We start from the raw sequence: 142,038 nt of genomic DNA, 5'->3' as shown, positions 1-142,038 counted from the left end.
TTCCTTTTAACAGCTGCACGAATACAGTGGTTCATTTCCTTTCCCATTCATCGCTCTCTAGAGAGTTTGTCGTGGAGTTGAATTTCATCCGCTTGTTTGAAAGAGGCTATGTCATGTGACTGGTGTGTGTATGTGTGTCTGTCTGTCTGTCTGTCTGTGCTGCCCCTTGAACTCAGAGCCTCACACTCTTGCTTGGCTTCCCCTGCCTCGGGTTTCTACCACTTGAGCCGCAGCTCTACTTCTTGGTTTTTGCTCGCTGGTGGCTCATGCCTGTCATACTCAGGAGGCTGAGATCTGAGGATTGCAGTTCAAAGCCAGCCTGGGCAGGAAAGTGCATGAGACTCTTACCTCCAAGGAACCACCAGAAAACTGGAAGTGGTGCTGTGGCTCAAGGGGTAGAGTGCTCACCTTGAGCTGAAGAGCTGAGGGACAGCACCCAGGCCCAGAGTTCAAGCCTCACGACTGATTTAAAAAAAAAAGTCTCAAAGACTTTCCTGTCCAGGCTGGCTTTGAACCACGATCCTCAGATCTCAGCCTCCTGAGTAGCAAGAGTGACAGGTGTGAGCCACAGGTTCCCAGCTGTGAATTTTGCTTTTGTTTTTGGTATGGCATACCCTTTTCTCCAAGTCTCGTGATAGTTTAAGAGAGACTGAGGGGCGATATTTAATCCCTGGAGACGTGGAATGCAGAGATAATGAGCTTTAACGGCTTGGGTTACCTCCTCCAAGAGAGATGTCATGTGATAGACGGACCAAGGGAGAGAATCTCAGGTATGATTACACTTGAACTTGCTCTGGTCCCTGTATAACATGGCTGGAGCATCCTCTGGGTCTCCTTGGACAGCTCTTGGAGACGGGATCTTGAAACTTTATTCAGACAAGCCATCGCGTCCTTTGGCAGGCAGGTGCGATGTGCCCTTACTGTGGGATTGAGTTTCAGGCCAAGCCCAGCGCCGGTGTCTGGTTCTTACCTGTGTTTATGGAGAGAGCTAAGCAACACCCCCCCCCCCCCGGCCCCATTTAGACATAGTATACAGCATTCTAATTGTAATTAACCAGCTACATTTCCCTCTAACAGCCGTGGCCTGTATGGTTGTTATGTAATTCAGATTACGGTAGAAATCATTTGCCTGATATAATTGATTTTTACTGGATATAAGGCTTCCTACATGTCACATGAGTCATAATTATGTCTTAGAAAGAGGTCTTCTCAAATACTGAACAAGCTCCCAAGTTAAAACATCCTTCTAGATCTTTCCTGTATATTTCAATGTGTTTCCACTCAGCGTTTTCTCCATACTCATTCAGAGCCCACAGGCTGGGCAGGCGCGGGTAGAAATGGAAGAGGAAAGGCAGCTCATGATGAGTTCAGCGTCTTCCCCAAACACTGAAAGATGCTGGGTTTATGAACCACAGAACTTCTTCATGCCTGGCATTAACAACGATCAAATCAGACGGTGGATTTCAAATAAGAGAGCGACGTTTTTCTCTTCTCCTATTTTCTTTTTCACACTTATTTTCAGCGGGCTTCTTGTGGACTATAAAATCTAGGAATCAGCTATTTTTTCTTTTTGGGGTAGACAGAAGAATTACAGTTCAGCAGGCAGTCCCGTTGCCGGTCATCTGCCGGGTATTGAAGGTGGTTTTACGGAGAGCGCAGGAAGACAGGCAGACTGGTTCGCTTTGAATATTCGGCCTCTCTTGGGCATTGCTGACAGGCCATGCTGGTCTCCTGGTGAAATCCACCGCCTGCAGCCCACCCGTGGCAGGACAGGATTCTGGGTCTGGAACCTCTTCTAACTGCAGTTACGTCTAAGTCTCATTTATATCTACTATCAGACGAGCTACCTTGCTTTTTAAGTTATTATTATTATTTTAATCCACATTGCTCCTAAGAGCAGCGGGTGTGGCCCAGAGCCCCTTCCAGTTTCCCGGGGACCCTGGCCAACAGAGCTGGCGGTGACTTGGGGGGTTCCTGGGTGCCCCCCTCCTTTGCCTGTGGCCCAGCATGCTCTGCAGCAATTCTTGGTTGGCAGCGCTCCCTTGGTAATGGTGGGTGCTCTTCAAGCCCTCGGGGAGCTGGCCAGTTCTAGACAGAGGGGGTAAAAGGTATTTTGTGGTGTTCGCCACCCCCAGCCTCCGGCCCCTGAGATTTGGGGGTCAATTTGTATCATGCAGCATAACATATCCCAGATCCCCACTAATATAATTTCTGGGTCTCAGCGGGAGGAGGCCGCGGTGGCAGAACAGATTGCATTTTGCAAGCCCCACGCCGGATGCTTGTCTACTGAGGCCCAGCGGGAAGGGCCCGATGGCGGCGGCCCGGGAAGGGCGGAGGAAGCCGGGGTGAAAGGCAGAGGCCTCGGTGGCTTCTCCTGCTCACGCCCCGGCTCCCCTCCTCCGTGTCGGCCCAAGCCGTCCGTGCATGCATGAGGACAAACTGACCACACAACACAGAGACGTGCATTTCATCTCCGGGCCTTTAAATCACTTAAGAATTGCTCGCAGAGAGTGTGGAAGAACCACGCAGTGAGGGAGTGTAGGGGCTGCTAGAGGTCTTCCTGGCCATGCCAGAGCCAGCCCTGCCCAGCGCCAGAGCCAGCCCTGCCCAGCGCCAGAGCCCAGCCCTGCCCAGTGCCAGAGCCCAGCCCTGCCCAGCGCCAGAGCCAGCCCTGCCCAGCGCCAGAGCCAGCCCTGCCCAGCGCCAGAGCCAGCCCCTGCCCACCGCCAGAGCCAGCCCTGCCCAGCGCCTTCCAGAGGCCCCCACCCCTCTCCATGCCACACCCGCTTTGGCTCCTCTCTTTTGGGTCTTTCCCAGGCAGCTTAACAGGGTTGTGGATGCCTTGCGTTATGCAGTATTAACATGTTATATACGTTATACATAACATGTCCATAACATATCCATAACATCTATACCATATACCATCTAGAACATATACCATCTAGAACATCTATAACATATACCATCTAGAACATCTATAACATATCTATAACATATCTAACACATATAACATATCTATAGCATATCTATAACATATCCATAACATCTATAACATATACCATCTATAACATATCTAACACATATAACATATCTATAGCATATCTATAACATATATAACATATCCATAACATCTATAACATATACCATCTATAACATATACCATCTAGAACATCTATAGCATATCTATAACATATATAGCATCTATAACACATCTATAGCATATCTATAACATAGCCATAACATATCTATAACATATAACATATCTATAACATCTATAACATATCTATAGCATATCTATATCTATAACATATCCATAACATATCTATAGCATCTATAACATATCTATAACATCTATAACATAGCTATAGCGTATCTATAACATAATGCATCTATAACATGTATAACACTTACATAACATATATGACACATATACACACACACATGGAATAGAAATGTGACTTTTCACGGCTGAACCTGGGTCACCAGGAAGGTAAGGTAGTAAAATGAAGGGCATAGACACATGCTAAGGAAATGGCCGGCCTCACGGGACACCGGCGTTAGAGAGACCTTGCAGCGTGCGTTTGCTTGGGAAGGGCTCCCTGGATAGTTTAGTGCCTTGCAGCGTGCGTTTGCTTGGGAAGGGCCCCGTGGACAGGTTAGTGCCTTCCAGCGTGCGTTTGCTTGGGAAGGGCCCCATGGATAGTTTAGTGCCTTCCAGCGTGCGTTTGCTTGGGAAGGGCTCCCTGGATAGTTTAGGGCCTTCCAGCGTGCGTTTGCTTGGGAAGGGCTCCCTGGATAGTTTAGTGCCTTGCAGCGTGCGTTTGCTTGGGAAGGGCTCCCTGGATAGTTTAGTGCCTTGCAGCGTGCGTTTGCTTGGGAAGGGCCCCGTGGACAGGTTAGTGCCTTCCAGCGTGCGTTTGCTTGGGAAGGGCTCCATGGATAGTTTAGTGCCTTCCAGCGTGCGTTTGCTTGGGAAGGGCCCCATGGACAGGTTAGTGCCTTTGGGTCAGGCTGTTTTACCAACACCTCAGGTCTATTTTCTTTTCTTTTTTTTTCCCCAGTACTAAGACTAGAACTCTGGGCCTGGGCACCATCTCTGAGCTTTTTCACTCAAGGCTGGCGCTCTACCACTTGAACCACACCTCCGCTTCTGCCTTTTTGTGGTTAATCAGAGATAAGAGTCTCGTGGACTTTCTCGACCCGGCTGGCATCTTAACTTCTTGGCTTCCTGAGTAGCTAGAATTATAAGTGTGAAATACTCGTGCCTGGCTCCATTTTCTTTTTTCTTTTTTTAAAATTTGATTCAAGCTAGCCCCTAATCGATTGGAATTGTTCTTTCCCTTATCTTATGAAAGAATAGTTTGGATAAAATGTGCAAGCGAATGCCCCAATGGCCATATCTTAATTGATTCCCTCATCATTCAAGGTAATGAATTTTCAGAGAGTTTGAGTTGAGATTTTCATAGACTTGGCACAGTGGACACTAAAGCACTTCATAAAAGCAAGCTGTAGTCTCTTTTGTGAATATATGTATTCAAAGAGCTCAGAACGGTTCTACAGAACAGCAAGCCAGCCCTCCCGCCACACAGCAGAGTCCCTTGAAAACTGGAGTAGGTTGGTAGACTGACTTGATGTGGGCCTTACATTCAATAGGGTGGGTGGTTTAATGAATTAACTCGTTTGTGTGTATGGGCCGGTGCTAGGACTTGAACTCAGGACCTCTCTCTCTCTCAATAGCTTTTGTCCTCATTGTTGCTCTACCACTTGTGCCAACCTTGACTTCTGCCTCTTTGGTGTTTCAGTGGAGATAAAAGTCTCATGGACTTCCCTGCCCAGGCCGGCCTCCAACTACGAATGATCCTCAGACCTCAGCCTCCTGAGTAGCCAGGATGACAGGCGTGAACCGCTGGTACCTGGCTTTCATATTATTTAAAAATTAAAAATAAATGTGATGTAGCTAAATTCTGCTCCAGCTAGAAAGAATGACCGAAGAAGAAAACACGGGTGCTTCGAAGTCTCCAGGGAGGCTCAGGCGGGAGGTGGACTGGCAGAGGAGGATGGTGGTAGAGCCCAGAGGATGGAATCGTGAAACAGAGCAAAGGCCAAGCTCAGTGCTTAGACACGGACGAGTTAAAGCTACAGCCTCGGTGCCTGTTACTCCTTCACTCGCTTAGAAAAACCAACAACAGTGTAAAACTCGAACGGGTGCTGGTGGCTCACGCCTGTCATCCTAGCCACCCCGGAGGCTGAGATCTGAGGATCGCGGTTCAAAGCCAGCCTGGGCAGGACAAGTCTGCGAGACTCTTATCTTCCAATGAACAGCAAAAAAGCTAGAAGTGGAGCTATGGCTCAAGTGATAGAGTGCCAGCCTTGAACATAAAAAGCTCAGAGACAGCTCCCAGGCTCTGAGTTCAAGCCCCAGAACCAGTGCGCACACACACACACACACACACACACACACACACACACACACACACTCTTTCAGAGTAACCTCAGTGTTGATCAAAAAGCGTAACTCAGCAAGGCAAACCCGACTCCTCTCTGTTACAGCCACATGGTTTTGGTAATAAGAGACAGATGGCATGTTTGGTTCCGAGTAGATAATGCAATCGCAGATCTCCAATTATTCATTTGGACCGCAAAAAAAAAAATATTTCTGAATTCCACACAACAGAGGGGTTGGAGGGAGGAGGGCACAGGATTGTTTCGTGGCTGGGAGATTTTGTTCTGCCAAGAATCTCCCTTGGATAGGCTTACAGAAGACTTCCATTCTTCCAGCAGGGCTGGCTTCTCGGGGCCTGCCTTTGGATTCCAGAGAAGCCAGCAGGAAGGCAGGCGTGAGGGGTTTTTGTCTCTGCTAGAACACACAGATCTGTCAGCTGACACCCGGATCCGAGGCCCAGGCTTAAAGCCGTCGCAGCCACAGAGAATAAGAACAGAGTTCTCTGGGCTGATCTTGAAAGTGGAAAATGGGCTCAGCTGGGAGAAAGACCCCGAGGGCTAGATAAAGAACAGCACGCGGGAGTTACTCTTCTTCATTATGAAACAGCGATTCTTTATGTTCAGCAACGCAAAACCCTCTTGGCGGAATTACAAGCCAAGGCGCTAAGTGGGAAGGGATGGTGCCTGCCGGTAGGCTTCCAGAAGAACCCAGTCTTGCAGTATGATGGGTGGAATCAGCAAGTCAGCCTAGAACCCGAAACACAGAGCCCTTCGGCCTCAAACCTCCTCGCCCCTTGAGCTACCCTCTGTATCTGCGTGTGGAAGTTTTCACCATGAAAATGCTGGGCTGGCGCCTGTCAGCCCAGCGACTCGGGAGGCAGAGATCTGAGGATCACAGTTCAAAGCCAGCCTGGGCAGGAAAGTCCACGTGTCTTCAACTAGCCAGCAAAAACAAAAGTCAGAAGTAAAACTGTGGCTCAAGTGGTAGAGCACCAGCCTTGAGAGAAAAAGCCAAGCGAGATCATGAGGTCCTGAGTTCTAGGCCCTAGTGTACACACACACACACACACACACACACACACACACACACACACGAGCCATTACACTCCTAAAAGGAATAGGTAATGTTCTTTAAAAAAAAAAAGTTATGAAATAAAACACAATTACAAAGGAAAACAGCTAGGAGGCACAATAGCAGAGTAGATGTCAAAGAACCAACCGAAACCTTGGCCCTGAACATAATAGTCATGTCTTTAACAGGCAAGCGTAGGTAACCCCGATGAGGAATAGACTAGAAGACCCGGAGAACAAACCACCGAGCTTTGAAAGCATCGCAGGTGCAGTTAATGACGCAGCGATCGCAAGCCGCCGCGATGACGTGGACGCTACGGTGCTGATTTCTTGTTGGGGGGGATTGTTTTTGCCTTAGTGAGAAGCTACTAGAAGGTAGTAGATGAAAGCATCTGCGAAGGGAAACAGACCCACAGCCCGGACCACAGGAACTGTCAGTTACACAGGAGGACAGAATCCAGACAGCCAATCGAATCTCTCTCTTACAGACTCTGGCTGAGAGGAATTCCACAGAACGGACCCCAGCCGGAAAAATCGTGGATCCGTGGAGTGGAGTGAGCTCCATAGAGTGGTGAGTAAAAATAATCGAAAAAAGGACATGCATATATAATTACGATGTAACACAGAGATTCTTTTTTTGTCGGTGGTGGGGCTTGAACTCTGGGCCTGGGCGCTGTCCCTCAGCTCTTCAGCTCAAGGCGAGCGCTCTACCACTTGAGGCACAGCGCCACTTCCGGTTATGGGAGATCAGAGTTCTCATGGACTTTCCTGCCCAGGCTGGCTTTGAACCGTGATCCTCAGATCTCAGCCCCCTGAGTAGCTAGGGTGACAGGCGTGAGCCACCAGCGCCTGGCTCAGATCCTCTCTTAAAGCTTTGTTTGCTCCTCTTTTTCTGGATAGGAGCAGGGGAGGCCTCTCTGCAGGACCTAGAGGTGTCTGGGCCTTTCTCCCCCGTGACTGACCAGGTGATGAACCTCAGTACCACCCGGGCCCCGCCCACTCTCCCTCACATGCTTATCAGATACTCAAATCCAGCTGGTCCTGGCTTCGTTGCTGCTTCCATGATTCGTCTCATCATAAAGCAGTTGAGGGTGAGAAAGGACAACTCAGTGTAATTACATTTCTCATGGCACAAAAATTCCCTAATTTTAGTAAACGTTTTAATGGAACTCGAACACACGCACACACACAAAAGAAGAGGGAATTCATCACCTTCGTTGTAAGTGTCAAATGGAACAAGATAATTACTCGGAAAACTCAAAATATTATATAAATGAGCCTAGACTACTTAATAGCCCGTCTGTGCCTGGCTACGCCAGACGAATGACATCCATCCTGAGCTATGTATGGAGAGATTCACCATGAGCTGTATTTGCTCCGGGCTTGGGTGCTTCTCAGTGAATAGGTGTAGAGGAAAGAGGTAAGAGAGAGATGGCGTTTTTGTTGCCTTTGATTTTTTCTGTGTTTGTTGATTACTGTTTGGGAGGCAGAGTCTCACCGTTGAGCCCCGGCTGGGCTTGAACTTGTGCTAGCAAGTGTTTTCATTGATTTCCTAGTGCTCCCCAAACTGAGGAAATTGGCCCTAATATGATCCAGTGGTTTTGGGGGGGGGGGAATCTAAGTGTAATGGGGCTTGAACTAAGGGACCTGAGCTCTTACTTGGCTTTGCCTCTCAAGATTGGTGCTCTACCCCTTGAGCCACAACTCTCCTTCCATCTTTTCGGTGGTTTATTGGAGGTAGGAGTCTCACGGACTTTCCCGCCCGGGCTGGCTTTGAACCGCGATCCTCAGACCTCAGCCTTCTGAGTAGCTGGGATGACAGGCGTGAGCCAGCGGCGCCCGGCAGGGGCCTCGCTCTGATTGCTGTGGCTCCCCTGTTACCCCTCAGCGGCCCCTGAGGGCATCGACGCTCAGGAGGAGAGGGCCAGAGCTAGCTGGCATGGCTCAGGACTGACGCGTGAATTCACAACCCATTTGGCAAATCAAGGCAAGAGCCTCCACTGCAAAGGAGCCCGGGACACGGGGCGTAAGGGGCGTAGGAAGCCCCTCTCATTGTGGGGTACAAGCCACGTAAAACCAGAGGAAAGGGCCGAACAGTCAGAGGAAAGGAGAGCAGAGTCAGACAGCAGAGACGAAGGCTCTCCGTTATCTTCCTGAAAACTACCCCCTTGGAAAAGATTTCCCACGTGGCCTTTCAGTTTGCTTCTCTCCTGGGGGAGGAGGGAGGGGGGAAGAAAAGAACAAAACCAGGCGATATTTCCAGGAGGGCTAATTGTTCTCCTTTTAGCAATGAAAGAGAAGATGTAAGAATTAGATCACTGTCTTTGCGTGTCCTGAAATCCACTTTAAAAAAATAAAAGAAAAGAAACCAGGGGTCGAGGGGTTCTGCCACAGGGCGCTGACCCAGCTGTTGCTGTGCATTTGCCACGCAGCTGCACTCACCCGTGGCTTCTCCGCCTGCGCCCGCTGTTTCCTTTCACGCCAGAGGGGAGAGGGCAGAGGGGAGAGGGCAGAGGGGAGAGGGCAGAGGGGAGGGCCGGGCGCGGGGGGTGGGGAGGCAGCGGCTCCTCTGTTCTCGTGCTGGAGGTGAGGACACGGGGTACAGGCAGTGTTCCTCACGGTCCACGCCTGGCTTTCTTTTTCTTCCAGCGAGATCATAATGACTTTACCATCTGGTTACAGTTCTGTGTCCCCCCCTCCTGGGGGAATGGCGTGGGGGGACAGCAGACTTAATTTTTCCGCGGATGGTGGTCGGGGGGCATTGGAAGGATGCGCGGGGAGCGAGTAAATCGTTCCGGGGACAGGCCACTGCCGAGCTGAGCATGCGCGCTCGAGGGGTGAGTCTGGCGACTCAGAATGACAGGTAAAGCAGCACAGGCCCCGGCCTTCGCTCCTGAGGCCGTGGGGTTCAGACCATCCCCAATTAGACCTGGGCCAGAGGAGGACGGCACTACCCCGGGACGCATGGACAATAACTCGTCGCAGGGGTGGAGAATTCCAGCCCAGCCCTCGGGCAGATCGCTGTGGCCGTGTGCTCTTCAGCTAAGATCATCTCCATCCCGGGGGACCAAGCTTGGCTCGAAAACTCTGCTAGCAAGGACCTCATATTCCATAGCCCCGTGGAGACGTCACGGAGGGGCGACCAAAATGCCAGCCCCCCACCCACCGACCCCCCCCCCCCAGGGAGGGAAACGGATCAGCCCTGTGACTGTAACCACTCATCTTTTCCTCAGGCATGTTGCTCAGCACAGGACATTTGCATAGTCATTACAGGGATGAGGAAAATGTCTGCTGGAGTCAGGGGACAGACCCAGGGGGGAGATCCACCTGCTAACTTGGCCTTGCCTTGTTAAAAGGAGGCTTTCTATGAGCTTCTCCCTGCCCACCTGATTTACCACCCCCTTCCCCCCCCCCCACTCTAGATGTGCTGGGTCTGAGCCCCATGCGAAGGGTCCCGGGCACCCAAGGGCCAGGCGGGTGTGTCCGGCGCCAACCTGCTGCTCAGCCCACGGTCAGGGACCGCGTGGTGCCTTGTGTCCGGAGCCCGCTGCTTCCTGACCTTCCTGCTGGTGGATTTTCTTTTTTTCTTTAGAGACAAGATACACCTTTTATATTTTAAGTTTAAATGTTTCTGTAAAGGTGCAGCGAGGTTGCAGATACCTGCGCCAGGAAATGAGTACATTCCTTTTTTTTTTTTTTTGGTCAGTTGTGGGTCTTGAACTCTGGGCCTGGGCGCTGTCTCTCAGCTCTTCAGCTCAAGGCGAGCGCTCTACCACTTGAGCCACAGCGCCACTTCTGGTTTTCTGGTGGTTCATTGGACATAAGAGTCTCACGGCCTTTCCTGCCCGGGCTGGCTTTGAACCTCAATCCTCAGATCTCAGCCTCTTGAGTCGCTAGGATGACAGGCGTGAGCCACGGGCGCCCGGCTGACATTTCCTTGTGAACAGTGTCACCGCTCCCTCATTTTCTCCCACTTTTCCTCCTCCCAACCGTCTCCCCCCTGAAAAAAACTGTAAAGTTCACCTCCAGCGCGGCGTGCAGTGAGCCTCACGGCTGAACTGCTTCCCCTCGATCCCTTGTTCTGTGCTTCCCCTCCCCCTCCCCAAATGAGATCAACTTCTATACAAGACACAGAGCAAGAAATCAGAGACAGTGACAACAGGGAGCAAATGAAAGGAAAACAGGAGGCAGAAAGAAACAACTGCAAACTACAATGCACACAGCCCTCTCTTTCTCTGCACGCTGCTTCTCACCTTGGCCACGCGGTGACAGTGGCTCCCGCCGGCTCCATCACTCGGGCAGGAGCCGCGCACCTGCTGCGTCACCTGGCCGTGGGAACGGGCGTCTCCGGCGGACAGCTGGAAATGGGAAAGGCGGGTTTTAAAATCTGCAACTTCGTAATCACAGTGTCCCGATAGCGCCAATCCTGCGTGGCACACGGCACATTCCCCCGGCGTCGCCGTAATGGAGGTGGTGGTGGTGGGTGACTGTGTTTTATCCAGACAGCTGTCTGCATCTCTCGTAATTGAGAATGGAGTGCGTTGCGTTTTCCGCCTGTGGCTTTGGGCCTTCCCTCTCTCTGGGGTCTGTCTCTCTGCCCTGACTTGGCAGAACTCTCGTTCCTGGGGGATGGGGAGGGGGGTGTCCAGCTCACGGCCTTCTTGTGTGGCATGGACCGGAGGGGGAGACGTGAGGCTCAGGGGCTGAGCATGGTTCCGAATTGCGTCTCTCTGGCCTGAGAGCTGGACCAGTGGCGGTTCCACCGCTGAGTGCCGCCGCCTCTTCTAAGTTGTGTCACGTGGAGCGGGGTTGGCCGGTGCGCAGTTGTGCATCGGGGGAGATAGCGTGCTGACTGTCGACACGCACCTGACCGACTGTCAGACACGCACCTGACCGCACTTCTCGGGACCGGGCAGAGCGCGTGGCCCAGGCCAGGTCCTCGTGGACAGAGCACAAAGCCCGTTCTGAAGGACGCGGAGGGAATCGGGAGTTCAGCGTGGTGGGTTTTTTGTGTGTCTGTTTCCTCTCTGTTTTGAAGATTGCATTGAATTTCTCCATCAACGAGACTTTCCTTCCTGGCATCTAATGCAAAAACTCATCATCATCATTGCATATGATTATCTGCTCTTAGAAGAGAACGCTATCACACATGTGCACACAGAGGAAAACTGGCCGAGCCAAAGCTCGGGCCGCCATGATGCGGTCGTGACCAGGGAGAGCTGGCGGACACTGTGTAAGAGGGGAATTTCCAAATCACTGTCCCAACTCACTTCTGCTAGAGCGAGGGTGTCATTAGCAAATTAGCGTCGGTGGCCGCCATCCACCTGCAAGGGGCCGCTCGCTCTGCAGAAGAGGGCGATCCTCTAGAGCAGCATTTCACTGCCAGGCCCTTTGGAACGCCCCTGGGCGGGGACAGCAGGTGAAAGCAGGATTGAGAGCCAGCTTTGTGTGGATCTCGCTGGCTGGAGCCGGTCAACCCTGCCCAGGCCTCTCCCACCCCATCCCTGATTACCCCTAAAGAAGGAAGGCCAGACGTGTTTCCTTCTAAAAAGCCATGATTTAAGCCGGGCACCCACCGATGGCTCACACCTGTCATCCTAGCTCCTCAGGAGGCTGAGATCTGAGGATCACGGTTCAAAGCCAGCCTGGGCAGGAAAGTCCGTGAGACTCTGATCTCCAATGAACCACCAGAAAATCGGAAGTGACGCTGTGGCTCAAGTGGTAGAGCGCCAGCCTTGAGCTGAAGAGCTGAGGGACAGTGTCCAGGCCTTGAATACAAGCCTCAAGACTGTCACAAACAAACACAGACAGAGAGAAGGAAAGGAGGGAGGGAGGGAGGGAGGGAGGGAACAGACATGCAGAGGGAAAATGCAAATCATTACTTAAAGCAAAGTGGACTGTGTTTTTTTCTGGTGGTTTTTTTTTTTCTTTTAAGGGCATAAACAGAGCTGGAAAATTCTCAGTAAATTTCCCAAAGGAATTTCTCACTGACAAAGTTAGAGATATAAGAACGGGTCCAGCCATCAACACGAGATGTAAACTGGTATTAGACTAAATGTATTAAAACCTTAAAACGGATTTTTTTTCTTCAAATTTCAGGCTTGAAAAAAAAAGAAGCCATGGAGGTGTTTTATTGCGTTTTTCAGTCAGAGGCGTGCAAACCGCCGTCCTTCAGCAGTGTGCTGGGCTTGCGTGCGAGAGGAATGTTTGCAGGTAAGAGATTCTGTATTCCTGCTTACGTCACGGGGCCTTGCGTGTCGGCGTCTCCTGACACACACGTGTCTCCTTATGTGAGCGTTTCTAGGAACTCAGGCGATAAGGCACTAAACCAGCTCACGTCTGATACCTCACTTGATACAGATTCTGTGCGAATCCTTACGCTGAATGACTTGGGGAAAAATGACCAGGAACAAGCTCCTTATGTGCACAATTCTGGATCGGAGGGTGGGGCTGTTTTTGATATTTAAATCACGTTCAGGGCTAACTTCTAAACAAAGTTAAGAACGGACAATCCCAGTGAGTTGCTGCGAAAAGGCCAGAAGAAATCGCCCAGTGACAGGTGAAACCCCGGGTCTTCACTGTCCTGCAGGCCTGTAGAGATCAGAAACTCCATGTCTTACTTGTGAGTTTTGGATCCGAGTTTAATCATCTCGTCACTGCTGGGTAACTGGCGCCTGCCTTCCGAGTGTGCTTGGTTTCCTAGCGGCCTGCGAGTTTAGGTTTAAGGTCGGGAAACTTGAGCAAAGTGTTTCCATGTCGATGGCGGCCTTTGGTTTCTAAACCGACCCACACAGGGGTTTGGAGGCTTGGGGAGGGAGTGTTCTGGCGGGGAGCTCGCTTTCCAGGGTTTTTTGTTTGTTTTGTTTTATTTATTTTTTTCTGAGACCAGAGGTGTAGCAGTAAAAAGTCTGCCCTCCTCACCTTGAGGTCTACGTGAAAGTTGAAAAAAAAATCCTCCCTTCCAGAGCTCAGTGCCCCAGTCCTTCTGTGTCAGATCAGAACTTTTTATACACCGATCTGAGACGGTAGGAAGCAGATCACAGCTTCTCTGAAGTGACAGGTTTCCTTCTGTAAAAACTGAGATCAGCCGGCCGCTGGTGGCTCACGCCTGTCATCCTAGCTACTCAGGAGGCTGAGATCTGAGGATCGCGGTTCAGAGCCAGCCTGGGCAGGAAAGGCCATAAAACTCTGATCTCCAATAAACTACTCAAAAAAAGCCAGAAGTGGTGCTGTGGCTCAAGCGGTACAGCGCTCGCCTTGAGCTGAAGAGCTGAGGGACAGCGCCCAGGCCCAGAGTTCAATCAAGCCCCATGACCGACCCAAAAGAAAAAAAAATTAAGTGAAATCTCTTCTTTTACCTGGAGAAAACTGATTGACAATGCTCTCAGCCCTAGAACATGTGTGCACAATCGCATCGAATGGTCTAGTTGTTTTGTGTTTTGCTCTGCGTTCGCTATCTGTAGATTCTGCTGTCAAAAGGAAGCCATTTTTAGCAACCCGGTAATCTTCCACAGTTGGCTTTCAGGCGCTCAGGGAAAGCTCACGGACTGGGCCCTCAGAGCACGTAGGCCGGTTCCAGCTCGAGGCTTGCCAAATGAACACACCCCGTTGAATGGAAAGCGGCTTTGCTTTTGTTGTGCCCTTGGTCAGGAGGGGGCACAGAGCTGACAGAATTGATGGACAAGACACTTCAAAAGGGCTTGGGACAGCAGGGTGCCAGGGCTCACGCCTGAGGTCCCAGCTGCTTAGGAGATTTAAAATTCGGAGGAGGGTGGTTGATTGGAAGCCAGCCTGGGTGGGGGGAAAAAAAATCCCTGACACTCTAGCTGTAAAATAACCAGCCATGGGGCTGGGAAGGTGGCTCAGTGGTAGAGCACTTGCTTTGCATGCCTGAGGCCCTGGGTTCGATTCCTCAGCACCACATAAGCAAAAAAGAAAAAAGCCGGAAGTGGCACTGTGGCTCAAGTGGTAGAGCGCTAGCCTTGAGCTGAAGAGCTGAGGGACAGCGCCCAGGCCCAGAGTTCAGGCCCCACAACCGGACCCAAAAAAAAAAAAAACAAAAACCAGCCATAAAAAAGCAGGTTTGGAGGTGTGGTTCAAGTGGTGAAACCCCCGTACTGGAAAAAATAAAATCTCAACCACAAAAACCGTTACAAAACAAGAAAGCCCCCCCCCACACACACACACAAAACAAAACGAGGAAGTGCCAGGGACACACGATATTTATAAATGTTCCTCCTGTACAGAAGGTTCTAGAAGGAAGGGAGGGGGAAAACCCTGGCAACTGGTGGGCATGCTGAAGGCCCAGGTGTGACAGGAAGGTGTGATACTCTCCCCAACCCCGATCAGATCGGTGCCAGTCCGGGAGCCCTTGGCATGAGGTCAAGGGTAAATGGTCACATTGAGAAGGATCTTCGGAAAATTCCAAACTCTGCCTTCGCCTCCCTCATGGCTTCCATGTATTACGGCTCACCTAGTTCCCTCGGTAAGAGGGAAGCCTTCGATATCCAGATAGGCTCCAAAACATTGCTCAAGTGCTCTTAACTCACCAGAAGCAAGATCCAAAGTACCTGTCTTCTATTATTACATGAAAATCTACGTAACCTACTCTCTCTCTGTCTCTCTGTCTCTCTCTCTCTCACACACACACACACACACACACACACACACACACACACACACAGAGCCATTCAAGGCCTAAGTGTCATGTAAAAGCCTTCTTTGCATAAGGGAGAAATAAAAGAAAGATGGGGAAAATGGAAGAAGCAGAGAGCCCCTGGCAGGGGGTGGAAGTAGGAGACAGGAGTCAGGGCCTGCTCTTGGCTTTCATAGGTCAGTGGCATTGGCGTCCGGCATTGTCTGTGCTGACTTGGGGTTCTGGGGTGGGGGGGTGCTGGAGGAGCTGGTCCGGTGTGGTCTGGTTTACATCCGGGGCCTTTGTCCCGGCCGAGGGTGTGAATTCTCCTGAAATCCACTCTGGGAACCAACAGGATTCACACTGCACCTGTCACCAAGAGCCAGATGCTGGGCTTTCCAGCCGGATGACTCATCCGTGTCCCGGGCTTCTCCGGCCCTGTTAGCGCGGCTTTGCTTCCGGAGGCCAGGAGAAGCCGTCTGTGCTTAGCTCTGTTATGACTACTGTTTACCCGGTGAGCGTGCCCTCTGGGGTGCCCTCTGGAATGTGGCAGATGACGGTGCCCGGCCCGGTGGGGCCTCCTCTGCCTCCCGTGGTAAAGGCCCGGGTGCCAGGGCCTCCGTCTGGAGCCCTCAAAAGGTCACCCTTGTTTCTCCGTGTGAGCCCCAGCTCGCATCCGATTCACCAGACGTTACCCTAAGTTCAGCCTTTGGGGGGGGCATCTTTATACCCCGTCTTCTGTGTGAACTTGTCGGTAGCTCCTGCTTCTCTCCTGGCCCCACGAGTGTCGATCATCCATCATCATCATCATCATCATCATCATCATCATCATCAGGGCGATCCTCCCTCCCTGCCTGTGAAACCCGGGTCTTTCCCGGGTGCACGCACAGCCTAGGCTCTTCCGGCCGAGCCCGTTTCCACGAGGCCATGGGTCTCAGCCTCGGGCTTCCTCCCCTCCCCTTTCTCTCCAGGTCTTCATGGCTTTGTCCACTCTGGACAGGCCCCTCTGCCCCTCGGGACAAGGCCAGGCCTCCCAGCCTCCCAGAGGCCCGGGGCGGGACCCACCAGGCACCGCCTGCGCTCATTGGCTTGTGTCAGCGTCAGAATGTCGAATGTGGGCAGAGGCTGCCCGTCACAGGCCACCCAGTGAGTCTGATGGGGGAGAAGGGCAGATTCTCTTGGGTTATAGAAAGTGCTCCTCTCCCCCCACAAACAACCAGCCAGGGAGCCAGCTTTCCAGTCAGTCCCACAAAGACCAGGCCCTTGCCACCCAGAGAGAGCGCCGTGCGGGCCCGGCTGGGCCAGGCACCACAATGGAGCTTTCCCAACTTCCCTCCCCCGTGCGGCTTCAGTTTGTGGCCCTCTGATCGCCACCTTCCAGGGAGCTGAGGTTACCGGTGTGAGCCTCCAGCACCAGGCCATAGCCTTCCAATAATATGGCAGATTCTACATCTTACTGATCTCCCGTCTGGGATACTGATGTTTAGATGCTTCATGAACATGATTCCTGCCTGCAAGCCTTCCCTCTCTCCTTCCCTCCCTCCCTCCCTCCCTTCTTTCTCTCCTTTCCTCCTTCCATTTGAACTCAGGTCCTTAGCACTTACTAAGCAGGTGCTCTACTCTTTGAGCCAGACCCTCAGTTCTTTTTGCTTTCATTATTGCTGAGATAGGATCCTATCACATTTCACCTGACTCCTATTTAGACTTCCCACGTTGCTGATGTGACAGGCATGAACCACCATGCCCGGCTTTTCAATGGGTGGAGAGGAGGTCCCTTGAACTCTTTGCTTGGGCCGGCCTTGAACTGTGGAATACTCCTGGTCTAGGATTAGAGCAGCTCCAGAGTAGGGAAGCTTACAAGTATGAGCCATCACACCCAGCTCCTCTTTCTCAAGTTTTCCCAGATGATAGGGGTCCTTTGTATGCCAATGGGAAGGTGAGCAAGGTCACCGATATGCAGAAGACAAGATGGCGGCGGGCTCCAAATGTGGGGATGGAAGTCATCCTAACTGACCGATGGGGGTGGAGTTCTTTCAAACACTAATTTGGGTTAATGAAGCAGAGAATAGACCTGCTTGTTTTTAAATCCCCTCATTCCTTTCCGATTTTTTTTTTTAATTATGTTCCCTGACAATATTCCCCAAATTGTAATTCATGGGTTGTTTTTTTTTTTGGCCTTGCATCAGAAAAAGGCATTTCATGCCCTGTGGATATTTATAATAAAGTCAGACTTAATTACACCTGGTAAATGGTAGCTACTCCAGGGGGCTTGAGTCTAGGTGCAGAAGCTTCTAGATTTCTTTTCTCTTCACGCAGAGAAATCTGTGTTTCCTTCTCTTCCTTCAGAAGGATCTAGGAACATGGTTGCTTTCTGGGAGAAAGTGAGGGTGTTTTCTGGGGCGTGTGTGTGGATTCCCCCATCTGTGCTAATGCTACTTCCATTGCCCCCAGCCTCCCCCCCCCCCGCGCCCTCCCCCGTCCCAGCCAGGTCTGATCGGCACAGGTGTCGCAGCTGTATATACACTCACCGTCACCGCCGGCGTGCCTGCATCTGGGCGAAGCATCAGATCCAAATTTGAGACGCATCTCCCTTGCTCCGTCTCTCCAGGCTGGGAGTTTGGGTGGTTCAGAGGAGGCTCTCTCTGCGTTACCGGCAGCCTTAATCCTTCCCTTTAGCGAGGAGGGGCCAGGTAACACCCCAGAGGGGCCAAGTGACCCCCGAAAGAAGGAACGCACGGCCCCCCCCCCCCGGGGGGATGTGGGAGATAAAGAACAGCACCTCACGGTGCAGTCTGGAGCACCCACGGGCCCGGGGGTCACGTCTCTGCCAGGTCGCACAGGTGCTCCAGCCCCCAGCAGAGGACCCGGGGCCTCCACGCTGCCTTCAGGCCTTAGTCTCCTTCCTGGCTGCTGCCCGAGAGCTCAGGCCTGACACCAGTCCCAAGCGTGCCCATAAATTCTTGACAAAGGAGCCAACCCTATGGGCATCTTCTCTAAGCTGCTTCCACTCCATCTAACCACACACGCGTGTGCACGCGTGCGCACACGCACACGCACACCTTCTCTCCGGTGTGTCTCCTCATCCACAGCAAGCCCTGCTTCTCCGCGCCACGGGCCGCATGCTGTCCAGACGTAACGTGAGCCTCGCAGGGCAGCTTCCTCCCCTCGTACCCAAATGGTCTCTACCCGGCCTGAAGCGAGGCCCTCCACTCAGCCCCCAGAGACACCTGGGTCCCCGGTTTCACAGGGCTGTGAAGGTGCTAGGGGCGCGGCTCAGGGGTACCGTGTCAGCCACGCAAGCACTCAAGCCCTGAGTTCAAGTCCGACTACTGTCAGAAATGTACGTTGAAACTGTCCCTTCCCTGGGTCAGGGCATTATACACACTTGGGAAATCACTCCGGTCCTCCATGTTCAGTGGGCCCTGGCCCGTGAGTCCGCTTCCCACCTCCTTGCCTGAAACTCTCTCCTGTTCTTACAATCACCAGCTGGCTGGCTCAGTGTTCCTAAAACACACGCCCTCCCCTCTATCCCCAGGCCCTCAAACCCGGTATCTCCCTCCGTGGAACATTCTACACAGTTCTAGAAAGTTCTGTGCCTCATTCATCATTCAAGTCTGGGCTCAAACGATGTCTTGGAGAAGAAACAGTCCACAGTTCCACCAAATCTGTGGCGTTGGGTCCATCTACTTGAGTTTCAGTTGTCTTTCTGACAACTAAGAGCCTGACTTTAAAGAGCCAGGGAGTAACGTATTTCAGGCCAGGAGATGTAGGCTGGGAATGAGTAGGGTTCCCTGTGGACGGACAATCCCCACTAGAGCTCCACTGGTGAATGGAAGCAGTACAACACATAAACCTGTGTTTACATGTCAAACGTGGGCGCGAGACATCTTTGGGAGGGCCAGGGAGGGTACAGGACTCAAGGGGAAAAGGGTGAAAAATTGTATCAGTGGAGCTCACCGGACATTAATGAAAAGGAACTACACAACTCGTGGGTAGAAGGGAGGGAGGGCCTGGGGGAGAGGGAGGAAACGGAAGACCCCGGATGAAAGGAGATTACTCACGACTCACTCATGTAATTGTAATCCCTCTGTGCCTCACCTCTGTCATGACAATAAAGTTTAAAAAACGTCTGCAGTCGATGTTGCAGGCGCGGCTCAACTGGTAGGCCGTTAGCCAGAGAATGAATGAAAGCATCAGGCACAGAGACTAGTCCCAGTCTCAGACAGAAGAACAAAAAGGGACAATGGATGTAGTTGATATATATATACATAGGTATAGCGACTTAACATTTGACTACAAAAATTGGCATAGTTGTGTTCCATTGCAGATTTGAAAAAAAAATGTCCAAGTAAAAGATATACCATATAGAGGCTGGGAAGGTGGCTCAGTGGTAGAGCGCTTGCCTTGCATGCGTGAGGCCCTGGGTTCGATGCCTCAGCACCACATAAGCAGAAAAAGCCAGAAGTGGTGCTGTGGCTCAAGTGGTAGAGCGCTAGCCTTGAGCTGAAGAGCTGAGGGACAGCGCCCAGGCCCAGAGTTCAAGACCCACGACTGACCAAAAGAAAAAAGATAATTAAATAAAAAAACAGAACAGAAAGATTAAATGGGTGATTTTATAATGATAGTTTAGAGACTTCACCTCTTTCTTAGTTATTGATATCTAAATTAGACAATATAATTTTTTTTAAAAAAAAACATGCTAAGGTAAATGAGGAGACTCTCAACAGAAATTGGGAAAAAATGTTTTGCTGAATGAAAACAGAAATACATCACTTTGTGTTATGAAGTTGAGCTAAAGGGAAATTTATGTCTATGGTAGCAAACCAAAGAGCAAATTCAACTTGAAATGAACAGGACTGAAATAACAAGGGTCAAAGCAAAATCAATGAAATTTAGAAGAGAAAAATTGTAGAAAAAATCTTCTCGGGGAACAAAGGGGGGCTGGAAATCAATAAAATGTGATGAATTTGACAACTTGGATTAAATGGAACAATTCCTTGGAGAAAATGTTAAAAAAAAAAACAAAAAAACCTGCCAACAGTCACATCAGCGAAACAGACAGCTTGTATACTCTGCTATCAATTCTAAAAGATGGATTTGTAGTTAATACACATCCAATAAGTAAAATTCCAGAGCCGTTTCATTTTAATGAAATACTTAGCGAGCATTTGAGAAAGAAAAGCAAGTATATAACACTCTACTGGAATATAGAAGAAGGGGAAATATTCTCCAGAGAATAGTTTTTGAGGAGGGTATCACCTAGAAACCAAAACCACATTGAGATGATCACACATAAATAAGAAAATTAAAACCGCAGACCAACAACCTCATGAATACAGATGGAAATCAAGTGTGGGGAAATTTAACAGTATGTAGAAAGATCATCTCTTTTCCTTATGATTCCTTTGGCTAATTTTAATTTTTATCATTATCTGTAGGTAGTTTGTACAAAAGAGTCACCATGTAACAAAGCAGTTTATGAACACAATGCATCTTGATCGATGTCACCCTTTTAAAGATGTTTTTGATGTATAAAAAGTATATAAATTTTAGCCAGGCGCCGGTGGCTCATCTTAACTATTCAGGAGGCTGAGATCTGAGGATTGCAAAAAAGTCCCCATGAAACTCTTTTATCTCCAATGAACCACTCAAAAACCGGAAATGGTGCTGTGGCTCAAGTGGTAGAGCGCTAGCCTTGAGCACAGAAAGCCTCAGGGACACCTGCCCAGGTTCTGAGTTCAAGCCGTTATTTCTATTTTATAGAATGCTGGGGATTGAACCCAGAGATTTTTAGCATCATGGGCAAGTGCTTTACCTCTGAGCTATATCTGGAGCCATCTGTGTTTCTGTTTTCGAGAGGAAAACACTAGTCTGGTGGACTGTGGATGGTACTGCACTGAACCTAGGATAACTTTGAGCAAGATCACCATCTCAACAGATGCACACCTTCCAATCTGTGCAGCATGGGATATCTCTGCATTTACTGACAATTTCCTTCAACAATACTGTAATTTTTTTTGGTATACAAGGCTTTTGCTTTTTTGGTTAAACTTATTCCAAGATACTTGATTCTCTGGGCTGTTACTATAAATGGAATGGTTTTTCTTAGTATCATCTTTGGATTATTTGTTGCTAGTGTGTGTGTGTGTCTTGTAACCTTGCATAATTTGTAATTCTCAAGGGATATGAACCTGGGGTTTCCTTTCCTCGTGATAGCTTTGTCTGATTTGGCTATCAGGATAATACTGATCTAAAATAATACTGATCTAAATAATACTGATCTAAATCTAAAGCTCCCTCCTGTCCTGTCATTCTAGAATGGTTCGCAGAGATTGAGCGTCCTTGTTTTTGGTAGAATTCAGCAGCGCGAAGATCAGTGCTGGACTTTTCTTTGCGGGAAGGTCCATGACTAGGTAATTCTCCTTTTTGTTGCTATTATAGGTATGTTCAGATTTTCTGCTGCTTCTTGTTCATGTCCTCCTAGGAATTTCTTCTCATCTAGGTTTTCCAATACGTTGGCACATGAGTATTGATAAGATACCATTATAGTTCCTTTGATCCCTGTAAGGTTAATAGTAATATCCTTATTTTCATTTCTGATCTTGTGGTTTTGCATTTGCTCTCATTTTCTTGCCGATGTAAAGGTATATTTAAACCTTTTGGACTCAGTGACTTTTTTTTTAAAAGCATCAGCTTGCAGTTTCACGATTCTATTATTTTTCTAGTCACTGTTTGATTTATCTCTACTCTGATCTTCATCATTTTTCTGTTCCTGCCAGCTTTGGCCTTCCTGTGCTCCTTCTTTTTTTCTTCTTCAAGGTGTAAAGTTAGATTACTGATCTAGGTACCTGTCTTTGTTGTTAATGTAGGCATTTACCACTATAAAATAACTTTTTGCTGAGCCTACTAAGTTTAGATATTCAAGTTTTTCTTATCATTTTCCCCTGTCTTCTAATTACCCTGGTGGCTTTTCCTCTCCCTTACTGATGGTCCCCAGTGTGTGGTTGACTTTACATGTAAATATAAGTTTTCCACTTTCCTTCCATTATTGATTTCTAGCTTCTCCCTGTTGCTTTTGGAGGAAGCACTTTGGCTGCTGTCTTGTCTACACATATTAAGACACGGCGTGTGGACTAACGCACCATCCGTCCTCCGGAGGCTGTGTGTGCAGTCTAGAAGATTGTGTGCTCCGTGAGTGTTACATCTCCCGCCTCAGATAAAGCAAGTGATATTATGAAAGAAAGCCATTAGATTGGGGCTGCAGTGATTGCGTTGTAAGCACACGATAGAGCCGGAGGTGGGCCCGAAATCATGGCCCATCATCACAAAACGATAATACCACGGCAGAGCTTCCATGTACCTGTACATCCTCAAGTGCTGTCTGCGTACCCTGGCCGCCTGCGGGAGGCGGTGCCTAGCGCGGCTGTGGTCTTAGTAAGGAGGGTGGGAACTCTAGGTGGGAGTGAGTGAAAGTCAGTCTGCCACGTTTTCCCCCACCCAAGCGACTAGAAAATCCCTCTTGGAAATCCTCCAAACTACAGTTCTCCAGGAATGGGTTTGCCCCTGGGCCTGAGAAGCATTGCTGTCAGCCATGGGGAAGGGAGAGACCTCAGTCCCTCAGGTCTCCTCGCTACTCCCAAGAAGAGGAGACAGGGTTCTCTCCGGGCGCCATCTTGGGCCCACACAGAGAGCCAACCGCGTCTGATCCGCCATCTGGATGGAAGGAAGGAAGAGGCCGAGAGTCTGACCTTCGCTGGGGAGGGCATCACTTAAGCTGAGAAGTAGCCAGAGGGAGCCGTCAGTGGGCATTTCGTAAGCCCGGAACAGAAGCTCACGCGTCTGAGGCTTAATTAGTTATTTGTGAAGCTCCGAGGGGTCTCTGCAGAGAAAAGGCCTCGGGTAAGAGCGGTTTAGGATGTTTTAATTATTATCATTAAAAGGGAATCCAGACAGGAAATTGGGCTGAGAGCCACCTGGCCCCGGCGCGCTCCTGGGGGAGTCCTGAAGCACTAATGGGGTTCAGGGTGGAGGTGGCTGTGTAGAGATCCGTGGGCTCGTGTTCACATCGCCAGGGCTGCGGATGAAGGAAAGCTGTTGACGTTACTGTCTGCCGGGGAATTCCCACTTGATAATAAAATGTGGCATTCCGCATGCCTTCTCTCACAGGTTCTATAATCTTCATTATGTCGGTTAGTTGTGAGCTAGAAAACGAGTGTGTTAGACATAATCGTATTTGTGTGAGCTTGCCGGCTAGTTTCCCGCCATGGCCCCTTGTTCTTTGTGGATCAGTAACATTTGTCCGGGGTGTGATACTGAGAAAAGAGTGTGCTTTTGTGGAGAGATTCAGGATTGGGATGGTGTCTTTTTTTTTTGGGGGGGGTCCAGTTGTGGGGCCTGAACTCTGGGCCTGGGCACTGTCCCTCAGCTCTTCAGCTCAAGGCTAGCGCTCTACCACTTGAGCCACAGCGCCACTTCGGGCTTTTTGCTTTTTGCTTATGTGGTGCTGAGGACTCGAACCCAGGGGCTCATGCATGCAAGGCAAGCGCTCTACCACTGAGTCACCTTCCCAGCCCTGGGATGGTGTCTTTTGTTATTGTTTTAGTATAGCTAATTTATTGTTTCAGTAAAAAGTCTGTTCCTTTGCATAATAGATCAACTAAAGAATACTGTAAGAATTCACATTGGAGTTTGTTTAAACGGGAACTTCTCCTAGGTGGATTGGTACAGCAATACTTCCTTATTTCCTTTCTTGTCTTGTCTTTTCCTTTTCTCTGTGTGTGTGTGTGTGTGTGTGTGTGTGTGTGTGTGTGTGTTTACATGCACCTGCCAATTTGGGGCTTGAACTCAGGGTCTGGGCGTTGTCCGTTGGCTGTTTCCTTCAAGACAAGTACTATATCACTTGAGCTACAACTCCACTCGAAGCTCTTTGGTGGTTAATTGGAGATAAGAGTCTCATAGACTTTCCTGCCCAGGCTGGCTTTGAACCTTGATCCTCAGATCTCAGCCTCCTGAGTAGATGCGATTGCAGGTGTGAGCCACTGTGGCTGGTGGCCCAGTCCTTCTGGGAGGTCCTTTGTAATGTACCCGAAGAGCTGGGAGCGCGTTCCACTGCTGGTCTGAAAATGTGTCCCCCTCAAATGTCTAAGAATGGAAAAACTGCAGATGTGCACCACGGAATTTTCTACGCAGTGAAAGTGTGGAGTGAGCTAAGTATTGCATAATACAGATTTGGCTGTGTGAAGAATATTTACTTGGTCATATCACACGTGTTGGGCAGGGAAGTGGTAGACTTTGCACCTAGTGGGCCAAAGGCCCTGGCTTCAAACCCCCAGGACTGCAAAAATAAAATCCACGGAGAATAGCACATTATGGTACCCTGAGAAATGTCAACTTAAGTATGTACACAGTGCATAGCAAGTAGTTGTGCAAAAATGGTCAAAGGCATCAGACTTTCGCTCTGCATTAGGGCAGCTTACCAAACGAGAGCGCGATGGCAGGCCAGTACTTATTTCTGTCATTGCTCTGACAGCCAGGAGTTAGGTCGATTGCTTACACAGCACCTGGCTCGGGGAAAGTGCTCCATAGAACTTGTGGGGGAGGGGGTAGAAGTATCATCCTTTATTATAGAAATGTGCCAGTTAGTCTAAAAAAAAAAAAGGAATCAGCAAAGAAATAAGTCTGCAGTGTGAGCTAAAGATGCCCAGATGACTTCACTGGGTGAGACACAACACAAAGACACCCACTCCGTGTTAGCCACCGGCCCCAGTAGTCAAGAAATGACAAGGTGAAGCATGTATACATGCATATAATATATATATATTTCCTACTGTCTCTCACACAATACAGCATGCACTTGTTCATCCTCCCCCAAAGCATGTATAATATACAAGGTGCTATACTAAGCAGATGCTCTTGCAAATAAACTACAAACAAAGGGATGCCAAGTCGTAGAGAGAGTCTTCATTCAGGGAAGAAGCCAAGTCAGCTGGAATAAATAAGAGAAAAGAATAGGGGGGAAAAGGTAGGCATTCACGTTTTAGAACACAATAATGGTGTGTGTGTGTGTGTGTGTGTGTGTGTATTTGAAGGGCAACTAAAGGCAGGAGGAGGCCAAAGCTGGAGCTAAACCGAGGGCCTTGAATTTGACAACTGGAAGCCATTAATTAACTGGAAGAGAATGATAGTCGTGATAGTATCTTATTTGTACTTCAAGGATATTAAGCTTTTACCCAGGACCTATGGGTCACACCTGTAATCCTAGCTACCGGGGAGGATGAGATCGGTAAGATTGCTGTCCCAGACCAACCCAGACAGAATATTCATGAGACTCCATCTTCCCGAATGAGAAGTCGGGTGTGGTAGCCTCACGGGTACTCTCGGCTCTACGGGAAACAGGAGGATCACTGTCCAAGCTGATCCAAGCATCAACGAGGGACCCCACTGGAAAAAAATAACAAAAGCGAGAGACCCAAGATGTGGCTCAAGTACTCGAATACCTGCTGGCTGGCGGGAAACCCTGAGTTCAAACCCCAGCACTGCCAAGAACAGAACTGTGATTCTTTAACCATGTGCACAGCGTCAGCGAGGTCAGTGACACGCCCTGCGAGGAGAGTGAAATCTCGCAGGTTTGCGGTGCAAGTCGACTGACTAAAACAGATTTAAGAGAGGTAGAGTGAACCGTGGAGACGGAGTTGGTTGGCTCTAGAACACTAGAGATGGAGGAGATTTCTGACAAAGCATTGCTACTGAAGAACCGGAAAGACATTTAGAATCTGAGGTACCAATGGTATCCATTAGCGGGGAGATCTTCTGGTAGTTGGAAATCTGTGACTTGCCCTTAGAGAGAGTTTGGGGTTCAGTCATCCACCTCAACAGGCAAAGAATCGCCAAGGCTGGGGAAGGGCCAGCAGCGTGTTCCACTCAGGATGAAATTACTGGAAAGAAGAGAAAGTAAGGCGAGAAATGGCGACCATGGAGGGCTAACCCATCAGGATCCGAGAGAACAGAGGCATGGGCTGGATGGAGGAGAGATGGAAGAAAGGAATCTGTATTTCAGAGAGCAGTCCATCAAGAAGGCCCAGACGGAGCCACTAATATTTTAGTGACTGAGGAAGTTTACTGGTAATATGGGTTTGTTTTTCCTAAACAAGGTGGGTTAGAAATAGAAAAGGACCAGGTGGGGGAAGCCGTGAGAAATCTAAGATGAAGACAGAGAGAATGACAGTGGTGAAGACAGAGAGAATGCTTAATGCAGCAAGACCCAAAATACAAATGGCGGCCGGCCGTGGTGTCTCCGGCCCCGTAATCCTCTCCCGCTGGCTGGCAGTGAGAAGCTGCCCGGGGGGGAGCAGGGGCTGTGTTATCCTGGGTGAGGGAGCCACTGAGACCCAGGCCTTTGGCATTCTTTGCAGACCTGGCTTTCCGTATGCGCTTCCACAGTGCCGTCCATTGCTCCCCAACCCGGCCACACCTAAGCTTCCTCGTGACGTGAAGTCTCGACCTCCTGTGACATCCAGTCATGATGGGAACATGGCCCTGTGCAGTATGAGTTTGGCTTTCGGGCCCGGGGCTGGTTTTCACGTAGTCTCTGCCACAGAAGGCCCGGTCTCGCCAGAGCAGCCTGCTGCCCTCCCGTGCAGGCTGAGACTCCGCACAGCACGCCCAGCTCGGATGGCAGGACTCGCGCTAGAACCGGAGGTAGCTCCTACCGCCCGTACCCAACCTCACACGCTTTCTTCTCCGGGCCCCTCTCAAAAACGGATGGCTTTTCAAGTCGTCAGATAAAGAGATCAGAGACACAAATCCAAGGACACCCACCAAGTGTTTTCCTTTCTTTGGGTTCTGAGGTCCCACGCTTGCCTTTCCACCAGGGAGGAGATCCCAGCATTCCCACCTGGCCGCAGGAACCTTCTGCACAATGGCAGATCTGTGTGGTTGTATCAGTTCGGGTCTGATCAGAGACAGAACGCTCACAGTGTGTACTTCAGAGGGGCCAGGGAAGGAGCTGCAGACGGGCCGGAGCTGGGCACACCCGGGTGCAAGAGGCAGCCAAGCAGTAGCATGACCCAGCCAGCCCTTTTCCATGCAGTGACTCACCGCGCCCTCTATGGACCACGGCCGACCCTGGGCTGTCAGCCCATCTGGGGGCTGCTGATGGAAGGGGAGGGATTGGCAGAAGAGGAGAAACGACGTGATTCTACTAGTCGTGACCGAGACGTTCTCATTTACGCTGAAATGGACTTCAAAGATGTCCTTAAAAAAAAAATCCATCCAACTAAAGGAGAAACAGGTGCGTGTGTAATTCCACAGTGAGCCCCTTTGTCCAACTGACATACGGGAAGACTTCGTCATCGTTTTTGTTTTAATGATGGCAGACCATTCGAAGAGGCTCTGTCCCGGGGAGGGACTGGCCCTCCAGCTGCAAATGAATGAGGGCGAATGTCATCTCAGACCCGTACAAATGCGTGACTACAGTACAACGAAACCTGTTAGAAGTGGGGTGTGTGGGGAGGGGGGTGGGCTTGAACTCGGGGCCTGGGTGCCGCCCCTGAGCTTCTGTTGCTCAAGGCGCGCGCTCTACCCCTTGAACCACAGCGCCACTTCTGGCTTTTGAGGTGGTTCATCGGAGATAAGAGTCTCGGGACTTTTTTTTTTCCTGCTTGAACCGCGATCCTTGGATTTCAGCTTCCTGACTAGCTAGGGTGACAGGTGTGAGCCGCGGCCGCCAGGCCTCACCCCAGGAAGGGAGATGGAGGGAATGGCCGGAACGCTGGCTTCCTGACTTCCTCGCCCAGGCCCCTTTGGCAGTTGCGCAATCCAAACGCCGTCCACAGATTCCCAGACCAGGAGCTGCCTCCCTCTCCCGGGGCTTCTTGGTTTCTGGCCCGGCCTTCCTCCTCTTCCTGCCGCTGGCTCTTCCAACTGGCTCTCCAGGCATTTTCATTTTGGCAACCCATGCTTCTGAAAACCACTCAGACCACTTGATCCGGCGTGTCCTCTGCCTCTTCTCCCTCCATGCGTCCTATTGATTGGCACAGAAGACGTTTGGCATCTCTCCATCGACCCAGCCCCGTTTTACACACACACACACACACACACACACACACACACATACACACACACCCTGCACAAACCCCCGTGTGGCCAGGAGCCCCAGTGTGTGTCCCCTTTCCAGAGCAGATGACCACACACAAGACTCTTGGCACCGAGTGTCCAGGGCCTTCTAAGGACCGAACGAACCCCGGAGGAAATTTATATTTGCAGAAGTATGTAAGCTATGTTCATGGAAATTCCTGGAGGGAATTAAGCCCGGGATTGAGCAAGACTAAAATGGGGGGGGGGGGGGGGGGAGAAATCCTATCTCACGGGGAGAGGAGTGTATTTGACAAACTTTCCCAGCAACTACCCAGTTTTCCAGGTGATGCTCATTTTCAGAGGGGGGCTTTTCTGAAGGAGGCTGTCCATGCGATCGCTACATCACCGGACTCATTTTTCTCAGTGATGTGAGTAGCTCTCAGAAGGCCTGGACCAGGACTGGAAAACACAAGCTGTCAGTTGTTAATTGCAGGATTGTCGTTGGAAACATGCTTTTTTCTCATTGGCTGCACTGCGGTGATTGTTACAAGCTACCCTTCCTCTCTGGAATCTTCTTTCAGTTGCTGTGGGAAAGAGGCTATCGGCCTGGGTTCCCGTTCTGTGTTCCTATATTTCTGTTTATTTGACTCTTTGAATCCCAAGGACCGAGTGAGGCTGTCCGTTAAGTGGGACCCCGTGATGGCTTCGTGCACCCACAAACAGAACTGCTCCAGCCCTGCTCACCTACCTGGCTTTCCGCTCCTTCCCCGCTCTCCTGGCTTCTATCTGAGGACCCTCGGCCCCCTGTGAAAGCCCGCATCATCTCGAGTTCTGCCACGTCGTAAAGGAAGGATTTTGAATCTTGTGCTTCAAAGCATACTGCGCAAGCCGGGCGCCGGTGGCTCACGCCTGTCATCCTAGCGACTCAGGAGGCTGAGATCTGAGGATCACGGTTCAAAGCCAGCCCTGGTAGGAAAGTCCGTGAGACTCTGATCGCCAGTGAACCACCAGAAAACCGGAAGTGGCGCTGTGGCTCAAGTGGTAGAGCGTTCGCCTGGAGCTGAAGAGCTGAGGGACAGCGGCCAGGCCCAGAGTTCAAGCCCCACGATCAACCGAAAAAGAAAAGAAATGGCTAGACTACTGAGAGTTGTGGGGGGAAGGGGGGAGAACCATTGTCCCCAGAATTCTGGTGAAGGGGAAGGGAAAGGGGAGAGAATTGCAGATTCACAGGACATTTTCTGGACATAGAACACCATCGTGCCGGATAGTAACCATCTCTGTGCTTTGTGGGGTGGAGCGTGGGCTGCTATAACGTTGTGCTCACCGGAGGTATACAGTCATTCTATTTACATTCTTCCCAAGCTTATGTTTAGGAAGACGCCACACAAATACAGAGAAGATGTGGAGGGAGGGATTCGTGTGGCCTGGACCTTACATCCTGTAAGGACCTCGGATGGAGGGACTCTCTCTAAGTCGCTGTACTTGGGATGACGGTGTCTACCGTCTGCCCTGTTCCCTGCCTGTGAATCCTGCTGTCCCCCATCACGGCCCGGGGATGTAGCCGGGAGTTCTTCTGATTGAGATGGCGTGCGTACGTTTAGGTCTGGGTCATTGTAACTTTCGTATAAGCGTCCGGACTGGGACTTGAACTCAGGGCCTCACATTCTTACTTGGCATTTTCACTCAGGGCTGGTGCTTTTCCGCTTGAGCCACAGCTCTGCTTCTGACTCTTCACCAGATAGATGGAGACCAGAGCCTCTTGAACTGGTCTGCCCGGGCTGGCTTTGAACCTCGATCCTCAGATCTCAGCTAGGATGATGGGCGTGAGCTGTGTGCTATTTACCCAGATCAGCAGCTCCCTGGGGCAGCATGGTGTTGTTATGAAGAGTGGACCAGCTCATCCTCGTGGGAAACATACACAGCCATCTGTGTTTATAAATCAGTGTAAATACTTAACCCCTAGCACTGGACACTCCAAACACTGACACCATTCCACACGGTATTAAAGCATGTGTGTGTGGATGTGGGTGGATCACGTGTGAGCATGGATGGTCACGCCCGCATCCATCCGTATACACACACGCACACACGCACACGCACAGGTGTGAATGCATGCACATGCACACGTATACACAGATGCATATATGCACACCTCCTCCTCCTCCTCCTCCCAGCCCATCTTCTTCTTCCCCCTGCCGCGGCCTCCTCCACCTCTCCAGCGAACCCTCCCGGCCTCAAACCGCCGCCATCGCTTCCTGCAAGCCATAGACCAATTTCTCACAGGCCCTGGAGATCTCAGAGAAACCAAAAGAAAATAGGCATGCGTCCGAGTGGTAGAAATTTGGAAACGTATTGATCAGATCGCTTTTTTTCCCCTCCAGGAAACCATCTGCGCGATCTCTAAAGAAAAACACACTGCCCAAAGCTCGGGGCACCTGACCGGCCGTTCTTATTAGAGTGGCCTTTTCTGTTCACGCTCAATGAGGTGACCCCCGCGCCCCCACTTCCCAAGGTCATTTGTTCTATATCTCCGAGTTGAGCTCGCCCTGGCTGGAATGGACCATCACCAAGGTCTATAACCCTCTGTGGATTCTGTGTCGGGGCCAGTCTGCCGGTGCACGTGGATCTCTGCAGGGCCTTGTTCAGTCCGTTGGAATAAGCTCTGAAGCGTTACCCAGGTGTGTCCTCTTCCTTTCCACCAATCAGAGCCCGCCGGAGACTCCGCACCCTAGGGCTGGGCGGGGCTCCCGGCCAAGCTTCCAAAAGGAGGCGTCACACCGCATGCAGAGATAGGGAGATGATCTCTTTCAACAACTCCTTTTAAAGAATTCTCTTTAGCTGTGCAAAAGGGGTTTCCAGGCAACAGGCCAGTTTGAGTACCACGCAGCAGCGGCTCACAGGCTCTAGGCTTGCCCGCTCATTGTTGGGTGTTCTACCACTTGAACCATGCCCCCGGGCTGGTATGTTGCTGGTTCACTGGGGATGGAGTCCCACAGACTTGGATGCCCAGGCGTGCCTTGAGGGGACCCCCACCCTCCCCGTGGGTGCGGGGTTTCCCCCGATCTGTTCCCAGGGGCTGGCGGCTGAAGGGAGCTGTGGGGTCCTGGAGGAGGAGCAAGAGAAGGCTCTGCTCTCCAGCTGGTTCTAGAACAGCCGAAACCACGTGAAAGATGCTTGTGGGGTGTGTGCCGACTCTCCTCCAGCTACAAGGGGTGTGGGTGTGTGCATGCGTGTCCACCAATACTGAGATTTGAACTCAGTGTCTTGTTTTCCCTTAGCTTTTTTTCCCCCTTTCCTTTTTCTGCCAGTCCCAGGGCTTGAACTCAGGGCCTGGGCGCAGTCCCTAAGCATTCGTGCCCAAGGCTAGTGAGCGCTCTACCCCTTGAGCCACACCTCTACTTCAAGTGTTTTGCTGGTGCAGGGGAGATTCATCTCACAGACTTGCCTGCCCGGGGCTGGCTTTGAACCGTGATCTTCGGAATCTCCGTCTCCTGAGGAGCTAGGATTTCGGATGTGAACCACAGGGGCCCTGCCGAGAGGGCTGCTTCCAAGGCCCGGGGACGAGGAGCCGGCCTGTAGCTCCCGTGGCGTGGAGCATTAGGAACAGTGGTGCGAGAGAAATCCCAGTGAGCAACTGGAAGTGCCAACAACCTGAGCTCTCGCTTCGGCCCCTGGGGTTCTGGAAACCCGTTCTCCCGCGAAAGTGTTAGTGTGTGCGTGTGTGTTCACAAGCGTAACACAAACCGTATATGAAAACCACCACCGTCGACCCTAACAAAATAGGCATAAAGGGATTTTTGCAAAAACAAACAAACAAAAAGCGCCGTGGGAAATGGAGGAGTTGCATAGACCGGCCCGTGGCTTTCTGTGGTAAGCATGACCTCTGGTGTTAATCGAGGGAAATTCCAGACTTCGCTTTCATGGAAGAGTAGCAAATGGCGTTCTCAAGCATCCGTCCCTGGAGGAGGTGGCTAGCGACCGTCCGTGGCCTCTCTTTACTCCCCAGCTCTCTGCCTGAATCCTCAGGCTCCGAAAGCCGGGAATCTGCCATGAGCTCGAGGCCCAGTCCCCCAGCTGGAGGGCTGACCTTCATATAACCTTGAAGGTTTTCTTTCCTCTGCGGCTTATTTGTGTCTGTCCATGACCCCCGTACAGCATAAAGAACTCACAATGTGATGGCACATGTGTGTTTTTAGAGTGAGCATCTAGGGGCCAGGAAGGTGGCTCAGTGGTAGAGCGCTTGCCTTGCATGCATGAGGCCCTGGGTTCGATTCCTCAGCACCACAGACGCAGAAAAAGCCTGAAGTGGCACTGTGGCTCAAGTGGTAGAGCGCTCGCCTTGAGCTGAAGAGCTGAGGGACAGCGCCCAGGCCCCGAGTTCAAGCCCCGCGACCGACAAAAAATAAATAAAATAAGTAAGCATCTAAAACCATCTGTTGATCTTTACCTTTATGAATGGGTTGGATCTCGTCTTGTTTTGGCTGTACTGGGGTTTTTGAACTTAGGACCTTGTGCTAGGAACCCTCCCCCCCAGGAAAAATAAGAGCCTCTTGAAGGGACTCCTGTTGGTGGACAAATAGTATGAAACACCCCAAATACGTAAGTACGGTCCCAACTGAACGCAAAACACTAAGTCACAGGGGTGTCAACCTCCTGGGTTTTCAGCATCGGTGCATGGGCTGGAAAAACAGACGTTCGTGAGCTAATTAACATTGCATGCGCATGCGTGTGGGCGCACAGCAAATCTCCTTAAGCACCTGTGGTTTTCCCCATGGCTAAGTCCCAGGTGCCCAGCAGCACGCCCACCACGCCGAGCCAGAGGCGGTGAGTTTGGTATTTGAAGAGGTCATTCCCCCACCCCCACCCTGGGCTTTTATTTTCCTTTTATTAGCAGCTCTAGAACTTTACATTGATTTAATGCTGATAACAATGATCGTGATTGTTGGGGGTGGGGGATGTCTCCAGAATCTTCCATCTGAGTTTATAAGCGGCGGGTGAACCCGTTAATTAACCACAGGCTTCTTGGAAAGAATGTGGATTGGTAAGGATGAATCCAACAGGTGTGCACAGTCCGCTCCACAGAGCTGGCGCGGGCGAGCGGGGCTGAGCTTCGCCGTGAACCTTTGATGGCTCCGTGCTCCAGCGGTGGTGAATGACTTTCACCTGGAAACTTGAATTTTGAACCCAGCACCTCCCCAGCCCCTGAAAACCCAGCGTGCATCGTTGTTCTAGACATGTCGTTTGTTTCCCACTTGGGAACCGAATACCAGACCAAAATAATAACAATAATAAATAATAAAACAAACCAAAAGCCACTGTACATGGTGAGAATTCTTCCTCGAGTGTGTGAGCCACGCATGTGTCTCCCAAAGCGTGCCGGGCGGCCTGGAAGCCAGAGGCCTCTGCCCCTTCTTTTGCTTTCTGAATACACACACACACATTATATATATACACACTTATTTATTATATGCTTACACTGTTTACACATAATGTAGATGATCATGTCCAGAAACGTTAACACTGTTTAACACGTGCTTGAGAAGAATATCCGAGAAATGTGAGTCACTCGTTGGCATTGTGTGTGCGTGTGTGCGCGCGCGTGTGCATGTGTGTGCGTGTGCATGTGTGTGCATGTGCGTGCGTGTGCACGCGCAGGGGCGCAGGGCCGGGCCAGGGAAGCATCTAGAGTATCAGGAAACCCTAGCAGCTGAGGATCCCGGGAGAATCCGTTACCTAAGGCGGCGAGTGGGGGGGGGGGAGGGAAGGAGGGGCGCACGGAGATCACGGAGTCCCCTTTGATCATGGGGGGCTCTCCCGCACGGAGTCCCCTTTGATCATGGGGGGCTCTCCCGCACGGAGTCCCCTTTGATCATGGGGAGGGGCTCTCCCGCACGGAGTCCCCTTTGATCATGGGGGGCTCTCCCGCACGGAGTCCCCTTTGATCATGGGGGGCTCTCCCGCACGGAGTCCCCTTTGATCATGGGGGGCTCTCCCGCACGGAGTCCCCTTTGATCATGGGGGGCTCTCCCGCACGGAGTCCCCTTTGATCATGGGGGGGGCTCTCCCGCACGGAGTCCCCTTTGATCATGGGGGGCTCTCCCGCACGGAGTCCCCTTTGATCATGGGGGGCTCTCCCGCACGGAGTCCCCTTTGATCACGGGGGGGGGGCTCTCCCGCACGGAGTCCCCTTTGATCACGGGGGGGGGGCTCTCCCGCACGGAGTCCCCTTTGATCATGGGGGGCTCTCCCGCACGGAGTCCCCTTTGATCATGGGGAGGGGCTCTCCCGCACGGAGTCCCCTTTGATCATGGGGGGCTCTCCCGCACGGAGTCCCCTTTGATCATGGGGGGGGGGCTCTCCCGCACGGAGTCCCCTTTGATCATGGGGGGCTCTCCCGCACGGAGTCCCCTTTGATCATGGGGGGCTCTCCCGCACGGAGTCCCCTTTGATCATGGGGAGGGGCTCTCCCGCACGGAGTCCCCTTTGATCATGGGGGGCTCTCCCGCACGGAGTCCCCTTTGATCATGGGGGGGGGCTCTCCCGCACGGAGTCCCCTTTGATCATGGGGGGCTCTCCCGCACGGAGTCCCCTTTGATCACGGGGGGGCTCTCCCGCACGGAGTCCCCTTTGATCACGGGGGGCTCTCCCGCACGGAGTGCCCTATGATCACGGGGGGCTCTCCCGCACGGCGTCCCCTTTGATCACGGGGGGGCTCTCCCGCACGGAGTCCCCTTTGATCACGGGGGGGCTCTCCCGCACGGAGTCCCCTTTGATCACGGGGGGGGGGCTCTCCCGCACGGAGTCCCCTTTGATCGTTGCGGGTGAAATGCAGTCCCGCTCTCAGAAAGATGGCAGCCTGGGCGGGAGCGCACGGGTCCTCGGCCCGGGCCTGTGTGTGCGCGCGCGCGTGTGTGCGCGTGTGTCCCCCCCGCCCTTGAATTTCAATCCGCACACAAACCCGCAGCACAGGCCCCGGGGTCCGGGGTGGGGTGGGGGCCCGGGCGCCAGGCTCCGCGGAGCCCTCGGGCGCGCGCGCCCGGCGCGGGGTCCCCCTCCCCCGCCCGCGGCGCGCGCCCGGCGCGGGGAAAGCCCTCCGCCCCCGCCGCGGAGGGCAGGGGAGGGGGACCCGGGAAGCCCGCGCGGGCTCCGCCCCGGACGAGGGGATCCCTGGCCACGCCCCCGCGCAGGCCACGCCCCCGCGCAGGCCACGCCCCGCCCGCCTCGCTGACTCCAGTCGCCACGCCCGGCTCCTCCCCGGCCACGCCCCCACCCGGCCAGGCCACGCCCACAGCCCCTCCCTCTCTCCCCGGCCAGACGCTTAACCCTCGGCGCGCCGCGGCGCAGCCTGGGGTGGGGGGGGCCGCGGGGACGCGCCGGGCGCGCGCGCGTGCGCAGCGGTGCTCTGGCCGAGGCTTCTCCTCCGGGAGTCGAGGCGCCAAACTTTTGTTCCCCAGCCCGGCGGAGCCCCCCGCGCGCCCCCCACCCCGCGGGTGCCCCGCAGCCGGGCGCGGGGCCCGGGGAGGGGGGCGGGGAGGGGGGGCGCGGGACGCCCGGGGGGGGGCGTCGGGGAGCCCCGCGCGCCGCAGTGCCCGCGGCCCCACGCCGCGGGGCCCGGGGGTCCCGGCCGGGGGTCCCCGGCCCGCGCCCCGCAGGTGATGTCACGCCATTGTTTTGGCGCGCTCAGCCAATCGCGCGCGCCGCCCGCGATCTACCGGAGCCGGCATGGGCCGCTCCCCGCGCCGCGGCCGGAGGCCCCGCGCCGCCGCCCCGCGCCGCCGCCGCCGCCGCCCGGGACGCACTGCGCACGGCGCCCCGCGCCGCCCCGCGCCGCCGCCCCGCGCCATGCAGGCCCCGCCGCCGTTCCCGCGCGGCCTCGGCCCGCCGCCGTGCGCGGCGCCCCGCGCGCCCCGCCCGCGCCCCGCGCACGCCCCGCACCCGCCCCGCGCCGGCGCCGGCAGCCCGCGCCTCCTCCGGGGCGGCAGCGGCAGCTGCGCCTCCCCCGGCGGCCCCGCGGCGCGGGCGGGCTCCGGGGACCGCGAGTCCCCGCGGCCGCCCCGGCCCCGCGCCCCGCCGGCCCCGCGCCCGGGCTCGGGCTCGTCGGGCTGCGGCTGCGGCGGCCGCTCCCCGCCGCCCCACGTGAGCCCGCCCGCGCCGTCCAGCCATGCCGGCGCGCCCCGGCCGCCGCAGCCCGCCCCGCCCCGCGCCAGCCCCAGCCCCAGCCCCGCCGCGGGCCGCCCGGGCAGCCCGGGCGCGGGGCCCCCGCCCCACCTCCACCTCCAGCGGCAGCCGCACCCGCGTCCGCCCCGCCAGCTCCACCGCCCTCAGCCCCCGCCGCCGCCGCCGCCGCCGCCGCAGCGCCACGCGGGCCCGGCGCCCCCGCAGCCCGCGCCGCCGCGCCGCGAGAGCAACCCGTTCACCGAGATAGCCATGAGCAGCTGCCGCTACAACGGGGGCGTCCTGCGGCCGCTCGGGGCGCTCGGCGCGTCCCGCCGGAGCCTGCGCGAGGGCGACGCCGAGGCGCAGCCGCTGCGGGGCCCCGCGCCGCCCGCGCCGGGCCCCGCGCCGCCGCCGCCGCCGCCCGCCGCGGGCCCCGCGCCCGAGATCGTGGTGTCCAAGCCCGAGCACAACAACTCCAACAACCTGGCGCCGTGCGGGCCGGGCGCGGGGCCGGGCGCGGGGCCCGGCAAGTCCAGCAAGAAGAAGAACCAGAACATCGGCTACAAGCTGGGCCACCGGCGCGCCCTGTTCGAGAAGCGCAAGCGGCTCAGCGACTACGCGCTCATCTTCGGCATGTTCGGCATCGTGGTCATGGTGGTGGAGACCGAGCTGTCCTGGGGGGCCTACGACAAGGTACCGGCCCGGGGATGGGGGGGTGGGGGTCCCCGGCCCCGCAGCGCGCGCCGCCACCCCGCCTCCGAGCCAGGGGCAGAAGTGTGCGTGTGGCTTGAACTCCGGGCCCCGCGCGCCCCTGCCCTGCACGCCCCGGGCTGGGGCTTGTCCTGTCCCGGCGCCCGACCACCCACCCACCCCCCATGCCCCTTCCCCGGCCCATGCCCCTTCCTGGCCTTGGGCTGAGGCGCCGTCCACTGCGGGTCTCCTCCCCAAGCCTGCCCCCGGGCTGACTTTGAACCTGGATCCTGAGGAATCGGGCTGCTCCCTCTTCCCCCCCCCCTCCACACCACCTCACCCCCTCCAGGGCAAAGAGGGGGGACACTAGCCTGGGGCCAGCTCGGCAGGCCGGCCGGATGGCCAGCTGGATGGGTGGAAGGAAGGGAAGAAGGGAGGAAAGAAGGATGGATGGGAGGAAAGAAGGAAGGATGGATGGGAGGAAAGAAGGCAGGAAGGGAGACGGAAGGAAGGATGGAAGGGACGAAAGAAGGATGGATGGGAGGAAAGAAGGAAGGAAGGATGGAAGGAAAGAAGGATGGAAAGGATGGAAGGAAAGGATGGAAGGAAGGATAAATGCAAGCATGCATGCATTCTCTCTGACAAAGTCTCCTCTCCGATGTTTTGCAGGCATCCTTGTACTCCTTAGCTCTGAAATGCCTTATCAGCCTCTCCACCGTCATCCTGCTCGGCCTGATCATCGTCTACCACGCCAGGGAAATACAGGTAACGTTGGCCTGGCCTCTCTCGGTCTCTCTCTCTCTGTCCCTCTCTGTCCCCACCTGAGGTTATCGGAGCCCGTGCTGTTCTTAAATCACCAACACCTGACCGTGCTTCCGAGAGGTTATTAGGAGAAAAACAAAGCCAGGCTGTGGTAAATACCCACCCGGGATGGGCGTGTGTGCGTTTTGAAGCGTTTCCTGGTCTTCTCGGGGTAGATTTGCCTCTCCAGCCCCTCACGCCAGCCCCGCTGGTTCCTTCACCTGGACGCCGAGCACCTTCTTGAGACGTCTTTTCCTAATGAGCAAGTCATTCTGTGAGAGAAAGTACTAGGTTCGAGGCCTTGCTAGCTAACTCCGGTGCCCGGGCGGAGAGTCCGAACCCTTTCCTGCATCATCCTTGGCTTTTTGGTTTTTGGTTTGCTTTTTTTAAAGTTTAGTTTACAAATTCTGTGTGTGTGTACTACACTCGTCCGTCCTTAACGACAGTCATTCAGTGATTATTCTTTAACCTCATTTAAGAGTTAAAAACCACTGGCCAGACGCCAGTGGCTCATGCCTGTAATTCTAACTCTGAGCTCTGTCTGGGAGGACCAGTTCAAGGTTCAAGGCCTGGGTAGAAATGTCCGAGAGACTCCATCTCCAATTAACCAGCAAAATGCTGGGCTGGAAGTGCGGCTCAATTGGTAGAATGTCAGCTGTGAGCAAAAAAGCAGATCAGAAGTACACACACACACACACACACAAGTTCTTTGTAAACCATCTTGACTGGAAAATACTTGTGCTTTTTCAAATACATCCTGGAGCATTACTGTGTATTGTCTGCTCCTGACAAGCCGAACACTGTATGTGTGCATGTATGTGTGTGTGTATGTATCTATCTATCTATCTATATATATATAGTGTATTTTCATTATTTCTCAGGATTGGAACTCACCTGCTTTGTTTACAGTGTACTCTACCTCTTGAGCCATGTCTCCAGCCCTGCTTTTCATTTTTTTTTTAAGTTTTAGCAAGGATTTAATATCACAAGGTTAAGGAGAAGGAGAAACATTTCCTGCTGGCCGGGGTTGGAAAAGGGAGGAGAAGACTCCAGCTGGTTGCTTTGGAGATAAGATCTCAGGGCCTTTTTGCTTGAGCTGGCTTCGAAGGGTAATCCTCTAGCCCTCGGCCTCCTGGGTAGCTCTGATTAAAGAGTGCATCAGCGGTGCTCTGTAACTGTAACCAGTGGGTCATTTTGTCAGTTGCAGTAGCCCCCGGGTCAAGTGAGTAAATTCAGGTTTGTGAATTAAACTCACACTAGAGTTTTCCAAGCTGACGTTTGGGATTTTCTTCAGCTTAGAATGTAAGCAAACGTGAATCTTCTGGTTGGGTTTTTTTTTTTTTGAAGTTGTTGTGAGGTGTTTGTAGGACTATGAAATCTGCGCATTTGAGCAAGGTGCCTTTGGATCTGAAGCGTGGTATAGGACTTGTCCTGTCAGTAGTTTTCCATTAAATTAATGTGAAACCAGTAATTTGCCAACACACACTAAGTATGGAAGAACCTGCTTTTAGTGATTGCCCGCAGAAAATAGCGGTACATATAGGTGAAGAAAGAGATGACTTGTTTCTCTCTCTCTCTCTCTCTCTCTCTCTCTCTCTCTCTCTCTCTCTGTCTCTGTCTCTGTCTCTCTGTCTCTCTGCTGAAACTTGAAGGAGAAAAGGGTAGGGATCAAGAACTGGAAAAAGTGAATGTTTGGAGATAAGTTATGTGGTTGTGCTGGCCAAAAATAAGGAAACACATTTGAGGGTTTTGTTGTTGTTATTTTAATTTGAAGCATTTATCTGGGCCTCAGTGGCTCACACGTGTAACCCCAGTGACTCAGAAGGCTGGAAGACAAACCTGAGAGACTCTTAGCCTCCTGATAGCTTGCAAAAAGCTGGACCAGGTGGCATGGCTTAAGCCATAGAGCAAGAAACGCTAAGGGACATGCCGAGGTCCTGAACACCAGAAGACAGACAGACGGAAGTCTATAACGAATGCAGTGCTCGTGATGGGGCTGGTGGAGTTTTTGAAAAGCTTTAAAGAGCAAAGGCACAAAGCAGAGGACAGAGGAGGGGTGGAGGGCCCTGTCCCTCAGCCCTTCAGCTCAAGGCCGGCGCTCTGCCACGAGAGCCGCAGCGCCACTTCCTTTATGTGTTTTTAAATACCCAATAACTTTAAAACCGTGTTTTGCACGGAGGCCAGCGGGGTTTTATTTGATGGGTTTTAGAATAACAGGCCTTGCTGGATTTTTTTTTTTTTTGTTTTTAAATTAAACCTCAACTTTCCCAGTATTGACGGCTGCTTCTGGAAAGCACCCAGCAAAGCAAGCGTTCATAGTTGGGAGTTTCTGCAGGCCCCCCCATGAACCACAAAAGTGTCTTCTTAAAAACACTGGCTTCCGATGTATCAGAGAGCCTGGCTTTGAATGAACTCGAATCTAAGAGGAGCCTGAGGTTAATTACATATCCTAAAAAGGGACGTAGCGTTAGAATTGTCAGAACTTGTGGAGAGTAATAGATAGGCAGGAAATCGAGTTCTTTCGTATGTGAAAGTATCACCGCTGATGACTGAGGGGATTCATTTCATTTATGCAGATGTGTACACGTGTAAGTAGCGTGAAGGAGAAAAACAGGACCGGGGTTGAGCATTTTTACACGCGCGCACGGTGGATTTCTTTCTCCTGGGAGCGTAGACATCACGGAATGTTAGATTTCGGGGGATGGTGGTTGCTGATGGTCCTTGAACTCGGGGCATAGGTGCTGTCCAGGAGCTGCTTTTGCTCAAGGCTAGAGATTTACCACCTGAGCCACAACACCACTTCTGGATTTTGCTGGTAGGCTAGAGTTTACTAAAGAACCTCAAGCCAGCCAGGGCTGGCTTCGAATCAGGCTTCAGCCTCGGGGGTAGCTGGGTTGACAGATGTGAGCCACGGGTACCCAGCAAGTTAGATTGATCTAGAATCCGGTGGGGGGAGGGGGGGGGAGTAGGAATGTTCTAGTTCTTCCACACAGTGGAGTGCGCAGGACTGTGAGCTAGCTCAGAGAAGGCAGGCTGGGTCCTCCTGCGTCCTCATGGCAGGGAGGAGTCCTACCCCAGACGGAGGTCGCGGGCAGGTGTATTTCTTTCATAAAAACGCGTCCGCGTCCCGGGGCCCCTGCGCTTCACGGTGGAGAATTCCACGTTCGCGGGAGCGTGTCCTTCAGCGCAGCCGAGTCTCAGATGGGTTTTTAGTTTTATTTTTAGCATTATCAGTGTGACGATTGGAGGCCTGGGCGCGTTCCCGTTCAGCAAAAACAAGTGTCCCCGAAAGCTGGTGTGCCAGCGCGTGCACGCTGTCTGTGTCTATGTCTCTGTCTTTCTCTCTGTCTCTGTCTCTCCATAAGGAGTTGTGGGCAGGGAGGCCCTGACATTTCCACGGAGGACCTTCGGGAAGCTCCTCAGCATGACCTTTCACAGAAATGTTTGCACACACTGTAGCGCAGGCCCACTGGTTCAGGCGAGTCACGGGGTGGAAGGTCAGGGATTAAAGGGACGCGTTGGGCGGCTCCGTCGAGGAGGCTGCTCAGGGAATTTGAGCGGTGGTGTCATTTTTCAGTACCACAGACAGCTCAGTGCGCCGGGCTGGGTGCCGCCGGCCATTGCACTAATTACTGGAACTTTGCACCACCTTCCACCCCCCTCCCCCCCATAAAAGGGGGGAGATCACTTTTTAAATTTGCTCAGCAGGCTTCCACGGAGTCGGATCCCGCGGGAGCAGATATTCTGCTGAGTGCATGAGTTACAGACTAGGCTTTTTTTTTTTTTTCTCCTTCTTTCCCCAAAGTAACAAAGCCAAAGAAAAATGAGGGAGCGAATGAGTAAATTTCCTTTAAAAACAACCCCAACTTGAATAACTGCCTGTGTGTCAGGACCTCCGCGCAGAGGCCGAGCATGGCTGGGGAGGGTTTGCCGGAGTCGGGGAGAGCGGCCTCCTCGCCGCTCCTCAAGGTCACGCAGGTGACGGGAAGGGCAGGAGCGAGGCTCCTGGCGACCTGTCCTCGCGTCCTTGGCCGGAGGTGGCAGGACTCTTGGTGATGGGTCACAATCCACACGCTCTTTAGGATGATGTGGACGTCGATGTCATGTCACCATTTCGGGTCCTCCGTGGGGCTCCGAGGTCCCGTGCTCCAAACCGGGAAGCCTGTCTGTGTGTTTTGGGCAATGATGTCATTATATAATTAGCATCAGCTTGGGGGGGCGATGCTTTCAAGTTATGTTGTTGTTGTTTTCCGGAAGGGGACGATACAAATCTGTCACCCAAACATGAGACCTTTGACTCGCACGGCTCCTTTCCACCGGAAGTTGGCGTGGGGGGGCGCAGTGGAGGGGGGGCGGGGTGCCAGCTCTGGGGGGCGCGGGGCTCCGGGAAGGTCAGGGAACTCGTTCATTCTCCCACTGGAAGCAACGCAGATGCTTCCAGACCGGGCAGCAGACACCACGCGTGCACAGTCCCCGTGCAGAGTGAGCACGGAGAGACCACACTCGCACCTGACCGATGTCCAGCAGGAGGCGCTGGACCCTGGGAGAGGACAGCTCAGTAGCTCAGTGCTAGGACGGTGGCCTGGTGCGCCGGAGGCCACAGGTTCAAGCCCCAGCACGGGGGGAAAATGAGATACACACTCGTACCTATACACACGTGTGCATGCATGCATGCGTGTGCACAGATGTGAGTTTATGTGTGCATACACGTGTGCATGTGTGTACATCTGTGTAGGGGTGTGTGTGTGCGTGTGCACTGAGCGTTTAGTCTCCAGGGAGAGTTTCTCTCCTGTGTCTCCACGTAAGTCACCTCTGTGGCTCTTATATCCCGGCATGAGATATATGCAGATGGTTTTTCTTTGGTGTTTCAAGGTCTTTGTAAAGTTTATTATCTCCCTGAAAAAAAAATATGTCTTTGCAGTAAAGACCAGATTCATGATATCCTGCTTTTCCTGGAATCTAGGAGCTGCATACCCACCGTAAAGATAGGCTTCAAACAGTCTACCAGATTGTTTTTGTACCGGTCCTGGGACTGAACTCTGGGCCTGGGCGCTGCCCCTCAGCTCTTCAGCTCCAGGCGAGCGCTCTACCACTTGAGCCACAGCGCCGCTTCCGGTTTTCAGGTGGTTTACTGGAGATCAGAGTCTCATAGACTTTCCTGCCCGGGCTGGCTATGAACCGCCATCCTTAGATCTCAGCCTCCTGAGTAGCTGGGATGACAGGCATGAGCCACCGGCGCCCGGCCTTCTACCAGATTTGTAATAGTTCTGATGGAAAAGTTCTCGGCTAGTTGTGGAGGATGGGGGGATGGAACGCTCCAGGAAAGCTGGTCTGAGACTGGGGTGTCCGAGGGGGGGTCCCCATGGGGTGGTTATTGGGTTCTGCCGGCTGATCACGCAGACCACGTTGCTGTGTGGGGCGTCGCTCCGTGGCCGCGTCTCCGTTGCCAGCGGCTCCCCCGTTGGCGGTCCGGAGCCGCGCGGGCCCTTGGAGCTCGCGCGGGCCCAGTGGTAAGGGAATCGCTCAGGCCTCCCCCGCCCGCCCGTGTGAAGATCTCTGCATTATTGATGGCCGCGACACTAAATAAAGCCACCGCCGTGCGCCTACACGGCTGCCCACGGCCAAGCCTGGAACTTGACCGGGGGTGGCGGGGGTGGGGAGTGGACATCAGCCCCCCCGTCCCCCACTGAGGCCACAGTCCGCCCTGACCGGCCGTGGGGGTGCAGACCAGGGCTCCCGAGGGAGACTCGCGCCATTTCAGTAGAGATCTCCCCAGTGTGAAGGAGGCCGACCTTCACCCCCGGCCTCCGTGTCCTCCACAGGACAGACTCCGGCTCACCGCGTGGCTGGCTATGCCCAGACCTCTGGCTGGCCGTCCGTCCGTCCATCCCTCTGTCCTTAGCTCTTATTTTTAGGAAGATATGCCTTCTTGGGAGGGGAGATCTGCATCTCCTCTTTACTAAGTCAGCATTCAAAGTTGGGGGCCACCACGAGTCCAGTGGGGAGCAAGAGGGCGGGGTCTTCTTGGAGCTGACCCCCAAGGACGCGGCTACAGGGGGAGGAGAGTTGACCCATGTCTTGATGGGAAGGGCTGAGATGGGAAACTGGGGGGCGTGGGGGGGGGACTGGGAACGAGGCAGGAGAGTTGGGAGACCCCGGAGGAACTGGTGCTCAGCCTGAATACCTGCCACAAAGATTGGTCCAGAATGGTCTACCCGATTGTTTTTGATTTTGTGCCGGTCCTGGGGCTCAAACTCTGGGCCTGGGCGCTGTCCCTCAGCTCTTCAGCTCAAGGCGGGCGCTCTACCACTTGAGCCACAGCGCCACTTCTGGTTTTCTAGTGGTTTATTGGAGATCAGAGTCTCACGGACTTTCCTGCCTGGGCTGGCTTTGAACCGTGATCCTCAGATCTCAGCCTCCTGAGGAGCTAGGATGACAGGCGTGAGCCACCGGCCGCCTGGCAAATTCTAGACTTTTTGAGTGCAGTTGGGTTGAAGCATGGAAAGCAGAAAGGTTGGTGATCTAACTTGGTATTTAGTCCCGTGTGTGTGTGTGTGTGTGTGTGTGTGTGTGTGTGTGTCTGTGACGGGTCGGGGAGGCTCTGGGAACACAGGCCTGCAGGGTGAGCAGCTCCCGGCAGCGTTCATTAGAGCGAGCAGGGTTGGTAAGAATGGGGGGGATCGCAGCCCGTGGACTCGCGCGTGGGCTGGCGGTGAGAATGGGAGGCGCAGGGGCGGGGCCTGTCCTGACAGCGGGAATCAGGACATTGTCGGCACAGGGGGACCCCCCCCCCCACAGGCAGGACACGGTCGGGACACGGCCCACCACGCTCATGCCACCACGGGAGAAAGCAGGAGGAGGAAGCCTGGGCCCCCCACTCCGCGTCCAGTGCGGCGGAAGTCTTGTTTATCGGGGTGCAGAAGGGCCCTTTGGGACCAGCGAGTGGAAGGTCATCGCTGACCTTGAGACGGAGATGAAGCAGACACCGTGGCCCCCGGCCCGGGGACAGGAGCCGTCGATCCTCCGGCTCCCGTGGGGGGGAACAGCGTCATCCATCCCCCGAGCCCTCCTCTCCTAAGCAGGCCGGGTGTCTTTATCCCTGATCAGACTTCGAACGCCCCTGGCCGCTGCTTTCTTCTGGACTTGCTTCGTCTTGTAGGATTTCTTCTTCACTTGTTTTGGGGTGGGGTCCGTCCACGCGCTTTTATTCCCCTTCATCCAAAATGCTTCATTAAGTCGGGCGCTAGTAACTCACGCCTGTCATCCGGGCCCCTTAGAGGAGGCTGAGATCTGAGGATCCCAGTTCAAGGCCAGCCCGGGCAAGGGAAGTCCAGGAGACTCTTTAATCACCAAAAAGCCACAAGTGGATATGACACAAGGGCTGGAGCACCCGCAGCCGGGGCCCTGCCAGTCACCCTGCCTCCCTCCACTCCTGACGGGAACGTCTCCGTGTTCTTGATGTTTGCTGATACTGGGGCTTGAACTCGGGACCGGGGCGCTGTCCCCGAGCATTCTCACTCAAAGCTAGATCCTCCCACCTGAGCCGCAGCTCCCCTTCCAGCTTGCTTGCTTTATTTGGTGCTTCACCGGCGTTAAGAGCCCCGCAGGCTTTCCCGCCGTAGCTGGCTTCGAACCGCGATCCTCCGGACCTCAGCCTCCAGAGCAACTCAGATGGGGCACACGCCGCTGGGGCTGGCTTTGGATTGTGCTTCTGTGTGTCTCTCTCTGTGACTTCTCAGACTGCCTCCTTCGGTTCTGTTCCGGTTGTTTCTGCCGGCTGAGCCGCCCTCCCGCCCCGTGTTCCCAGTTCCCGTGTGGTCTCCGGGCCCGCGGGAGGCCCGTCTGGGCTCGTTCCCGGTTCTCATCAGCTGTGTGTGACCCGGGCCTGTGCTCAGTCTCTCTGCTCCTCCATTGCCTTCTCCCCCAAGTGTAGGCGTCCCACGGCCGTGGCGTGGGCTGTGAAGATGGAGGGAAATCCCACGCAGGGCGCGGTGGGAAGGCGGCCGAGGAGGCGGCAGGGACTGAACGGGAGGCATTGTCGCCCAGCCGCCCGGGGCTGGGGAGACCCGGTCACCTCCTCGCTACTGAACTGATGAGAGGAAGCGGAGCACCGGCATTTGAGCGGCGCCACTCGTCTATGAGCGTGTGCACGTGTGCGTGCGCGGCCTTCCTCCTGGTGGCTGGGTTTTGTTGTGTGTGCGCGTGCGTGCATGTGCGTGCTGTCTGCCGGGACGTCAGCTCTTAGGAGAGGCCGCCGTTTGGGTGGCCGGGCCTCAGACCTGTAAAGAGCCTTAGAATGCTCAGTTTCACCGCGCACCGGGTTCGCTTGTTGGTTTGTTTTGCCGAAAGGGCTCTGCGTGCTGTAAACCGAGCCGCCTTCCCGCCCCCCCCCCCTGCCCCCCCCTTCTGCGCCACCCCAGCTACCTCAGACCTGGCCGCTCCCCACTAATGAGGGCCCTGGTGAGTTAACAGAGTTCATCAAGGCACGGTGAAAAGTAAGCAAAGGGAATATTTGGATAATGGAAAATTCTGGCATTAACCCCCCCCCCACACACACACACACACACACACTGGAAGAGTAGATGAAGGTAGCAAGCCAGGGACAGACTCCTGTACTCCACGGAGATCTGTGGGTTGGTTAAATAAAGTTCCCGCCTGCCCGCCCCCCCCTCCCTCCCTCCCTCCCCCGCCCTCCCTCCTCCCCTTCCCCCTTCCTTACTTGCTCTCCTTTTGGTGAGTTTTGTTTAGACCATCACCAGCCTTAACGGTAGCTCTGCTCTCATCTGCCCTCATCGTCTGACAACTAGGAGGAATGATGGGAGGCAGCGCACGGCCTGGCTCCGGGTGTTGCCCCCGGCTGCGGCCTGGCTCCGTGCTGGGGCCCTGAGATCGAGCCCCAGCAGAGCTACAGCAGGCGAAGCGAAGGCTTTCAGTGCCGCGGCCGGCCGGGGTCCAGGCGCGCACCCGGTCACCGTCTGGGTTTGGAGCCATCTCCTGTCGTTGGTTTAGTTTGCGACTTTGTCCTTGATCTCATGGGACACAACTGGGATTTAGTCAGCCCTCCGCGCAGACTTTGAACTCGGTCACGTATTTGAGTTCCCAGAGGCCAAACTCCACACCAGCACCGACCCCTGCTTTCTTGACGCTCTGAGCATTTGAGCCCCATGAAGCATTTACTCGTCCCTCTGAGGTATATGCCAGGGACCCCCGCTTTGGGCAGGGGTACGGAGCTTTACTCGTCTGCTACTTTTGAGGCAGGGCGGTGGCTTCTAGCCGTGGTTTGCATATTCGTTTTGACACAGATGGACGGCATCTGGGGAGAAGGCCCAAAGCGGCGTAGCACGCCTGCCTTAGCTTCGACCTTGAGTAGCTTCTTACCATTTATTCCCATGACGGTTAAGAAGCTACTTTGATCTTGTTTTTATTATTATTATTAATTTTTTTTGCCAGTCCTGGGGCTTGAACTCAAGGCCTGGCCACTGTCCCTGAGCTTCTTTTGCTCAAGGCGAGCGCTCTACCACTTGAGCCACAACGCCACTTCTGGCTTTTTTTTTCCCTGTGTGGTACTGAGGAATCGAACCCAGGGCTTTATCCATGCTAGGCGAGCGCTCCACCACCGAGCCCCACTCCCCAGTCCACTACTTGATCTTGTCCGGTCTTTGCTCACGTGGGGTGCCAATTCTAAAACTCCCTGTGGGTCGCTCTTCATGATGCAGATCCTTGCGTGGAAAAGCTCTCACGCCGGGAAGAGAGGGCTACCGCAGCGTGCCCCCTGTGCGGGAGGAGAGGCGGGAGGGCTGCTCTCTCTAGGGGTACGCACTCTCTAGGGATGCGCTGTCGGCTTGAACGCCAGCGTTACAGCTTGAACCTGCAGTGACTGCTGCAGGTGGTAATGCGGCCGTTGGCTCTGCTGAAGGAGGATCGTGGTGTTCTTTGTGAGCGTGGCAGTCAGCGGTCCACGTGTCCTGACTCCAGGAGATACCCAGCCAGTAAGTGTTGGTGCAGACTTTCCAAAGCTAAGTTATAGAATAGAAAGAAAGCCCTGGCCGGGTGCCGGGGGCTCACGCCTGTCATCCTAGCCACTCAGGAGGCTGAGATCTGAGGATCGCGGTTCAAAGCCAGCCCAGGCAGGAAAGTCCCTGAGACTCTTATCTCGAATCAACCACCAGAAAACCAGAAGGAGCGCTGTGGCTCAAGTGGTTAAGAGCCCTAGACTCCAGCACATAAAGCTCAGGGACAGCGCCCAGGCCCTGAGTTCAAGCCCCACGCCCGGCAGAAAAATCTCTTGATATCTTTTCAAAAGATTAAAAATAAGCACCGGCAACATTGTATTATGCATGGAAGCTATTTTTTCCCCATTTCCTTGATTTGGTATTCACAGATCCTAACAGGAATTTTGTTTTTTTTTTTTTTCAAGTTACTTTGAAAAGGCTTCCCCTTCCCCGCGCCGCCCCTTTCTCTCCAGCCTGTCTGATCCGCACGCTTGTGTATCCTTTCTGACAAGTGTTCTTGTTGGATATTGGCTCTTGGCTGGGTCCCTCGAGGGGGTTCGTCACTTTGGGGAGCGGGCGTCCGGCCCACGGCTGTCACGTTCATGGTCTTGCCTGGTCCCGCGCTGTGTCCTGGGATTGCTTTGGTCGTAGCTGCTTGGGAACGATTGAGCCGTTGTGTGGATCGCAATGCTGTTTTACCCACGGTGTCCAGGATCCAGTCCCCGGAGCCTGTGTCGGGACCGCCCCTGCACAGACCCCAGCCGGCCGGTGGAGGACAGGCGGTAAGCCCGCCGAGGGCCGGCTCTGCTCCTGGAACAAGAACACGGCCCAGCCGGGCACCCGTGGCTCACGCCTGTCATCCTAGCCACTCAGCAGGCTGAGATCTGAGGATGGCGGTTCAAGGCCAGCCCGGGCAGGAGAGTCGATGAGACTCTGATCTCCAATGAACCACCAGAAAACCGGACGTGGCGCTATGGCCCAAGTGGTAGAGCGCTCGCCTGGAGCTGAAGAGCTGAGGGACAGCGCCCAGGCCCAGAGTTCAAGCCTTTAGTACCAGCACCAAAACAAACCCCAAATACAAACACAGCCGTTGCGTGGACTTGGCGTTGGGTTCGCCCCGGGGGGGGGGGGGGTTCGGGGGTCCCCCAGCGGCGGTGCCGGCGCTGCTCCCCCAGGAGCAGCGTTTCCACACCAGTGCCTGGTTTTCACCTGGGAATACTCCAGGGGAAACACGGGCTGTGTTTTGTGCGTTCTCCTCCCGGCAGGAGTCCCCGTCCGCCTCCCTCCTTTCTGTGTGTGTGTGGGGGGGACTGAGACTCGAGGGGGCGCGTGACCCGCGGGCCCACAGAAAGGTGCGGGAGGCTCTGGGGAAAGCCTGGTGGGAAGAGACGAGGCCAGGACGGGGAGACGGGGCTCGGGGCGAACGGGGCTTTAACCCCGTGGGTCGGGGACAGGAATCGTCAGCCCTGCGCCACCCCGGCTCACACGTAGAATACAAGTCCCGAGGGGAGGGGGCAGAGACGCAGGTGTTTAAAAAGCACCCACACTCACGCCTTCCTCCCGGCCACGCAGGAGGCCGAGAGCTGAGGATTGTGATCTGAGGCCAGCCCGGGCAGGGAAGTTCGTGAAACTCTTATCCCCAGTGAGCCAGCCAAAAGCCAGAAGTGGAGCTGTGGCTCAAGTGGTAGAGCACCAGCCACGAGTGAAAAAGCCAAGTGAGAAGAGCTCTGGTACACCCACGCGTGTGCACACGCACACTCATCAGCACACGTGGCACCTTAACACATCCTAAGTGAACAGTGAGCGTTCCCGCTCTCCCTTAGTCTTACACCATTGGTTGTTGGTGTCAGTCGTGGGGCTTGAACTCTGGGCCTGGGTGCCGTCCCTGAGCTCTTCAGCTCAAGGCGAGTGCTCTACCACCTGAGCCACAGCGCCACTTCCGGTTTTCTGGTGGTTCATGGGAGAGAAGAGTCTCACAGACTTTCCTGCCCAGGCTGGCTTTGAACCGCGATCCTCAGATCTCAGCCTCCTGAGTAGCTGGGATGACAGGCGTGAGCCACTCGCGCCCGGCTTCTTACACCATATTTTATTAAGCAACTATGAGAGCCCTGGTAAGGTTCGCAGAGCCCAGGGGCTAGAAAGTTCCTAAGGTGGAGGCGGGGGGGGGGGGGGTGTTCCATGTCAAGGAAATTGAACCACATTTCTTCTAGAAGCAAGGACTCGGGGTGGAGGAGACAGATGCACGGTTAGTCAGAGTAAAGTTTGGAACCTCAGCCCCAGCTCCACCCCCACCCCAGTCTCCTTGTGGTTGACGATAAAGTTTTATTGGCACACAGCCTTGCACGCCCAGTGTGCGCCTTGTACCTTCCCACGCTCCCACTTCAGCAGCAGGAGCGGCGGCCGCTGTGAGTGCGAGTGTTGGTTCTCGTGTTGGCATCGATGACCCGTCAGGATCTGAGAACAGGATCGCGGGGAAAGGCCACGCTTCGTGTCCCGGGAACCTGGGTGCTCGGGGTCCATCTGTGCTGTTGTCGCCCAGAAAACAAGCCCCAGGGCGCCCTCTCCTCGCCGGGCATCCCCTTCTAGAAACTTCTGTGCGGGTCACATCGTCGGATCTATCCAGGCCCGGCCTCTGCCTCTGAGCGCTCTTGGCATCGGGTTAGCGGGTCCTTTGTTTAGGAAACAGCTGGAGAGCCCTAAAGTTCTGGCCTTTGCCTGCTGCTCTCGGCGTGTGGCCGGCGGGGTTCACAGGGCAGGGGTTGGGTTCCTCGGAGAAACGCCGCCGAGGGGTGGGGCAGGTGTGAAGTGCTCAGGACGTAATGGTGCTCACCTGGGGGGGGGGCGGGCGGAGGAGGGGGTTTTGGGGGGGGGGGGTCACTCTCGGCCTATGTCGTCCTCCGGCGATTGGGCCTCTGGGCGTACACGGGGAGTTTTCCCACTGATTTCCCCGTGACGGCGTGTCCGGCGAGTCTGGCCGCTCTTCGCTGTGGTCTTCCAGATGCTGGGAAGACCAGCTCGGCCTTTATGCGGAAAGACGGGAGGTGTGAGGGGGACATGCCCAGCATTTATAACTCTGTGGAGGACATGGCGTGGCATAAGTATTGATCGCTATCAATACAACTTAACTCATCAAGGAAACCCGCACCGGCCGCCAGTAGCTCCTGCTTGGACTCCTAGCTACGCAGGAGGCTGAGATCGGAGAATTGAGGTTCGAAGCCAGCTAGGGTGAGACTTTTTTTTTCTTTCCCTTTTTGGTCCGTTGTAAGGTTTGAACTCCGGGCCTGGGCGCTGTCCCTCAGCTCTTCAGCTCCAGGCGAGGGCTCTACCACTTTGAGCCACAGCGCCACTTCCGGTTATCTGGTGGTTCGTTGGCCATCAGAGTCTTCATGGCCTTTCCTGCCCGGGCTGGCTTCGAACCGTGATCCTCGGATCTCAGCCTCCTGATTAACTAGATGACAGGTGTGGGCTACCGGGTCCTAGCTCCGTGAGACCCTTATCTCCAGTTCACCTCCCCCCCAAAAAGCCAGAAGAGGTGAGGGGCAGCGCCCAGGCCCCCGCGTGAGCCCAGGACTGACCCACACCGAAGAAACCTTGCACAACATCGAGGCCCTTCTGTGGGAAAGCACTCGTGGAGTACGGGAGACGCTTGCTCCCGTAGCCACGCAATTCCACTTCTTACTCGGGTGGAAATTCACAGAGCTGAGTCGGGGTTGGACCCTCCGCTCCGTGGTGACCCGGGCTCTGTCCCGCGTGGGAAGGCAGCTGTGACTTTTCTTCTGGACCGTTGGAGCACAGCCGTTCCATTTTCTCCCTCCGCGGTGACCGTACCCCCAGTCGCTAGGTCTCGAACACTCGGGGTGCTCCGCTGACGTTCCCGTCGACGAGGGCATTGCTTCCCTGCGAATCTCCCCCCGACCCCCGTGACCTCCCTCGCCACTGTGGGTTCCAGGAGGCTGCGGCGCCGAAGCCATGTTTATCCATAATTAATCGTTCCCATAAAGCATGTCTTATTTAGTCCTTCTCATCCGTCTCCCGGGAGCGTCCGGGAGGAGCCGCGGGGACGGGACAGGAGCCAGCACTCAATTACCCACGAACGTGGAGTGGGGGGGGGGGCAGGACAGCCGCCTGAGGCCTCCCCCCCCCCCCCCCCGGCGCGTGACGCACTGGTGGGAAGAGCTCTGGTCACGTGTGCACCGTGTGCACCCCCCCTCGCTCCGCGCGGCTCCTCTACCGCCACCCTGGCGGGGTCCACAAGGATTCTGGGCCTCGCTGGAAAGCCCCTGGCTGTGTGACACCAATCATCCGTCCGTCCGTCTACCATCTATATCTATTTATCATCTTTCTACTGTCATCTATCATCTGTCCATTTATCTGTCAATCATCTGTCACCCGTCCATCTATCCATTTATATCAATCATCATCTACCATCCATCTGTCCATCCATCTGTCCATCCACACCCCTCCACCCACCCATTCCTCTACAGTGCTAGAGCTCAACTCCAGCACTTGCATGTCACCCCCTTTGAGCCGTCTGCCTTTGGGTTCGGCTCCAGCCGCCCCCCTTCTTCTGGACAAGCCTTTCTGACCATACAGCCTGGCACATGCATTGCTCCTTCTTATTAGCATCCTGAGTTAGTAGTAATTCTAAGTAGCGCACGATGCGCGGCGGCGGCAATGTTACAGGTGACATTTGTTCGGCGCTGACGGCGCTGATGGCGATGTCCTCTTTGGACAGCTTAGGGAAGCGGGGTCGATCTCTCACTGAACAGAGTGAAGCGACTGTCTGTAAACCTCGCGCTGAGGCGGGAGGTGGGCGCTCCAGTACATGAACCACTTCATTGTTTCTGGGTCTCCGGTCCAGGCCGGCTGTCCAGACGGGATCGAAGTGATGGGTCCATGACATCTGATGGAAATCTCGTTTCTGCTAGAAGAATTCCGTCTCTCCTTCTCCCCACTGCCAAATGTGCACTGTGCCGTAATTGACTTTCCTTTGATTTCAGATTTGTATGTATCGTTCGCGAATGTGAAAAGCACGTATCCTCAGGACCCCACTGGTTGTGGGTTGTTGCTTTTAACGTGGGTTGTTTTTTGACAGGTTTCCAATTACACGTGTTCAAAAGAAAACAGGGAATTGGAAACATTCTTGCCATCGGAAAGATGGAGTCAAGATCTATTTTTTCCCCCTCTCATGGTTAATCTCTGTGTCTCTAGTGTAAGTCACCAACCCACAGATAGAGAAGGACACACACATCTCCACAGGACCCAGCGGGGGGGGGGGGGGGGCGTGCTGCGTGTGACACTCGGGGAACGGTCCCTGCGCTCTGCCCGCGGGTTCTTTGGCCTTGGACGGGTTGCAGGTTTCTGTTTGATTGACCCACCGGGGCGTGCGGTTCTTCTTCTGGACAGGGAACCCCCTTCGGGTTTTACCGTCCACCGTCCGTCCTTCTTGTACCCTTCCTGGAACAGCGCTTGTCAAACACTTCCTGGCTAACGCATTCCTCATGGTGTGGGGCGCGTGCGGCCTAGTGTGCGATGTAGTGGAGCCCTAAAACACGGTTCTGATTTTAAATCCAACAACACAGACTCAGACTATTTATTTAAAAAGAGCAGCAGCAAGCAGCCCTGCCCACCAGTGCTGGCCCATAGCCGTGAGTCCTCGGCCCCAGTTCAGACTCGGCCTTGGCTATGTCCTCTTACTCTTGCAGGAGCGATCGCCGCGGAGCGGCAGCCTTCCCCATCCTCACACAAAAGAGCGTCCGGCTTGCATCACGCTAGCCTCGAAGGCTCAGACGAAACAGATAAAACCAGCTAAACACACGCACGCACCACAGAACCGCTCCGTGGGGTTTGCTCTTAGGACCTTGGCCCTCCGTGCCCCACGCTTCCGGGGTGCGCTCCCAGTTGCCAAGAGAGAGGGAGCGTTGGAGCTTGAAGAATCCCTCTGGCGGCCTCCTCCCCAGCCTGCACCCCAGCAGCGCCCCGGGCACTGTGTAGGAGAAAGGAAAGCAGAAAGGCTGCCAGGAAAGCCCAACACGGAGCCCTGCACCCCAGAAGTGGCTGCGCTCCAAGGCTAGCCCGCTCCAAGGCTAGCCCGCTGCGGGGTCCTGAGCCTGAGAGGTTTCCCACTTGCTTTTCCTCCCCCGTGTGTGCATCAGCACTGGAGAAGTGCACTCGACGGCCCCGTACTTGGCACGCACGCACGCCCAGGCCCTTGGAATGCCACGCCCCCCCCCCCCCCCCCCCCCCCCCCGCGGGGCGCCCCTCTCTCCAGTGCTTATTTTTTGTTTTGGCCCGGAATCCTATTCTGGATGGGTAGCTGACTTCATTTATATTTTTATGACAGCTTTTATTTTTGTACCTATCTCTGACATTATTTTGACTGCATAATCTTTTTTTCCCCTCCCTCCCTCCCTCCCTCCCTCCCTCTCTCTCTCTCTCTCTCTCTCTCTCTCTCTCCCCCCCCCCCTTATTTTGGGTGATGTCTTCCAAACTTCAGCTCCTCCTGTAGCAGCTTTGCTGGTGTATGTATTTTTTCAATTTGCTTATCTTTAGCCAGCGTGGATTGTAGCGATGTTTACGGGGCTCAGGATTCCCGCCGCTCCTTTGCACAGGGCAGGGACCCCGGGGGAGCTTCCTTCCGTCTGTGTTTGGCTTCTACGGGGTGCTTTTAGCATCTGGGAGCTTGCATTTCCTCCATATTGGTTTTTAACCATCTAGATAGAAATACCTCTGGAATTTAGACAAAGGTCTGCACCTATAACTTCTGAAATTGAGATGGCTCTGTGTGCACCCCCTTTCCCCCGTCCCCCCTCCCATCACAGGCGTTGGTGGGTCCCCGTGATTTTGACTGCGGTCTGTGCACCAGACTTTGTGCTGGGCCTGGATCCCGCAGTGCTCTTCCCTGACTCCGCTGGGCAGGCTTGATTCGGTTTCTTCTTGCCCTGTACTTTGCTCACGATGGGACCACGAGGTCGCCGCGTGGCCTCCATCCTCCCTCAACTCCTCTCCTTGCGTGTGGCCACGCCGTCCGTCCAGCTGCGGTGGACACAGCTTCCCCAGCCCAACCACGCCGGCAGGACAAGGCCCTGAAACTCTTGAGCCTCCGTTGTATGGCCTCTAAAGTGAGGTCAGAAGGAACACGATCCCCTGATTGAAATAACACACCATCATCACCGCATGTCTTACACAAGTCCGTGAGTGTGTGTGTGGGGCCACGTGGGAAGCTAAGCACACTGGAAAAACAGCTCCCAAATTTCCCCGTGGACTGTCTGCCACAGGGGTTCGGATATCTCGGAGAAAGCCCACGCGAGAACGTGGTCGATTTCTGCACCCATGGTGCGTCCAGCATCACGTGGCAAATGTGTGTCGATAATGTGCTCTGGCCCCAGAGGTAGAAGGTGGCCGAGTACCTGGGACGTTAGATGTGACATTGTAGAAATCGTCGCCTACATGGAGGAGAAGCGTCCGTCTGCTTTATAAACGTTTGGTTTCTCTCTCGCCCCTCCCGGCCCCTGCCACACGGGGTACACGCTGGAGGCCCCCAACTTTGATTCCTGGGTTTCCGCGAAACTCCTGTGGTAACCGCGGTGCCGTTCTTTCCCTCGCTGGTGTTTTAATTAGACTCTTACGAGGGCAAACGTGATCATAATTGTGAATTGGCTTTTAGCTGGCTTTGTAAGTCCTTAAAATAACTAACGTGATCGCAGCACACGTTAGCGAGGTAGCCGTGTGCTTCCAGTGAGACTGTACAGAGCTTTTAGACAGTCATTTTGGGTTACATTTTTGGAATCAGCTGAGTTTGTTCCTGTTTAACTATGGCTTCAAGACTTCATGGATTTCCTGTCATTTATAATCTCTACCCCCTTCTGAAGAATGGTTGGAAAATGCTCACCAGAATGTATAGGGAGTTAAAAGAAGCCAGTGAAGAATTCGCAAGAAAGCAGGTGTGGAAGGCCTCAGTTGTATTCCCTTCCGTCTCCTTTTCCACCTGTTCCGGCCTCTGCCGTCCGTGGCCTTGGTTTCTGTGTCCTCCTCTTACTCGGTCTTTGATTAGTTCAGGTTCTCACTTATTGGAAAACCACCTGACCCAGTACCGAAGCGAACGGCTCCGAATGAAGCGGGGCTTGTTGGGAGCGATGTGACCCAGCCCTCTACCCGTCCAGCGGGAGACAGACTCTTCCCGAAGGATGAGAGAGTCCAGCACCGGGCTCTTCAGCTGCAGCAAAGCGGAATCACGTGCTGGGCGCGTGCTGGTGGAGATTCTGCAGTGGAGCCGAGCCATGCGTGGCATGGCTCCCTGCGATACCAGCGCTGCTTTTCCAGACAGTGCAGGGGGTGGGAGGCAGTACTCCATCTCCATCTTTCCATCTTGAAGAGACGATTTGCCCAAATTCCTACGCACTGTGAGCGTCATCACCCCGTTATCAGTGTATAAAGTACCCTAATAGTAACACCGGGCACCGGCGGCCCGGCTGCAGGAAGCTGAGAAAGCGGTCCCAGTTCTGGAGCTTCAACTCAGGGCCTGGGCGCCGTCTCTGAGCTTCTATTTGCTCCAGGCTAGCGCTCTACCACTTGAACCACAGCGCCACTTCCAGCTTCTTCCATTTATGTGGTACTGAGGAATCGAACCCAGGGCTTCATGCATGCGAGGCAAGCACTCTACCACTGAGCCACCTTCCCAGCCCAGGAGTCGATTTTAATTAGGCCTTAAGAGCAGCAGAACATGCATGTGCGCTAACCTCAACGGTCACTGGATGCAGACGGGTAATCCTAAGATTTTGGTTCTTGTCTTCTTCCGAGGAGAGAAGCCACAGAAACACATTGCATTAGCCAATCATAACCATTTTTCTTCCCCAAACAGGTATAGGTTTGGCATCATCTCCCAGTGCGGATGTTATCTGTCATGGCCAGCTCTTCTTCATCCTCCTCCCCGGCTAATTTTCCCATTTCTCCATCACAGGTGATCGTTTAGCCCATCTATCCCTCTTGGGGTACATTCCGCTGGTCCCTTTATCCAGGGTCAACAGTATGGGCATTGCCACATGATAATTATGTAAGGCTGATATTATTTACTATTTTTGTAGATGAGCCCAGAGAAGTTGAGAGGGATTAAGTATGCTACCCAAACCACTCAGCTGCTAAGCGGTGAAGCTAAGCCTCCGCTCCAAAACATGTGTGCCTTTCCCATGAGTCACACGGGCAGACATTCTCGACAGTTGGTTGATGTTTGAAAGACACACACAACAACAACAAAAATACCCACCCAGAAATAACTCAGCCGCTCAACGGGTATTATACTTGAAATTCCATTCATTTTGAATTACTGACTGCTCCCTCATGAAGTGCTAAATAAGTTATTCTTTATCCTTTATAGATCCTTATGTAAAACTTCAGTGCATGGTAAATTAAGTATGTCGTGTTTCCGACTACTTAACTGACAGAAGACCCAGCTGAGCTGGGCTGAAGCACTTCCCACGGGCTCTGTGGTTGTCGGCATCGTGGTAGCAGGGCTGGCAGCCCTCAGTTCTATGGGGCTTTTTGCAGGATGGTCTCAGACATCTCATTTATTTAGAGCTGGAAGAAGGGATGAGAGGAGGGTATACAACCATGTTTATCATTTATATCCCACAAAGCAGACGGTCCAGGAAGCCCTCCATCAACCTTTGCTTTGAACTTCCAGCGAGAACCGTGTCAGATGGCAGCACGTAGCTGCAAGGGAGTCGGGGAGTGGTGGGGGGGGCTTTTCTGTGGTGGAGGTGGGGAAGGATGGACGGAAGTTGGGGAAAATCGGGGGTGCTGGCCACTGAGGAGCCTTGCTCTGAACAGAAGAGGTATGTTCCGTTCATGTTTCAGCAGCTCCAGAGATAGCAGACGGCGTCATTGCCATTTCACAGACCAGGGGAAAACCAAGTCAGCAGAGTTCAGGTAGCTTCCCAAGGTTGTGTGACCAGTGTGGCTTACCTAGCGTGTGAGCTCCGATTTCTTACACTCAAGAATTTTTTTTCCCTTCTTCTCCCAGAGGAGAAGTAGACACTTCAGCAATAGATACTGCACTGATGATGTCCAGTCCTTTCTCCTCAGCAGCAGAAAACAAATTCAGGGCCCCAGAAAGCCAGTAATTGGGAGAAAAGCTAGTGGGTGGTTGGTGAGGGCCTGGAGACCCCGGCTCTCCTCCTTTCTTCCCATTATACTCAGGATTGGCGAGGTCTTTACAGCCTCTGCAGGCCCAGCGCCTTTCTGTGGGTTTGAACCGAGGCCCTTGGAGGAAATCTCAGCAGAACTTTCCCATCAAACCTCTCCTTGTCTGTTTTTCTGGCAATGGTGGCCTAACTTCCTGGCCGGCTGCGTCCCAGAAGTGTGTTTTGGTAAAGAAAAGAACTCATTATTCGCCTTGTTATGTAGCCTTTTATTCTTATTCCATCCAGAACTTAATCTCCAAGGAAAAGGACCATTTCTTCTCTTTTGTTTTTTCTTCTTCTGACTAACTCTGGGTAGTTTAGGTATATATTTGGGGTTCATTTTGGATGAGCCTGGAGATTAATCCCGGGTATTTTTGTTCGGGATCGTTGACGTCACACTGTATTAAAGCCAAACTTGGAGGTGCCTGGTTCTGTGAGTCTTCCTCCACAGTGCAGCGTCCGCAAGGCCCCGTCCACAGCTTCCCATCAAAACAGAAATGGAAATAGAAATAGAAATGACTTTTTCTTTCTGTAGCTGTTTAGCCTCAGACCCGGGGAGTCTTTCTGATCTTTGTATCCACAAGATCTTCTGGGAGAAGCATTCATTAAATGAATGTTTAAGAAAGGGGGGGGGGGTGGGGAGAGCTGGCTTTTATTGAATATCGGTTTAAAGGTTAACCAAGAAATCTTATTTATTTTTTTTGGTCCGTGCTGTTGAGAATGGTTATGTAACGTGATGGTTCAAGGTTTTGCCTCGGTAAGCAGACTATTTTAGCCATCAGTTGGATTCGTGCGCTGGACTCTGTCGTTGATCTCGTTAGCCAGGGCTCTGGTTTTGCGCAGGCAGCCCGTGTGAAAGCATCTGAATGCCGGTTGACCTCATCCGTTCTCTTCTTCCTTCCTTTAAACGGTTTTCCTCGGAGTTATTGTCATCCGCTTGATTCTCACGATTCCAGAATAAACACGTGACGGATTATTTAGCTAAAAGCCTTCCCGCGTCTGGGTCCCAATGTCTCCTGAGTGACTAGACCACCCTTCAGAGGGCTTCTACACCTGTCCAGCACAAATAGACTTCCCCCTCTTCATAAGGCTGGCCCCCGGGGTGGCACCCGAATTGCCTTTAAAAAGATAGGTGCTCACTGGGCTGTCCCCTTTCGTCGCGTGTAATTCTTTAGTATTTTGTTCGTCATCATATAGTTCCATTTGGGGGACATGGATGATGTGTTTTGCCCATTTCCCTACTAGCTGATCCACGCTTTGGCTGATGGGAAAGCGGCGATGTACGAAGAGTTCCCTGGCTCGCGCGATGGTACCAGTTCTGAGGGCGTGGGACACCGGGATTCCTGCGCCCCTGGGGAACCCTGGGGTTGGGAGTTCGCCTGCAGGCAGATTAGGGGGGCAGCCAGGCGCCCCAACAGCAGCCCAGCCAGGGGAGCGAGCAGAGGAGGGGCTGGGAAAAATAAAGTCAGTGAGAGGAAAGGGCCTGACAGAGGGCAGGAGGCCGGTCCTGGGTCCTGGACTTGAACCGCGATCCTCAGATCTCAGCCTCCAGCTTCCTGAGTAGCCAGGATGACAGGCGTGAGCCACCAGCGCCCAGCGCTAGGCACATCTTTATTTTTTGGTCAGTCATGGGGCTTGAACTCAAGACCTAGGTGCTGTCCTTGAGCTCTTTTGCTCAAGGTTGGCGCTCTACCACTTGAACCACAGCACCACTTTTGGTTTTCTGGTGGTTCACTGGAGATCAGAATCTCACGGACTTTCCTGCCCTGGGCTGGAAACCCCAGATCTCAGCTTCCTGAGTAGCTAGGAAGATAGGTGTGAGCCACCAGTGCCCGGCACTGGGCACTTCTTGACCGGTGACCTGGGAAGGTCACCTGTGGTCCCCAGAACAATGGGCCAGGGGAGGGACACCTCTCTCGGTACTGTGCTTAGAATCTGCTGCATGGAGCGTAATCAATGGGCGTCTTGGTGATTCTTAGCCCTTTGCAGACAAGCAAAACTGGGTGGTATGTCTCCGGCGAGGGTGTGCTGGCTGGCTGTCACCTCGAAGGACGGGAGGAGGTGTCAGGTTAGCCCCGAGGGAGGGCCCCGTTGGAATAACACAGGGCAGAGTCCCTGCCCCCGCCCGGACCAGTGGGCCGTGCACCTGCCGGCAGCGCCTGCGCGTTCCCGTCCACAGCGGGGCCCGGGGCCCAGAGTGTGACATCCTTCCTGCCCCGCGTGGGCGCGCCGCTGGCATCGCAGTGGCCAGGGCTTCCGCACACGTGGGCTGCAGCGTGCCAGGCCGCTTGGCACCTGTGGCTTCCTGGCCCCGGGTGCCAGGAGACTCCACGCAAGCCAGCAAGGCAGCTGGAACAGCCACCGGACATTGCTGGTGTTTTGTGGACTGCCGGGCCCTGGTGGGCTTGGCCCCACATGGGAAGATGAAAGAGAAAGACAGAAAGACGTTCTTTGCTCTGTCTGTCTGTCTGTCTGTCTGTCTGTGATCTTTCTCTGTTTCTCACATTTGCTTTTCTTTAACTGTGGGACAATGAAGGCCTGGGCCGAGGACTCTGTTCAAGGAAGCCGGCTTGAAAGCCCATTCATGATCAAAGGCCAGGCAGGGGGGGACCTGGAAGAGTCAGGATGGAAGCCGGGCGCCGGTGGCTCACGTCTGCAGTCCCAGCTCCTCAGGAGGCTGAGAGCCGAGGATCCTGGTTTGAAGCCAGTCCAGGCAGAGAAGTCCATGAGGCTCTTCATCCAGTGAACCACCAAAAAGCCGGAAGTAGAGGTCTAGCTTCAGAGGAAGAGCATTAGGCTTGAATCAAAAACCTAAGTAACAGTGCCCAAGCCCTGAGATCAAGCCCCAGGACCGGCATAGGTACACACACACACACACACACACACACACACACACACACACGCACAGTAAAAAAACCGGAGAGCAACAGGAAACTGGAAGAAGGCATTCCTGCCACATTTTATTGTGGTCTCCTGTGATTTTTTTAAAATTTTATTTTGTCGGTCGTGGGCTTGAACTCTGGGCCTGGGCGCTGTCTCTGAGCTCTTCAGCTCAAGGCGAGCGCTCTACCACTTTGAGCCACAGCGCCACCCCTGCTTTTCTGGTGGTTCGTGGGAGATCGGAGTCTCACCGACTTTCCTGCCCCCCCCCACCCCCCCCCCCCCCCGGGCTGGCTCCGAGCCGCGATCCTCAGATCTCAGCCTCCCGAGGAGCTGGCACGGCAGACGCGAGCCACCGGCGCCCGTGGGATTTTTCTCTGGCTTCGTTTTTCTCTGACTGCACGTGCGCGCGGCCGCGTGGCCGGGCTGACCCTCTGCTCTGTCTTGACAGCTGTTCATGGTGGACAACGGCGCGGACGACTGGAGAATAGCCATGACCTACGAGCGCATCCTCTTCATCTGCCTGGAGATCCTCGTGTGTGCTATCCACCCCATCCCCGGCGACTACACCTTCACCTGGACGGCCCGCCTCGCCTTCTCCTACGCCCCCTCCACCACCACCGCCGACGTGGACATCATCCTGTCCATACCCATGTTCTTAAGACTCTACCTGATCGCCAGGGTCATGCTGTTGCACAGCAAACTCTTCACCGATGCCTCGTCCAGGAGCATCGGCGCGCTCAATAAGATAAACTTCAACACGCGCTTCGTCATGAAGACGCTAATGACCATTTGCCCGGGGACCGTGCTCTTGGTGTTTAGCATCTCCCTGTGGATAATTGCTGCCTGGACCGTCCGAGCCTGCGAGAGGTGAGTGGCGGGCTCTGCGGTGGCTTCTTTCCCGACGGCGTCCTTCTCCCTGCGCGTCTGCGGAAGTAGCAGGGACAAGGTTTCGTGTTTGGATTGTTTGGGGGGGCCGTTTTCTGATGATGATGCGCCTTGGTCTTGGATTCTCTTGGCGGGCTTCTTTTATTATTATTATTTCTGTCGGTCGTGGGGCTTGAACTCTGGGCCCAGGCGCTGTCCCTCGGCTCTTCAGCTCAAGGCGAGCGCTCTACCGCTTGAGCCACAGCGCCACTTCCAGTTTTCTGAGTGGCTTATTGGAGATGAGTCTCAAGGACTTTCCTGCCCGGGCTGGCTTTGAACCTTGATCCTCGGATCTCAGCCTCCCGAGTAGCTGGGATGACAGGCGCCCAGCTCCCATTTGTTTCTTACTGACCTTCCAAGCAGGCGTAGAAATTTCATCCTGCCTGAGGAGCTTTGATAGCAGCCACCCATGCACGCCCTGTGGGCAGTCCTGAGCCGTTCCCTCCACAAACAAGAATAGAAGCCACAGAGAAACAGGAAGAGCTGTGTAGTGAAGGGTGTTAGACTCCTGATGTGTGTGTGTGTGTGTGTGTGTGTGTGTGTGTGTGTGTGTGTGTGTGAGAGAGAGAGAGAGAGAGAGAGAGAGAGAGAGAGAGAGAGAGAGAGAGAGGTGGGGGGGGGAACAGTGAAAATTTTCCAGAACTGTTGAATGCTGGGGTGAGGATCATCACGCAAACTAAGCGTCTGGCTTTTGAGAAATCAAGAGTCGTACACTTACATAGTTTAAAGAGAAGGGGGGAAAAAATCTGCCTGAGAACTGTAGAAAGAGAAGAAGGATGGCTAGATGGAAGGAGGGAGAGAGGGAGGGAGGAAGGGAGGAAGGCGGGAAGGAGAGAAAGGGCAACCCCCCCCCCCCCCGCACCCCCCCCCCCCCCGCTCTGGGGGAGGAATTCACCAGCAATTCCTCAAGCGTTCCTTGGATAGTTTGGCTTTTAGATTCCCGAGGAATAGCGCTTCTGTTGCCGATGTATTTTTTTTTTTTTTTTTGCCAACTTCTGTTGTTGGGTGTTGGGGTTTGGGGTTCCTTTCCCTGACACCCCCCCCCCCCGTGGTCCCCCTCCCCCTCCCCCCACTCCGTTCTCATCCCCCACGTCCTCCTCAGGAGCTGAGAAAAGAAAGCGTGGTGTGTGGGGGTCTGCCCCCGGGGATTCGCCCCCCCCCCCCCGCGTGGTTTTGTGTGCCCGCCTCTCATTGGCCCCCAGCTCCCCCCGCCCCCCGCCCGGCTGCCTCTCATTGGCCCCCAGCTCCCCCCGCCCCCCGCCTGGCTGTCACGCCAGTCGCTTTCCCTCCACTCCGGACAGTGGAGGCAGCCTCCTCCTCCCCCCAGTTCGTCGCCCCTTGCCACACCCCGCGTCCGGTTCTGTCATCCTTCTAGATCCTTGTGAGCCCAGCGTCTGTCCCGGGATCCCCTCAGGGGCCGCCCTGCCCACCTGCCTTCCTCCTGCCCCCATAGCGAGCCCCACTCGGGATCGCTTTCCCGCATGGTAGTAAAGGCCGTGTTTTCTCCTCTGGTGTCCTGGACCCACAGCCTGACACCATCCTTTTATTATTATTTTTGTTGTTGGTGGTGGTCGTGGGGCCTGAACTCTGGGCCTGGGCGCTGTCCCTCAGCTCTTCAGCTCAAGGCGAGCGCTCTACCGCTTGAGCCACAGCGCCACTTCTGGTTTTCTGGTGGTTTATTGGATGATAAGAGTCTCACGGACTTTCCTGCCTGGGCTGGCTTTGAACCATGATCCTCAGATCTCAGCCTCCTGGGTAGCTAGGATGACAGGCATGAGCGTGGTCCAGCAGTTTTGTATGTGTGTGTGTGTGAGCTCGATTTGGTATTCTTTCTGGTGCCAGTCCTGGGGCTTGACCTCAGGGTCTGGGTACTGCAGGCTAGCACTCTACCACTCGAACCACTTCTGGCTTTTTGATGATTCACTGGAGGTAAGAGTCTCGTGAACGTTTCCTGCCCAGGCTGGCTTTGAACCCTGACCCTCAGATCTCAGCCTCCTGGGTAGCTGGGGTAACCGGTGTGAGCCCTTGGTGCTTGGGGAAGTTTACTTGTAAAGAAATATAGGAGCCGGGGCTGGGCGCAGGTGTCTGATCTGTAATCCTAGCGGCTCCACAGGCTGAGGTCAGAAAATCCATGAGCTTTCCTGTCTCCGGTTAACCACCAGAAAGCCAAAGTGGAGCTGTGGCTGAAGTGGTAGAGCACTGGCCTTGAGCTAAAAAGGTCAGGGACAGCGCCCAGGCCCTGAGTGCCCCCCCCTGCCCCCTCCCTCCCTCCTTCCCTCCCTCTCTCCCTTCTCCCTCTCCTCTCAAAAAAAAAAAAAAAAAAAAAGCTTAGATAAGATGCTTGGCATTAATGATAAGATCTACCGGCTCAACCTGCCCTTAAATCTCACAAATCATACTCACCATCAGACCACACGCCTGAGCCGTGTACTATACAATGAAAGTCCAGCCAGGCGCCGGTGGCTCACACCTGTCACCCTAGCTACTCACGAGGCTGAGATTGAGGATCGCAGTTCAAAGCCAGCCCAGGCAGGAAAGTCCGTGAGACTCTGATCTCCAGTGAACCACCAGAAAACCGGAAGTGGCGCTGTGGCTCAAGTGGTAGAGCGCCAGCTTTGAGCAAAAAGAAGCTCGCAGACAGGGCCCAGGCCCCGAGTTCAAGCAGCACCCCCCCAGAACCCCCACCCCACCCCCAAAAAAAGTGCCACTCACGTCCTACCTTGGTGTCCACCTGTGCACGGGGAACTGGCTGGTACCCCTCCCTCTTTGGAAGATGACATTGTCTACGTGCATAACGTGCCAGAGAGAGAGAGAGGATTCTCCCCATCTGATTGTGCATTCAGCTTCCCGGTGGGAATGCACAGAATCTCCACGTCGCAGCGTTAAGAGAGCGCCGTGTGGCACGCAAGCCTTACTTCTGCACCTGACACCAGCAGATCTGACGCTTGCCCCTCCCCCTCCCCTCTATCCCCCCTCCTCCCCTCCCCTCCGTTGGTCTTTCCTTTTGTGAGGTTCCCAGCACTTCAGGTGGGCCCGGTCCTTCAATGAACCTCACAGCTCCATCCTGACTCCCAGCGCCCGGTCTGTGTTCCCGGTAGAAATGTTCCCTTTAGATCACTCAGAGAACGGTAAGGATATTTGAAGTTGGAGAGAGAGAGAGTTCTCTTGAGAAGGTTGTGTTCCAAACCTCTGCCCGCCCCCTCCCTCAGCCTAGAAGTTCCCCCAAGTTCTTTGCTCACGCGCAAGTCACCTCTGATGTCTTCACCCGCACCGCACGCGCGTACGCGCAGCCTGTGTAGTTCCACGTCGGTGTGTGATTCGGTTCTTGTGTCTTACGTGTGTGCACGTGTAAGAGTTCAATGCCTTTCCCAGGGTAGTTAATGCATTTGCTCAAGAGGCGCCATCCGAAGGGCCTTGGGGGACACGTGTCTCGGGAACCTGGCACCGATGGCTTGTAATCCCAGGACCCCCGTGCTCGGAGCCACGTGCCCCATGGCTGCACACACACGTGACCGCCACGCTGAGGTTTCAGAGTCTGGGAATGAGGGGGGAGGGTTCAGGCTGGGGAGGGAAGGGGCGGAGGGGCGTTCGTGTGGACGTCATTGCTGTGAATCTCTGGGTTTGCCCATATGTAGTGGAGAGGGACGCTGCTCACGAAATCACTTAAGCCTCGGTGTGTCATTTTTGGAAGGAGAATTAGAGAGGCAAATAGCAGGCTTCCGCGCGCAAAGCCTCTCCCCGAGCTGCGTCCTCGGTGGATTAGCAGTGAGCTCCATCGCTGAAGCCTAAGGACACAAGCGTATTTATTTTTTCAGGGTATCAAAGCTAGCCCGAGGACCAGCGACCTCTGTCCCCCCCGAGTTTAGAATCCACGGTTCTGTGTCTTTAAGAAAGTCTGCGGTGTGTCCGCCATTAGAGTAGGGACATTAGACTCCAAAGTCCCACAAGTGGCCTTTGATGTCACATCGCTTTACACTGTCCAGCTGCCTAGAAGAGGATTTCTGACGTGCAGGTCAAACTCCGTCATTATTATTATTAGTAGTGGTGGTGGTGTTATTATTGTATATTATATTGTGGGATTTTTGCAGTCAAATCATACCCCGTAATAATATCACATACAACCTAAGTTTCAGATGCGCGAGCCGCGTTAGTCACACTGCTCGATTCTGCCCTTGAATAGTAGTCTGAGGATGCGTCGCTCAACTTCCTGTACGTTAAGACGTCTTGTTTCACCAGGTGTCACTGGCTCACGCCCGGCATCCTAGCTACTCAGGAGGCTGAGGTCTGAGGATCGCGGTTCAAAGCCAGCCCGGGCAGGAAAGTCCGTGAGACTCTGATCTCCCATGAACCGCCAGAAAAGCTGAAAGTGGCGCTGTGGCTCAAGTGGTAGTAGAGCTCCATCCTTGAACCAAAAAAAAGCTCAGGGATAGTGCCCAGTGCTCACACACACATCCCCAAATATACTGTTCTATAGGCGGATTTTCATCCCTCCAGGACCAGTTCGGTATTGGGGGTTCCATTTTTAATGGAGTACAGGTTACCCTTCGCCCATCCCGAATGCCATCTGACTTTTACACATAATTAGATCAAAATAAATAGGCTTGTTCCAGGAACGACCCACCAGAAAAGGAAGAGTGGCGGGTGTTTACGCCTAGTAAAGTCATTCAGTGTGGCCGTGGATAACTTTTTTCTGACCTGGTATTCTCTTATTCTTCCAAGATCATACATACCTTTATTACTTCCGTCTATCGGGTGCGTTTACAATAACACTGGGGTTGAAGCTTCAATGGGTGATTAATTCCTTTTGAAGGGCTTTAATAGCTGGGTTGTAATTTTCCTGTATCTTTAAGTAGTTATATAAAGGGGTGGTGGAGCTGGTGGCTCACGCCTGTCATCCTAGCTACTCAGGAGGCTGAGATCTGAGGATCGCGGTTCAAAGCCAGCCTGGGCAGGAAAGACCATGAAACTCTGATCTCCCATGAACACTAGAAAACCGGACGTGGTGCTGTGGCTCAAGTGGCAGAGCGCTCGCCTTGAGCTGAAGAGCTGAGGGACAGCGCCCAGGCCCAGAGTTCAAGCCCCACGACCAACAAAAAAGGGGGGAAAAAAAACATCATTTCCTACTTCAAAGAGATTTATGTAAAGATGAAGGTTTTCACAAAAGCTTGAGTGGTAACCTTTACTCACATAGAAAAACATATTTCACCGAGGCTGTCGATTTCAGTACATTTATTTAACATTACCTATTTAAAATCTTCTTTTCCTTTAGAATATAAACTTGGGTTTTATTGTACTATATATATTTTTTTTTTGGTCCGGTCGTGGGGCCTGAACTCTGGGCCTGGGCGCTGTCCCTCAGCTCTTCAGCTCAAGGCTAGCACTCTACCACTTGAGCCACAGCACCACTTCCGGCTTTTTTCTTTTTGCTTATGTGGTGCTGAGGAATCGAACCCAGGGCCTCAGGCATGCAAGGCAAGTGCTCTACCACTGAGCCACCTTCCCAGCCCCTTATTGTGCTATATTTACACCCTAAATAATATAGTATTTGTTTAGAAAGTGGCTTTCTGCTTTTATTCAGGCTCGATTAATTTGAGTTTACCAGACTCAGTTCTTGGTCTCACTGATAGACTTGATTTGAGTTCCACTGTAGTTTAGTGGATTCCGTGCTGACCTTCAGCATTTCAAGAGCCTGACAAGCATTGGCAGCCACAACCGGCCACACAGCGGATGTCAGTCATACCTTGCGAATGGATTAAGCCCACAGCAGAGCCGCTTCGCTTACGGCCCTGCGTGGCTCCGTTCCACGCCCTGCATCAAACCCCTTAACGTCACCCAAGAGTGACTGTGCTAGTAGGAATAACGGATCATTTGCAAACCCCTGCCCCTGCGTGTGCAGTGATGTTTCTTTAGCCTTTGGGATGCCCCGTGTTCCTGACCTCTGACACAGGGACTCGGGGCGCTGTCCCTGAGTGTGCGTGCTCAAGGCGAGCGCCCTTTCCACTTGAACCACAGCGCCACGTCTGGTTTTCTGTTGGTTCATGGGAGATCAGAGTCTCACAGACTCTCCTGCCTGGGCTGACTTTGAACCGCGATCCTCAGATCTCAGCCTCCTGAGTAGCTGGGATGACGGGCGGGAGCCAGCAGCGTGTGGCTCAGGATAGTTTTGGTGAGTCTAGTGCTTTATGGTGAGTTCAGTGAACTTGGGCCACGGCTTCTCTGTTTCCGGCAAGAACTCCGTTGGGTTGGACCGAGTTTGGTAGGGTTGCCGTGGTAACCATGACTGCCTTCTGCTTTGTGAAGATCGTGGCTCTTTCCAGTGATGCAAATCTCCCCTTTAAGCCAAGGCTTTGCAAGCTAGTAAGGCCGTGGGACAGTGGAGCCCAGAGGGAGAGACGCGGACCCGGGCCGCGTGGCAGCTGCCCTCAAAGGCGTCTCGGGCTCAGCTTTGGTGGGTTGCGGTGGTGGGTTGCGGCACCGGTGGACGGTGGGGCTGCTCCCCTGCGCTCTCCTTCTGAATTCTCGCGTAGCATCTCAGGGTCGCTGACCAGAGACCAAACAGCGTCAGCGTCTCCAGTTCAAGGAGATCTCTACGGAAAGAAAAAAAAAGTCTGCAAAGTAGCTCAGCAGGCCTGCACTCAGGGATAGGACGATCTCTGGGAGGGAGGAAGGCAGGAGGAGGGAAGGAAGGAAAACAGGAAGGAAGAGGGAAGTGCACTTCTTCCTCTCACCCCAGGCTTCCTGTTACTCGAGCCGCAGAGGAAGTCTGTCCCACGGGGACAGAGGAAGTCTGTCCCACGGGGTTGTCCATTTCGCCCGGCTTTATGAGGACTTCTCTTTCCTGCTGGAACAGTGGCCGTGTGTACTCTTTTCCTGACCCCAGACCGTGTCGGCCACTTTACGAGAGGCTCCCGCCCCGTCACAGTGGGACGCGCCCTGCGGCTGCTTCGTGTAGCTCCGGACACATGGTTCTGTTCTCCGGCCCGCGGCGGGGCGGTTCTACCACCCCAGCCACAGCCCTTCCAGCACAGGTGACATCTAGACAGGTTACAGTTACACAAGTCAAGTAAAGAGTGTATTTCCTTTTGCACACTCACCCCTTAATTCTGTTTTCCTATCTAGAAAATACTAGTTTGGACACTTTTTTATTTATTTTTTATTTTTATTTTTTTTTGGGTCCGGTCGTGGGGCCTGAACTCTGGGCCTGGGTGCTGTCCCTCAGCTCTTCAGCTCAAGGCTAGCGCTCTACCACTTGAGCCACAGCGCCACTTCCGGCTTTTTTCTTTTTGCTTATGTGGTGCTGAGGAATCGAACCCAGGGCCTCAGACATGCATGCATGCAAGCGCTCTACCACTGAGCCACCTTCCCAGCCCCTACACTTCTTTTTTTTTAAAGCCAACCAACATGTGTGCAGTCTGAGTTAATTTCCCTAGTATAGAAAGGTATTTCATTGTAAGAAAAGAAAAGTGCCGTCAACACGCAGTGAACTTTTACGAGGCTGTGAAATCATTTTGGCAAGGCATGTTACGATATATATAGTCCATACGACACGTAATTTTGGCTAGGTTACCACTGTGTGTGTGTGCGTGTGCGTGTGCGTGCGTGCGCGCCTCTTAGTGATCCAGGTCATGTTTTCCTCTCTCTGCCTCAGTTTCTCTTGGTGGATGATGCTTTTCTCTCTTCCTCTCTCCACCACGTCCCCCTCTGGGTAGGTAGGGCCCTCAATGCATGCCTGAATTCACATTGCTGGCGTCTGGGGAGTTTCCCTTGTCCCTTCCTTTGTCCCCGGAAAGACATTTCTTGGGGTGGCTGTGGCTCTGGCGTGGGTGGAAGTCAGGCCTGCGAGGATTTGCTTTGGGGGCTCCTGTTTCTAGAAGACGGTGGGGGGGGGTCCGTGAGTGCGTTCACGCTGGTGCTGTCATTCAGCTGCTCGCTGGATGGCTTTCGCACACGCAGGCCGCAGGTGCCCGCGCCGGGGCCCGGGCTTTGGACCTGTGCGCCTCAGCCGGGTGTTTGCACGCCTCCTCCTCTCCTTTTTTCCATTAGTTGCCTGCCGTGAAGTTTACACCAAATTTGCAGGTTTTTGTCCAAGTTCCAGTTACTCTGTTGATTTTTTTTTTTTTTTTTGGTCCAGTCCTGGGACTTGAACTCAGGGCCTGGGCGCTGTCCCTGAGCTGCTTTTGCTCAAAGCTAGCGCTCTACTACTTGAACCACAGCGCCACTTCTGGCTTTTTTTGTGTGTGTGTGGTGCTGAGGAATCGAACCCAGGGCTTCATGCATGCGAGGCGAGCACTGTACCACTGAGCCACCTTCCCAGCCTTTCTGTTGATCCTTTTGTGGTTGTTTCCATTGGTTATTGCTCTACTCCGTGATTTCATTCCTTCCGTTCATCTCCTCATAGTTTCTTAAGTTGGAGGCTCGGAGGATCGATTTTAGAGCCTTGTCTCCGGATGCCCTCCCTCTCAGCCCGGCCTGGCCGCTGTGTGTGTGTTCACCTGCTTGAAGTCAGTTCCGGGCTCCCCATCCTGGGATCCTCAGGTCTGTGGTTGAACCTCCAGGCGCTGGGTTTTCCGGCTCACTTTCTCCGTGCGCAGTGTCTCGTTTTAATTCCCACGCGTGGATTCCACACAGTTGCGTTTTATTAAGGCTGCGTGTAAGGCCCAGGCGGGCTCTGCCGTGGTGGATGCTCTGTGCGGGCTGCCCAGGTACAAAAATACACCATGCCTGCTGGTGCTATTTTATTGCGCGTGTTGGCATCGTTATTGGTGACGGTGGTGCTGGGTTTTGAACTCAAGGCTTCTGTCTGCCTCCAGCTGAAATGTCCTCCTTTGCCCCCCCTCCCCCTCCAGGCTGGCGGCTGGCGCTCTACCACGTGAGCCACAGCGCCACTTCCAGCTTTTGGGTGGCTTATGGGAAATATGAATCTCACGTGGCCTTTCCTGCCCAGGCTGGCTTTGAACCGCGATCCTCAGATCTCAGCCTCCTGAGTAGCCGGGATGACAGGCGTGAGCCACCGGCGCCCGGCTATTATCAATTCTTTTAGCATTGTACCTAATGCTGCTTTAATAAAACATGTGTCTAGATCTTCCACTTGGTGAAGGAAAGTATAGAAGCGTGAAAGAGAAACAGAAATCAGTGAGTCAGACCAGCTACCGGCAGAACTTTCCAGAACAGAGCAGCGTTCCTTTGGTCCGTCCCCTCCGACCGGAACCAGCCGTGCAGGATAATTGGGTCTGTGCTTCGCTTCGGTTCTGTTGGTTCTGCACATGTTCATGACACCTTCTTGTAGCGGCTGCACTTCCTGGACAGCAGAGATTTTGTCGGTTCTTCGGTTCATGCATGAAATGGAGACGTGTGTGTACGCAGCATGGGCCGCAGAGTTGAGCTTTAAGCACAAACCTTTTATCCAAGGAAAGCTATCAGTCAGGAAAACTGTGACCAAAACAAAACAGCGATGTAGAGAATTGGTAAGAATTAGCAAGGCTCCCGCCTGTCATCCCAGCGACTCAGGAGGCTGAGATCTGGGGATCCCGGTTCAAAGCCAGCCTGGGCAGGAAAGTCCGTGAGACTCTGATCTCCAATAAACCACCAGAAAACCGGAAGTGGCGCCGTGGCTCGCCTGGAGCTGAAGGCCCTGAGCTCAAGCCCCACGAAAGAAGCGTCTGGAATCTCTGTCCTTCATCAGATGCTTTCCTAAGAGAGTCATTCCGGGCCGAAAAATGATTTTACGGGAAAAAAATCTCAGTATTCATCGAAGTTAAATATTTCACGCGGTGGATTCAGTTCGAGGGCCCGCGCTCAGCTCTCCACCCACTTCAGACTCGGGAGCCCAGCCGCCGCTCACACAACCCCGGATGCGGGCGCTCTCTCCTCTGAACAAGGTGCACTGCGCAACCTCACGCTGAACACAACCCACGACTCCACCCGGCAGAACCCTGCCCCCCCCTCCACCATCAGCACCAACCCCCCCACCTCCCCACTGCCCCCCTCCAGGCCCCCATGCTCCCCCACTGCCCCCCTCCAACCCCCCCATGCTCCCCCCTCCACCTTCCACCAACCCCCCCACGCTCCCCCACTGCCCCATCCACCAGCCCCCCACGCTCCCCACTGCCCCCTCCTCCATCCACCAACCCCCCACGCTCCCCACTGCCCCCTCCTCCATCCACCAACCCCCCACGCTCCCCACTGCCCCCTCCTCCAACCACCAACCCCCCACGCTCCCCACTGCCCCCTCCTCCAACCCCCCACGCTCCCCACTGCCCCCTCCTCCATCCACCAACCCCCCACGCTCCCCACTGCCCCCTCCTCCAACCCCCCACGCTCCCCACTGCCCCCTCCTCCATCCACCAACCCCCCACGCTCCCCACTGCCCCCCACCAGCCCCCCACACTCCCCACTGCCCCCTCCTCCATCCACCAACCCCCCACGCTCCCCACTGCCCCCTCCTCCAACCCCCCACGCTCCCCACTGCCCCCTCCTCCATCCACCAACCCCCCACGCTCCCCACTGCCCCCTCCACCAACCCCCCCACGCTCCCCCACTGCCCCCTCCTCCAACTCCCCACGCTCCCCACTGCCCCCTCCACCAACCCCCCACGCTCCCCCACTGCCCCCTCCTCCATCCACCAGCCCCCCACGCTCCCCACTGCCCCCTCCTCCATCCACCAGCCCCCCACGCTCCCCACTGCCCCCTCCTCCATCCACCAGCCCCCCACGCTCCCCACTGCCCCCTCCTCCAACCCCCCCACGCTCCCCCACTGCCCCCTCCACCAACCCCCCACGCTCCCCCACTGCCCCCTCCACCATCCACCACGCTCCCCACTGCCCCCTCCTCCATCCACCAGCCCCCCACGCTCCCCCACTGCCCCCTCCTCCAACCCCCCACGCTCCCCCACTGCCCCCTCCTTCATCCACCAACCCCCCACGCTCCCCACTGCCCCCTCCACCAACACCCCCACGCTCCCCCACTGCCCCCTCCTCCAACCCCCCACGCTCCCCACTGCCCCCTCCTCCATCCACCAGCCCCCCACGCTCCCCACTGCCCCCTCCACCAACACCCCCACGCTCCCCCACTGCCCCCTCCTCCAACTCCCCACGCTCCCCACTGCCCCCTCCTCCATCCACCAGCCCCCCACGCTCCCCCACTGCCCCCTCCTCCAACCCCCCACGCTCCCCCACTGCCCCCTCCTCCAACCCCCCACGCTCCCCCACTGCCCCCTCCTCCAACCCCCCCACGCTCCCCCACTGCCCCCTCCTCCAACCACCAACCCCCCACGCTCCCCACTGCCCCCTCCTCCAACCCCCCACGCTCCCCCACTGCCCCCTCCTCCAACCACCAACCCCCCACGCTCCCCCACTGCCCCCTCCACCAACACCCCCACGCTCCCCCACTGCCCCCTCCTCCAACCCCCCACGCTCCCCCACTGCCCCCTCCTCCAACCCCCCACGCTCCCCCACTGCCCCCTCCTCCAACCCCCCACGCTCCCCCACTGCCCCCTCCTCCAACCCCCCACGCTCCCCCACTGCCCCCTCCACCATCCACCAGCCCCCCACGCTCCCCACTGCCCCCTCCACCATCCACCAACCCCCCACGCTCCCCCACTGCCCCCTCCTTCATCCACCAACCCCCCACGCTCCCCACTGCCCCCTCCTCCAACCCCCCCACGCTCCCCACTGCCCCCTCCTCCATCCACCAACCCCCCCACGCTCCCCACTGCCCCCTCCTCCATCCACCAACCCCCCACGCTCCCCACTGCCCCCCACCAGCCCCCCACGCTCCCCCACTGCCCCCTCCTCCAACTCCCCACGCTCCCCCACTGCCCCCTCCTCCATCCACCAGCCCCCCACGCTCCCCACTGCCCCCTCCACCATCCACCAGCCCCCCATGCTCCCCACTGCCCCCTCCTCCAACCCCCCACGCTCCCCACTGCCCCCTCCACCACCCCTCCATGCACATAGCACCTCGGCACTCCACAGCCCCTGTCCGACTCCGGGCAGCGGCCCACACGTGGACTGTCAGAGGCGTGAGCTTCCCACCTCTCCCTGTACGCCGCAAACCCTGCAGTCAGCACCAAGGCCGGAGTCCTCCACAGCCTCCCAGCCAGCCCAGACGTCAGTGTGTGTGCGTGCGTGTGTGTGTGTGCGTGTGTGTCTGTGCGCGCGCAAGTCCTGGGGCTTGAACTCAGGGCCTGGACGCTGTCCCTGAGCTGCTTTTGCTCAAGGCGAGCGCTCTACCATTTGAGCCACCACATCACTTCTGGTTTTCTAGTGGCTCATTGGAGATCAGAGTCTCACGGCCTTTCCTGCCTGGGTTGGCTTCAAACCGTGATCCTCAGATCTCAGCCTCCTGAGTAGCTAGGATGACAGGCGTGAGCCACCGGCGCCCAACCAGCCCGTATAATGGATTAGGTATTGCATATTATATATATGTGTGTGTCAAATTCAAGTTTCTCTCTGTATATTTAATTACATACATATTATATGTACATAGGAAAAATATAGGACGTATACATAGAATATAACCATGTTCATATATTGTATATTTGTATACATGTACTATATTTAGTTTTTTTTGGGGGGGGGTCCAGTTGTGGGGCTTGAACGCTGGGCCTGGCGCTGTCCCTCAACTCTTCAGCTCAAGGCTAGCGCTCTACCACTTGAGCCACAGCGCCACTTCCGGCTTTTTTCTTATGTGGTGCTGAGGACTCGAACCCAGGGCCTCAAGCATGCAAGGCAAGTGCTCTACCACTGAGCCACCTTCCCAGCCCTGTATTATATTTGTATATGATATCTATACATGCATATGCATCTGTGTGCACACAGATACACATATGGTGTCCTATACATCTTATGTACATATAGGACATATTTGGGTTTGGGAGTATGTACAATAGGCCCTCAACAAAATACTTTTTAATCTGCCAAATCCAAGATAACCACCCCTCATGATAATTCTGTGTGTGTGAGAGAGAGACGGAGAGGGAGGGAGATGGGAATCGGGAGGTGTGTAACACACTAAAGCCAGCCTCTCTCCTCCTGTGCTGCGGCCGGCCGTGCATGCTGACACCCGCCCCGCGCTGAACCCGCGGCCGTGCGGGCCGACAGCGGCTCCCGCGCTGAACCCGCTCTCCCGGGGCCTTCACATTCGCAGGACACTTTATTTATTTATCAGCAGAATGTACAGCGTAAGAAAACAAACACGTTAATTAGATCAAACAGAGCGGAAGCAGGCATCGTGGGCCGCGCGCCTCTTCACGCCTTCTCGAAAACACTTTTTTATACCGTGGAAACGCTTGGTGTGCAATGAACGTGACATGAATCGAGGCTTGCCGGGGAACAAGAGACTGTCCCGGGCTCAACTTTATTCCCCTCAAATATTTAGGTGTTGCCTCCTTCCCATGGCTGGCCTTGGCTCCTCTTCTGGGTGAGACGCGGCGAAGCTGTGTCTGGAGCCTCTCTTCGCAGCCTCTCGGGAGGCAGAGATTGAGGATTATGGTGGGAAGCCCCTGTGGGCATCAAAGTTTGAAGCACACCTCCGCTTCTGGCTTTCTGGTGAGTCATTGGAGATGTGAGTCTCACGGACTTGCCTTGCCGGGGCTGGCTTTGAACCGCGATCCTCAGATCTCAGCCTCCTGAGTAGCTGGGATGACAGGCGTGAGCCACCGGCGCCCGGGTGGAATGCTTGTGCTTCTTTCTTCTTCCACTCCCTGTCCTGGGTGAGCCCCGGCACGGCTGGACGTAGGACCGGGCAGGTTTGCTCCGCTCAGCCGCAAGCGACTGGGATCTCCCCGTGAGCTCACCTGCTCCCTGGGCCCCGGGGTCCTGGGCAGGATGGAGGCTGACCCCTGGGCCTGGCCCCTGCTCCTGCTAGGTCCAGCTGCCGTGGTGGAGATGGCGTGGTCCAGGACTGCCACCTAGTGGCTGCCCACCGCGCTGCTCCCGACCTGGGAGAAAAGCAGCAAATTGAGAGGCCTGCGGTGGGAGCTTCTAGACACACTGGGGGTTAGTGGGGAGAGCCAGGCCAGATCCTGTAACGTGGGCTCGGAACGAAGGTCGCCCCCATATGTGAAAAGTAAGAACTTTAAGGACATCAGGATGGAAAGCAGGAGGAAAGAGAAGTTTGTCCAAAGTGCTGGTCTCGGTTCCCCACTGGGGTGTGGGGCTCCCAGGAGTGCTCACGCCTTGAAAACCCAGGGCCCCCAGCAGCCTCCCAAAAATCCTGTTTAAAAAAAGCCAGGCGCCGGGGCTCACGCCTGTCATCCCAGCTACTCAGGAGGCTGAGAGCTGAGGATCACGGTTCAAAGCCAGCCTGGGCAGGAAAGGCCGTGAGACTCTGATCTCCAAGGAAGCACCAGAAAACCAGAAGTGGCGCTGTGGCTCAAGTGGTAGAGCACTTGCCTTGAGCTGAAGAGCTGAGGGACAGCGCCCAGGCCCAGAGTTCAGGCCCCACGACCAAAAAAAAAACCAAAAAGGGAACATGAAATGCCTTTGCCGAAATGTTTTCTTAGTAATGTGGTTCGTGTGTAGATGGGGCGGGCAGGGGCTCCGCATGTATTATTTGCAGTCGGCCCAGAAGTTTTTCCAGACCCGCGTCTTGCTCGGCACTGGTGGTATGGCCTCTGATTTGCCCGGCGTTTGTTTCCCACAGACAGGATCGCGTGCCCGGGTTTCTACCCACCCATCGGGGCCGACTCCTCCTCGCGTCCTGTGGGGTAGGACTCGGATGTTGAAGTGCGTGATCTCTTACAAGCTGTTACTTCTTCCTGTTGTGGCTGGTGTACCGTGGCTCGTGTACCGTGGCGCATCCTGTGTGATCGGTGAAGTGTTCGTGGTGCGCGCTCACACTGCCTGGATTCGCTCTCGTGCCGTGGCTGGGTCCCCTAAGCCTGAGAACCGCAGCCCGGGGAGGTCTTGCGTGACGATGTGCCCTGTCCGCTCTCCCTTTGGGGAAGCAGACTTTTCTCCCAGACTTTTGATTCTTTTTAAGTCAAAAGAGAAAAGGGGGAAAAAAATCAAATATGTAAAGTCAGAGGAGCAAAATAAAATCAAGGTTAAAACACGCACGCAGCACACACATGCACGCACACATACACACGCCACACACATGCACACACCACACACACGCATCACACACATGCACACTCACCACACGCAGCACACACACACCATACGCACATACCATACACACACATGTGCACGCACCATGCACCACGCACACATGCCCCTCGCTTCAGCTCAATAAAGGGTTCCATGCCGTATGAAAATCCGCACCAGTCCAGGCCCAAATCAGCGTCGAACTTGGCTTCTCCCTGGTCCTGGTCGCTGGCTGGCACTAAAGGCAGTCTGCCATAGCGGGCTGCGAGTGCAAAGGGGGTCGGCCTGGTGTTTTCGCCCGACTCCGGCTTGTCTCTCTCCGTCCCGCTGGATGGAGGCGCTGTGTTCCCTTGGGCCTCTCTTCCGCCTCCTCCTCCTCCTGTCGCAGCCCCGCTCTGTGCTGGGGACCCGTGACTCCCTGGTGTCCACGCGGGTGCCGTCCCCTCCCCTCCCCCCAGGTGGGACTCGGGGGACCATCGTTCCACACAGGGAAAGTGCAGGCCTCGCTGTCCGCTCCCCACACGTCTCTTCCCTCCCTGGCTCCTGAGTTCCGGGGCTGTCTCGTCTGTACCCAGGTACAGGGGCGTGCGCCGGACTGTGCTGCGGCGACCTGCTTCAGAATGAGGTAGTGGAAGTGTGTGTGTGTGTGTGTGTGTGTGTGTGTGTGTGTGTGTGTGTGTGTGTGTGTGTGTGTGTGTGTGACGCATCGCTGGCCAGCGGCGGGGTCCTGGTTGACCCCGGGTCCCCCTTCCTGCCCCTGACTGTGAACTCCCAAGCCAAAGGCGGGACACGAAAGCGCAGACTTCCGCCGTCCCGCAGCGTTTCCCACCCCGGCACCCCGGTGCCCGCCTGGCGGGGTAGGAATAACGCCAGGAATAACGCCAGGCAGGGGTGTCACTCGGCACCTTTCTCGGGGGTAGTATGGGGCTTGAACTCGGGGCTCTGCGCACGCCTGCTGGGCCAGGGCTGGACGGCGTGGGCCAGGCCTCCGCCCCTTGGCTTTTCTTGAACCTTGGTTTGGAGATGGGGTCTCGCGCTGGTGACCTCAGACCCCGATTCTCCCCAGTACGGGGATTACAGGCGTGCCTGGTGCGTGTGGGTCGTAGGGAGCGATGGTGAAGGGCGGCCTCACATGTCTGTCGGTCCGTCTGTCCGGCCCGCGCGCGTGGATGACTAACCCGGCTTGTCTGCTGCCTCCCCTGCAGGTACCACGACCAGCAGGACGTGACCAGCAACTTCCTGGGCGCCATGTGGCTCATCTCCATCACCTTCCTCTCCATCGGCTACGGGGACATGGTGCCCAACACGTACTGCGGGAAGGGCGTGTGCCTGCTCACCGGCATCATGGTGAGTGCCGGCCGGCGGGGAGAGGGGGGTCACATCCGGGCCAGGCGCGGCCTGCGGCCTTCAGCCTGCGTCGTAGAGCTGTGGCTTCAGATCCCGGGGACACTTGCGTCTGGCTGCGGCCGGCGCTCCCTGCCGTCTTCTGACCTTGAGTCCACGCCTGTGACCTTCCTCTTCCGAGTGAGGGAGAAGGGCAGAAGGGCAGAAGGGGCGGGCTGCGCATTTGCTGGGGGAACGACCCTGCAGGGCCTGGCTGCCAGGGGCGGCCCGAGCTGCCCAGAGGAAGGGCACCGTGGGGTCGGGGAGGCCCCTGCCCAGGCGTGCCCGGGAAGGGGGCGCTGGCTTATCCCAACCCCCCACCCCACCCCGAGCTTACTGAGCGAGCTGGGGTTCCCCGAACTACACGAGTCTGTCCATCCTTCCTGCGGGGGGGGGGGGGGGGGTGTGGGCGGTTTGAACTCAAGGACTCGCGGCTGCGAGGCTCGCTTGCTCCCGGCTGGAGCCACACACCCCGTGTGACCTTCCCGTCCAGGCCGGCGCTGACCACGGTCCCCCAGATCTCACCCTGGGATGACCGGCCAGAGCCGCACGCACGCACGCACGGCTTTTTCTTGATGCTTCTTTGTCCCTCGTGTCTCAAGGACTGTCCGTTCTGCATCTCACCCCCCCCCTCCCCGCCCCCTCTGTGTGCGACCCTCGCCCCATGACCCTCCCCCCCGCCCTGGCCTTGGTTTATTTGGAAGGCGCTGTCTTCTCATCTAGGCCAGCAGCAGCTGCCCGTGACCCGTGACCCTCTCCACACTGAGCGCGTGCATGGGAAAGGTGACTCCCCCCCCCCCATCCCTCTGTGAGGAGTTTGCACATCAAAAACAGAATTAAGTCTGAAGCTCTTTCACTAATTCAAGTTTATCCAACTACACCCCCCCCACCCTCTCCTCTCCACCCCTCCCTCCCGTTTTCCCTCCCCATCCCTGCGTGAGGAGTTCGCTCATCAGAAGCAACGCACTTCAGACAACAGTTTCACTTAGTTTATTCCAGCACCTCCAACCCAACCACCCCCCAGCCAAAGCCGCCCAGCCCCTCCCTCCCTCCAACCCAACCACCCCCCAGCCAGAGCCGCCCAGCCCCCCCCTCCCTCCACCCCAATCACCCCCCAGCCAGAGCCGCCCAGCCCCCCCCTCCCTCCACCCCAACCACCCCCCAGCCAAAGCCGCCCAGCCCCCCCCTCCCTCCAACCCAACCGCCGCCCAGCCCCCCCCTCCCTCCAACCCAACCACCCCCCAGCCAGAGCCGCCCAGCCCCCCCCTCCCTCCAACCCAACCACCCCCCAGCCAGAGCCGCCCAACCCCTCCCTCCCTCGCATCTCTCTCCCCTCTCCTCCTCGTTAGTCTCTCCTTATGTTCCTCCACACCCCCCTTCGTCCCTGCCTCTCCTCTGCCTCCTCCGGTCTCCCTCCCCCTCTCTCATTCCCTCCTCTAGCGTCCCCCCTCCCGCCCTCCCCCTCTTCCTCTCTATCCCATTCTCCCTCCCCCTCTGCCCCTCTCCTCTCTCCCCCTCCCCTTGTGTCTCCCATCTTGTTCCCGTTCTCCCTCACTCCTTCGCTCTCTCCCCCTCCCCTGGCTCCTCCCTCCCCGTCTCCCATTCCCCCTCCTCCTCTCCCTCATTCTTCCTCTCTCCCTCCACCAAGGGAGAGAAGGATGGGAGAGAGGAAAGGAGGGATTGTGAGAGAGGGAAAGCCAGAGAGAGAGGAGGGGAGGGGAAGAAGAGGAGGGGAGAAGGGGAGAGGAAGAAGGGAGGAGAGGAGGAAGGGGGAAGGGGGGGAGGAGAAGAGAGGGAGATGGAGAGGAAGGAGGGAGGGAGAAGGGGAGACAGAGGGAGGGGAGAGGGGAAGAGATGGGACCTAGAAGGGTGAGGGAGGGAAAAGGAAAAAGGGATAGAGAAGGAGGGAGAGGAGAGCGACAGGCCAGAGGGGAGCGGCAGAAGGACAGAGAGGAAGAGAGGGAAAATGGGAGCCATGCTCCTCCCCTCCCCCTTCCATCTCCCTCTCTGTCTCTCATCCACGTGGCTGTGTGCACTGGCTGGGCGCACTGTGGCGTCGCGGGGCGTGGCGGGGCGGGGCGTGGCGTCCGTGGGCTGGCCGGCGAGCTCCATGCCGCACAGGCTGCTGGGGGGGGGGGGGGATGCGTCTCAAGCGCGGCCTCAGCACGCGGTCAGGGGTCATTGCAGCCAGCGCCTCGGCCCTGTGTCTGCCCGGCCTCCCTCAGAGGTGGCGGAGCGCAGAGTAAAACGCCCTCGCTCTCCCTCTTCAACCGCCCGGAACGCACCGTCATTCTAGAAGTCTCCATCAAGCAGGTGGACTGTGTGCCGTGGGTCCCGGGTTTTAGCGAATGGAGTCTGCGGCTTGGGCGGAGTTCAGAGTTCTGCTGTGAAAGCATCAGAAGAGGGAGGGAGACGGACAAACGGCGTTACTCACAAGGTCACCTTGCCCCGTTAATAAGTTCAACGGCGCAGGATGCCTGGCTGCGCGGAGGCTGAGATCGGAGGACCTCGGTTCAAAGCCAGCCTGGGCAGGAAAGTCCCTGAGACTCTGATCTCCAATAAACCACCAAAAGAAGTTGGAAGTGGCGCTGTGGCTCAAGTGGTGGAGCCCTGGGCTTGAGCAAAATGATGCTCAGGGGCAGCACCTGGGCCGTGAGTTCAAGCCCCAGGGCTGGCACAAAGAGGGAGGGATTGAATAATTAAATGCCAAGGCCAAGGACACTCTCGGTGGTAAGAGTGCTGGTCTGGCCTACTGGCTCAGGACCCCGGGTTTGACCCCCAGCACCCCAAAACTACGTGTGGCACAACAGGCAGTCAGGGAGACCCTTCTGTCCCTGACGATTCATCTCAGAACCACAGCCTCAGAGCAGTGCGCGCGCCTCTCCTTCCCTCCCGGAGACTCTCCTCCACAAAGTCCAGGGAAGGCTGGAGCAGACAGACGCTCCCTGCCTCCCAGAGAAACTCATTAAGCCGTCATTACCTCTCCTTGTCCGGGTGCCCTTCCTGGGTGGAGGATGGAGGTGGGGGGGTGTCGCCACCGCCCCGGGGTCCTGGGGGCCGCCCTTCCTGCCCCCTTATGTCCACAGAGAAAAAAATAGTCTCGGTGGCCTTGGCAAGCTCATTCTTCATAAGACACTTTCTCTGGATTTTAGAGATACGTACATGCTGGTACCTTGCAGCTTTCTTCTTGATTATATAGAGGGATAAATAGATAATGAGAGAGCCGATCTCTTCAAGAGGAACTTGCACAGGGTGGTTTGATCTTGAAGCTGACTCCGTGGCCTTTCTATTCCTAGAAGATCGCAGCACCGGTTCCACGTTGGACTCTGGAGCGCGGATGGAGATCGGGGGTGTAATTATCTTTAAGTACAGAGCGATCTCTGCCTAAGGAAGGTTATTCGCCACTAAGTGGCTCTTTAATAATTCAGATTTCGGCAGAACCACAGAAGAGGCGCCCCTCCGCGCGTGGGGTGGTTTTTAGTTGCTTCGGCCCGAGGAGTAATTGAGTGAAGACAAGCCAGTGGAAAGGCTTCATCCCCGTCCGGCCTCCTCCTGGAGGCTGTTGGATGAGAGGCTCAGCAGCCTCCGCGTGGCCGAGTGTTGAGTCCAGATGTGATGGCTCGTTGCTCTGTCTTTAATCCCAAGGGTTAGGGACACAGGTCAGGTCCCCGGGTTCAGCGCGCCGCTCTTTAACGCCACCCAAGGTCTTCCACAGAGCAAGGAGCTGTTGGGCAGGAAGAGAATGAACCGTAGAGAGAGCTAAGCCCAGAACCTTTCTACTTGAGGTAGAAACCCCCCACACGCACACCCCGGACCCGCGTGACTACACGTCCCTTAGCTCCATCCCTCAAACGCTGGCGGCTCTACCACTGGAGCCACAGCTCTGCTTCGGGCTCTCTGGTGGCTGATTTTTGGACGGGAGAGTCCACAGCGACTCGCCCGCCCAGGCTGGCTTCCACCGGCGCCCCGCGCTCCTCAGCGCCTTGAGGAGCTGGGACGGCAGGGGAGCCGCCCGTGCCCGGATCCTTCAGGCCGCCGCCTGTCTGTCCACACAACACCAGGGCTCCCGCTGGTGCCATTTCCAAAAGGGAGATTTGAACCCGGGGATGATTACCACCGTGGACAAGCCTCAAGCCATCCTTGCTTCCTTCCTCCCCCCACTGGAGCGCAAGAAAGCCACCATAGGTTTGCCTGTCCCCAAACCCACCCTTGAGCCCTCGTTCCCAGGAAGGGCGGGGGGGGGGGGTGCACAGCCCTTTCTGCTGGTCTTGGAGGAAATCCCAGAGGCCTGGGCGCTGTCCCTCAGCTCTTCAGCTTAAGGCGGGCGCTCTACCCCTTGAGCCACAGCCCCACTTCTGGTTTTCTGGTGGTTCATTGGAGATCAGAGTCTCACAGACTTTCCTGCCCGGGCTGGCTTTGAACTGTGATCCTCAGATCTCAGCCTCCCGAGTAGCCGGGATGACAGGCGTGAGCCACCGGCACCGGACTTGTTTTTTTTTAAAGTCATTCATCACAGTGATGAGGATTCTGAAAGTTAAAGAGAAAATAGTGCATTTCCTTGTTCTGAAAACCCCTTCTTCGTAAGGAAAGGATGAATCCACGGCCTTCCCACGCGCTCCTCCTCGCGTGGTTTGAGTCTGGACCCTGCGTCCTTCCGCTCGCTGGGTGTTGGCACGGTTAGCTGAGCGTGGTCTGGGGCCGGGCGCGGGCTGTCTGAATTTCTGACGCAGCGCAGGTCTGGGCTGCGATGGGGGATCGGATCGCCTTCTCCTTTCAGTGGCTGGTTTTTTCACACGAGGTTCGCACCCTCTGCTCGGGCGCGGCCTGGAGCTGCTCCCGTCTTCCCCCTGCGCGGCTGGATCCGCAGGCGCAGCCGCCATCCGGCCTTTTCCTCTTTCGGGGAGCCCTGTTGTTCGCTGTGCTTTTCCTGGGGTGGCTTCGTGCACACAGTCTTCCTTGTGAGTCCCCGGCATCTCGAAGGGCAGCTTACCGCTCTCCCCCGCTGCTTCCTTCAGGAAGGGCAGGCCGTGGCCGGGCAGCGCGTTCTCGCGGAGGGGGAGGGAAGCGTGATGCCACTCACGCGGCGCACGCGGGGATCTCAGTGCCAGGAAGCATTCTCCGTGCGTCCTGACCCTTTCCACCCGGGCCGAGGCTCCGGGGAGGCCTTGGGGAGAGCGTGACCGCCGGGCTTGGTGACGAGCGCCGTCCTGGCGCGGGCAGAACAGCACCGCTGCGCCTCTGCGTAAACTCCCGAAGCCGCCGCGCCTGGCGGGGATGAACCCAAGCCAGCAAGCGCAGGGAAGGAGTTCATGAGCGTGGCTTTCAGATCATGACAGTGAGATGCACACTCCTGGTCCCCTGAACTAAAGACAGGCGCAGTGGCGGGAAGGGCGCTGCGTTTGGGAGCGGGAGAGGGCTTTCCGCTGGTCAGGACAATGAGCAGGTCATCGTTGCAGTGATCACTAACTCGCTGTCCCTCCCTGCCCCCCCCCCGCCCCCACTTCCCAGCAAAGAGCAGACCCCAAGATCCGCACACAAATAGAAACTGACTTCCAAAGGCCTCCAGTGCCGGTGATTTTCCAGTCCCGGGAGGATTTTTGACTTCCTTCCAGAAAGAAAGAAACAAGTGAGATCTCAGCCGCCGGCCAAGGCCACACGGGGTGGGAGTCCTGCGACCAGCTGCCCCTCGGGGGGTCTCCAGCAGTTAGGATCCCCCCCCTGATTCCCGCGGCCCCCCCCCGCCTCTGCTCATCTGAGCACCCCGTGCCCATCCCATGCCCCCAGCACGTGGCAAGGCCCTGGGGCCGGTGGTCCTGGGTTTGGCAGGGAGCCGCTGTCACACAGGCTGGAGTAGAAAGCTGGCGGTGGGCATGCGTGGATTTAACCTGCTCCAGCATCCCCTGCTGTGACAGAGGCCTGAAGGCCAGCAAAGTGGGGCCTGGCCGTTTCAAAGGCCATCCCTCCTCCCCCTCCTTTCTTCCTCCTCCTCCTCCTCCTCCACCTGCGCAAGCCCTCTGCCTCTACTGGCTTCCCGTGTATCGTGTTTTGAGGGCTGAGGACAGCTGCCGGGTAAGAAGCGTCACTGCTCAGTTTCTGCTCCGAGACTCCGCGAGGCAGAGCAAGGTGAGTCGGATGCTCTTGCTCGGCTGTGATCGGTGCCCGCGCCGTGGGCACGGCGTGCCGGGCGGACACAGGCACAGCCCGAGGCGGTGGCGGAGGCCGCAGGCAGGAGCTCGGCTCCAGACTCGTTTTCCCCAAGACCCCCACATTCGCTCTGTCCCACACCCCGAGCCAGGCCGCGCTCACTCCCCGGCGCTGCCTCTTTCCCGGGTTGATTTTCTTTTAAGGTTAATGTCGTCGTCGTCCGGAAAGGTTAGGGTCGCTGTTTCTTGGTGTTTTGTGCCGGTGCTAGGGCTTGAACCCGGGGCCTGCTGCCCTTGCTTGGCTTTTTTGCCCAAGAGGTTGGATATTTCTTAAGCCACAGCTGGCCGCGCTGTTTTTGGCACTGTAGCTGTGTTTCTGTAGCACGTACACCAACGTCCATCCTCGCGCATGTTGATGGAGATGCAAAAAAGAAATAGCATAAAAGAAAAGTGGCCAGGATTCCAGCCACCCCCGGAGCCCGGCCGGGGCCTCCTCTCCCCGGAATTGCTCTTTCCCCCCGCGTGGATTGCTTTTCTGAGAAAAAACAAAACCGGGGGAGCGTTCTGTGGACGCCGCTCTACTGGGCCTTGTAGCGAAGATGATCGGGCCCAGGTGCCCGGCGAGCGCGGAGATCCACAGGGAGAACCGCGGCGTCTCCTTCCCAGAGGTTAGCCAGCGGTTAGCCGAGCGGCGACGGCCGGGCGAAGGGAGCGCCAGTCCCCGCGCTCGCCGAGTCTGAGCCGCGCCCGTGCATGGAGGCCCTTGCTTACTGCCACCATGTTGTATGTGTAGGCCTTGGTTCTGGCTCAGATCACCGCCATGCCCTGAGATCCAAGCCTGTCTGTGACCCGCGTGGAACCATAGAAAGCGGTCGATGCGCGCAGAGGTGATTGTGTGGTCAGTCCCCCGGCGGCTGTACATGCACGATCCTGTCCAGTGTGTGTGTGTGTGTGTGTCTTTGGGGCCGTTAGTTGTGATGGAATCACACTTCAGTTGTTAAATTAGGTGCCTCAGGGTGTAAATCGGGCATCGTACCATCCAATATTTGTTGCTAAGCATTTTTTTCTGTGATCTTTACTGGAGGCACTGGGAAACGCAGCCTTTTCAACTTAACAATGCACTGAGCGCCGGTGGCTCACGCCTGTCATCCTAGCTGCTCAGGAGGCCGAGATCTGAGGATCTCGGTTCAAAGCCAGCCCGAGCAGGAAATCCCATGAGACTCTGATCTCCAGTGAATCACCAGAAAACCGGAAGTGGTGGAGCGCCAGCCTTGAGCACAAAAGCTAAATTCAAGCACCAATATCCAAACAACAACAACAATAATAATAATAATGCTTTGGCTTTCCTTGTCTCCAGGGTGCCGGTTGCACAGCCCTGGTGGTAGCTGTTGTGGCGCGGAAACTAGAACTCACCAAAGCAGAAAAACACGTGCACAACTTCATGATGGACACTCAGCTGACCAAGAGGGTGAGTGACCGGCCGCCCGCCCCAGCAGCCCCCGCGGTCTACGCCGTCTCGGGGTGCGCGGCCGGGAAGGCGGGGCGTGCTTGCTAAACGGGGGGGGGGGGGGCGGGGGGGTTCCCGACTTCAGATCGTGAGGGGCCGTGGGGCACGTGGATCAGTCGTTCACAGAACAGCAGGTAGACCACGCCTTTCCCCCTGAGTCGCGGCCGGCCGGGAGGCGTTGGGCGGCGGAGGCCGCCGTGCCTCGTGGCCGTCACATCAAGCTGGGGTGTAACTCAGCACTACAGCTCTTTACCCAGTGTGCCCAAGGCTCTGGGTTCGATCCCCACCAAAGCACCACCGACAACAAAAAAGAAACGTACCAAAAGCCACATGTAATCATTAAGAGATTGAAAAACTGCAGCCACTCACCAGGGGCTCCGCCTCACAGCCCAGCTGCTCAGGCGCTGAGGACTGTGGTCCCAGCCAGCCCTGGAGAACAGGACGATGACCCTATTAGAGAAATAGCAAAGTCAAGAAGAGCTGGAGGCCTGGTTCAAATGGTAGAGCACCCGCCTACCCATCTCAAGGACCTAAGTTTAAACCCTGCTGAAAAGAAAAAAATGATGATTCCCTGAAATACCATGTAGAAGAAATATTTCCCCCCCCCCCCCAGTGGCGAACAGGTTAATGGCCACAGATGTTCTGAAATTGGAATATAACTCTGAAAGAAAATAAATAACAGCGATAAATATTGAAACAGTGGGTTATTTCCCAAGACCAGGTTTAACTTTTCGAGCCTTCCTGAATTGAAAAATCACCATGAAAAAAAAAAAATCACTCACCATGCACAAATTTCCAGGGGAAACAATCTGATACAGACACGGCTTCCCCGTGTGGGAAAGGGAAACACAGATTCGTCGTGTTCAGCGTTGAGGGAGATGGCAAAGGTGATGAGACTCTGCAGCTCAGAGCTGCCCTCGGTGCCCAGGTGGAAGAGTGCCAACAAAAGTAGAAAGCAAACAAAAGTCCCCACGGCTGGCCGAGGGATGGGCATAGCCCCGCGCGGACAGACCCTCTGTCCTGTCGCTGGGTGTCGGGCCCGGGGAAGGCCGGACCCCTGCCCATCTGGGATTGAACACCGAGGAGAGCGTGGAGTTTGGGCCGCAGAGATGCCTTGCTGTGGAGAAGAAACAAACAAACGCAAGACGTTCCAAGGATCCTGACCTGATTCTGTTCAAGATTTCCAAATTGACAGACCATACTGCGTGAATTCTTTGCGTGTGTATGTGCCAGCCCGGGGGCTCGAACTCAAGGCCTGGTTGCTACTTGTTGGCCTGTTTTCGCTCAAGGCTGATGCTCTTACCATGTGAGCCACAGCTCCATTTCCAGCTTTTTGGTGGTTAGTTGGAGGAAAGAGTCTCACAGACCTTCTTACCTCAGCCGGCTTCAGATTTTAGCCTCTTCAGAGAAGAGAAGTTCTTCACAATTATATGTAGAATTGTGATCAGTAAGGACTGGAATAACATCACAAGCCAGTGAGTGGCCCCAACCCCTGTAGCCCTAGCTACGTGGGAGGCTGAGGGGTGAGCATCGTGATTGGAGGCCAGCTCAAGCAGAAACGCTCATGAGGTCCCTTCTCCGCGTTGCCACCTGGACGGGGGTACCCCTCAGAGGCGGGGTGTGCCAAGGCCGGAAGCGAGGCTTTATTTCAAAAATGGCCAGGAATTCAGTTACATCCGCGGCCGGTCAGGCCCAGCCCCTGGCTGACGGGAGAGACTCCATTTCCTCCAGTGTGCGCAGTGGCCTGCGTGGTGCCGTTGTAGAGAAGGTGTCGATCCACTCACAGCCGTCAGCAGAGCTCAGAGAAGCCTGAGAAACTCACCGGTGCACGCAGCCATCCAGGGCCCAGACCCGGGTCTCCAGACCTGCACGAAGGCCGCCGCACCGTCCTGACCTGAGAAACCACATGGTCCATTCCCTCCGGGTCGGCTTTCCTCTCTCCCCGAGCGACGGCCAGACCTGGCTTTCACTCTATTTCCCTGCAAGTCTCCGGGCGCTTTCGTGCACCGATTCACCGTGGCTCACACCGGCAGTGAGCATCCCAGCCTGTCTGTCGCCGTCCTCCGTCTGTCCTTCCCCCCAAAGAAAGGAGAGTCCTGCCAGGAGGAATGTAGCTGAAGCCGGGCACCAGTCACCCGAGCTACGCGGAGGTCTGAGGATTAGGGGTTCGAAGCCAGCCCAGGCAAGAAGGTCCATGAGACTCTTCCCTCCAGTGAACCAGCAAAAAGCCAGAAGAGGCGCTGTGGCTCAAGTGGTAGAGCGCCAGCCTTGAGCAAAAGAAGCTCAGGGACAGCGCCCAGGCCCTGAGTTCAAGGACCAGGACAGACACAAACAGCTGAGTAATAGAGGAAGTATGTTTGCTAGTTGGCTGCTTGTTGGTTTTAATTCGGGGACATGTTATTTTTCCCGTCAGTTCCCCCTGCCCCCCCGAGAAGAAATCTCTGCACCGTCAGTCACCAAGGCTGGTGCCCGTTACAAGTGCAGAGGAAATACACACGCAGGGTGCCATCGCTCAAGGTCACTTCAGGGACGCTTCCCTGCCGTGGGCCTCGGGCGCTGCGGGACGGGCCAGGTGATGGTTGTGCGGGAGACTAAATTCCCACCAGGTCAGCCGGTCACCCCAGGGAGCGACCGGACACCTGTGGCTTGATCCTCACTCGATGAGCCCATCTTTCAGGAACTTTCTAGAAAGTTCTAGATTACCGGCTCCTGGAGTGTAGGGCTCAACCTCACTTGGTACGCCCATCTTTCAGAACTTTCTAGAAAGTTCTAGATTATCAGCTCCTGTAGCGTAAGGAAGACTACCAAAATAATCATAATCTGGGCTGGCTAAGTTTGTTATCGGCTTCCAAGATATTTTGAAGCCTTTAATCAAGAAAGCAAGAGGCAAACTTAGAGAGAGGACATTTACCACAGAGGGTGGACGCCCAGCTGCTCGGGATGCAGGAAAAGAAGAGTTGAGAAAGGAAGGCAGTGTCCCGAGAGAGAGAGACAGAGAGAGAGAAGAGAGAGAGAGAGGCGGAGAGACGGCGGCAGCACCTCCCTAATCTTTCTGTCTCTGGATGGCTCCGCAGCAGGTACAGCTACTTCCAAAAGGGCGCAAATCCAAGGACCCCGGTGTCTCCACCCCACACCGTCCGGTTGCCGCTGCCCCCGCTGGAGGATTCCGCCGTGAAACTCACCGACGGCTTCTCCCCGCTTGTTTTCCAAACAGGTAAAAAACGCAGCTGCCAACGTGCTCAGGGAAACATGGCTCATCTACAAAAACACGAAGCTGGTGAAGAAGATAGACCACGCGAAAGTGAGGAAACATCAGCGGAAATTCTTGCAAGCTATTCACCAGTAAGTACCGTCTCCGTGTTTACCTTGCTTGCTTTGTTGCTGGCTTCCGATGCCAACCAACACTTAGTTGTTTTGTTGTTGTTGTTGTGTTCACAGTAATTCTCTCAGTGAAATACTGAAGGAAAATTTTAGCTGCTCTTCGATTAAAATTCATGAGTAGACTACTCGTTTCTTAACCAAGATGTCTTGTTTCTGTTTCCAGTATCAGTCGTTTCGATTAAAATGGCGTGTCCCAATTTATTTAACTCTCATTGTCCGTTCGTCCTAGGATGTGTAGCTTGTATGCGTGGTAAAATCTTGAAAGATTAAATGGCGTGAGCTACCTAGATTTTCCCCACATACATCGAATGTCTGTATGGATTAGAACGCCCTAATTGTCTTAGTGATCGAAGACTCGGCGCATTCCCAGTCAGAAATTCGGGGTTGTGTGTGCACCACATGTTCCTTGTAGATCTTTGCGTTCCATGATGATCCTGAAATGGCAGCGTTCCCCTCCGGGTCGCTGTTCCATTGTTAGCCAACTCCCATAGGCGTTTGAAGTAGATGCCTGTGTCTCGTAAGAGCCAGGATAATTTGGAAACGCGGGACTTTCCCCCGAGGTGGAGATGTCTTCACTGTAAGTATACCTGTGGGTCTCAGGTCTGGGATCAGGCAGCTGTGCCACTCCTGCACAAAGAAACACAGGGTGAAATCCACCCAGGCGACCCTGGGAAACCAGACAAATCCCGGCTCTTTGTCTCCCTGGGGCCAAACTAGCACTGGACAAGAAAGTTGTGAGGCTAGAACTCATCTGACGGACGGACAGACGGAGCTCATTGCTAAGCCCCTTGGCACCACACATGCAGAGTCTCTAGGCTTTCTCCTCCTACCTTCCACCTGTCTGTCCATCCAACCAGCTGGCTCTGAGATGTAATTACACCACTGCTTGCTCTTTTTCTTTTCCGAGGAAGTGCAGCGGAGAAGCCGGTTCTCCGGTACCTAAGGCAGAAGCGCACACACGTGTGTACGCGGTAGAGGAGTTGGTCCTCGTTGCTGCTCGTAAGAAGGCAGTGGTGTTTTTCCTTAAACCAGATGCAGCTCCGAGCTCCCCCTGATTGTTAGGGTCTTAGTACTGCCCCGAAGACGTGAGGCAGCACAGAGACAGAACGAGTTCCCCTTACAAGCCACCGCCGGGACCTCCTCCCCCCGCCCCTCCCCTGCAGGCCAGGCCTGACCCCCAGCCAGTCATAACCACCCCCAAAGCCCTTGTCACCAGTAACCCCCCATCCACACACGAGACCCACAGGGCCCGCCATGGACCGCAAGTGTCTGGGTGTGAGCACCTGTTTCCTGTGAAGCTATTGGAAAGGAAGCTCACCTCGGTGGGTGTAGGAGCCCAGTGTGCCGGGGAACACCAGTGTGCGGAGACAGTGAGCAAGCGTAGGCCGGTGGGTCTGCGGCCTGCCATGCATCCCCTGCCCGCCAGGATTTCATGCTTCTGTCAGCGTTGCCTATTAAAAACACAATCCGGTGTGAACTGGCCTTGGATTAATGCCCGGATACCAAATTCAGAATATCACACTGCAGCAAGTGTGTTGTAATCTAGCCCCAAAACCGTCCCTTCCAGGGGCGCTTATCCTACATTGTGGGTCTTCATTAAATTTTAGGTTCTGAATGCATTTACAGGCAAACCCTTGGGAGAAATGCAAAGGTATTTATTCATCATGTAACCTTGGCTGTTACGTTTGAAAAGCTTTTTTCAATAAACTAATTTTTTTTAAGCCCACTCTGTAGGAAAGCTAGTTTTAAGAACTGTCCTAGCTGGACACTGGTGGCTCACACCTGTCATCCTAGCTACTCAGGAGGCTGAGATCTGAGGATCACGGTTCAAAGCCAGCCTGGGCAGGAAAGTCCATGAGACTTTTTTTTTTTGGGGGGGGGTCCGGTCGTGGGGCCTGAACTTGGCCTGGGTGCTGTCCCTCAGCTCTTCAGCTCAAGGCTAGCGCTCTACCACCTGAGCCACAACACCACTTCCGGCTTTTTTTCTTTTTGCTTATGTGGTGCTGAGGAATCGAACCCAGGGCCTCAGGCATGCAAGGCAAGCGCCCTACCACTGAGCCACCTTCCCAGCCCCGTGAGACTCTTATCTCCAATAAACCACCAGAAAACCAGAAGTGGCGCTGTGGCTCAAGTGGTAGAGCGCTCGCCTTGAGCTGAAGAGCACAGGGACAGCGCCCAGGCCCAGAGTTCAGGCCCCACGACCAATAACAACCAAAAAAAAAAACCTGTCCTAAAGACAGCAGCAGTTGTGCCCACAGGGCAGGTTGAATTGAGGTGCTGGGTGCCGTGGAGGAATTTTCCCAGCGCTCCCCCATCACCAGCTTCTGAGTGGTGACCAAGGAATTCCCCTGTGACTCTCGCGTCTGTCAGTTTCCGACTCCGTTTCTTCTGTAGAACGTGTACCTCGCCAGTACGCGAGCTTCGGGCGGCTCAGACGGCGTTCTGCATTGTCTCATACGTGTTGTCCTCGACACGGGAGCCCTGTCTCGCTGTCACGGGGAGGGGTTGGGGAGGTGAGGCACACAGGGGCTCGATTCCACAAAGCAAGGCCTCCACCGCTCCCCGTAGACCCCGCGTGAGCCGAGGCCCGGCCGGCAGCTCCGGGCAGCTCGGGCCTTCGTGGCAGAAGGGCAGAGGTTCCAAACTCATTAGCTGGCTCTTCCCGGGAGAGCCCCCAGCTCTGAGAGCCGGTCCCGCTGCTGTCTCCCTGCCCTGAGGCTCAGCTCTCTCCCTCCCTCCTGTCCTTGCTGCCCTGTCTATCTGCTTCCCAGCAGTGAGCCTGTTTGAATTGTGTCTCTCCGTGCCACAACGTGAGCTCTTCCTCTAACTTTCCATGCTTGGTTTTTCCATGTCCTGTATGGTGGACCCATCTGCCAACACCAACTTGTCTCAGAGCCAAGAAATCCAACGTGGTCCTTTATACAGCGGCTCTGGGGGCCACATGAGGGCCCCCCTCAAACACTAGGATGCCCCGATTTATTGAGCACATTGGCCTTCTGGTCACTACGTTGTTTTATTTTTAAAAAAAAAATGATTTCAGTTGCTTCCCCGAGGCCAGGTTGGCCTGGGGTTCGTTCCCGTGTCTCACGTCCGTCCGGGTCGGGAGGAACGGCGAGCACTCTCGCTGGACAGGCCCCACTCACCGGCCGAGGACGGAGAGGTCAACCGACAGGGTGTCCCTTGGTCACGAGGTCTTCCGTCGAATGAATCGAGCCCCCTGTGCCAGACTGAAGCGCCTCTCTGTGATTTTTCTTTTTCCATTCCAGAATATTTTACAGTTTCTTTTTTCTTCTGTCTTTTTTTTTTTTTTTCCGACAAAATGAAAATAGAGCTCGGAAGTAAGTTACGTGAGCCGCGCCTCTCTACATTTGCAGACTTTTCGACTGGCTGCATGCACCTACCAAAAAGCGGATCCTTTCTTTGTGAATTTTAGTCGTCTGGTTGCTGCTATTGGAAATGTGATCCAAAACAAAAACAAAAAACAAAACCACCCATGCTATTTTCCTGTGATACACGAAGTTCACAAGGAAGAAATCAGCATACGTTTCTTCTTCTTCTTTTCGTGTGTGGGGTGTGGGAAGAGAGTAATATGCACCTCTCTGCATGTTACCTTTTATTCCGGCAGCTCAGATGGACGTGTCCATCTACCGTCCCCGATCTCAGGCTGTGCAGGACAAAAACCGATACATGTCCCAGGAACACGGAGGAGCTCCAGGTAGACAGGGTTACGCGCAGGACCGCATTCGGAGCGGATGAAAGGGGCAAAATTCTACTGTCAGACACAGTTGAGTCACCCGAGAGAGGCCAGGAGTGTACACACACACACACACACACACCATTTGAACACATCCATTTCCACTCGCAAAACCTCAGCTACCTCTCCCGATTGCCAGAGCTCAAGTCTTCACACTCATCTCCTGCTGGAAACATCTGGCCCCAGAGCCCTAAATAAATCTTTAATTATTCGTTAAATTTTCCACACAGACTCGATACAAATCCCCACCCAAAATAACAAAAACATTCACCACCGAGAAAGGTAGAAGTCGCTTCTGTAGCAGTGAAAACACTGGTTATTTTGAGCTAGCCCCTGCCTGGGAAGCTGCCCTTCTGTGGAAACCTGGATGGAGATTCTGCCGGTCCCAGAGATAAGGACAGGGGAGGAGCAGGGTGAGACTGGCCCATGCCCTGTCCTGGCCATAATAAAGGCCTGGAGAAGCTCCTTCCACTGCCTCCAGTATTGCTTGTCTTACTGCTCTAAGAGTGATCCTTCAAGTCCTGGAGAGCAGCTCTGCCGCCGTACATCCAGCCCCCAGGAGCACTGTCTAACACGCATGCACGCACGCGCGCACGCACACACACACACACACACACACACACACACGTCCTTCCACCCAAGAGAAAGCCAGAGCTCCAGCTGGACGTGGAACCCCCACATTCTCCCCTCTCTGGGGTGACCCACAAACGTCTAGAGAGTTCTTTGTGGCCCGTGTTGTACAAGGGACAGACGTCACCCTTATAAGGACACTCGGGATTTTTCTCAACAGGATGTGAGCGTTAGGGACCTGCTGGCACATTTCGTTTAGACTAGGACCTGGCCCAGCCTGCCAGGTCATGCTGAGGGGTTGTGAGCAGTCACCAGGAGGAGCTGTGAACTGCAACACCTCCGGGCGGTTGAAGGTAGAGTCAGTTCAACTCTGCGTGGCCGAACGGACCAACCTCCTCGTGGGGGGCGTGGTTGTGAGGCCACTGGCCACAAACACGCCTGACAGGGTCTCCTGGCAGTAAAATCTTGCCCTGTGAGTTATGATCTAGTTAGTTATAGACGATTCTGAGCCATTTAAACTAACAGTAATTTAAAAGAACAAAGCATACCGTCTGACGTTAACAACGCTGACTTTCTAAAATGGCTTTCGTCACCAAGGCCAAGGAAGGGTAGCATGGATTTCCCTTTCTTTTCCTTTTTTTAACCTTTTCCATTAAGTAGCTTAGGAAAACCTGTCCTTTGAAGTCTTTAAATTGTTGATTTACAGAAAGGAAAAAAAAAAAAAACCTATCTTTATCTTGGGGAAAAAAAAAATCTTTGGTTCTTAGGACATAAATATGCCCCTCCCAAAAAAATAATAAGTTCTCATTTGGAAATACTTTAAAAAAAAAAAAAACCAACAGTGGCTATTTTGGGTGTGTACAATGGTATTGTAAGTAATGAAAAAGCCCTCTGACAAACAGACGCGGTGTCAGACCTGTGTTCTGACTTTTATCTCTAATTTTTTTTTAAAAAAAGGGAGTGTCTCCTCCTTTATCAAAATCAGTTTTAAGATTTTAAAAAGAAAGAAAGAAAAAGTCCCCCGAGGAACCGATGGAGAACTAGGAGACAGGACGATGCGTTTTGAGCTACCTTGGCTGCTGGTTGAATAAAAGTTTGGTTTCTGCTAATGAGAATCCCGCCTGTCACCGCTCATCGGGCCCCAGTGCTAACCCGACTCATCTCAGACGCCTCGGGGCGCGCCCGCGTCCGCTCACATAGGCATAGGAAGGCGGCATCGCTCCGCGTGACGAGGCCCAGTTGCTCGCATACTCTCTTCCTATGTCTATTTGTCATGATGCCGGGGCTTTAAGGAATGTTCTGGCTTCTTCTCATACGGTGAACCCCCCCCCTTCTCCTTCCCCACTCCCCCTTATGATCCTTTCTGAATTCAACATCCGGTAACCAGCTCTGTCCCCAGGACATCTCATCTCTGGCTCTCCTTTCTTTTTTTTTTTTTTGCGGTGTTGGGAAAGCATGCTCCTCATTGTACCAGATACATACGCCCAGTATGGACGCCCCACCCCGCCCCACAGAGTGAAAGCATTCTCCATGCAGTACCTTGCTCTTGCCGGTTTGGTGCATGCTGTTTGGTCAACCACGAGACGGCCGCTGCGGGGTGGGGGGAGATGGCGTGCCTGACTTGGAGTTCTGTCTTCTAGATTGAGAAGTGTCAAGATGGAGCAGCGGAAGCTGAATGACCAGGCCAACACCCTGGTGGACCTGGCCAAGGTAAGTCCAGCCTGTGTCGGCTGCCGGTGACCACCGGGCACTGGCCACGCCCCTTGGTGCACACGCTGGTGGACAGATCCACTGAGATGCACGCATGCATGCATGCACGCACGCAGGGCCCGGCTGCCAAGTACCTTTTCCTCCTCTCATCTCTTCTCCATGAGCCAACCCCCCCCCCCCCCCCAGCTTAAATGCTCTCCAGACTGCCAGGGACTGGAAGCATACTGTAAGACACCTGCATCCAACAGGAGAGTTCTGGAATTCTCCAGTCTTACAGGGATACAGCAGACCTGTGTCTTGGGTGTGTGTGTCTTCAAGGCTCATGGCTGGAAATAGTCATCAGTAAAAAAATAACACGAAGCAAACTGAGAACAGTGGGAAATTGACATTATAAAAAAGAGCGACTCCAGGTGCTGGTAGCTCACACCTGTAACCCTAGCTCACACCTGTAATCGTGGCTCACACCTGTAGCCCTGGTTGCTACCCAAGAGGTAGAGTCCTGAGGATTGTGGTTCAAAGCCACACAGGGCGGAAAAAGCCATGAGACTCTTGACTTCGCTAACACCATCAACAGCAAAAAGGCAAGTGAGAATTCAAGCCTGAGTTTTGAGTACTAGCTTGCACACGCGCGCACACACGCAAAGGCACTGCCCTAGTAATAGTACACATTGACAACAAATTTGATGTGCTAACTTATATAACAACCATTAAAACTCACCTCTATGGAAGTGACGCTGTGGCTCAAGTGGTAGAGCGCTCGCCTTGAGCTGAAGAGCTGAGGGACAGCGCCCAGGCCCTGAGTTCAAGCCCCACGACCGGCAAAAAGAAAAAAAAACTCACTCATAAACACAGAAATGGACATCTTTGCTATAATTGTTCCAATTCCTAAAATCCCTGGGCCTAATGTCCCCAGGCCTTCCAACAGGGAACCAGGTGAGTACCTGCAGTCTTATCGGCTCTAAGCCCCAGCATGGAACCTTCTAGAATTTGCTCCCCACGTAGCTCGTTTGTTCACGGAGCCGCCACCAACCAGAGAGGCGAGCCGGGGTGGGAGCTGGGCCGCCCAGCACGCTGTCTCTCCACACCGCCCCCCTCCCCCCGTCTCCCCCCCTACCAGACTCAGAACATCATGTACGACATGATCTCCGACTTGAACGAGAGGGGCGAGGACTTTGAGAAGCGGATCCTCACCCTGGAGACGAAGCTGGAGACTCTGATCGGCAGCATCCACGCCCTCCCGGGCCTGATCAGCCACACCCTGCACCAGCAGCAGCGGGAGTTCCTGGAGGCCCAGATGGATGGCTATGACAAACGGCTGGCCTACGGGGCGGAGCGCTCCCGGTCCTCCTCCCGACGGCGGAGGTCCTCTTCCACGGCACCACCAACTTCATCAGAGAGTAGCTAGAAGAGAATACGTTAATCACAAACTAAGACTTTTTGCCATCATATGGTCAATATTTTAGCTTTTATTGTAAAGCCCCTATGGTTCTAACCAGCGTTGCCTGAGTTCTGATGTCAGAATCTTGGGGACCTGAACATAACTATACTAAGTTTTAGGCCAAAATGAGTTGAAAACTCTGTTTTTTTTTTTTTCCGGTTCTGTTTCTTTGAGACACACAGGGAATGCACCTAATTACTGCTATTATAGATTGTTCCTCTAATTTCACTAACTTTTTATTCATGCACTTCAAACAAACTTTACTACTACATTATATGATATATAATAAAAAAGAAAACGTTAATTTCTGCACAGACTTGGTTTGATCACTTGACCAAAACCGTACGCCTGCCGTCCGTTGGCTCTCTTCCAGGGGGAGTGGCGGGCGGGGGGGGGGTCCTCTGATGTCAGCCGGCCCGACCGATTGGCTGGTTTGCGGGTGACACCTCCACACCGGACGTGTGACCGTTTTCCCCTCCCGTGAGATGTCGACATCACAATTATTTTACCCAGCTAAATGTTCCATTCTCTCTTCAGTTTAGTGTCTCCGTTTGGAGCTTTTACTTCCCAATGAAGTAGGTTTCCAAATGTGGAAAGTCAGGCTACTTAATCAGAATATGTACCGCACCCCCTCCCCTAATAAATGACACAGATCCTTTCAAGAATTATTCCCCACCAGGGTCCTTGTAGCTCACACCTGTAATCCCAGCTCCTCGGGAGGCTGAGATCTGAGAATCACAGTTCTGAGCCGGCCCAGGCAGACAAATCTGAGACTTTTCTTCAATGAAGCAGCAAAAATAAATAAATAAATAGTGGAGGTGTGGCTCACGTAGCAGATCCTCAGCCCTAAGCACAAAACAGAAGGCCCTGAGTTCAAGTCCAAGATTGGAACAGAGCGATCATTATTCCCGTTTTACACCAAGTATCGGGGTACAACCATTGTCTGTGAACTCCTGTGATGGGATTTATAAGTCTAAAGCAGTGATTTCTTACTCCTTTATTCCAAAAGGCCCTGGCTCTGTTGAAGGTAACTGCGGTACAGTCATGAAGATCCGTAGTTACTTACAGGTTTGCTTACCTCAGCATCATAAACATGAATGTAAGTCAACGTATTGCCTAGTGTATGGTCCCCTCTTGGTCGGGAATAGCGTACATATCTGGCACAAGATTAATTTCACACATTTTTTTCTACACTTGTTTCTCCAGCGGTTATGGTCTGATTTATATAAAAGGAAAATGGCAAATTTGTAAAAGCCAGCCCTGGGCCTGTTTGCTGTAAGTCTGGCCTTGGTTTGGAAGGGACATCATTTGCTCTTCACGGGGTTGGATTTTTGGTACCAGGAGGATCGAACCCAGGATGTTGCACTATGCTAGGCCAGCTACAGCTCCCAGACCCGGGCAGCGCCCTCCTGCACAGGTGCTCTCGGGGAGGCTGAGGAAGAGCTGCTCCTCCGTGCTACGGGCAACATAGAAAAAGCCAGGCTTTGTTTAGCAAGCTGCTTGCGTTTGTCTAAACATGAAGAGTGCTCCTGCGTGTTCAGAAAACTCAGAAGAGATGCCTGTTCTCCCGCTCCACTGTACCACTCCAGGGTCTAAAGCATCCCAAATGGCTGGCATAATTAAGTAGTTCCCGCCGGGGCGCCAGTGGCTCATGCCTGTAATCCTAGCTACTCAGGAGGCTGAGGTCTGAGGGTCGTGGTATAAGGCCAGCCTGGGTAAGAAAAGTCTGTGGGACTCTTACCTTCAATTAAGCATCAAAAGGCCACAAGTGGCGTGGGTGGCTCAAGTCATGGAGCACTAGCTAGCCTTGAGCAACAACAACAAAGTCAGAGACAGCACCCAGGCCCTGAGTTCAAGCCCCAGGAGGACCAACATCCAAAGGAAAAGCATGTTTTCTTGCAAGCAAAAAAAAACTACAGCAATATAGTTGATTCCCGCCGCACAGTTCAGTGAAGAAAGTAGCTTGCACCACGATGCTCTATAGGTGACGGAAAGAATCAAAACATTTCAAGAACGCAGCTTTTAACTGTATGTGTAATTGACTGGGAATGTGTGCTTCCCCCTTCCCCAGCGCTCCCCAAGGCTGCAGCTAATCTCATTTACACAAGACATTCCCCGCACATCTGTGCTGGAGAGGAGGGGAAAACAGAACGCCGCCTAGGGACACGTAGGGCTGAGGGTGAGTGAACCTCACAATCCTGCTTCCAATCCTGCTTTGTCAGGACGCATGCTTCATATGATAGAACTAAGGTTTCGGGGTTCACAAGACAAGAATACATTTGGGCGTAAGCACTGGATTCAGAGGAGAGACGTGGATAAGATGAGGCGTTTGGTCTTGTACTTTGATGTCATTGGTTCTTGCGTATTCTACTCGTGACCAAAGCAGCGTGGATACCATGAGAGTCGATGTAATTGAAGCTACTTCTCCTCGTAAGTGAGCCTCGCTCAAGATCACTCCAGAACCAAGAAACCGGGACAAACGTAACGGATCGCTGTTCTGATTGGGGAAGAGAGATGAGCAAGCGAGCTTCCGTTTTAATTTCAATGCCTGTCTTTTTTCCTTTCCTCTTAACCGGAGCATTCCTGGGTGAGGTGCTCTTTTCTGTCTAAACATTCATCTCTTCCTGTTACCAGTTTGCTTGAGCTTTGTATCTGTAGAAGAACATCAAATCACTGCTGTCCTAGGTTTGTGTCTGCTCAGATGACATTGAAGTGAGACCAATTCAATACTGACAAGAGGTCTTACTCAAATACTTTTTTTTTAAAAAAATGGCTCGTGCCTGCAATCCTAGCTACTCAGGAGACTGAGATCTAAGGATTAAAGTTCAAACCTTTCTGCCCGGGATGGGTAGGTAAGATGAGACTCTTATTTCCAACTAGCCACCAAAAAGCCAGACGTGGGGGCGTGGCTCAAGTGGTAGAGCACCAGGCTTGAGCAAAATAGCCAAGTAAGAGCACAAGGCCCTGACTACAAGGCCCTGGGAAAATAAAATTAAAGAAAAAAAAAAAAAAAGACTTACAAATGCTGAGTAGCACAGTACAAATCTTATGTGAAAACAGCCACCTTGCACCACAAAGAAATATAAATATCGCCATACACGCTTATTTTTATTTTCTAAGACTGATGAGGTTTATCCACATAAGGACTCCTCTCCCAGTTCCCAATATCCTTTCAACTAGGCTACATAACAGGTGTCATCTGATCCCAGAGTTAAGCCTGGGAGCGAGGTATCATTACTTTCCCCTCCTACAGATCAGAAAGCGCACAGAGCAGGGCTGGCCCTGGCCCTGTTCCAGGTTGCTTGCTGATAAATGACCCGGGGGAAGGATCAAATACAGCTCGTTCTACACCCCACCCCTTCACCAGCCCTGGCTGGGCTTTCTTGACTATTAATTCCTTTGTTTTGTGCTCATCCTGGGGTGGAATTTAGGGCTTGGGGCAGTTCCTGAACATGTTGCTCAAGGAAGGCGCCCTACCATTTGAGCCACAGCTCCACTTCCGACTTTTTGGTGGTTTGGTGGAGAAAAGAGTCTCACAGACTTTCCTGCCCGGGGTTGGCTTTGAACCGCAGTCCTCAGATCTCAGCCTCCCGAGTGGCTGGGATGACAGGCGTGAGCCGCCGGCGCCCGGCTCTTTCATTCTGTATGTGTACATTCTCATTTGGTCTCTTCTTTCCCATGCCCAACTAACTGCTAACCAGCCAATCAACTAACTAAGCCAACCAACCACCAACGAGCCCACTAACCACCTCCACCTTACACCTGTCTGCTATTACTTCAGTGAAATAGCTCCTCTTTCCCCTTCCCCGTACTATCTCCATACTCCTCTGCTATGCCCTCTATGGGTTTATTTTTTTCCTCATTCAAGCTCTTGAATGAGCTCTTCTACATAGCTCAGTATTTTTCTGTCTCAAGAAGTTCTCAATTTACAATTCTCCAGATTTTGGGAAACTTGAGATCTTGAGCCATATGCCCAGCCTCCTGTCTTTTTCTTCTCTTTCTTCATTATTATTATTATTACTATTACTACTCTGTGGGGTTCACACCAGTCCTGGGGCTTAAACTCAGAGTCTTATTCCCTAGCATGTGTTTTTTGGCTCAAGACCCGGTGCTCTATCCCTTGAGCCACACCTCCCCTTCTGCTTTGGGCTGGTTAGGCGGAGATCGGAGTGTCTCCGATCTGTCTGTCTAGACTGGCTTCAAACCACGATCCGGAGGTCTCAGCCCCCTGGGTAGCTAGGGTCACGGGTGTGAGCCCGCGGGCGCCCGGTCTTTTGGGAGGATTCTGGGACTTGCACACGGCCTCCCTTAGGGCTGGTGGCTTCATGGATCTCACCAAGTGTCGAGCGTGGCGTGTCCCGCTGATCCCGCGCTGAAGTTCGGGAAGGCGGTGGTGTAATGGAGTCCCTTCTTGGCCACCAACAGCAATGATTAGAAGTAAACAGGAAATGAACTCGACTCTCTGGCTGCCTCGGTTTCCGTAGGGTCTGTTTGCTGGAGAACGATGTCAGCGTTGCCCATCACCTCCCTCCCTTCCACAGACGGCTCAGGCACTCTTCCCCGCCTCGGAACCCTGGGGTGAGTCTAACTGGTCGTGCCAGATTTCCCACTTTCCTGAAGTTTCTCTTCCAGAGGCCATGCAATTTCGTTGTGCAATTCAGTGCCGCGCACTCCCGGGCATGTGTCCAGATGAACACTGGACACGGGTGCCATCGATCTCCCTTGCTCAAAGAGCTCACATCGCAAGCGAACCAGCCCGTCTGGAGACTGGGGCTGAGCAAACAATCCTACCCCTGCCAGCCGTCAGCCTCCACCCAGCGCACACAGCTGTGCGGCTCCACTGTCCTGAGTTTATCCCAGATACTTAGGATTGTTTGCTTGCAGGTTATGTACTCTCTAGATTTCTCTTCACCTCTCCTCCCACAGAGAGGATCCAGCCTCTGGTAGGATCAATGCACCTGTCTGTAGGCTTCCCTGATAGGTCAGTCAAACGCAAAGGCCCTTGGGACTTGGAGTGTTTCCATAGCATTCTCTGCGAGCCGGACACACGCGCTTTGCTGTCTTCAGGTGGGGGCCAGATGCACCTCCCACTCATAACAGAGATCTGAGCCTTGTCCAAGGCACCAGAGGCTCATACCGTCACCCCAGCCACTCAGGAGGCTGAGAGCTGAGGATCGCAATTTGAAGTCAGTCCAGGCAGGAAAGTCTGTGGGACTCTCATCTCCCATGAACCACCACCAAATCCACCAAGTGGACCTGTGGCTCAAGCGATAGAATGCCAGCCTTGGGCAGGAAAAGCTCAGGGACAGCACCAAAGCCCTAAGTCCTAGGACTGGCACTAATAATGATAAATTCACAACCATTGAACTCTACATCTTATATACCTTTAAGTGTTCACTAATCCAAGCCGGCGCCGGTGGCTCACGCCTGTCATCCTAGCTACTCAGGAGGCTGAGATCTGCGGATCTCAGTTCAAAGCCAGCCCGGGAAGAAAAGTCCATGAGACTCATCTCCAACAAACCACTCAGAAAACAGGAAGTGGCGCTGAGGCTCAAGTGGTAGAGCGCTCGCCTTAAGCTGAAGAGCTGAGGGACAGCGCCCAGGCCCTGAGTTCAAGACCCACAACCGACAAAAAAATAAAAATAAAAAATGTGTTCATTAATCAAATGGAAATCTGTTGGCCGTGGACTCAGTATGCTAGTCAAGATCCCCCAATCCCGAGTAGAAGAAAATCGCTTGGGTAGCAGCCAGCCCCTGCCCCCAACTTCTTCGTCCTGACCAATCAGTTTACCAACTCCCCCCTCCCCTGCTCCAAGCCAACCCGTGGCTGAATGTGGCCAAACCCCCCACCCCACCCCACCCCTGCAGCCAAGCTCCGGGGCTATTTGCTTTCAAACACCCAACATTTGCTTTGTGCTTCCCCCTTCCCCCCCCCCCTTTTTTTTAATTAGGAAGATTAAAACTATGAGGGGGGAAAAAAAAACCAAGAACCCTCTCTTCTCCTCTTTCTGCGGGAACAGCTTGTTTCCATGACATTTATACGGGGAGCTCTTGCTAAATGACAGGCAGATTGTGAGGGAGATGTTATTTTCCGTCTCTCTGCCTGGGATCTTCGAGTCGTGGGTGTGAGGTAAGAGCGGCGAGCCTCCTTGCCAGGGTGACTGGCAGGTGCAGTGCCTAGGGAGGGGTGGGGGGGGGGAGGGGAGGGGGAGGCTGGGGAGATGTTATTTAAGGGTTGATATGACGGCAGCTGAGCAGATTTGGCTGGAAGTTGTAAGATATATCGGTGCTTTTGGTAACACGGAGTAACGTTTCCACAGATGAAAGTGTCTGCTCTTTTTTAGTTCTTCTCCTCGTGAAGCCAACCCGGCGCTCCCAGAATGTGCCAGCACCTGCGGGAGCCAAGGTCCCGAGGCCTCGGGATGAAGCGGGCCCGGAGACGGCCGACCGTGAAGCCGGGCGATGGAAGAAAGAGCGCGCTGGACCCTCCGACGCCCGCTCTGCCCCCCACGGCCGGGACGGCCTGGTGTCTGCCACGCTGCTCCCGGGGACAGCTGGCTTTCTCCCACGCTGTCCCCCCCCCCCCCCAACAACTCCATGAGACTTCCACGGGGGAAGTCTCCTCTCTTTCCAACCTCCCTCCTTCCTCCCCCATCGGTTCACGTCTCCTCACTCTCATCTGGATCGGGGCGGCGTGTCTGAATTCTTCAGGCGCCGTGGCTACTCTCCGTGCTCGCCAAAGGGGGACCCGTTACCTCGCCCCCCCCCACCTTAGTCTGCCGTCAATAAGAGCTCACCCGCCCATCTGCTGCCCACAGGACCAGTTCCCAGCTCCCGCGGTCCATGCAGGAGACCTGCCCGTGTGGGTCCAGCAGTTCCCCCCCCCACCCCCTTGGCTCTCCCCTGATGGAGCCAGCTGCCTCTGTACCCCCCCCCGTACCCCATCCCTGACTCCGCCTGGACCTCAAATCCCCTGCACTTGACATTATCACCGCCGCACGGTGAAGGCGGAGACCTCGACCACCGGAAGATCTCCGTTTGCCTGGACCGAAGAGCTCTTGACCAAGTGATCTGGAGCCTGAGTGGCTTCTCAGGAGCACTCTCTCCACTCTGCAGCTGACCCTTTCCTATTCCACTGCCCCCCTCCCATTCCCAGTCCACATCACCGGCCTGCCCCCGCCCCGGGGCATTTGCATTGATGCCTCCTCTCCACACCTTCCCTTCCTGGCAATTACCTCTACACCTTTCCAGATCTAGGGAAACAAATGATCAAACGCCAGCACACCCTACCTACGCACATAGCCCTCTTTGCTGGCGACTCCCACGCTCTGTTCTTCCTTTTACAATAGTGTTGATGAAAATATTATAATCACGTGTATGTCCTTCTACTCGGCTCCAGTTGCTAGCTTCCTCAGAAGAACTCAACCTTTATCAGGCAAGGTTAAAAACAAAAAGTTCTATAAGTGATCACCATTTTACAAGTGATAAAAGCAGACAGACCACAGAGCTGGTATTGGACCGGATTACGCTTACTTGGTGGTTCCGTCTTGCTAAGGAGAAGAGAGCAGAGATCGAGGCCCGTTGCCTTTCCCCAAGTCCCATACTGGGAGAGCCCCATACTCGGGGGGGGGGGGGGGGGACATCACTCCTGTCCTGGTCAACCTCTTCCCCAAGTGCAGAGGAGTCAGAGATAACTCAGCTCAAACCTTGGAGCAATCCTGAGGGGTGGGAGGGGTGGAGGGAGGGGAGGGGAGGGGAGGGAAACATGGCAGTCCTGGTACAAAAACAGACACTGGATCAAAATAGAAGATCCAGAAATGAACCCACCCAAGCATCCCATCCTTGATAGAGAATTTGGGATCTGGAACGTAGTACTTCATTTTTAATTTCTACTAGCAAATAGTCATTGTAAAAAGCAGTTTTGCTGAGGTGTTCACTTACATTGATTATCGTGAACTTTGGTGAAACTCAACTCACGGATATTGCTCTGTCCTTACCCCCTCCCTCCTTCCTTCCTCCTCCTCCTGATCAGTTTCTAGCAGGTTTCATGATGCTACTTCTCATACACGTTATATACAATATATATGTTAACATATACTATATATTAATGTTAATATAACTAGACATTATGTATGGTTATATAGTACATGATAGATGTAACTATATAATGCTGTTATTCTATTATATACTGAAATATATATTACATACACAATGTAACTTCAATCATTTTCCCTCCCCCACCCTCTCCTTTCCCCTCTTCCCCAACAATCCCACTTACAATCTTCATCATCATTTTCATTTAGGTCTAGATTCTACATATGAGTAAAAGCATTTACTGTCTGTCTGTCTGAGCTTATATCCCTTAATACAATGGCCTATTTTCCTGCAAATGACATAATTTCTTTCTTTCTCTAATTGCTGAATGGGCCTGGAAACTTGGGGTGAACTGCAGGAAAATGGAGTGAATGCTTGAAGCTAGATGCTCAGGCCATTTTCTTCCTGGATGAAACTCCAACCACTCAGGAAATACGAGCAAACTCCGACCCACAGGACTGCATCAGATTTCAAAGCTTCTGCCCTCCATGGGAAACAATGCCCAGAATCAGCTGAGGATCTGGATCTGGAGCGCGGGAGAAAAGCCTCGCTAACTATTGCTCAGAGGATTAGCTCCCAGAACATCAAGAATGCAGAAATAAACACCAAGAGAATGAGTAAGCCAGGCAATCAATGGGCACATGAATTCATTTTTGGAAGAAGTACCAATGCACAATAAGCACACAAAGAAGCGTTCCAACCCCCTCAGTCATACAGGGAAATGCAAATCAGCGTGAGAGAGCCCATCTCTCTCAGATGGCAACCAGAGGAAGCCAAGGGTCAGGACGGCAGAGCCGGGCCCCTCCCACAGTGCGGTGGACGGGCTGGCCACGGTGGACATCAGTACGGAGAGTCCTCAGAAAACTAAGTGTAGATCCGCTTAGGATCTTGCCGTCCACTCCTGAGCCTGTGTCTGAAGAAATGTTAACCAGCGTGTGTAACACCAATACCTGCACACCTGTGCTCCGAGCAGCGCCAGTCACTACAGTCTAGATCACAAACACCAGCAACTGAATTTTTAAAAATATATACAAGCCGGGTACCGGGCAGCTCACGCCTGTCATCCCAGCCACTCAGGAGCCTGAGATCTGAGGATCGTGGTTCAAAGCCAGCCTGGGCAGGAAAGTCCGTGAGACTCTGATCTTCAATGAGCCACCAGAAAACTGGAAGTGGTGCTGTGGCTCAAGAGGTAGAGCACCAGCCTTGAGCTGAAGAGCTGAGGGGCAGAGTTCAAGCCCCACGACCACCACCACCACCACCAACAAAAATACATATACACAGTGAAGTATTATCCAGGCATAAAGCAGCACAAATGTCATTCACAAGAAAACTGATGGAACCGGGGGGTCACTTGTTGAGAGTGGTAAGCCAACATCTCATGATTTTGCTCATGCGGCATCAAGAGCTAAAAACATGTAATAGCAGTCTGACGTGATTGTAAGAGACTATTTGTGAGTTAGTAGAGTTAGGGGGCTTAGTGTGAGGCGCAAAAATGACTGAAGTTACTTTATATATGTGTGTTGCGTTATTTCCATACATAAAATGTATTTTCATCTATATGTTGTTCATTCATAGGAACATTGTTTTTACCTGAAAGTAACTTAGATCTACGAAAACTATTTAAATCGAGGACGAAGGGAGAGAGGTAAAGGAAGAGGGATAAAATGAGTTTGATCTTTTAAAAAAAAAACATGAGATGCATGTATGTAAACCTCACAGTGAACCCCCCATTAGTACGATTAATGGACAATAAGATTTAAAAACTCAGTCCTTTCCTGTCCACAAAGCTCTCATTCATCCAGACACGGCCTCGTGTCATCGAAGTCTACTAAAAATTCTTTTGGAACAACAACAAAGTCCTGGAAGATGAGGATGCACACCACATTGGCTGTGCTGCACTCTGCCCCCGCCAGCCCCGAGAGTGATCTCAGCTGCGAGCATGATTTCTAAAGCTCCTCGAGGCTCTGGAATCCTTAGTTCCAGAGTGCTGGAGTTTCCCTGATGTATCAAAAGGAAGGTGGGAAATGTTGAAGGAGATGCTACCGCGGGCAGGAGGCGGGCACGCCGGGCATTCCATTTCATGCGTTTTTATTAAACAGTTTAAATTCTTCGCAAGAACTCACTTAATTCTTTAATTATCTGCGAGAGTCCAAGGAATCAACTTTGTAGCTCAAGTATTTACTGATTTCAGGACCCTCCAGGGACCCTGAATGAATCCCTGTATAAGGAAACAAAATGCCTCCCTTCGCACCAGCCATCGACTCTCCACGGGATGGAAACGTCTCGATGCCCATCTCCCAAATCACTTCTGAATCCCACATTAAAAATGAGGAATACAAGCCCAGAGCCCACGGCTTACGTCCTGGCTCCTCAGGAGCCTGAAATTGAGGATCACAGCATCAAACCAGCCCAGGACAAAAAAAAATCTCCAAGAGACATCTCCACTTAGCCAGGGGGAAAATGCCAGACTAGAGACATGGTTCAAGCTGAGCACCAGCTGTGAATGAAAAGGATGAGCAAGAGCTGGAGATCCTGAGTTCAACAGCGCAGGAATCGGATGGATGGAGAGAGAAAGAGAGAGAGAGAGATGATGGGTAGATGGATGGATGGATGGATAGGAAGACAAGTAGATAGATGATAGGTAAGTAGGTAGCTAGATAGGCAGGTATAGCGAAAGATGAGTAGGTATATAGATAAATATATGATAGATGGGTAAGATGGGTGATGGATGGATAGAAAGACAGGTAGATAGATGATAGGTAGGTAGATGATAGGTAGGCAGGTAGATTACTGACAGTGGTCAAAATAGACACAGAGACTTTATCTTAAAGGGGATGGGGAAACACAGGGAAAGAGTAACACAGAGTGTATTTGACCTAAGACAACTGTACGCATGTTATAACCGCGTATGTTTACCACATAGAATGATTTTCAGAATGTGAATTTTAAGAGCCTATTGAGAGCACTAAAGTGGAAAATGCAAGGAGTGAAGTGAGACCGTTAAGAGTACATTAGACGTGGTGGAAAGGAGATTTACTGCACGGAAACAATGGCCACGGAAACTATCCACTATGTGGTGTGTGTGTGTCTGTCTGTCTGTCTGTCTGTCTGTCTTCTGGGGCTTGAGCTCAGAACCTGGGCTATGTCCTTGAGCTTTAATATTCTCCCACTTGAGCCACAACTCCACTTCTGGTCTTTTTTGGGATCGATAGAGTCTCACAGACTTTCCTTCCCAGGCTGGCTTTGAACTGTGAACCTCAGCTCTCAGCCTCCTGAATAGCAAAGATTGCATGTGTGAGCCACCAGCACCCAGCCTGATTCTCTGAGCCCAAGTGAGTAAGAATAGTATCATAAATTACAACAGTAATTATCTCAAGGAGGTTAAAGCAGACAAGGCTACTTAATGGTTCACATATTATGTTATCTTCAGATCATAACCACACATTTGTTTTGCAATTAAAAAAATCAAACATAAAAATAATTTTCTTTCTATGGGGCTGGGAAGGTGGCTCAGTGGTAGAGCGCTTACCTTGCATGCCTGAGGCCCTGGGTTCCATTCCTCAGCACCACATAAGCAAAAAGAAAAAAGCCGGAAGTGGCACTGTGGCTCACATGGTAGAGCGCTAGCCTTGAGCTGAAGAGCTGAGGGACAGCGCCCAGGCCCAGAGTTCAGGCCCCAAGACTGGAACCCCCCCAAAAAAAAATAATAATAATTTTCTTTCTAATAGCAAGAAATGGTGTGATTATTTAAGCTATTCTGTACTATCTTTTGCTGGGCTATTACAAATAAATTTTAAGTAATCAGAAAAGTTTATTTTCTGGTAATAAGGGGCACTTATTTAGTATTATGTCCTTGTTAAAAGTGTCTCATTAAGTAGCTGAACAGTGAGGTCACAATTCCATAACTCGGGTTATGAGTACAATGCATCCTGCCCAATCCCCCCACCTCCCCTTTCATCCCTCCCCTTGAGTTACAGGTTCACTTTCTACATATTGTGCACTGCGTGTGTACACGTTGTGTTCTCTTAGGCGTATGATGGCTGGGGACAGGCTTTCCCACCAATGTCCGCTTAAATTCCCACAGAGTCAAGAGACAGGCAGCCAATGGCCTGCCGTGGGTCCCCGGTGCCAAAGGCCTCTCATTGACCACAATCAATCCTGCCGACTGGGCCTGAACAGGTCCGCCGGGACTTCCCGGCCCGTGCCTTGAACCAACCAGCATTTTCCCGGTGAAATTCAAGGCCCCACGACATCTGTTTTGACCAAGCCAAGAGCCGGCTGGGTTCGGGGGCCCCCGTGGTGTGTGGATGGACGGCTGGTTGGGGAAGATGGCAGATGGAGACAGCGTGTCCACCCAGCCTCCCCGAGAAGTAGGGACAGGCGGCGGAGGAGGACCAGAGGCGGGCAGAAAGCTAAGGAAACCAAGATGCCTTCATTTCTCTCGGAAAGCACTCGAGTGCCGTACAGGCCGCCCTCCGCATCAGCCCTCCGTGGCTCGGGTCCCACCAGCTTGTACTTCATCCCTGCTGGCACATGCTGTCTCTGAGCCCAAGTGACGGAAGCCATCATGAAAACAAAACCTGCTTCGTTTCTTGGCCAGGCGCTGTAAGATGCTGGCACCCGCGCTGCAGTGCACCAACCTCCTCTATTTCACCAGACTCTTCCCCCTCAGCATAATCCCCCCTTCCCCGCCTTTATAAATTTCTAACCGATATTCTTGATCGCTTTTTCCATGGCTGAAATGGAAAACGGATTTCTCAAGAAGCTTTTCTAAGCTAAGAAGCAGCAGAAGAAAAAACGTTTTGAGTACGCTCCCTTTCTCCATTTCTAAGTTTAGCCCCAAAGTAAGTCAGTCTAATTGCTTCACGCTCTAATCGCTCCAAGCTGCTGAAAGCCAGGGCTGAAATACTCCTTCACCCTCTGCACGCTTCCTACGAGAAACCAAACTCCTCTGCGGCCCTTTGCTATCCAAGGCTAATGATGGATAAGAAAGAAAGAAGAACAAAAAGAGAGAGAGAGAAAGAGCCTGCAAAGCACTCATTCTCGTGGGGGAAATCCTCTGGGTCTCCTAACACCACACACACTCTCAGCCTCCAGCTGCTCAGAGACCAACGGCGCCACCGAGTTCTAATAAGAACTTCTACGGGCCGTCACCCATCCTGCTTGGTCCTGAGAGACAGCAGCCACTGGATGAAATCCCCCCAGCTTCCCTGATGTCCACCTGGGCTTCTCGCATCCACAGAGCTCGCTAGGAGACCTGAAGACCGAGAAGCTGGACCTAGAGCACTGAGGCGCGAGTCCTGGGTGGACAGACAATCCCCAGGAGCTATCGAAAAATAACGTTAAAGTACTCCTAGCACTGATCATAATTTGGGGTGCGTTAGGGGTATGTTTGATGTGTTGGGAGGAAGGTTAACCTGTAATAACTGAATTCTTGATGACTCCAGCTTCTCCCAGGCTCTTCTAGTGGAGAGAAGAGCTCGATAGATAGATAGATAGATAGACAGACAGACAGACAGACATTCCCCCAAAGAAACGACTTCAGTCAGCTTCCACTTTTAACATCCCCCAGTACAGAAACACTTCCGGTCTCCAGATCCCAAACACAAAGAACTTCTTGGAAGTTTTCTTGAGAAGCCTGCATAGATCTTCTCGAAATATGAATCCAGATCTTTTAAAACTCACACTTAGCCAAGTACCAGTGGCTCCCACCTATAATCCTCCTCAGGAGACTGAGATCTGAGGATCATGGTGATTCAAAACCACCCCAGGGCAGGAGACCTCCATGAGACTCTTATCTCTGATTAGCCACCAAAAAGCCAGAAGTGGTGGTGTGGCTTGAAGTGGTAGAGCACCAGCCTTGAGAATGCCAAAGGACAGTGCCCAAGTCCTGAGTTCAAGCCCAAGTTCAGGCATAAAGCTATGGAGACAGAGATCTATGATTTAAGAGAGACCATGCACCACAGTTAAAGGACTGTCTGTCTCTGCAGATCTCTTCCATTTTTGACACATATTGCAAACCAGTTTCACACCCAGACTTATTACGGTCAAAATCCTGCCCACACTCCACGGGACAGGACTGTTTTAGAGGTGGGAATGCCGGGTGCCATCTTGGATTCTTTCCACAGAGTAGCACCTTTCTGCACTGACATCTCAGATTTCTACCCTGGGACGTCTCACGAATGTTGATCCTGTGTCATTCGATGAATTTCTCGACGAGCCAGAAGGCTTCGTGTGTCACATAACGAACGCGACGCTCAACCAATTACAATTGTCATTTGCAAGCCCAGAGGAAGGACGAAGAACATGGATGGGGAAATAAAAGCAACGCCACCATTTCTGTTGGGATATGTAGGTGACCTCTTTGCCTTGTAGAAGAAAACCAGTGATCCTTTTTCTATTTTAAAATATGCGTAACGGTTGAAAGACCTTTCAGCCACCTTTTTAACCACACAGGGTGTGATAAACCACAGAGGAGTGAGACAAAATTAGGATAATTATTAGAACAAATAAATATCAGGGAAGCATCAGCTAAGAATTCATGCTGAAGTCCCAGCTTCTAGAGAGGCAGATCCTGATTGGAGTCCTGCCTTGGCCAAATGCAGGGAGATATCACCTCTAAAGCTGGATATCCTGAACCTCTATGGTATAGGAGTAGCTAAGACTGATAAGTAGATCAGATTGTGGTTCAAGACCAGCCCAGGCAGCGTTAGCACAAGACCTTAGCCACAGCACAAACTAAAAGCAAAAGGACTGGCAGTTTGGCTCAAATTGTAGAGTGCTTACTTAGTCAAGCTAAGGCCCCGAGTTCTAGTCCTAGTATTACACAAAAGAAGAAAAAGAAAGGTAGCTGGGCACTGGTAGCTCACAACTGTAATCCTAGCTACTCTGGAGGCTGAGATCTTAGAATTGTGGCTCAATGCCAGCCTAGGCAGGAAAAATCCACGAAACTCTTTGTTTTGTTTTTTGGGGGGGCTCCAGTCGTGGGGCCTGAACTCTGGGCCTGGGCGCTGTCCCTCAGGCTCTTCAGCTCAAGGCTAGTGCTCTACCACTTGAGCCACAGCGCCACTTCCGGCTTTTTTCTTTTTGCTTATGTGGTGCTGAGGAATCGAACCCAGGGCCTTGAACATGCAAGGCAAGCGCTCTACCACTGAGCCAACTTCCCAGCCCTCCACGAGACTCTTTTCTCCAATAAACCACTCAAAAAGTGGAAGTGGCGCTGTGTCTCAAAGTGGTAGAGCACTCTCCTTGAGCAAAAGAGCTCAGGGACAGCGCCCAGGCCCTGAGTTCAAGCCCCGTGACTGATGACAGCAACCGAAAAAAGGGTAAAATATTTTAAATTTCAAAGAATCTAGTGGACTGAATAGAAAAACGAATTCAACGGCCACGTGGTACAGAAATGATTCCCAACAATAGATCTTTTTTAATCCCCAGAAGTTTGTGTTTAGGATGCTCAAAATAAAAGCTAAGCGCTGAACATTCCGCTCCCGCAGCGTCCATTGTGTGTGGTAATTTATGGCAATGATTCCCATCCAGCTCAGAAATGCAAACCCTTGCCCGGTCCAAGAATATCGCTGCACCCAAAATACACAGGAACTAAACCGCCCTTGGCATTACAACAACTCGGGATCTGGAACTCTGTTTCCAGCGGCTTCTGAACAACAGCATGCTAGAATTACTTCGTAGGGCCACAAAATAAGAAAGGAAGAAGGCGGCGAGAGAGAACCACTCAGTAAGGTAAATAAAGAATCATTTAAAACTCTCTAAAGAGCCCGGTGCCGGTGGCTCACGCCTGTCATCCTAACTACTCAGGAGGCTGAGTAGTTCAAAGCCAGCCCGGGCAGGAAAGTCCATGAGAATTTTTTTTTTTTTGCCAATCTTGGGGCTTGACCTCAGGGCCTGGGCGCCGTCCTATTGGGGCCAAGCCTTGAAGTCTTCCAGAACCTTCCTCAGTAGAAGTACAACTTGAATAAGAAACAGGTTGGGACTTTGAAAATAAGGTAGATTATTGAGAACCAAATTATATTCTGTTGATCCTGGTGAGATTTTTATTTTGTAAGATGACCTGATCTATACATACAGACAGACACACACACACACACACACACACACACACACACACACATTCTACACGGGTCTCCCAACTTCTTATGTGCAGTTATGTAAAATAGCAATAGTAACAGCCCCATTAAAGACCAATGAGTAGGATGTTCGTTATCCGAAGAGATCAAATGGCTAGTGGGTTCAAATCTTCCTCCTCACATTTCCACAAAAAAAGCAAGTCACTGCCCGGGTTGCTGGTGGAGTGAATCATTCCTGAATGACACCAGGGCCGGAGGAATCGGCCTGCATGCCGGCCACGCGTCTATGTACGGAGGGATGGAGACAGAGCAGAGGCGGCCGGTGTCCTCCCAGGATCCAGAGGGAAAACCGCTACCAAAGGAACAATTTTTAAAGGGTGGAGAGCGGAGGGACGGTTCAAAGCCAGCTCAGGCAGCAAAGTCCTTGAGACACTTAGCCCCAGTGAACCACCACTAAAGCCGTGACTCAAGTGGTAGAGCACCATCAGGGGCAAAAAAAAAAAAAAAAGCCAAATGAGAATGGAAAGCCCTGAATTCAAGCCCCAATATTGGTGCATGCACACACACGCACACACACTTGCACACAAGACACCCACCGCTCCTATTTACCCATAAAACTGAAGCCACTCAGGACATAACAGTAAGCACTAACTGCTGTTTATAAATGATTGAAATTCAATGCCCTGGTGTCCGATTGTCATTGTAGACACCAAACCCCACGATAATTAAATAAATGAATGAAAACCTTCGTGGAGAATGGCTGCCCCCAAACCTTTGAAAGTTTGATCGCTGTTCATTCATTCCCCAGCACACAGTACTATCATGCGATTAGAGATCCAACCACGCCCATTTCCCAACTGCATCATCCCAACCTCCACCTCTCCCTCACCTCACTGCCAGGAGAATTCCATCGTGGTGTGAGTTAACATATCTCACTTAAGTACGAGGGAGCCTGGGGAAATCCCCGCAGAAAAGCCTAGAAGAAATCTCCTTTGCAAATTCCCACTCCACCCTGCAGGGTTTCCCCTGGGCAGAAGGCAAGAACAGAAGTTTGGGTTGTTTTTTAATCTAGCTCAGCCCCCCCGAGAACTTCGCTCCTTTCTTCTCCGCTGACTCCCGAGTGTTAAAAAAGAAAAAAAAAAAAACAAGAAACTGCATCCCTTGGAAAAAAAGAGGATAACAGAGAGAATCCAGAAGCTTCCTCTCTGTGCACCCTCCCTCCTTCCTCCTCCCAGAGTCCTTTGTGTGATGACTTTGTGTGTTCCCTGGGGGAACACGCTTCCTCCAAGGCCCAAGCCCGGGGCTGCTTCATCTTGTGTGCAGGAAGGGAGAGGAGGGGACTCCTGCCCAGAGGGCTCGCTTTCCTCTGACCACTGGGAAGGCAGAGGTTCAAGGTCATCACAAGGTCAGCCCCTGGCCAGCAAGCGGCAGGGAATGGTTACCCAAGACCCCTGGGTCCCCGAGCGTTTGGCTGTGAAGTTCAGTCTGTCTGTGTGCCCTGGGGCTTGAACAGAGGGGTTCCGCGCTCTGCAGGGCGGTGGGGGGCCGTGGCTCACACCTGTCATCCTAGCTACTCAGCAGGCTGAGATCTGAGGATCGCGGTTCGAAGCCAGCCCCGGCAGGAAAATTTCTGAGTAAAATCTGCCTGTGACTTCGGTGGGAAGTGGATGGAATCTGCGGTACTTGGCTCCAAGGTGGCAAGCCGTCTGTCTGTCTCCCTTGAGTTGTTCCTTTCTCCCAGGCACATGTGGTGGGGCTTTTATTGCTTTTTAGAGCATATGTGTTGCTTTTCTCTGGCTCAGCTCACTCCTATAAATTGTTGGGGGCTCTTTTCTATTATTATTATTGGAAATGTGAGGATTGGGCTTGGCTAATTCCAGCGTGGGGCTTTTCCTTGGTGGTATATAACCAAGTGATGCTCGTACTCGGCCTTAAACCTTTAGCTCAGTGAATTCCTTAAGACCTTCTTATAGGTCTTCTCCCCATTTCAGACATAACCAGGGCCAGAGGCTGAGTGTCTAGTCATCTTGAAAAATTAAAAATTAGAGTTACATTTTACAATTGCTAACTGCTGGTTTTGCTTTTGTAAACTTGCTCGCCCTAGCACTAACCCCCCTCCCTTCTGGAAATAAGGAATTGAGTAAAAAGTCTCTGGGAGCCCAGATGCCCGCCCAGATGCCGGCCCCTGGGACAAGGTTTGTGGTCATAGATAAAGAACAAACAAGTAAATTCCCCAAGTGGCCAAATGGGACCCAAGATAGGGACTCAAGATAGGGACCCAAGATAAGGACCACCTGGCAAGTCCAGCAAACTAGGCCAAATGTTAATCAATCACAAGCCTGTAACTCTGTAAACTCCCTAACCCTTATCTCCCAGTGATCATCCCGCGCCAATTGTTTTATTACAAAGAGTGTTATAAACTTCCCCGTGTAGTAAACTGAGCCAATCCTGGGGAACCTGGGGTCTTATGCTAATCCTACGGCTTTTGTCTTTAAAAGTGCCTGTAACGGGCTTCCTGTCTGCCCTGGACAGAGAGCCCGTTTGCGCAAACGCCAAATAAACTCCTCCTGCTTATTGCAGCTGCTGGCTTGAAGTCTTGGTTCTTGGGGTGCCCTCCCGTTGAAGAAAGCATCCCAGGGGGTCTGGGGTCTTTCAATCTGTGAATAGTCGCGGCTTATTTCTTCCTTTCCCTTCTAGATGCCTGTATTTCCTTCCTCAGCCAGCTCTCCTGCTTAAAACCTCTGGTAGCTGGAGCTCTTTCCTTGGTGATTTCAGTTTTGTCCTAACAACCCACCCATCTGGGTCTAAAAACATGGTTCAGAGCCGGCCCAGGCAGACAAATCCTGGAGACGCCTCTCTCCAACGAACCACCAGAAAACCCCAAGTAGAGCGGGGGCTCAATGTGGTAGAGCACTCACCTTGAGCCAAAGAGCTCAGGGACAGCGCCCAGGCCCTGAGTTCAAGCCCCACAACCAACAAAAACAAACAACAGCAACAAACAAACAACGAACTCCTAGGTGCCTAGAACTCCGAACTCATCATCCCTGACACACACACACACTCACACGCTGGGTCAGCAGCAGCTGAGATGTAAGCCAACTCATTTCTAGGCCAACAGAGATCCCTTCCTTGCCTCCCCAGAGACCCTGCCGGGCTCCCCCGCCAGGGAATTCTGGAGGCCGTGGAAGGTTCCGGAAGAGCAGCCAGGGCTGCCAGGAAATCTCCGACCCAGGTGAATCATCTCTCTAGCTGGCTGGCCGAGGGAAGGAGCTGGGCAGATGGCCCCGGGCACCGGTTAAGTGAGTGTCAGCTTGGCTTCTGATCGCCTGTGTCCATGCCGTGGAGGTTGTGGGATTCAGGACCCACCTCCCGCGCGCTCGGCCCTGAGCCGGGAGCAGGGGGTCCCTTCCCCTCCAACTGGGGTGTCCGCCTCGGCTGGCGGCCATCTGAGATGGCCCTGGAAGGAGCTGGTGGGATTCACTGGCGTTCTAACAGAGAACCCCCCTCCTTTTAATTTTCTGAAACTTTGGGAACTTCTGCAGCCCAGTTACTGCCGGCACCCGGGCCCCAGCTTGACAGCGAGACTTTCAGGAATGTTCTTTCTTAAATAGAGAAAAGTTGCACCGTGCTGCAAATAATGCCTGCTGAGGAAGAGAATGGGAGGCAGCCGTAGCACACTTCCGCCGTGAACGGAGAGAGGCAGCTTTCTTCCCGAGAGACAGCGCCCCGTGATTGTAAGCGACCAGATGCATCCACCCCAGAACCTGAGGCCAATGTCTTTCCCCTGACCACATGCCTGCGGTCAGGTCTGACGCAGCTTTTACACTTAGCAGTCTGTGGCGAGTTACAGTTTGTACGCTGGTCTTTTATGTCTCCTCCCCCCCCAAAAAAAAAAGGGTGGGGGGAAAAGCAATGTCTATTACTTTGAAAGAATTGCAGACATTTCAGTGGGCCTAGCTATTCCTTGGTGCTGTCTGCCACGCAGAGGCAGAGAAAAACGGCGAAGAACCATCACCAGCCAGGTGCTAGTGGCTCTCGCTGGCCATCCGCGCCACTCAGGAGGCTGAGATCTGAGGATCGCGGTTCTGTGCTGGCCCAGGCAGGAAAGTCCTTGGGACTCTCACCTCCAACCAATCACCAAAAAGCCGGAGCCACAGCTCCACTAAAGCACTAGCCTGGAGCACAAACGAAAGCTAATAGCGAGCGTCCGAGCCTTGAGTTTAAGCCCCAGGACCAGGCAGGCGCGTGCACAAGCATGTGCGCACGCCCATGCCCGTGCACACACATGCATAGAAAATTCCAGGCCCCTGTCTGGCTGTGCAGCGTGCTTTGCCGTGGCCATCCTGTGGAACAAGTATGGGCTGAGGACTGCGATGAAAATGGGTAAGAGCAGAGGAGAGGCGGGCGGCCAGACCACAGAAGGGCTGCCCCAGACAAGGCCCACCGTGCCCTTGGCAGGGATGGAGACGGAGGGGGGAGAGGGGGAGAGGGGGAGGGCACGGGTTAATCCAAGGCCATCATCTTTCCCGGGAAGAGGCGGAGGCCTGTGTCCCGGTAACTTAGCTCCTGTTTAGGTCCAACATGGCTGTTTAGGTCCGCCCATCACTGAAGTCACATGAGTCCCAACCGCCGCTCCCCCCCCAACCCAATCCTAGCCAGGATCCTGATCTCAGGGGAGGTGCACACACGTCGCCCCGGGAAAAGCAGCCGGCGTTTGCCCTGAGGCCTTGAGCCCCTGTCCGCGTGTGCAGAGGAGCGTGTGGAGGAGGCCGGGCCAGGCGAGGTGAGCCCCGGGACTGGCACCAACGCCGCCCTCCACCCCCCCAACCCCATCTCTTCTTGTGGGAAGGAGCCAATGGGAGCGAGGGCCGTTTTCCCTCCACCTACAAGGCCGGCCTCCCTCACCCGTGAGAGCGGGACTTCCGTGGAAAGCATGTCCTGCAGGAAGAGGCAGAGAAGGGCGTCTCCAGGGATTCCCCACGAGGACCAGGCGCGGAAGGGAGACAGACGGACGGACGGACGGGGAATTTTAACTGCAACGGGAGAGCCGACAGGGAATGCAGAAGAAGAAAAACAGTACACGCGGCTGAAAATAAAGGACACCAGCTGGAGGATGGACGCGGAGGCTCCCAGAGCTTGGAATGACAGAGTGAGGCTGCAAGAGAGGAAAAGTGTGGCTGAGAAAATGGAGAGTCAGCCTCGTTCCCGCCGCTCATTCTGAAAATGTGTAGCTACTACAAAGTCCCACGCGCCTGCCTGTCCTCTCTCTCTCCCTCATCTTATCCATTTTCTCCATCATCTTATCCTCTCCATCATCTGACCCTCTCTCTCCATCATCTTATTCTCTCTCTCCCTCATCTTGTCCACTCTCTCTATCATCTTATTCTCTCTCTCCCTCATCTTGTCCACTTTCTCTATCATCTTATTCTCTCTCTCCCTCATCTTGTCCACTTTTCTCCATTCTTATCCTTTCTCCATCATCTGACCCTCTCTCTCCATCATCTGACCCTCTTTCTCCATCATCTTTATCCGCTTTCTCCATCATCTCATCTTCTTTCTCCATCATCTTACTTCAGATGTCTAGAGCTGCTCAAGAAATAGAATCCAGCTCCGTTGTCTTAGGACCACGGCTTCTAACAAGAATCCAACAAAGACTCATGGACACATGAGCAAGAAAACAGCAGCTCCTTTTGCAGGCGCCAAAGAACACGGCGGCGGCTGGGTTGGAAAATTCTCACGCAACATCCGAGGTTCAGATGTTCCTTGTGTCCGGGGCAAAATATCTCTCGACCTCAAAAACGCCTGTGGTGCCATGGCCGGCATCATTTCCCAGTGTGTGTTAGGAAGGGAATCATCACGAACGCTCCTGCTCTGTCTCGAAGGAAGCAAAGGCATTACACAAAAGGTAAAACGAAATCAACTCCTAGAATCCTAACTAGCGCTTGCAGGGTTCTCGCTGCTGCAAAGGAAGTGGGGGGGGGGGGGGGGTGGACAGAGGGATGATTCTCGGGTAGGAACCAGCCACATGTGAGCCGTTTCCATCGGTTACTCAATCATCCGAAAGGGTTCTAATCACCTCCAGATGGTGCCATTCCTACACCACGCGCACGATCTAAATGTCCGTTATGAAGAACATGCAGCAAAGAGGAAAACCTCCACCTTTCCTCAGTGTTCTCTTTATGTACAGTGAAACAGTAGACCTTTTTGTTTGTTTTTTGATCATGGGGCCTGAACTCTGGGCCTGGGCGCTGTCCCTCAGCTCTTCAGCTCAAGGCTAGCGCTCTACCACTTGAGCCACAGCGCCACTTCCGGCTTTTTCTGTTTACGGGGTGCTGAGGAATCGCACCCAGGGCCTCATGCATGCAAGGCCAGCACTCTACCACTGAGCCACCTTCCATGAGCCCAAAACAGTAGACATTCACAGCGTAGGTCTGAAGCCTAGGAATTCTATGGAGAGGTAAACAATCATGATCAAAAAGCATTTTTCACATAAACAATCAAAGCGCTACAGGAATAGACACTTGCTTAAGCAAATCACACACACAAATTATGTTCAAGTAGCCACATGGTAATCAATGAGAATATTTTAAACATGGGGAAATGCGAAAGACTACTTTATAAATGGCAGTAAACATAAATGCTTACTAATCTAACCACAGAGTAGAAAAGGATCACCTATAAAGTAATAATTCTAAGATACCAACAATAAAGTAACTCACAAGTTATAAGCCTAAAAGCCAAGATTATAAGAAAAAGGGAGCCAGAATTGAGGAAAGTTGCTTCAACCCATACAATCATCCATTATTTCCACAGTTTAATTTCTACTATTCTATTCCCAGTCCTAAAGAATTGAGGCATTTGATTTGTTTAAATCCAAAAAAATCTATACTTTAGAATAGGCTTATAGTTTCCAACTCACTTGATGAAGAAAATTTAAAATATTGGATGAAAAAATTCTGTAGCTGGGCGCCGGTGGCTCACGCCTGTCATCCTAGCTACTCAGGAGGCTGAGATCTGAGGATCATGGTTCAAAGCCAGCCCAGGCAGGAAAGTCCATGTGACTTTTATCTCCAATGAACCACCAGAAAACCAGAAGTGGTGCTGTGGCTCAAGTGGTAGAGCGCTCGCCTTGAGCTGAAGAGCTGAGGGACAGCGCCCAGGACTAGAGTTCAAGACCCACAACTGCCAAAAAATTGTGTGTGTGTGTGTGTGTGTGTGTGTGTGTGTGTGTGTGTGTGTATGTGTGTGTGCGTGCGTGCACATGCACATGCACAGGTGCCATTCTGGGGCTTGAACTTGGGGCCTGGGCTCAGGGCTAGCACTCTACCACTTTGAGCCACAGTGCTGCTACTGGCTTTTTGGTGCTTAGCTGGAGTTAAGAGTCTAAGGACTATTCTGCCCTGGCTGGCTTCACATAGTCATCTTCAGATCTCAGCCTCCAGAGTAGGTGGGATTGGAGGCATGAAGCACTACAAATCCATTCACCTCTACCAGGGTGATGCTAGATCCAGAATGTTTTCTCTTTGTTATATTTGTTTCTTTTCTCCTTTGCATTATTCGGCGTTTGCTTTGGATCCCAGCTCCCAGACCCCTTAACTCTTCCGGTTTGAATCTAAATAACCCATTTGAGTTTCGTGTACCACTCAATCCCATCTGCCTCTTCCAAAGTGTTCTGCAGGGGGCTGGGAAGGTGGCTCAGTGGTAGAGCGCTTGCCTTGCATGCTCAAGGCCCTGGGTTCGATTCCTCAGCACCACATAAGCAAAAAGAAAAGATGCCGGAAGTGGCGCTGTGGCTCAAGTGGTAGAGCGCTTGCCTTGAGCTGAAGAGCTGAGGGACAGCGCCCAGGCCCAGAGTTCAGGCCCCATGACCGGACCAAAAAAAAAAAACCAAAGTGTTCTGCAGAATCTCTCTCTGCCTGGTGGGTGCTGTGAGTTTGGGGGGGCTTCTGGGTACATATTCCTCCTCTATGAACGTGATTCGTGATCTGAGAATTTAACAGCGTGAAGAAACATCCTCCCCACACATACGTGTAATGACGTATTTGCACTCATTCCCGCTTTTCCGAGAGACAGAGCAAGAGGGGGAAACTGTTTAAACCCTTAAATCCCAGCTCCCAGCGTCCCCCGCCCTTCAGCTGACTTTCTGAGATCCCTTCTTCCTAGACACTCCCACTGTGATCCATTTTTTATCCGGCTAAACTGCCAAAGGCCTCTGTGTGACTTCGTGAGCCAGCGCGCCGCGCCTTGGCTTCGTTCCTACCCTGGTGGGCACCTGGCAGGGAAGAAGATGGGAAGGAGGCGGGGAATGGACACACAATCTGAGGGACACAAGGCCACCCGGACCCAGGGCATAGGGACGGGAGGGGGCTGGCGAGGCCCTGGCTTGTTGGGGTACGGGATGGGTGGCGCTGGGCCTGCTGGGAAGAAGGCCGGCTGACATTATTTATCGCTCCTGCACAGGGCGGTGACAGAGATCTATTGCAAACCCCGCCCCGAGGCCGGCGGGGGCTTTCCATTAAACCCTCTAGCTGGAGCCTGTGCAAAGGGCGGCCTGGGTTGGTGACATTCAGAAGACCTGTCACCTTCACTAAATCTAGGACTCGTTTTCAGGCCTATTTTTATTTCCATTTTTTAAAAAAAAAAAATTATACCCAAGCAAGCTTTCTATTATTTTTAATCCAGCAAATTAGGAAAGAAGAAAAAAAAAAAGTTCAGCTCTATTTCGAGTCCTCATTACTTGAAATTGGGCCAAATTAGACACTTTTTCCCCCTTCCAAATACAAGGGAATTTTCTATCAAGCGCTCCAAACCCCCACACACAAAAAAAAATGTTTTCTCTATTTAAAAAAATAAAACCAACATTACTGCCTAAGTCTATGAAAGCCATTTCCATTCCCAGAGGAGAAGTTTTACGTGAAAATAGGTTAAAAGGTCATTAGCAATGATAAAAAAAAAAATCTGATTATAAGTGAAGAGAAGCTACTAATATCCTGCAGGCAGAATACATTAATCGTGAAACATGACCTAGATAAGTCCCCAAATATGTAATGCCAATCTTTAGTTGTAAAACCACAGGATCTTGACATCAGAGGAAATTGAAGCCCTGAGGTGAAAAATATTGAAAAGTTCTCGTAGGGAACAAGTTCAAGGACTTCAAAACTTTTTCTTTCTTCTTTTTTTTTTTCTTTTGTCAGATTGACTTTGGAAACCAAGAAAAAAAAAATTTTGTAGCAAACTAAGTATAAATCTCTCCCAAATTCTTCCTCTCACGAGAAACTCCTTTTTAAATTTCTTGCAGGTAGAAGCTCCGTACAAGGATCCTGCTCATCTCATCGGCCTCAGTTTACCCAACTATACCCTGTGGTAATCTCTACCCCTGCCATTCTTTCTTTTTGTCTGGCCAAGATTTCTTTCTTTTTTGGGGGGTGGGGGGTAAGTCGTGGGGTTTAAACTCTGGGCTTGGGCGCTGTCCCTCAGCTCTTCAGCTCAGGGCGAGCGCTCTACCACTTGAGCCACAGCGCCACTTCCGGTTTTCTGGTGGTTCATTGGAGATCAGAGTCTCATGAACTTTCCTGCCTGGCCTGGCCTTGAACCATGATCCTCAGATCTCAGCCTCCTGAGTAGCTAGGATGACAGACGTGAGCCACCGGTGCCCGGCTGGCCAAGATTTCTTATGACTAAAATACCATTATTATCTAACTCACGGTTCATCTTGCTGTGCTGAGCGCAGGATTCTGGGGGAGATGATGGCTCCAGGATCATTTCTGCACTAAATCATTTCGAGTCTCGGATTCTAGTCTCCCCTCTTATGCAGGAACGTGAAGGCCTGGAATTCCATCTTCCCTACACCCAGTGTCATGGGATCTTCATGAGAAAAGTGCAGCTGAAGGCCTTAGCCCTGCTCACCTCGCCCCTCTGGTGAGATGTCTCAAGTTGGCCTCAAGAAGGGAAATTGGACCCGAGCTCTGGGGCTCACACCTGTAATCCCAGCCACTTGGGAGGCTGAGATCTGAAGATCATTGTCCAAAGCCTGCCCAGGGAAGGAAAGTCTATGAGACTCTTATTATCTCCAATGAAGCACCAAAAAAGCCAGAAGTAGGGTGTGGATCAGGTGGTAGAGTGCCAGCCTTCAGCAGAAAGGTAACTAAGCAAAGCCAGTGGCTCTTCTGAGGAGCTAAGGCTCCTCAGAAGGCTGAGAGCCGAAGATTGCGGTTCAAAGCCAGTCTCAGCAGGAAAGTCCGTGAGACTCTGATCTCCAATAAACCACCAGAAAACCGGAAGTGGCGCTGTGGCTCAAGTGGTAGAGCGCTCGCCTTGAGCTGAAGAGCTGAGGGACAGCGCCCAGGCCCAGAGTTCAAGCCCCACAATGGACAAAGAAGAAAAAAAAAAGCTCATGGACAGCATCCAGGCCTAGAGCACAAACCCTAGGACCAGCACCAAAATAAAACAAGGAATACAGCCCTGTTGATCTCAGAACTTTCTAGAACTTTTCCGCCTCTCCCTGGCTAAGTGGGGTGCATCCCCTCAGCCCCACAGGGAGTACCAAGTGTTCCCTGGTAGCACCAGGCATCTAGCACTTCACCAGGCTAGGCCCCGAGGACTCCCAGGGAAAGCGCCCCCGCGGCCGGTCTGCAGGAAGGAAGGCAGCGCCCAGCCTGACACACGCCATCTTCGTCAACAAAGAACATTACCAAAGACCTGCAGCACTTGCAGATAAATAACCAGCAATGTTAGCCAGTAAAAATACCTAACCACCTGCAAGTAAGCCGCAGGGGGGAATGAACACGCATCCCTCTAACAGTTCAAGAAGTTGAACTGTTTAAGTCAACAGTTGCAAATAAACAAGGCACCCAGGCCAGGACACAGAAAGAATATCGAAACCAACATCTGGATACATTTAAATATTTAAGCAGGATAAGAAACCGGGTCGATAAGTATCGGGCAGTATCGACACAGAACATACCGTGTATGCGTGTTGAGGGGACTTTTTTTTTTCTAATCCTGGTCCTCACAAAGAAAGTAAAATAGCAGCCGACAAGGCTGGACGGAGTACTAGCCCTGTCATGGGTTGAGATCAAAACTCAAAAACACACAGCACCGTGCACCTACCTTAGGATACTTCCCCCTCCAGGCCTCCAGATACCAAATACCTCCCGACCCCCTGGGGACGCGGTAGAGACCCGTGGACCAGGATTCCCTTCCCTGGTGCCTACGAAACTGTCCACTGTGGCTGCTGCCCCTCTTCCTGCGGTGCTGGCCTTCAAGGCCTTCCCCCTCCCCAGCCCTCCCACCTCTGACCCCATCTGCCCCGTCTCCTCCCCCCTCCTCACCCTCAGCCCCACCCCCACCTCTGGCCCCCCACCCCAGACTACGGCTTGATTGAAAACCATCTCCACACGGCGACCATCTCGTCATGTACAAAATCAGCCGTCTTCCGGTTCCATTCCTCCCCCAGTTTCTTCGCATCGTCTCCACTAAATGACAGCGGGAAAGACCACGGGGCCCAGCCGTGGCCTGGGTGCTCCTGGCCTTGTGGGGGAAAATTGGGTGGGTGCCCAGATCTCAAGACTGGCCTGGGACGAGCCCTCGGCCCGTCCCTCCCTGCCGCTTCCCCCGCGCCCCGTGTCCACGTTCACACCCTCCACACAAAGCACCTAACCAGCACTTGCCACCAACCCAACGCCCTGAAAATCGCCAGCACCCACGGAGAGACCATGAACCCGGGCTTTTTTTCCCTTCCAATTCTGCCTGGCGGGGAAAGCCTGATAAAGCTAGTGTGCAAAGATAACCTGCGTCTGTACTGACACGTAAACATGAATACATAACTCTATAGGAGAGAAAAAAAAAAGCAAGCAGACAGAAGCCAGAATCCTTCCACTGATTTCTCGCTCGCCAGCCCAGAATGATTCCATGGTAAGGCTTGGATGAACGTAGCTCGCTCAGTCATCGAGAGAGAAGAGACCCCATCAGCAGTTACAGATGCTGAGGCTGAACTTCACTGTTACCATCCAGAACGGGTGCAGAAATGGAACTTTTAGCCCAATGTGTGCAAAGTCTACTGCATATTAAAATTAAGATACTTATGGACAAATACTTCAAATCGCCCAGGTATTTGCTGATACGTACCATCATTGTAAACACTGCTGGCTTTTTGGAAAGGGTTCATACATATTGACCTTACTAATCTCTAACACGGCTGGAAAAACGCTCACCTACTAAATAACTAGAGGGAATGAAGCAAGACAAAAGTTGGGAGACAGAAGGCTAGCATTTGGGTATATGTTTCTGCATCTATCTATCTAGATCTAACTATAGACCAGGAAATGAAGCAAAAATGAGATGAGATGGCGATAGAACCTGGTTATTATGCGGATCCACTTATCAGGCGAATAGATCAATATTAATGGATTTCTTACATAACTTGAGCGATTACAAAATCTAAGGAAAAAATGGTAATTTACAATAGCTATAAAAAGACTTTTTTAAAAATACATGGGGACCAAATTTGCAAGAGACATCCTGTTTCGAGATGAAGAAAAATATGCAGGATCATGGGGGAAAAAAATAGAAATTTATCATCAGCTCCTTGGGCCGGAAGACACAGAGTTGGCAAGATCGTCAGTTTCCTTACCAGGTGAGCTGGACAAGCGGATTCTTCAGGTCATAAAACAATCAAGACCGTCATTAAGAGTTCTGAGAGGGGACAAAATAAATCACCAAGGGGAGTGAGTGGTACCAGCAGCTCCGTAAGGAAATGAGCTCCACAGACCAGAAACAGAGGGAAGGAAATGAAGTTACTGTGAAATAGAACATTCATGCCCAGCACCGGTAACTCACACCTGTAATCCTCGCTACTCAGAAGGCTGCGAGATGAAGATCCAAGTTCAAACCCAGCCCAGGCAGGAAAGTCCGTGAGGCTCTAATTTCCAACAAACTACTCAGAAAAAGCCAGAAGTGGAGCTGTGGCTCAAGTGGTAGAGCGCCAGCCTTGAGCAGAAAAGCTCAGGGACAGCCCCCACTCCCTGAGTTCAAGTCCTAGTACTAGCACACACATGCACGTACACACACACACACACACACACACACACACACACACACACACACACACACACACACACACGTACGTTTCCCAGCTAAAGATTCCCAGACCTCTGCATGGAAGGGAATTGCCTAAAATCTCAGTAAAACCCAGAGCCGGGCTGCACCCAGGAGTTTCCCATTCTTCTGACCAGACTGGAGGAATTTTCTAGGGACATAGCTGATGATCTCAGGACTTGAACTCAGAGCCTGGGCGCTATCCCTGAACTGTTTTGCTCAAGGCTGGTGCTCTCCCACTTGAACCACAGCGCCACTTCCGGCTTTCTTGGTGATTTATTGAAGAGACTCACAGACTTTCCTGCCCGGGCTGGCCTTGAACCGCGATCCTCAGATCCCACCTTCCTGAGTAGTAAGGATGACAGGCGTGAGCCACCGGCGCGAGGCATGGTTGGTTGGTTTGCGATGTGATCTCATTCTGTGACCCAGGCTGGCATCCTGTGTGCGACGCCTTGTACCTCAACCTCCCCAAACATTGGCACCGCACACACATCCGCCAGGAGGCCCATCTTGATTTTCCTTCCTTGGGAAGGAGTCAATTTTTCTCACCCCCGTAAGCAAGCATTATTAGTTACGGCTCCCAGTCACTCGATGGTTGGCGGGGACAGATCACCGGGGAGATGCCAACCACAGTTTCTCCACGAACCCTCCATATTGGTATTAAAATCCTTCTCCCCAGCCCAGTGGCTCACGCCTGTCATCCCAGCTAGATGAGGAGGCTAAGATCCGAGCAGGGCTGTTTGAAAGCCAGCCTGGACAGGAAAGTCTGTGAGACTCTTACCCCCCCTCCACCCCCCCCCCCCCACACACACACAGTGAGCCAGCAAAACATCGAAGTGGAGCTGCGGCTCAAGCGGCAGAGCACCAGCCTTGGAACGAGACAAAGCCAAGCAAGAGTGTGAGGCTCCCAAGTAGATACTAATGGACCCCAACTGTTTTTCTGCTTGACTCCCCGCCCCCCAAGTTTTCCCATGCTGGAATTCGCCCTGGTAAGGAAGTCACTGCGGGCTGAGGGCTCCTGAGTCATTGCTCTAGGCTTGTCCCCTCCCATCTCGGGAGTTTTAGAACCTTCTGGACCCCCCCGGCATGCGGGGGGGGGGGCGGTACCTCAACCCTGCCATTAGCCGCGGTACCCTGGATCTTCCCGTTGCTGGGTCCTCGGAGTGGGGGGAATGAACCACCCGCGCCACGCACCCACTTATTTTCTCTGCGTGTGCACCGTCGCCGCAGGAAGAACGCATTTGCACAGATAACAGGGCTGTGTTCACTCACGCCCAGGGGAGAAGCTAGCTCATTTCGGGGTTACGAGAAAGGCAGGCCTCCCTGCCAGCCGCCGAGAGCCAGGTCTGATCGTTTCCCCTTTAAAGTATTATTTGTGGGGCTTCCTTGGGCCTCTGGGAAGTGTGGATGGCGGGAGGGAGATGAAGGAGGTGGTAGAGACGTGACGTTAGCTCCACCACGACGGGTCTCGGTCTCGCTTTCTAGATGTCACTAGAACATTCTCTCTTGGAGTGGCTTTTGACTAATCTGAATACGTTGGTGTTTTTCTTTGCATGTATCAGCTTGAGCCTTGGGCATCTGTGAATTTATGTTTGACACTCAGGAGGCTGAGATCTGAGGACCACGGTTCGATGCCAGCCCTGGCAGGAAAGTCCGTGAGACTCTGATCTCCAGTGAACCACAAGAAGACCAGAGGTGGAGCAGTGGCTCAAGTGGTAGAGCGCTTGCCTTGAGCTGAAGAGCTGAGGGACAGCGCCCAGGTCCTGAGTTCAAGCCCTACAACCAACTCTGTGCGTGCGTGTGTGCGTGTGTGTGCGTGTGTGTGTGTGTGTGTTTGAGCTGAGTTGGCACACTAGACTTTTCCTTGGGAGACTGAGTCAGCAATGACATGCTACTGGAAAAAAATAAAGCCCACTGGGGTGGAAATGAGTATTGAAGGACCAGATTTAAGCGGCTAAACACGGGGTTTGGCGATTGTATTCCGCAAGAGAATCCGGGCTCCCTAGAAGCCTAGACACTCAAACCAAACCTAGGGATAAACAAACACCTCTTAGGGAGTTTTCTAGAGTTTGCTAGACTTTTCTAGGGTGAGTCTAGAGTTGCTTTTCCCCCACAGACTTAAAAAAAAAAAAAATAGGAGGAAGCGTCCCTACTGCTTCCGGAAGCTTCTTCGGCTCCCACGCTGCTAGGTCAAAAATCAGCCAGAGCGTGGTGGCTTGGGTCACGCACGAACCGGAATCAGTTCTAGGGAAATCCTGACTGACGGAGGCTCTTCTGTGAATGGCACTCTGCCCCCCCCACCCCCGGGGAAAATGCCCTTTGTCCTGGAGGGCTGCCTGCGGCGTCTAACGCTGGCGGAAGAGGCCTGGCTTGGTGGTTCAGGTGGCTCAACACCCACCAGGATCACAAGAGACCAGCCTATAGGTCACGCCTGCAATCCCAGCTGGCTGGCCGTCGGTCCGTCCAGCAGTATGGCCGAGGCCGCTGGTGCTTCAGGCCCTGCTCTGGGGGCCCAGGACAGAGACTTCACGCATCCCACGGGGCTCCTGCGGGGTGGGGACGGGGGGGCTGAGGCCTGGGGTGCTGGACACGGTGGGGGGACTCCCCACGCCCCCCACTGAGCAGCTCATCACTGGCTGAGCTCTTCCACGGCCTCTCCAGCAGGTGGAAGCCATTGCACCAGCAGAAGCTGGGGCCTGAACTCGGGGCCTGGGCGCCGACCCTCAGCTCTTCAGCTCAAGGCGAGCGCTCTACCACGTGAGCCACAGCGCCACTTCCGGCTTTTTCTGCTTCTGGGGTGCTGAGGAATCGAACCCAGGGCCTCATGTGTGCGAGGCCAGCGCTCTACCACGGAGCCGCCTTCCCAGCCCACAATGAAGTATTATAATGGCTTACTCTGAGCAAAGCCACCCCAACAACATAGAAAGCACCTCTTCCAACTAAAGTCTCCAAGCGTGCGAAGTTGCTCTGTGCAAACACAGAGACAACCGACCCCCCCCCCCATTCTGCAGCCAAGGCCGATCCACGGCCTCTCACGGGCTGGACGGGAAGAAGCATCGTCAGACCAAATATCCAACGGAAGCCCGGCCGCCCGCCCGTGAACGAAGCTCCGGACTAGCTCGGATGTGCTCGGGGCTCTTTGTGGAGGTCTAAATGATCAGCATTATAAAGGGTTATATGCATGTCACACGCTCGATGCATATACACGCGCACACGTACGTACGTGTCGAACATGACCAGAAGCGAGCGAATCCACGCATGCTCGAGATGTGCACGGAACGCATTTCATCCGTGTTATATACACGAACACATGTATACTGTGTGTCGTGCGTGTCAACACATGTATAACATGTATATTATAGTAGAGAGATATAAATTATACGGAGGGGAATAATTCTTCGGGGGGCCCCACGAACCCCCAAAAGCTCACCCTCTGCCTGCCCCTAAGCCCAAGTTCTGCTTCATCCCCCCCCATAGATGAACGAGGGAGACATGGTGAGGAGTGGAGCAAGAAGAGCGTGACAGCGCCGGGCGGAGCGTCTGAAGGCGTCTTCCGCCATCTCCCCCAAATCTCAGGGGGTCCCGGTGCTGGTCCTTGGGGAAGCTGCCGAGATCTGTGATCACTGACCGATGCCCACGCCATGGCCACGTTCCCGTGTCCCGGGATCCCGTGGGACCCATGGCATCACGGTAATGGCCGCTAATGTCCTCATCAGCTAACAATGGCTGGCCCGGATCCCTGGCCAGTGAGTGCGAGAGAAAGATCTAGAAGCAGGCCTCCAGGCCGGGAGGTGCAGGGCAGGTGTGAAGCGGGCGCTCAGCCGTGGGGGCCGGGCTGGCGTGGCTGGGCGGGTGGGGGGGTGGGGAGGGCGATCTCCCTCCCGCAGCCCCACGGGGACCCGCTGGGCGCACCAGGCCACGCCAGGCCCCGCGTCTGCATCGCCCCCGGCCAGTGGCTCCCCCCGGAGGAGGGGAGGTGGGAGGATCTCGGGTTCGAATCCAGGCCACATCTGCGTGATCACGGAGGGGAGCGAGTCCCAAGGAACGGAGGGACGGTGGCTTCCACGCGTCAGCGAAGACACGTGTACAGCCGGCGACAGCCTCATCCATCACAGCCCCGCCTGGCGGGGTCCGAGTCGGAGATGGAGGGGGGCAGCTCTGGGCTCGGCTCGGGAGGCACGCGGCTGCCACGCAGCCCACTTCCGTCCCCGTCCAAGCCCTAATGAGGCGAGAGGATGGATGGACGGATGGAAAGCCAAGGAGGAACATATGTCGAGGAGCCGGGCCGAGCCAGCGCCGCCCCAGAAACCATGGGAGCCACGGGCTCCCCCCACACGCATGGACCGGAGCGCGGGGCTTCTGGAGCCCTTGCGGCCCCGGCCCAGGAGACAAATGGCCGGCTCTTTCCGTACCTTGGGCCAGGCTGTATTTCTCTTTACTTCACCCCATAAGAACAGATCCAGCTGTGAGCGGCTCACGTACGCCATCCCAGCTGCTCAGGAGGCTGAGAGCTGAGGATCACGGTTCAAAGCCAGCCCAGGCAGGAAAGCCCGTGAGACTCTGATCTCCAAAGGACCACCAGAAAACCGGAAGTGGCGCTGTGGCTCAGCGGGTAGAGTGCCAGCCTTGAGCTGAAGCTGAGGGACAGAGCCCAGGCCGAGAGTTCAAGCCCCATGACCAATGGAGGAGGAGGAGGAGGAGGAGGAGGAGGAGGAGGAGGAGGAGGAGGAGGAGGAGGAGGAGGGGGGGGGGAGGAGGAGGAGGGGGGGGGAGGAGGAGGAGGAGGAGGAGGAGGAGGAGGAGGAGGAGGAGGAGGAGGAGGAGGAGGAGGAGGAGGAGGAGGAGGAGGAGGAGGAGGAGGAGGAGGAGGAGGAGGAGGAGGAGGTGCTCATGCTGGTCACCCCAGCTACTTGGGAAGCAGAGATCTGAAGATCGTGGATTTAAGATTGTCCAGGCAGAAAAGCCTGTGAGGCTCTTATGTCCAGTTAACCATGGCAAAAGCCAAAAGCAGACTGTGGCTCAGGTGGTAGAGCGCCAGCCTTGAGCCCAAAAAGCTCAGGGACAGCGCCCAGGTCCTGAGTTCAAGTCCCGTGACCAGCATGTGCATGCATGCGCGTGTACACACAGAAACACTAAACCATGCAGGTGACGGGCTTCCTCCATCTCCCTTCTGGAAACATCCGCAGGCCCCTCTCCGCTCAGAGGCAGGCCTGGCACGGGCTCTTGGCTCTTGCTCCCCGGCCTGGGCCAGGAGGAGCTGGGCCTCCTGCCCGGGGCTGCGCGTCCGCCAGCTCCGCGGGCCGCCGGGGGCCTGGGCTCCGCGCTCCGGAGTCCCCCGGGGACGGAGATCCGGCCAGCTCCGGCCTCGCCTGCCAGATACCCGCAGCGTGACCTCCAGACAGGCCCTTCCTGAGCCCGCCGGAGGCTCCTGGCGGCCGAGCACACGGTGGAAGTTGGACTTGAACTGGGACCTTCCCATCTCTAACCTGTGACGGCTCTGCACCTCATTTACTCCCCGGATCCTTTGTCCCTGGAACATTCCAGAACCAGAGGTCCCCCAGTACCAGGCAGCAGGGGAGGGGAGGCTGTCCCATCCCCCACAGATGCCCAGCTGGCTTCTTCGTGGACCTCATCTCCAAAAGTGAGCCTGGGCTCCCAGCATCTCCCTGTATGTCCAGCTCCCCGATGCTTAGCGCAAGGCCATAAAGCCTGAGTCACCGGGACACACCTGTCCCCAGGTAACAAACTCCTGCTCACCCGCAACACCCAGAAAGGGGGGTGGGGGGGGGGTGCAGGGCGTGAAGGAGGTATGACTTAGCATCCTAAAGTACTTACGAGAGTGCTGGCTCAGATTGATGCTGAGCAAGTTCAAATAAAAATAAGCAACAAGCCGGGCGCCGGTGGCTCACGCCTGTCATCCTAGCTACCCAGGAGGCTGAGATCTGAGGATCGCGGTTCAAAGCCAGCCCGGGCAGAAGTAGGGACTATGGCTCACGTGGTAGAGCGCTCGCCTTGAGCTCGGGGACAGCACCCAGGACCTGCGCTCGAGCCCCAGGAGCAGCACCAGAAATAAGAAGCAGGTTTGCTCTCTATTGACCTTTATTTCCCTGCATACCTCACACATACCCCTTCTAGATTATTCCTACAGACCTTGGTCAGGAACAGTCACCCGCCAATGGTGGAAGCTGAGAACGCAGTAAGTTACACTCAGCCCAGAGACACACTGCCACCTAGAGGCTGTGGCAGGACACACACACACACACACACACACACACACACACACACACACACAGACACACACACACAGACACACAGACACACACACACACACACACACACACACACACACACACACACACACACACACACACACACACACACAGAGCTCGGGGTGCAGGAGATCGTGGGGCCTGAGCTCTGGGCGCTGTCCCTCAGCTCTTCAGCTCAAGGCTAGCGCTCTACCACTTGAGCCACAGCGCCACTTCCAGCTTTTTTCTTTTTGCTTATGTGGTGCTGAGGAATCGAACCCAGGGCCTCAGGCATGCAAGGCAAGCGCTCTACCACTGAGCCACCTTTCCAGCCCAACCCATGAGACTCTGATCTCCCATGAACTACCGTCAAGCCAGAGGTGGAGCTGTGGCTCAGGTAGGTAGAGCGCTGGAAAGTTCGGGGACCCAGAGCCCAGGCCCTGAGCTCAAGCCCGATACTGGCACCAAAAACAAAGCACAGCCCTAGCCTTTCCTTCCCTGGGGCGTCCTGAAGCCGAGTCCAGGGCCGGGCGCCTGCCTCCTCTGCCTGTTCATAAACCTGAGCCGGATTTGTGCACAAACTCACCAACGACCCACCCGCCAGCGGCCTGCCGCAGAGCAGAGACGACGCTACTCATCTCTTACGAGTCCACGGGCTCCATCAGCCTTCCCTGCACGCACACGCACATACGAGAGTTACTGAACGTCCTCAGGGAAAGCTGACGCAGGTTCAAATCCCCCAGCAGACATCAGCAACCAAGAGACATCACCCCCATCGACAGCCCTGAACCTGTGCACCTGTACCGCCCCCCCCCCCCGCCCGCCACGGCTAGGGGACCCGGCGGCCCATCCGAGACACCGAACCACAAATCCTAAGAACTGGGATTTCTCGGAGCGATTCCCCGCGGGAGAACTCTCCTTCCTCCGGGGAATTCATAGTCTCGGCGTCATCCGTGTGGCCGGCTGCCCACTGGCGGGAGAAGAGCATATGGTAACATTAAACGCGCTCATAACAGAGGAGAGGGAAGGAGAGGTAAACAGAAGGCCCCGGCCGCGGGGACAGGCCCCTGTGGCAGGCTAATTTTACTTGGGGATGGGTTTTAGAAGATGGATTCCGACGAGAAAGGGCAGACACTGCCAAAGACTATCGTTAGAATGCCAACTCTCCCTTCTTCCTCCCCCCACCCCTTCCTCCCTTCCTTCCTCTCTCCCTCCCTCCCAGGCCACCCTTGGCTACCGTCAGCTGATACCTACTAGAATAAAAGTGGATTTTTAAAAAAATAACAGATCGGATGTCACATAAAGAAATATTAGATGAGGAGACATGCCCGTTTATAGAGTAGCAGATGAACTTTCATATCTATTAAGATATAAGGGATCTACTCAGAAAACTGTTATATAATTAGAAAAAATTAAATATAATTACCACCAAATGCTGGCAACATCATCTATGAAGCTATGCTCACACACTGACTGAAATGTGTTCCACAAACTATGTCAAGAGCTGGGCACGCCTGTCATCCTAGCTACTCAGGAGGCTGAGATCTGAGGATCGAGGTTCAAAGCCAGCCCAGGCAGGAAAGCCCGTGAGACTCTTATCTCCAATGAACCACTAGAAAACCGGAAGCAGCGCTGTGGCTCAAGTGGTAGAGCGCTCGCCTTGAGCTGGAGAGCTGAGGGACAGTGCCCAGGCCCAGAGTTCAAGCCCCACAACTGACAAAAAAAAAAAAAAGTGTATATATAACTAACAGCAAAAAAGAACCATTATAACAATACACCATAACAACTTTTCTCTAAAACTCGAGGAACAGCTTGTTTCTGGAATTTCCCCCATCCATATTTTCAAGTCCCCGTCACCCCCCTGCCCTTGAAAGATGTGGGAGGGAGGGGAGGCTGGCCTCAGTTCCTCCGAACCCCTCACCAGCAAGCTGACAGCCCAGGAGGGCGGGTGACAGGTGACGCCAAGGCCGGGCTGGGGCTCTGGCTGAGCTCCAGGCGGCCATCCGCGGCTTTCTGACTGGATGAGCTAATCGCAGCCTGCATTCATTCTTGCTTTGACTCCCGCATGCCTTGTGATTAACTAGACTGCAGCTCACAGAGGGCAAAATCACCTTCACACCGTTTAAAAAAGGAAAACAGCCACGAGGTTGATCTTTGTGAGCGACCAGGTTTAGTGTTGGGGGGGGGGGGGGGGAAGGGTGTCTAATTTCCCAAGTGCTACTATTTAAAATAATATTGATACCTTTTGACAAAAAGCAGGAAAGAACTGGAATATCTACATGGGACCCGAGGAAGTCTTTCTGGGAAAGTCTGTGGAGATGGCGCTCTTTCAGAAAGAAGACCACCAAGTGGCCCAAAGACGGCTAGATCTGTGTAGGGTACAATATTCTTGGATGTGTGTGTGTGTGGGCCAGTCCTGGGGCTTGAACTCAGGACCTGGGCGCTGTCCCTGAGCTTGTTTTGCTCAAGGCTAGCACGCTACCCCTTGAGTCACAGCTCTATTTGAGGCCTTTTTCTTTTTTCTTTTTTGTGGGGAGGATGGGGGAGAGGGGGTGTAGTTTAATGGTGCTAATTGTCTCATGGATGTTCCTGCCCGGGCTGGCTTTGAACCATGATCCTCAGATCTCAGCCTCCTGAGTGGCTGGGAGGACAGGCGTGAGCCACTGGTCCTGGCTCAGACTCATTCGTAAAGACTGTTTCTTTGTTCTTGTCACTTGCCATGACTATCGAGAAACACAGCTTTGAGGGAAGACGTGGAGATTTATTTTCCTCTAGAGGGGCAGCAATCTGGCTGCTGATCTTCAGCATTGACCTTCTAAGGGATTCTTTGAAAGGGAAATATCCAAAATATCTGGGTGGTCATCTGACTCAGTTTACCTGAGCCAGCCCCAGTCTTGGTCTTGGGAGGAAGTCTTGCATTCTGGGAGATGCATGGTCCATAGAGACAGGGATGAGATGTGGTATACCTGCTTGGCCCCTAAACAAAGGCCAGCATGATCAAATGATGTACAGTTCTTCTAGGGCATCTTGGCCAGGGCCTGGCCCAACCACACAGGAACCATAGTGTTTCTCAGCTCAGATCCCGGAGCCCCTGGTCCCAGCTGGCTGTTTCCCAAATCCTCGGTGACAAAGTGCCTGTGGCATTTACTTTACTGTTTTGACAAAGTCTCTCCAAGGTTACTATTCGGCCAAGCCTAGAACACAGATCCTGGAGGGACCCCAAAATCCAGCCCCTCCCCACCTGGAGGCCGAGGCGCTATTGTTATTATTCATATTTAACAGATTGCTCTCTTACAAAGACTTCAGGCCCTAAGAAGTTGGGGCAGCCATGAGCTTGTGTATGGAGGAGAGGTAGGGTTGGGGGAGATGGGTCTCCAGCTCTGGGTGTCTCTACTCTTTAAATTCTGACAATTAGTCAGATGTCTCCATTCATAATCTAGCATGCTCCAGGCATATATAATTCTGGCATATCTTCATGTGCCCACACCTGACCCTTCCCTACTTCCTAGAGTGAAGAGAAGAGTCCACTGTCAGTCCCTCTACTGGCCCTTCCTGAGTTCTGAAAACAATATATACAATACACACACACACACATCTGCTTATCTTACTTAAGTTTTGCTTTGGAAGGCTTCAAATAGCTACTGTAAAAAAACAAAAATTACCAGTACAAGCTAAGTACCAGAGAGGTTCACACCTGCAAGCCTCGCTACTCAGGAGGTGGAGATCTGAGGATCATGGTTCAAAGCCAGGCTGGAGAAGACAAAAATCAGTAAGACTTACCTCTGATTAACCAGCTGGAAGTAGGGGTGTGACTCCAGTGGTAGAGTACCAGTCTTGAGCAAAAACAAAAAACAGAAATCAAAAAGCTAAGCAAGTACCCAAAGTTGGAGCCCCAGATACCAGTGCACACAGGTGTACACATGCATGCATGCATGCGAGTGTACACACACACGCACAAAGCTTTAAGTGTCCCTTCAAAACCATCTGAGAGAAAATGAGGAAGGGAAGGAAGATGGAAACACTGGTCCACACAGAGTTTTATCCCACACATTCTCAGAGGCAGAGAACAGACCAGAACCTGAGGGACGGCGTGACGCCGCAGGTGGCCCACCGACCGGCCTGGAGGTGGAGCTGCATGTCCGAGGTTGGTGTGACTCCAGCCTGATCTCCCCGCAGCCCACAAACAAGAGGATGAGAGCACCTTCTGGAAGAATGACACGCCAGCGAACAAACTCCATTCCCTTCCGTAGGGCGGCAGAGCTATTTGCACCTTGGACCTTTTTTTTTTTTTTTTTTTTAGAACAATCCTTTTAATGTCTTGGTATTTATGAGAAAATTTGCAGCCAAGAGTTTCAAATAGGGAATTTCCTGCAAAGCTTAGTAATGGGAAATGTGTTCATTGGAGCCTTCATAAGCCTTTTCTTCGATGACGAAGGTCAGGGAAGGATCATTACTTCGATTTAATTTGACAGAATAAAGGGTACAAGCGTACAGTTCCCAACCTCCTCTGTGAGGAGAGACGAGAATTAATCGCTTCTCCAAGATCAATGAATGAGTCGAAGAAATTGAGTCAGAAAAAAAATGCCTTTCAACATATCTCTGAGAGTTACATATTTTTCAACATTAGAAAATAATGAGTGCCAGGCACCGGTGGCTCCCGCCTGTCAGCCTAGCTCCTCAGGAGGCTGAGGTCTGAGGAGCATGGTTCAAAGCCAGCCTGGGCAAGAAAGTCCAAGAAACTCTCATCTCCAATTAACCAGCAAAATGTAGAGCAAGAGCTAAGGAAGGGCTGGGAAGCTGGCTCAGTGGTAGAGTGCTTGCCTCGCATGCCTGAGGCCCTGGGTTCGATTCCTCAGTACCACATAAGAAAAAAGAAAAAAGCCGGAAGTGGCGCTGTGGCTCAAGTGGTAGAGCGCTAGCCTTGAGCTGAAGAGCTGAGGGACAGCACCCAGGCCCAGAGTTCAGACCCCATGACCAAAAAAAAAAAAAAGCTAAAGAACTAAGGCTCAGCACCCAGGCCCTAAGTTCAAGCTCCAGTAATGACAGAAAAAAAGAGAGAGAGAAAGAGAGAGAGAGAAAGGGAAAGGAAAGGAGGAAGGAAGGAAGGAAGGAAGGAAGGAGAGGAAGAAAGGAGAGAGAAAGAAAGGGAAAGGAAAGGAGGAAGGAAGGAAGGAAAAGAGAAGAGAAAAGAAGAGGAGGAATGAGGGAAATGATAGAAGCATTTGTCAGATTTTTCTTAAAAGCCTATATAATTTTCTTGTTCCTAGGTAATCTTCACTCTTCCTTTGAAAAGTGCATTATTTTTTCTGAAGTAATCCCCCACAGTTATTAGAAGCCATCCAGGCATCTAACTCTCCCGTAACAAGAAAATCAGTATTCTGCCTCCTTGAGAAATGTTTTTCCCCAGCCCAGCGGTACATTTCTATGCGCAACCCGTGAAGACGATCGCACACTTCCTGGTGGATGCTTGCCTTGTGGTCGGGAATCAGCACAGGTCATGAATACATTCCTTTCTTTTTTTTTTTTTTTTGTTGGTCGTGGGGCTTGAACTCTGGGCCTGGGCGCTGTCCCTCAGCTCTTCAGCTCAAGGCGAGCGCTCTACCACTTGAGCCACAGCGCCACTTCCGGTTTTCTGGTGGTTTATTGGAGATAGGAGTCTCACGGGCTTTCCTGCCGGGGCTGGCTTTGAACCGCGATCCTCAGATCTCAGCCTCCTGAGTAGCTAGGATGACAGGCATGAGCCACCCGCGCCCGGCTTACATTCCTTCCTTTATCATGCTTACCCAGAAGAAGCCGGGGGAGGTTACATTCTAAAAAAGTATTATTCCATGCACTCATCTCTAGGAATAGTTTCCAATTTAGCAACATGTTCTGCCAAACAAAGTTGTTTTGCTGGTTTTTTTTTAATGAAATCTTCGTCTAAAAACGTCTCTTTTTGTTCACAGAGGCTAACTGGCTTGGAGCTCTGCCCCGCCTCGACTCCTGCTCTCCTTCTATTTCCCAGTCCCCAGCTGCCTGAGAGAAATGGAGAGAAGGAAGCAAACACACCGACCACATCGCACAAAATGAACCCACAAGGGACGGCTTCCTGCAGGCAGCTCAAGCGGTCCTCCTCCTCCTCCCTCCTCCCCTCTCTCCTTCCTTCCCTCCTCCTGACGGGTCAGACAGTCTCCACATTGGATTCTAGCCCAGGCTGTCTTTAGTTAATTACACATAACTATGCCGCATCCTATGTGCAATGTATAAAACACAACACACCACACAGGGGCACAAGCTGTGAGCAAAAGCAGCTCAGGGATGACACCTAGGCCCTGAGTTCAAGCCCCAGGACTGGTGCACGTACACACACACACACACACACACACACACACACACACACACACAATATTCAGACAGAAGTTTTAGAAGTGTATGTAGCAAGTGTTTGGAGATTTGGAGACTAACACTCTACTACTTAAGCTACAGCCCCACTTCTGGCTTTTTTTAAAAAGTGATTAATTAGAGATAACAGTCTCACAGATGTTTCTACCTGGGCTGACTTCAAACCACGATCCTCCGATCTCAGCCTCCAGAGTAGGTACCTGGTGCCTGGTGCCAGGTGCCTGGCCTGTCTGAATATTTTAAGATTTGAACCTTAAATCTTAGTGGCCATTAAGCAAGACACAGAATAAATCTAAGACAGGAGGAATAAACAAACCTCTGGCACTGTTGGGCCTGTCATCCTAGCTACTCTGGAGGCTGAGATCTGAGGATCGCAGTTTGACGCCAGGCTAGGCCGGAATTGTCCTGAGACTCTTATTTCTAATTCACCACAAAACAAACAACAACAACAAAAAAAACAGAAGTGGTGCTGTGGCTCAAGTGGTAGGGCGCTAGCCTTGAGCACAAAAGCTCAGGAACAGCACCAGGCTCTGAGTTCAAGCCCCAGGACCAGCTTTCCTACCCCCACCCCCCCAAAAAAAAGAAGGGGTTAAAAAAAAAATACATATCTCCACCATGATCTGACCGGGGGGAAATGAAACTGGGTTAATTGTGAAGGACCGAGGGGAAACACTGAAGCCTGATTAACAAAACCCACATCTCCCCAATTAGCAAGATAATTGTTAAATGGCTTCTGGGCAGCTCTGGGGAGATTTTAAAAAGCAGCCAAAAAAAAGCTGCCGCAGGAGTCAGCTTTGCGGAGCGGCTGGCGAGGGCAGGGTGCTGAGCTCTGAGTGCAGAGCCCTTGGGTTCCAAAGAATAAAAGGAAATGAAAGGAGCCATCCTAGCTACTCAGGAGGCTGAGAGCTGAGGATCCCGGTTCAAAGCCAGCCCGGGAGCAAAAGTTCCTGACACTCTTATCTCCAATGAACCACCAAAAAGCCAGGCATAGAGCTGTGAACCAGGGGTGAAGCAGAACCAGGAAGGAGGTCTCTGAATCTCCCCCCAGATCCTGAGCTAGGCTGGGGGCGGGGGGGGGGACCTGCAGGGCCTGGTGGGGAGGGGCAGGAAGAAGGAAGGGAAAGGGGGAAAGGAGGAGGGAGGAGGGAGGAGAGGAGGAGGGAGGATGGAGGAGGGAAGCAAATGAGGCTTCCTGCTTTCTACTTAGGGCCAGCACAAACTAAAACAGTTCAGGACAGTTCAGTACACCCCTGTGAACGGAGACCACTCCTGCCATTCCAACCATACAGGAAGCATAAAGAGGCAGATCACAGTCCACCAGCACAGAGAGAGAAAGAAGCGGTAGCTTATTTAAAAAAGATAGAGAAAGCCAGGCGCCGGCGGCTCAGGCCTGTCATCCCAGCTACTCAGGAGGCTGAGACCTGAGGATCGCAGTTCAAAGCCAGCCCTGGGCAGGAAAGTCCGTGAGACTCTGATCTCCAATGAACCACCAGAAAACCAGAAGTGGTGCTGTGGTTCAAGCGGTAGAGTGCTCGCCTTGAGCTGAAGAGCTGAGGGACAGCGCCCAGGCCCAGAGTTCAAGCCCCACGACCAACACAACAAGATAGAGAACATAAAAAGATAGAGAAGCCAGAGCAAGTAGGGGTGGAGGCCTGGTTCAAGTGGTGGAGCACCTGCCTAGCACGTTCAGAGCCCTAAGTGCAAATCCTAGGACTACCCCATCCCACACACACACACACACACAAACCCTGAGTGTTGAGTGAAATTCCCACTCACAAAAGGAGAAGCTCAGAGCTGAGATACGTCAAAATGCCCGTGGCAGACGTGGCTAAAACCCACGCAGGGCGGCTGGGAGAGGGAGGGCAGCCCAGGCTCCCTGCAGACAAAGCCCACCAGCACAGGCACGCGGGGCGGTCCAGGGGGGATCCCCGGAGACCGGATTTTAGCCGATCAGGGAGGGTGCAAGGGTGTGCACGCGTGCCAGAGCGAGGGTCCCCCTCGCACACGCTCAATCCCAGGCCACGCTGCCAGTGCACGGAGCCCGAGAGCGTCACCACCGCGCAGAGAGACAGCTCACCCCACACATGGGAGCCCGGCGTGGGGGGTGCTGCTGGCGACGGGACGCAGCACAGGCCGCCCACCATCACAAGACGCACGCCGGACACACCCGGTCTCCAGTGTCAACGCGAACCTGTCCCCAAGGTCTTCCAAAGACTTACAAAATCCCACGCCTGTCGGATAATGGTCGCTTAGCCTATAGTTACCATAGTGTAACTTGCTCATCATTCACACACACACATACACGCACATGCATGCACACATGCAGGCACACACACACACACACGTGTGTGTGCATTTGTCAATCATGGGCTTGAACTCGGGGCCTGGGCGCTGTCCCTCAGCTCTTCAGCTCGAGGCGAGCGCTCTACCACTTGAGCCACAGCGCCACTTCTGGTTTTCTGGTGGTTCATTGGAGATCAGAGTCTCGTGGACTTTCCTTCCCAGGGCTGGCTTTGAACCATGATCCTCAGATCTCAGCCTCCTGAGTAGCTGGGATGACAGGCTGATTTATTTATCCTTTCTGATCGCTCTCTTCCTCCAGCCCCCGCAGAATGCGCTCCGGCGACCCCTGTGCTACAGCAGCCCCTGTCCCTCCCGAGAGAGCACCGTTACATGAGCAAGTACGGCCAGAACTGATACAAGAGGAACGCTATGACCCCGTACCTGGCCGATGGGTTTGAATTCTGGAAGGAGACCCGGTCGATTATCGCTTTGCTCCTTTACGTTCATCTCCGGGAGTGATAAAGACTAATAGCATAAAGTAGGCTACACGGCGGAATGAGGTGCTAGTTTACAAAGGCGATCCCCAAAAACGCAACCAAAGGATTTAAAAATCCTCTACAACCGGATGTAATCCTCAAACCAGCAGTAACCCAAGGCCTAGAAATTTGATAGAAACTAATTTTCTGTCAGAATCTCAAGCCCGCTGAGTCAGCACCTCTGTGGGGCCCCGGATTCGATTTTAACAAGTCACAAGCATGCTGAAGCTTAAAGCACCGTGGTCCAAACATCAGGCCACCAGGTATGAGCTGAGGACAAACAGATGTAAAGTTAAAAGAACAGCCGGGCGCCGGCAGCTCACGCCTGTCATCCTAGCTGCTCAAGAGGCTGAGATCTGAGGATCAAGGTTCAAAGCCAGCCCGGGCAGGAAAGTCCATGAGACTCTGATCTCCAATGAACCAGCACAAGACCAGAAGTGGCGCTGTGGCTCAAGTGGTAGAGCACTCGCCTTGAGCTGAAGAGCTGAGGGACAGCGC

The 142,038-nt window shown here is 53.6% G+C and overlaps 1 protein-coding gene across 1 annotated transcript; it reads left to right on the top strand.

The window, feature by feature from the left end:
- The first annotated feature begins 36,622 nt into the window (after window positions 1-36,622).
- On the top strand, window positions 36,623-97,075 carry Kcnn2 (potassium calcium-activated channel subfamily N member 2). Its single transcript, XM_042672500.1, has 8 exons — window positions 36,623-37,072; window positions 37,739-37,834; window positions 61,372-61,790; window positions 78,142-78,283; window positions 85,820-85,930; window positions 89,184-89,311; window positions 95,315-95,384; window positions 96,502-97,075. The coding sequence occupies exons 1-8, from the start codon at window positions 36,650-36,652 to the stop codon at window positions 96,787-96,789; spliced, it is 1,677 nt and encodes a 558-aa protein (XP_042528434.1). The 5' UTR covers window positions 36,623-36,649; the 3' UTR covers window positions 96,790-97,075.
- Window positions 97,076-142,038: the final 44,963 nt, after the last annotated feature.

The sequence above is a fragment of the Dipodomys spectabilis genome, unplaced genomic scaffold, assembly GCF_019054845.1.
Source record: "Dipodomys spectabilis isolate Male_0828 unplaced genomic scaffold, ASM1905484v1 ptg000714l, whole genome shotgun sequence".
In the NCBI taxonomy this organism is placed as follows: Eukaryota; Metazoa; Chordata; class Mammalia; order Rodentia; family Heteromyidae; genus Dipodomys; species Dipodomys spectabilis.
Note: the sequence above shows the minus strand (reverse complement) of the source record. Positions and strands in the feature narration are given on the sequence as shown.

Bases quoted from the DNA above. Each gene is read 5' to 3' on its own strand.
- Kcnn2 (XM_042672500.1), top strand. From the start codon at position 36,650: ATGAGCAGCTGCCGCTACAACGGGGGCGTCCTGCGGCCGCTCGGGGCG. The intron at 78,284-85,819 runs GTGAGTGCCGGC...CCTTGTCTCCAG, and splicing joins GCCTGCTCACCGGCATCATG to GGTGCCGGTTGCACAGCCCT. The intron at 89,312-95,314 runs GTAAGTACCGTC...TCTGTCTTCTAG, and splicing joins TTCTTGCAAGCTATTCACCA to ATTGAGAAGTGTCAAGATGG.